Raw genomic sequence first — 144,179 nt, 5'->3', positions numbered from 1 at the left:
TCCGTTACAGCTTAAGAGTGTGTGTGTGTGTGTGTGTGTGTGTGTGTGTGTGTGTGTGTGTGTGTGTGTGTAGAACTTCAACGTCCTTTAAGTGTTATTTTTTTAAAACGACCCGTCGCGTAAAATCATGTTCTGTAAATGTGACGAGTTCAGCGATATAAAGTAATGACAGACGGGAAGAGAGAGAGATGTAGTGTCTTTGATAAGATATCGAACGAAAGGACAACGGTGGAAGTATTCTGTAGTCGAGCCTCCGTAAAGCGCCTCAGTGTCAGTTAGTGTCGTTGACGATCACGACGACCATGTGCTCCTCGTCCAGATTACCCACAGTCCTCTTGGCCGCCTGCAGGTACTGCTGCGAGAACACCCCGGGGGGGAACGCGTACAGCATGGCCCCGGGTCCTCCTTCTTTGGCGGCCGGCAGGCTCACGACGCCGGCCGCCTCCTTGTTGCGCAGGTAGGTCACCAGGTGTCGGAGGAGGCGCGCCTGCAGGCCCGGCTCGGGGGCCGCGGGCGGCGCCTGGCGGTCGATGGGGCCCTGGAGGGCCAGCAGGACGGCGTACCCGTCGGGACGGCCGAGCTTGACGCGGCGGGACACCTCGTCCAGTCGCGTCTGGTCCATGCGGAGCCGCTGGGCGATCTTCAGCTGGCCCGGTTGGTTCTGGGGGTTCTGGTTCTGGCTCTGCGGCGACGGCTTCTTCAGGGTGTCCCTCATCACGGCGTTGAAGAACGACGAGCCGCCCTCCAGCATGTACAGGTTGGCGGGGAAACTGCTGTTCTTGAGGGCGAAGAAGCCGTGCCACGTTTTGGCGAGTGACGCCTGGGCGAACTCCGACAGCGTGCCGGGAGAGGAGGAGGAGGAGGAGTCCGTGTGGACGGCGGCGGAGACGGCGGCGGTGTTAGCGGCGGCGACGGCGACGACCTCGCTGTTCCGATGGTGGTGGTTGTTGAGATGCTCGCCGGATCGTTTGCTGCCGTGGTGGCGGCCGGACGGCGGATCGTCTTCGTTGGCGGCCGTAGAGTGGCGCCCGCCGCCTCCTCCTCCTCCTCCGTTCTCGGGCGAGTGGTCTCTCGGCTCGGTGGTGGAGTCCGGAGCGCGGACCCTCGCTCGGTCCGGGCTCGCGTCGGGAGAGACGGCGACGCCTCCCTGTCCTCTGACCCTCGACCTCCCCCTCTCCTTCCCCCGCTCCTCCGTCAGCCGCTCGGTGGAGGACGCGCTCCTGCTCCTCCTCCTGCTGCTCCGCCGCTCCTCCCTCTCCTTCAGCCACCGCTCCCTGCTCCTGCTACGGCTCCTCGCCCCTCTCGCGCTCCTCCCGAACGCCTCCACTCCAACCGTCCTCCTCTCCAGGCTGCGGGTGGGGCTGGCCGGGTAGTCCCTCTCCAACACGACCCTCTCTCTCTCCCTCTGGGTGAGGAGGCCGTGGGAGAGCGGGGGAGGCGCCGGCGGCGACGAGCGGTCCCTCGCTCCTCTCAGCTCCCGCTCCAGGCTGCGGTGGCGGCCGTAGGCGGCGGCCTCTCCGAGGAGTTCGTAGTGGGCTGCGACGGGCGGCTGGTAACCGGTGGGAAACGGCCGAGAGGGGCTCTCCTCCACTTTAGCAAAGTCCACCCTCAGGCGCCGCTCGGGTCCCCCCAGCGGGAAGCCCCTCATCTGGGTGCAGGCGGCCTGGGAGGCGTCCAAACTCTCGTACTGGATGTAAGCGAAACTGTCCCCCTTCACGTAGTCGATGTTCCGTATGCTTCCGAAGCGGTCGAACTCCCGAGCGAGGGCGGCGAGGGAGTTCCCCGAGCCGAGGCCGCCGACCCAGAGCCGCGTGGTGGGGTTGGCTTTCCCGTAGCCGATCTTGATCGGGTTGCCCCCCATCAGACGCCCCTGCATGGCCACTTTGGCCCGGTGGGCCATGTCCAGGTTCTGGAACTTCACGAAAGCGTACGCGCCGCCTTGTCCGCGCGCCGGCCGCTTGATCACGACGTCCTCGATGACGCCGTACTTGTCGAACCCTCTCCTCAGCTCCGCCTCCGACACGTTGCCGTCCAGGTTGCCGATGAACAGGTTGCTGGTCGCCCTCTGGTCGTCCTCGGGTTTTAAATCCTCCACCACCGGCATCGGAGGGAAGCCGTACGGTCGGCCTCTCTCGTCCAGCATGCCGTAATAATCCAGCAGCCTCTCCCTCTCTCTGCTGAGCCCCAGCGTCTCCAGGGCGTAGTGTCGAGCTCGGACGTCCCGGACGTCCCGGATGTCCCTGATGTCTCTGCTCGCGCCGGGACCCGGCGGCGACAGCGAGCGCTGCCGGTAAGGGTACGGGGCGTGGAGGGGCAAATACCCGGCGTCCGGCGGCGGCGTCACGCTCCGCCTCCTCACGTACATGGGCTCGATTTTAAGCTGTCGATCGCCCAGAACCAACCTGGAGTCAAGAGAGAGAGAAGATGTTACCTCCTGTAGAGTAAAGAGGAGGACACACAGGACTCACTGTGAGATCATAAATATAAACTATTATTGTGTTTAAATGATAATAAACGGTCATGAAGGTCATGATGCTACAGGTAGGAGGCAGAATGCACCTTAAATAATGGTGTTTGAAGTCCACCATTAAACTGAAAGAAAGAGGAAGAGGAGGAAGAAGAGGAGGAGGAAAGAAAGAGGAGGAAGAAGAGGAAAGAAAGAGGAGGAAGAAGAAGAAGAAGAGGAAAGAAAGAGGAGGAAGAAGAAGAAGAGGAAAGAAAGAGGATGACGAAGAAGAGGAGGAAAGAAAGAGGAGGAAGAAGAAGAAGGAAAGAGGAAAGAAAGAGGAGGAAAAAGAAGAAAGAAAGAGGAGGAAAAAGAAGAAAGAAAGAGGAGGAAGAAGAAGAGAAGGAGGAACGAAAGAGGATGACGAAGAAGAGGAAAGAAAGGAGGAAGAAGAGGAAAGAAAGGAGGAAGAAGAGGAAAGAAAGAGGAGGAAGAAGAAGAGAAGGAGGAACAAAAGAGGATGACGAAGAAGAGGAAAGAAAGAGGAGAAAAAGAGAAAGAAGAAGAGAAGGAGGAGAAGAAGAAAAGGAGGAAAGAAGAGGAGAAACAGGAAGAGGAGGAGGAAGAAGAGAAAGAAGAGAAGAAGGAAGAGAAGAAGAAGAACCCAAACCTGAAATATGAGCCAGTTGTTTTGTTTTATTTATTTCCTTTATTTCATTTTGTTTACTAAACTACTATCCACACTCCAGACCAGCTGGTGGCGGTAATGCACCAATCCATTGTTTGCCAAGCGCCAATAATCCTCCAAAAAGAAAGACAGAAGAAGAAGAAACCGAACCTGGAGGATTTGGCGTGCCGGGCCTCTTTGGCGTCCTCCGGGTGCCGGAAATTCACGTATGCGATGCGGCCGAGCTCCGGCGTGTGCGACAGTTTCACGCTGACGTCGCCGAACTTTTTGAACTCGTGAAACAGCGCGTCCTCCACGTGCTCGTCCGACACCTGCGAGCCGAGGTTGCTGATGAGCAGCGTCTTGTACTCCAGGGTGCCGGGTCTGGCGGTCGGGAGCTGTTGCTCCACGGCGGCCGTCGACGCCGCCGACGTCGTGGTTCGCAGCGGCGGACGACCGAGGAGGCTGAGCTCGTGTCGGTGGTGGATCTCCGCCGCTCGCTCCTCTCGTAGCCGCGGTTTCTCTCGCTCCCGGCTCCGGCTCCGTCGGTGGTAGCTCCGGCTCTCCGCCAGCAGCAGAGCCAACGGAGGCGGCGGGAGCGGCAACTCCTCTCTCCGCGAGCTCTCCCGCTCCCGTATCCGTTTAGCGGCGGCCCTGGACGGACTCGTCTCTCTCCCGGCCTGCCTCTTCATCTTTTCAAAGGATGCTGGGAGCTCAAACTTTTGCGCGCCTGCGCAGCGAATTCCGACGTGGCAGGCGACGACCGCTCCGGTATAGAAACGCTAACCGCTGCCTGCGCGTTTAAATACTCGCATATAATGTCCGAATAAAAGCGTAAACTCGTTTAAAAACATGTCAGCCCTCGGAGGGGTCTGCACCTACGCCGCCATCTTGGACAATAGGAATGTGCGCTTTTCCCCGGAGGAGGGCGGAGCGCGCGATGACGCGACGTCGGCGGACGTCATGGCGTCACACGCCTTGTCTTTGGAGACAGAAACGAAACATTTTTATTATATTACTTATGCGTGGAAAGTATTTTCAAAGCGGGACCAATACTTTTTTATTTTAATTATTTATTTATTTTGAAGAAAATAAGATTTGGACGGAAGTCATGTTTTTAATTATAAATCTACGAGTTTAAATGTCAACTTTTTATAATAAATGCAAACGTCTCAAGGAATTATTTTTTTGAAACGATAGAGGAACAAACATGTAAGAAATCCATCGGGTATTATTCAAACTTTAAACTAAAACAATGAAAAGCTCCTTCAAGTAAAAGTATTAAAGTACTCAGTTGGTACAAGTAAAAGTCTTACATTCAAAGTAATATCAGCAAAATGTACTCAAAGTATCAAACAGTAAAAGTACTCAATATGTAGAATGACACCTGTCAGTGTTAATAATGGATTGAAGGATATTGTATTAATACTATAAATATAAATATAAATATATATATATAAATATAAATATATATATATATATTTATATATATATATATTTATATATATATATATTTATATATATATATATATTTATATATATATATATTTATATATATATATATATATATATATATATATATATATTTATATATTTATATATATATATTTATATATATATATATATATTTATATATATATATTTATATATATATATATATTTATATATATATATTTATATATATATATATATTTATATATATATATTTATATATATATATATATTTATATATATATATTTATATATATATATTTATATATATATATATTTATATTTATATATATATATATATATTTATATATATATATATTTATATATATATATATTTATATATATATATATATATAAATATATATATATATATATAAATATATATATATATTTATTAGTATTAATACTGTTTTTATTTTGCATCTGGTCCAGAAAGCAGATGTGGTTTGATTGTAAATATTAATCCGTTTTTAATTAGTCACATAAATGTTGTGCAGTAAAAGCTGAATATTTCACCCATAAAATGAAAATACTTCAGTAAAGTATCTTAAAATTATCCTTAAGTATAGTACTTGAGTAAATATACTTTTCACCACATAAATACTGCAACTTGGAGGCTATTTAGTAGAGAAGGATATCAAAGGGTACTGATAATCATAACACCATCTGTTCCATTTCTTAAGACTTTGACAACAATATCTTATTTGTATTTATCTAGTTTTAATCCTCTCGTATCTTTATTATTCTGTAAAGCTTGTGGCTTTTATTTAATATAATAAATAATATTCATATTGTGAATCTGGGCCTTTGACGCCTGAATAGATCCAGAGTACAAACATTCAATTTCCACTTGACTTAAATGTTTAATGAAATGATGCGACCCTCTGCTCAACGTGGGCTTTTTTCATATTTTAATGAAAAAGTAGAATAGTACAGTTGTAACAAATGACATGAAAAAAAAAGAGGTCAATGTGAAACAAACGGCATATCTTAAGTTTTCATTTCCTGTTTCAAGTAAAAACAAAACTTTTGTGTTTCTATTGAGTACATCAAGCAATAAGATCTCCATCGTGTGTGTGTGTGTGTGTGTGTGTGTGTGTGTGTGTGTGTGTGTGTGTGTGTGTGTGTGTGTGTGTCTGTCTAACATGTGGAACCTTAAATATTCTTGCGACAGCTGAACTCAAATCATTTTGAATGTTCGGTCAACTTTCTTTTTTTCGGTAAATTTTCAAACCATCCTAGAATCAAACTCGTGATCGGATTAAAACTGCAGCCGATCGACCGGCGCCGCTCAGAGGAGAGGAGCGGGACGGCAGGAGAGCCGAGGAGGACTTCAAGAAGTTACGTTCACAAAACACCAAACGTGAGAATATATCACCACACAAACCATCCGTAACCAGATCAAAACAAAACAATAATCACCTAAATATCACACCGTAATATTGATTTAACTTGTTGTCAAAGATGTGCTTTAACACAAGTCACCCACACTCAGCGGCCTCCGTGAGTGTTTCTGTGTAAATTAATTGATTTCTGGGTTTAACAGTTTGTAAAAAAAAAAAAGGCGCTTTATAAATAAAGTTATTACAACTCGCTCACCTTTCTAATCGAGCAGCGCCGGCTTCACCCACGACGCCTGAAGTGACGCTATAGAGCGTTACAAACATCTCGGGAGATTTTGGTTATTTGTGAGAGTGAACCGGTCCGATTCGCCACATTAAGACCCGTCAGTGTCACGTGTGAACAAAGTCTTCTCCATAAAACACAGACTCGTCACGACTCGTCACGAAGCACCTGTATTTAAACATGCATCATGTGAAACTGGCAATGTTGAGCATTCAGGTCCTTTTCCATCAAAACAAAAGTTGAACTCGTTGATTATTGGTGACGACACGCTGACAGAGAACAAGAAGTTATAACATCTCTTTAAACATGATGGCACAATTTGAATACGGGCGACTTTGTTAACTATCGGTTGAAACAAAAAGACGTTGATGTTGAAGGTCTGATCTCAGGTCTTTAAAGATCGCGTCACATTCTTTTCCTTTGAGTTGAACATCATCCGCGTTCGACGGGAAGTCACCGTAAAAAAACATCAGGGTGAAGTTTCCCAAAAAAAAAAAAGCATCTTGGCGTTAAGATGTCGGCTGGAGAAGTGAAGACGAGTTGGTTTGTGAAACAGGAAGCTGTCACTTTACCTTCCAGCTGTTTCCATTACGTGTGTGTGTGTGTGTGTGTGTGTGTGTGTGTGTGTGTGTGTGTGTGTGTGTGTGTGTGTGTGTGTGTGTGTGTGTGTGTGTGTGTGTGCTGACGTTGCTGGAGAATCAGCCAGCGTATACCGTGAACCGTATTGACGACATAAGCAAAAAAAATAAATAAAAACAATGCTCGTAATTCCCCTTTAATGAGTTCATTCTTGACACATGATTTGAAAGTATAGTGAGGGACTTATAGCAGGGAAGGATTACCAGATGAGCGTACACCTCCAAAAAAATAAAAAAGAACCCAGATAAACTCCTCCTCTTCCTCTCCTGGTCCTCCTCTTCCTCTTCCTCTTCCTCTTCCTGGATAGCGGTGTGGTTCCCAGTCAAGTCTAAAGTTGTGTGGTTGTGATGTGTGTGTGTTTTGGCTACAGGTCTGTCCGTGCCCTGGCGGCTGCGGGGGCGTACTTGGGCATGAGCTCCGTGATTTTGCGGATGAAGTCGGACTTTTCGGCGCAGCCTTTGCAGGACTCGCCCCACTCCTCCAGGATCTTCTTCAGGTCCTTCACTTTGAGCTTCTTGAGGTCCACCGTGGTCAGGTCCAGCTGTTTGTCTGCACGGGACACACAAGGACAACGGGTTATGAATTATTTAGGTTTAGACGTCGTCTTTAACGTTAAAAGAAATGTTGTTGCTGCTGTTCGCCGTCCTTTTGATGGAAATGCAAAATAAATGCTTTATTTTCTTTTCTTTGTCCAATGACTGTAAATTATCTTTGAATCAATATTTGATTATTGATCAATTTGTAACTGGATTGAGAAAAAATCTTTATTATTCAATTTAATGTAATAAATATAAAATATAATAAAATTATATTTTATATTGTATTATATTTAATATATCATATTTGTATTTTACGTTCTAAAATATTTGTAATAATATTAATAAATATTTAAAGTCCCTTCGGATAAAAAAACCCCACCTCTTTCTTAATTTAATGTAACGCATGTTAGTAAAGTGTTTTTTTTTTAAAATATATATTAAATATGAGAAAGATATTTGTTGTCCTCCTCACCGTATTTCAGCTCACAGATCTGACTGTCCTTCTTCTTGAGCTTCTCACAGATCTTCTCCACCGGGACGTGGTAGCTGAGCGGCTTCGACACCTCGTTGATCATCTTAGTGGCCGCGTCACTCGTCGCCCCGATGTAGTAACACTAGACGAGAGAAGTTAAACGTTTTTAACCGTGTATTTTATTATCGTTTAGAAGAGTGTGTATAAAACAAGTACATGAACACACGTGAATGAAGTATACAAGGTAAGACAGGAACAAGAACAAAGTGAGGAGAACAACAAAGGTTTAGACTGAAGAGTGTAAAAGTGAGAAACTGAGGTCCAGCTAAATTAATAGGTATTAATAGAGTGTGTGTGTGTGTGTGTGTGTGTGTGTGTGTGTGTGTGTGTGTGTGTTCATGTTCATGTTATGTGTGATCTGGGTAATGTATGTGTGACTGACTGACTGACTGACTGACTGACTGACTGACTGACTGACAGACAGACACACAAAAAAGGGGGCAAGAGAGGAGAAGGTGAGAGTAGACAAAATCAAATAAATACAAATAAAACTAAATGTGAACTCTCCCTCTCCACACATCTCAGGTCCAGTAACAGTCTGTAGTTCACTTACGAAGCGGTTTTCTTTGCCTTTGGCGTCTTTGCAGGTCTTTACGATGGCCTTCTCGATGTCTGCGCTGTTGAAGTTCACGTTGTCGTCCTCTAGCGACTGGTAGAACTTCCCGAGGAAAGTCATGCATACTGAGAGAAAGAGGACGACACGAGTGAGACAACGTCACAGAGACAGCTACTGTGGGACAAACCAACACAATGAGAGATTTTAGCTGTTGGTTTGGTAGTTACACTACTGTAACTACGTAACGTTACACTACTGTAACTACGTAACATACTACTATAACTACATAACATTACAGTACTATAACTACGTAACACTACGTAACACTACGTAACGTTATACTACTATAACTAAGTAACGCTACAATACTATAACTACGTAATGTTATACTACTATAACTACGTAACGTTATACTACTATAACTACGTAACGTAACACTACTATAACTATGTAACGTTATACTACTATAACTACGTAACGTTATACTACTATAACTACGTAACGTAACACTACTATAACTATGTAACGTTATACTACTATAACTACGTAACACTACTATAACTACGTAACGTTATACTACTATAACTACGTAACGTAACACTACTATAACTACGTAACGTTATACTACTATAACTACGTAACGTAACACTACTATAACTACGTAACACTACTATAACTACGTAACATTATACTACTATAACTACGTAACGTAACACTACTATAACTATGTAACGTTATACTACTATAACTACGTAATGTAACACTACTATAACTACGTAACGTTATACTACTATAACTACGTAACGTAACACTACTATAACTACGTAACGTTATACTCCTATAACTACGTAACGTTACAATACTATAACTACATAACGTTACAGTACTATAGCTACGTAATGTTACACCACTATAACTACGAAACGTTATACTACAACTACGTAACATTACTCTTTCCTTAATTACTTAATGCCACTTTTTTTTTTTTACAACAAGTGCAAAGACTTTTCTGCAAAGTGACAGTTGCCTGTTAAAGAATAATTAACAGAACATAACATAAGAATAAACAATATCTACGAGGGAAAGCCGACTCTTTTCCATGAATTTGAATATTTAAAATCGCGGTTCTACAAACTTTAATACCTCCAAGAGTGTTTGAAACTGGGATGATAGATCAATATGAGATCTTGAGATGAAACAATTAGTCAAATACTTCATTAGTCAAAAATAAAATTATAAAGCAGCTATTTCAAGTAAAAATGACAAACATTCACTAGTTTTATTGGTCAAAACAAGTCGATCTCTGGACTCTTAGGAGCAGCAGTTTACTAAAATATGCTAAAGCTTGAATGTCCTAAACGGCCAGGTACTTCTTAAAATACTTACTCTACTCTGAAATCAATTTAAACCATATTTCCACTTATGTGTCTCTATTTATTGCTTCTAATCTAACCTACTTAACCGGTGTGTAGACTGATGGAATACATGTTTATTGGTTAGTGTCGTTAGTATTTAGGGACAGGTTTCTGTAGGTTGTAAATATTGCTGTATAATACATAAACTTTAACTCTAAACGTGTTAGAAAACATATTTTTAATACTATCTACTCATATCTGCCCCTATTGTCAGGTGTCACATACCTTATGTCCATTATATCTGATAGTCAAACCTGTGTTTTAACTGTTTTGTAAATAAACTAAACTCTTAGAAATTACAATTTGCATTATTGTCAGACATTTTTTTTTATAGACAAAGAGGACATAATCATAAGATTCATCTATGACAAATAATAGTTAGCTGCAGCTTTAATATTATTATCATTAACACTGTATAGAGGTTTCTATGGTGGTTAATATAAGAAATAAATATGTTTAATTATCTTATTCAAGGGTGACATACAGATGTGTCTCTCTCTCTCTCTCTCTCACACACACACACACACACACACACACACACACACACACACACACACACACACACACACACACACACACACACACAAATATTACACCATCGTTTAAAACTAAACCTCCATCATTACCAGCTGTGTCTACACACATGACTTCCTGTAATATCTTCTTTTTTTTTTTTTTTTTAAGTTGGTGAAGCTCCACACACCATTCAGTTTTAACGCTGTAGCTGATGCTAATGCTACCCGAAGCTAGCAGACACACAGCCTACCTTCACAGTCTCCTTCTTTCAAGGCTGCACCGGAACCGGGAACCAGAACGAGCGCGAGAGCCACCGACAGCCCGCTTAACGACAACATCTTTCGGTTCGTTTTTAAACCTTTTTAAGACAAAATAAAGAAAGCGCTTCTTCGACACAGACGCCGGTAAACTGACTGTACGTGTGTGGGCTTTTTCTTTTTTTTCTTTTCCGGTGTGTGCTGCGTCACACTATGTCGGCGCTTCTCATTGGTCGAGACGTGCGACTCTTCCTGTGGCCTTCCACGCGATCTCCTCTGATTGGACGGAGGCAGAACGTTCCGGCAGCAACGTCCAGTTGGCGCCGTCTGATTGGTCCACGATTACCACGTGCTCCTCATGAAGCGTTCCCACGTTCCCACGTACTAGAACTATGATATAAGAACTTTGTTTATTATGGAAATGTTTGTTTTTTTCTCTCTTTTTAGTAAAGAAATAAAATTAATTAAAAAAACATACAAAATGAAATAAAAAAATAACAAATAAAAAAAAACATATATAAAAAAACAAATAACAAACAATAATAATTAAAAAAAAATATATATATATATATATATATATATATATATATATATATATATATATATATATATATATACAATGTCATATTTAAAAAGAGAAGTGAGCTTTGCATACTTATACAACATTACATTGTTGGCACCTTACTGTTAACCAGTAATATATATGACATAATTACAGGTCATCTGTTTGCATTGTTTGGCATTGTGTATATTTGTTTTTTGCACCTTCTTGATAAACTTTATTGTTTATATTTTGCAAAATTGTTGTATTACACTTTCTCACTTTGTACTGCATTTTCACTTAAATACAGTACTTGAGTAAATATACTTAGTTACTTATTTCTATTGATTTATTTATTGTGGCTGTCATTCATGCAGTAGATGGGGAAGATGTGTTTATTTTATTTGACGTGCCAAAGAGTGTTCTCCACAGCACCAGACGGTCTGGATGTCTGTTATATAATAAATATATAAATATATATTTGTGTGTATATGTATGTATATATATATATAGTATGTGTGTGTGTGTGTGTGTGTGTGTGTGTGTGTGTGTGTGTGTGTGTGTGTGTGTGTGTGTGTGTGTGTGTATTAAACTGTCATTAAAGTAAAGTAAATAAAACATGAAGGTAAAGTTGGATATTTTCTAACTTTATTTACTTTTTCAATCTTTATTGAAAGAAAACATTCAAATACACAAACATTGCACACATGTGGTACAGAAACAATAATATTAAGAAACAAATGTTACTCTTTAAAGAGTTCAACGACGGTTGTAATACTTTTTTAGTGTTTATAAGTTTGAGAGTCTTAATTCTTTAAATTCATATAAAAGATCCAGTGATATTGGAGGTAACTCTTTATATATTTACAATTTATATAATCAATGACTTTACAATGAATTAAATGCTATATTTATAATATTCAAAATGTGTACTACAAACAGATATTTACATATTTATTCACCCAACAGTAGAAAACATTCTATTTTAGCCAATAAAGGAACCAAAGTACCAAAAGTAAAAGTCCTCATTATGCATCATGGTTCATTTTAGAATTATATGTTTTATATAAGTTGATTATAATTATGAAGCATCAATGTGGAAGCATCACTTTAACGTTGCAGCTGCTAAATGATGTGTGAAACATTAAAATAAAACCAAAAAATTGTATATAAATTGAATAACAGCCAGAGAGTGACGTCAGGCTGTTGTTTTTTTTAATGGCTGGTTACGTCACCAGGACTGCGCGATGTTGCAGAGTCACTGCGACTGTAAACAAGAAGGAGAGAAGGAGAGAAGAAGAGTCTCCAGCTAAGCTATCGTCGCGTCAGGGCCTCTCCGCGTCTGTCGGTCCCTCTTCTTGTTCTGTGGTTTTGTATTCGTCAGTGACTTATAATCCCTGCGCTGCTGGGTGTAGCAGCCGTAACGCTTTAGATAATAAACGGCACAGGTCCGTGTTTTTCTCCGGAGTCGCACAGAGCTAGGCTAACGTTAGCGCCTCTAGCCTTTAGCTTTAGCCTGTCGTTAGCTTGTCAACATCCAACGGCCCTGTCGCGAGGGAAGCAGCCTTTATGCCCCGGGTATAAACCTCCCGCTCTCTGCTGTGACCAGGATATCCCGAACCGTGAGTATCACCTCGTCGTGTTTTAAAAGAAAGAAAAAAAAAGCAAAGACGTGCTGTGACCTGCTTAGCTTAGCTTAGCAGCTAATGTAGCTTGCTAGCATTAGCCACCAACAGGGTGTGTGGGAGTGCTACTGAAATCTACTGTTTACAAGAAAATGTTGTGTCTGTTATTGAGTGTGACGTGTCAGATAAACACTTAGCGTTAATAGCAGTTTATTTATAATTTAATACACATCTTGTGAGTATTTTATGTGTGGCTGTCAATCACGTGATGTGTCAGCATATAGAACAATAACACATGATATATTATTGTATTAATAATAACGATACATGAGCATTATTTCTGTCTGCACCTCCATTCTCCATTTAAATTAAATATTGAATATATATAATTAATATATCTGATAATAGAAATTAACATTATAGTATATATAATATAACATAATAATATAAATTAAACTAATATAATACTTTTTTTTCAGTTATGGAACAATAACTAACATATAGAACAATAACATATATCAATAACAATAACATATAGAACAATAACATAGAACAATAAATATATATATATATATATATATATATATATATATATATATATCAATAACATATAGAACAATAACTAACATATAGAACAATAACATATATATATATATATATATATATATATATATATATATATATATCAATAACATATAGAACAATAACTAACATATAGAACAATAACATATATATATATATATATATATATATATCAATAACATATAGAACAATAACTAACATATAGAACAATAACATATATATATATATATATATATATATATATATATATCAATAACATATAGAACAATAACTAACATATAGAACAATAACATATATATATATATATATATATATATATATATCAATAACATATAGAACAATAACTAACATATAGAACAATAACATATATATATATATATATATATATCAATAACATATAGAACAATAACTAACATATAGAACAATAACATATATATATATATATATATATATATATATATCAATAACATATAGAACAATAACTAACATATAGAACAATAACATATATATATATATATATATATATATATCAATAACATATAGAACAATAACTAACATATAGAACAATAACATATATATATATATATATATATATAATTAACATTGATACATATATCAATAACATATAGAACAATAACATATAGAATAACATATAGAACGATAACAATAGCACATAGAACAGTAACATTAACATATTATAGAACAATAACATATAGAATAACATAGAAATTTAATTTATAGAACAGTAACATTAACATATTATAGAACAATAACATATAGAATAACATATAGAAATATAATATATACAACAATAACATTAACATATCATAGGACAACAACACATATTACTTCTGTCTGCGTCTGTGTTTGAATGTCCTTGTTCAGTGTGAATCACTGTTATTTAAGCCGTTCTATGAGGATCTGAAGGCTGTATTACCTGTAACTGTTGCTTCATTATTTCATTGCGTGTTCACATTGAACCTGCCATAGAGTTTAAGGTGCAGAAGCTGCCCTCGGCTCCGTGCTGGTAACCCTCAGTCCAGTGACTGAGCTCTGTTGTGTTGCAGCTGGGTGGCTGGTCGGAGAGGCCTCCTCCCACCATGGAGGCAGGAGGGAAGGACTGTGAGGAGGAAACTCTGCAGACGGCCTTCAAGAAGCTGAGGGTCGACGCTGAGAGGTAAACAACAACAACAACAACAACAACAACAACAACAACCACCACTGAACCACAGACGGGACAGGGAGGAGCTTTATTGTGGATTGAGATAAAAAAAATGAATGTTTTGAGTGACCTGAACATGTCTCTCTCTCTCTCTCTCTCTCTGTCTTTGTCTGTCTCTCTGTCTCTGTCTCTCTCTCTCTCTTTGTCTCTCTCTGTCTCTCTCTTTGTCTCTGTCTGTCTCTCTCTCTCTCTCTCTCTCTCTCTCTCTCTGTCTCTCTCTCTCTGTCTCTCTCTCTGTCTCTCTCTCTCTCTGTCTCTCTGTCTCTCTCTCGTTGTTGCAATGTTTCTTCTTTTTTTTAATTGCGATTTGTTTTAATGTGTCATATATGAACTCATTCAGTTTGTATGTGGAAACGATCAGTTCAAGTCTGTCTCCACAGTCGAGATGTTGAGCTCAGGAAGTGACACCTTCGCTGCGATTAAAGTTCCTCAACGTTTCTTCCCGTTCTCCTCTTTGTCCGTCCAGTTTACCCGGAGCTGTGAGTGTGTCGGAGGCGTTGGTTTCCAGAGTGGCGTCTCGCGTTTGTCTCGACGTCAGCGGAGCGAAGCCCAAACTCGGGTGTCCGAAGGACAACTGGCACGGGTTTGTTACCAAACGTTGGCTGTGAACAGTTTGTGTTTGACAGCAGAAAAGAGGACCAAGAAGAAGATATCTAGCTGTTTGTTTTTCTCCTCCATCTTTAGCTGCATGAGGAAGACTTCCAGAGGAGCGTCCAGAACCCAGCGGCGCCGGCGGTCCAAGTCCCCGATCCTCCACCCTCCCAAATTCACCTACTGCAGCACCGCGGTGGCCTCCGCTCTGTCGACCTCCAGCGGCGGCCTGAAGCACCAGCGGCTGGCCGCGCCCGAGCCGTCGGAGCCTCGTCACGCCGGCGACGCCGCCGCCGCTCTTCCGTCGTCGGCCCAGAAAGAGCTCTCCTCCTCGGGCGCCGCCGCCCACGTCTCCCCTCTGGTTTTCGGATCTTGCGCTGGCTATGAGACGCGTGTTGCGGCGGCGGTACGAGAGATCCCCGCCGCCGCTGCGACGACGCCGGCGTCCTCCGGGCAGGACGGAGGACGCTCTGGGGACCAGTCGAGCGAGGAAGGCGCCCCGGAGAAAAGTGCCTGTGGAGGAGCAGAGCCTGCAGCGGGAGGAGCAGCGGGAGGAGCACCATCACCACCTCGGACATCCGCAGAAGCCGCAGACTTCCGAGCGCTGTCCGAGCGCCACGGCGGCGGCGGCGTCTCCTCCGCAGAGCTTCCCCACGTCTCCTGCTCCTGTGCCTGGAAGAAGAAGAAGAAAGGTTCGGATCCCCCGGAGGAGACGGGCCAGAGCGCCGATCCCGAGTGCCGGTGTGGGTCCCTCCATCGGGACTGGAGCGGCGTGGAGGTTTACTCCTTCACGGGGCTCCGCAACGTCCCGTCGGAGAGCGAGAGGAGCCGCGAGGGCGCCGCTCACAGAACTCTCAACGCTAACGCCACCGCCGCCTCGGCTTCACCGCCGCCTCCATCGTCCTCGTCGTCGGGTTCCCCTCGCTCGTGTTCGGAGCAGGCGAGGGTCTACGTCGACGACATCACGATAGAGGACCTTTCCGGCTACATGGAGTATTACCTCTACATCCCCAAGAAGATGTCCCACATGGCTGAAATGATGTACACTTAAGAATAAATCTAATATCACAATGAAATGATACTAAACATGGAAACACGTGGCCTCGAAGGAACGTCGGTAGAAGAATGGATCAGGCATGAAAGTTGTAGTTTAAATATACAACGTTAGCTGATTTTTAACCCGGGTTAAAATCCCCCCCCCCCCCCCCCCCCCCATCATTTGGTCTTCGCTGACAGGAACAAATCTATTTCTCATTTGTTTTGACTTGCAGTAAAAAAGATGATGGTTGCAAACTTGTGAAGCCAAAAGTGTTTTTGACCTGAGAGTCGTTGTCTGGATATTATTTCACTCAATAAAGTTTGAGTTTTAAAGCGCGTCGTCGTCTCTTCAGTCACAAACAAGTGAAGCTTCACGTCTCTTACGGCTGCATTCTCTCCTCTGACCAGCAGGGGGCGACTACACGTCTGTGAGAAGACGTTGATCCTGATCACACTTTAGGAACGAGAAGGTTTTCCTCCACAACAAGTTCATTCAAAGCTGTTTCATGAAACTCAGAACGTGTTTATTAACTAACACATTAACGTGTTGATCATTTTAAATGACTTCATATTTGGGGATCATAGAACCAGATCTAATAATTCTCTCATTAAGTTATTGCAAAATCTCTGTAGTCTACACTGAGTCAATTAAATGGTATTTAACAAGGAAGCTGTCATAGTAATTATTAGTGTATAAGTATTATCGTGAGACAAGTATTATTAGAAAAGCTTCAGTTGTTGCAGAGAAGTCTTCATGACGTTCATGAAGACTTCTCTGCAAAACACAAAACCTAAAAAAGAAGAGTCATGGAGCACTTTTTAATGAAGATATTAAATTCCAGCTGCGTTCTGCTGCTGCTCTCTAAAACAGTCACAAATGGCCACCAGGTGGCAGCGTCTCCTGGTATTATTTATATTTACAGCAAACCAGGGGTGGAAAGTAAGTACATTTACTCAAGTACTCTACTTAAATACAGTTTTAGGTACTAAGGAGTATTTCCATGTTATGTTCAAAAATTATATTAAATATTAACAATATATATATATATATATTTATTTTAAATATATATATATATATATATATATATTTAAAATAAATATAGAAAGAGGCGGTAGTAACCTATAATAAATAATTTAACTGATGACCAGGTGATGAACATATTAATGCATCAATAATTATAATCAAATAATATCAAATATATAAGTCTTAAATTAAGTATTAAGTATACTTTTGGTACTCTGAGTGTAGTTGGATGCTAATACTTTGTACTTTAAGTAAAGATAAGATGAAGAGGTTTTTATTGTCATTGTAGCGATACAATGACATTTTGTTTAGTAGCCCTCAGCCAGCCAGCCGCAGTGAACAACAGCGACGATAAACAATATACAAGATAAAAATACACAAAAGGAATAAAAATGCTACTAAAGTCATAATAAAATGAAGTGTGTGCAAACAGTGCAGTGTAAACATTTGTTTTGACAATGCAAACAGAGTACAAAAGTAAAACAAGTTCTTTCATAAGTCATTCAAATGAATTATAGGATATATTGTTTTCATCACAGTGTCAGAAATGGGCTTCCAAACACTTCTTAGTAGTTTTTATGTTTGATTTTGGATTCATTTGAGTCCTGGTCTGATGCTCTCTGGAACAAATGACCACCAGGTGGCAGCGTCTCCTTGTGTTTTCCTCCAGTGTATCACAGTGTTTTACAGTGAATCACAGTGTTTTACAATGTTTTTTTCTGTGTATCGCAGTGTTTTACAGTGTATCAGAGTGTTTTAGTGTTTTACAGTGTATCCCATCGTTTTTCTGTCAGTGTTTTACAGTGTATCACAGTGTTTTAGTGTTTTACAGTGTTTTACAGTGTATCCCATCGTTTTTCTGTCAGTGTTTTTCTGTGTATCACAGTGTTTTACAGTGTTTTTCTGTCACAGTGTTTTCTGTGTATCACAGTGTTTTACAGTGTTTTTCTGTCACAGTGTTTTACTGTGTATCACAGTGTTTTGCTGTGTGTCACAGTGTTTTTCTGTGTGTCACAGTGTTTTTCTGTGTAACATAGTGTTTTGCTGTGTGTCACAGTGTTTTTCTGTGTAACATAGTGTTTTGCTGTGTATCACAGTGTTTTACAGTGTATCACAGTGTTTTTCTGTCAGTGTTTTTCTGTGTATCACAGTGTTTTACAGTGTTTTTCTGTGTATCACAGTGTTTTTCTGTGTGTCACAGTGTTTTTCTGTGTATCACAGTGTTTTTCTGTGTGTCACAGTGTTTTCTGTGTATCACAGTGTTTTTCTGTGTATCACAGTGTTTTTCTGTGTGTCACAGTGTTTTTCTGTGTAACATAGTGTTTTGCTGTGTATCACAGTGTTTTTCTGTGTAACATAGTGTTTTGCTGTGTATCACAGTGTTTTGCTGTGTAAGATAGTGTTTTGCTGTGTATCACAGTGTTTTACAGTGTATCACAGTGTTTTTCTGTGTATCACAGTGTTTTGCTGTGTAACATAGTGTTTTTCTGTGTATCACAGTGTTTTTCTGTGTAACATAGTGTTTTGCTGTGTATCACAGTGTTTACAGTGTATCACAGTGTTTTTCTGTCAGTGTTTTTCTGTGTATCACAGTGTTTTACAGTGTTTTTCTGTCACAGTGTTTTTCTGTGTATCACAGTGTTTTTCTGTGTGTCACAGTGTTTTGCTGTGTATCACAGTGTTTTACAGTGTATCACAGTGTTTTTCTGTGTATCACAGTGTTTTTCTGTGTATCACAGTGTTTTGCTGTGTAACATAGTGTTTTTCTGTGTATCACAGTGTTTTTCTGTGTAACATAGTGTTTTGCTGTGTATCACAGTGTTTACAGTGTATCACAGTGTTTTTCTGTGTATCACAGTGTTTTTCTGTGTAACATAGTGTTTTGCTGTGTATCACAGTGTTTTACAGTGTTTTTCTGTCACAGTGTTTTACAGTGTTTTTCTGTGTATCAGTGTTTTTCTGTGTGTCACAGTGTTTTCTGTGTATCACAGTGTTTTTCTGTGTATCACAGTGTTTTTCTGTGTGTCACAGTGTTTTTCTGTGTAACATAGTGTTTTGCTGTGTATCACAGTGTTTTTCTGTGTAACATAGTGTTTTGCTGTGTATCACAGTGTTTTGCTGTGTAACATAGTGTTTTGCTGTGTATCACAGTGTTTTACAGTGTATCACAGTGTTTTTCTGTGTGTCACAGTGTTTTTCTGTGTAACATAGTGTTTTGCTGTGTATCACAGTGTTTTTCTGTGTAACATAGTGTTTTGCTGTGTATCACAGTGTTTACAGTGTATCACAGTGTTTTTCTGTGTATCACAGTGTTTTGCTGTGTACTTTCTACATGACCTGGACTGGTTCATCAGGGTGTGTCTCTGCTCTTTGGAGCTCAGGGATGAAAAAGACCAGACCAGAACACAATGAGATGACTGAAGCAGTGAAGCTTGTTGTGGACCGATGAAAGGAAGCATGACGTCCAAACACACACAGCTGTTCCCTCTCTGTTTGTTTACTGTGATTTATCTCAGTCACACTCTCTTTCTTCATCCTCCCTTCTTCATTCATTCAACAGGTGAACAGAAGTAGAGGTGGGGAAAGTATTCAGCTCCTGTACTGAGGTAAAAGGAGTAATACCACCGTGTGGAATACTCTGTTATAAGTACTGCTTCTGATCAACACCACACGCTGAAAACCTGAGCTCCACAACGTGACACATGCTGTGACAGTTATGCATTCAGTTTATTACAGTTACGTGTCTCATGAGCTTAAAGTGACTATGATATATAGTTCTATAAATAAGGAAGGGTCAATGAGTGAGGGTTTAGAAAGTTTAAAAGTATTACATAATGCAGTCGTCTTAAAAACTCTGAGCTCCAGGGAACAAGAGTTCACGGCAGAAAAGCTGCTTTTGTTGTTTGTCTGGTGATCCACGAAAACACAAATCCCAGAAAACAAACTCTATGAACAACAACCGAGAGAGAGAGAGTCAGAGAGAGAGAGAGGGAGAGAGAGACAGAGAGAGAGAGAGAGAGAGAGAAAGAGAGAGACAGAGAGAGAGAGAGAGAGAAAGAGAGAGACAGAGAGAGAGAGAGACAAAGTAAAAAAGAGAGAGAGACAAAGCAAAAAAAAGAGAGAGAGAGAGAGAGAGACAAAGAGAGAGAGAGACAAAGAGAGAGAGAGAGAGAGACAAAGAAAGACAGAGAGAGACAAAGAGAGAGAGAGAGAGAGAGAAAGCGAAAAAGAGAGAGAGAGAAAGAGAGAGAGAGAGAAAGCGAAAAAGAAGAGAGAGAGAGAAAGCGAAAAAGAGAGAGAGAGAAAGAGAGAGAGAGAAAGCGAAAAAGAGAGAGAGAGACAGAGAGAGAGAAAGCGAAAGAGAGAGAGAGAAAGAGACTTTGTGGTTGTTTTGAGTCTTTCAATGTCTCTTTTTCTTTTTGTACCTTTTTTTTAACATGTTGCATATCTTTTTTGTATTATTTTGCCTTTTAATGGTTATTTTATGTCCCTTTGAAGTCTTTTTTTGATCTCTTTGTGCTTGTTTTGAGTCTCTTTTTGGTCATTTTGCGTCACTTAGTGGCTGTTACTGTTACTTCACGACTCTTTGTCATCGTTTTTGTGTCTCCTTGTAGTTGTTTTGAGTGACTTTACAACAAGAATTGTCACCTCAAACTGAGGCTCTGGTCCAGGGGCTCCCTGAACCCCTTTGGGCCAAAGGCCGTCCATGCAGTTCTATCGTGAAAATGTATCAAATGATACTGAAAAACGTTCCAAAATATGAAATGCAATGTATTTTATCTTCATGGATTCATTTCACGATAGTTCATGTCCTGACTGACACATTCATTTCACAGATTTACGGTCAGGTATTATTTTCCCGTCACAAAAGAAAAAATACCCGCCTGTATACACAGAAGATCTGACGGCGGCCGCCTCGGCCGTTTCTGTTTCGACGAAGCTCAGTGAAGACGAGGGGGAAATCCAGCATTCAGCTCGAATCCTCAAACTCAAAACTTTCAGCGATGACAAAAAAGCCAGAAGGAGAAGTGAGAAACCACAGAAGAACCACAGAGAGTCTCTCTGGAAACACCCTGCAGCTGATCATTTACCATAATGTGATACCACGAGAGATACAACAACACAACACAAACACAAAAATTCCAGAGAAAAAAAAAACCCGCTGGAGGGAATTTTTCTTTTGTGGCACGTTAGAACCAGAACCAGGACCGAGAGGGGCAGACTGTCAGACCCTGCTGCAGGAGAATGAGGGACTCTGGTGCTCAGAGACACTACCGCTTTAGTCCACAGGGGGCGACAGAATCAACACAGATTGAAAGTTTCTAGCCGCTTTAATCTCAGCTCCTCTCAGCTCTTTGTTCAGTTGCTTTTATAAAAGAGACTCTGTTTAACCCGACCTACCAAACACACCTACAAGCTAAAAGAACAGACAGAAACAGAGCTAACGTTGTGATACATTGTTTGCACAAATGATTAAATCTTGTGCACAAATACTTTTTTTTCTCTCCGTTAGTTTATTGTTGACTATAGACCTTCTCACCATGCTTTACATCCATCATCAGGGTGGGTTCATATTCTCATATGAAACTTATTGATAGACACCTGATCAAAACTTTTGTACCAAAATGTTTCGCTAAAATGTTGCAGGAGAGAAGCGACAATCAATACGTTCAGCGGTGAACAGTCAGGTTCACTCATTTCACAATGTTCAGAACACACTGGACAAACAGAGAGAACGAACGCTGATTTGTGTTTGTGAGATCAAAGAGTGAAGAACAAGAGAACGGTCTGTTTCACATTCTGCAAACAGAAAACACACCGTGTGATTTTCATTCACACACTTAAAGTGAAATCTTCAGGTTTACTTTCTTTCTTTCTGCTGCTCTAAATCCAACAAAGTTTCAGGTCTTCGTCAGAGTGTCGAATGAGGAAACTGAACTTTTTATGCTTTCATTGATTTTAAGGGGTGTGTCCTGATTGGATGATTGAGTGACAACAGGTGAGATGTAACGAGTGTCATTCAGAGAAAAGGTGCATCATGGGAAGCGCCGAGAATCAAAGAGCTGATTGGCTCTTGGATTTGACAACAAATGTGTCATTGTGACACTTAACGCTAGATTGTTGTCTTTTAGTCTCAAGTTGTGCAGTGAAGGTTTAATCTAAAGACGTATCCTTTGTTCTTTTTATGTCTGTGAACCACTGTGCTGTGTGTTTATAGAAATACATTTTATTATTATCAATAACGCAATATAACATACAATGCACATTTCCACATAAATATATGTTTAAAAACACGTACGAATAAAACTACAAGTAGCCTACAGATCTAACAGGAAGTACCTGTTTATTTAACTTCCTGTTTATTCTTTGAAGGCTGCTGGAAACTGTCCGACTTGACCGCAGGATATTTCCCCCCAAAACTTCAACAGAAATCTCAACAACAGAAAATAAAGAAATCAGCAAAACGTACAAAAAAAGGTTTCTGTGCTCAAACAGGTGGACATGATTTGATATTTTCACATCATTTATCACCTATTAGATTTAGGATTTTGACTCCTGATACTTTGCTTTCTTCGCCTTCTTCTTCTCGCTCCCTTCGGTGACACCTCCTTCCTTTTTTGTTTGCAGGAATGCAGGCCGTCAGATCGGGTTCCTATACTGTCCCAGATTATAAAAGAGGGAGAGAGAGATACTGTTACCACCGAGAGCAACAAAGACAAGAAACGAGGTGCCGCCGAGAACGAGGGGGAAAAAAAGAGACAAAAGGTTATGAATGTTTGGGAAAGAAAGAAATTAGGAGACTGAATACCTGAGGTGGTTTTTGATAATTAGCGTGTTGTTTTGACATGTGGTGGAGGTTTGAGGTTAAAGAGGCACGAAGCCAAAGTCAACTGCTTTTAACCCCAGAGGAGAGATTTACTGTCTGAGTCTACTGACGCAGAACGGTCCTGATATGACTTGTTCTTCTCTAAATGTTCTTTACAGTTCTACAGTCGTACGCTTCGTTGGCCTTTTCGTTGCTTGAGGGCGTCACGAGACCTCTAGTTTAATCTTTAATCTTTTGTTTCTTCTTTTGCAGTTTGAAAACGAAAATACTTGGCAGCTCCTACAAGCAACGAGTGAGTTCATGAAGGTTCTACTAATAAATATGTCAGCGGTGTTCAACGCGTCGTATGATGTAGTAGGGAAAAGTTACTTTAAAGTCCAGCAACACAAGTTCATTCCTGAGTCTTCACAGGAAACAACTTAGTTAGCTTTAGGAAAAGATGGTGGTTTTGGGTTAGAATATCTACAGAAGTGCCGTCAATTAAGTACAGAAGTTACGTGATAAATCAACGATGACGTCTTATTTTTTACACGGGACACTAACAGCGGTCTCCTGGGTGAAAGTCCAGATTTTGTTTGCCTCATCCATCTCATCTTCCACAGATCCTGTGTTTTTGTCTTTATACTTTCAGGTTCAGGATCACCTGGATTCCACACTAATTGATTAAATACTAATTGATTACACACTACTGGGAAAAAATGTTTTACTGACTGTCGTCTCTATAGACAAAAAGACTCTTTTCTGGGAGGTTTCAGTCGGTGGCGCTCTTTTTACTTTAACTTTTTGTTCAATGTAACTGTGTTTTTTGTTTATTAAGAAAATTTTATATACAAAGACTTCAGAAAAACATTAGCAGCACATACAGAAAATATGTTGGTAGAATAATACACATTTACACAAATAAAAATAATAAATAAGGACAAATACGTTACTGTAACTGTTCATGACAACTAACCGCTCCTTTAAATCACGTCACTTCCTGGATTTTTCCTGGAAAAAAAGCAAATTTTGACAGTAGGCAGTAGAAAGATGGACATTTATTATTTTAAAGACAATTACTTTAGTACTTTTTTATTCAGCCACTTTATTTAGCCAGCCACTCAATCTTTTTTTATTATTTTACAGTCACATCACAACTCATCAAATGGTGAATAAATTGGGATTAAATTACTTTAAGGACGTTATTTAATGAAAATAAGGGTCATGGTTTGAGAACCTACCTCTGTTGGACTTTCTCATGAAGACCAGTATTGCTGCTCCTGGTTTCCGGGAGGCCTGGCCTCCATCGCGGCGCTCACCCCTCCCATTCCACCTCTGACCTCCGTGACCGGGTTCAAAGCCCTCTCAGGGTGGCGTTTAGGGGTGACGGGGGGACACGGTGATTTGGAGCTGCCAGCTCTAAATGCTTCCACATGCTTCCGCTTGTACGTCCGTGAGTTGGGATGTGTGAGAACCAAAAATCTGTGGGAAACCAGAACCCTCCAGGAAACGTTTGACGTTGCGGAGTAATTATAGTATTTCTTTAATTAGCACATTTGTTGACCCTTTTTTTAAAATGTCACTCTCAGAGCTATGAATTAATTATGTCTGTTTAAAGTGATTAAAAACTGAAGAATGAAAGTCAATTCAAGAAAATGGAAGGACAATAGCAACTGACAATCTGTTAAGACTTGGTTTTTGCTCATACTGGTCTATTTATAGAACTGATCATTTTCCAACTACAATATTTCTAAATAAAATAAATAGATAAATAACTGTAGTTTGATATGTTGATAGAGAAGGGGCATTTTGAAATGTATGTTCCTGAAATTCCTTTTTAGTTATTTTGAAATACAAGTCATTACATAAAAAAATGTATCTACCTATATTTAAAAGCTGTTGTTAGCTAGCACGTAGCTAGCATGTAGCTAGCACGTAGTTAGCATGTAGTTAGCATGTAGCTAGCTGGTGATGGTGGACAGAAGACTGCTTTGTTGCTTACTAAGCTGAGGGAGCTGAGGGAGATTGTTTGGTTTGTTTGGTGGCTCAGGCAGCAGATTAGCATGCTGTTAGCTGACGATGCTACAGACGGTATTAAGATATACAATATACAATATCGTATGATGTCTTACGAAAACTTCCGTCTTCACTGGAAACTCAGTTATGTTTAGGCAACAAACGCAAATCTGTCAGCGTCAAGACCGGCCTCTTCTACCAGCAAACGCACACACACACACACACACACACACACACACACACACACACGTACATTTCTTTATTACCAAGAGGGGACTATCATTCCAAGCGTGGAACCACTGTCTCTTGTCATTTTGAAAAAGCTAAAATAGAATAAAATATTAACTTTTAAGGTATTTTACCATGATAGTACTGCAAATGTGCTTTTTAACAAACATGAACAAGATTCTGTCACAATTCAGCTGTACAGACCCAGAGATTAGTCACTTCTAATGAATCACAGTAAGTATAGCCGTTTGGCTCAAAGGGAAAGAGTACATAAACACACACACAGACAGACATTAATGTTTAGCAGGTATAATGTGCACCATGCTCACCACCTTTCTTTAGCATGCTAACTTTAGCTCATTAGCAGAGTAAAGCTGAGGCTGATGGGAATGCCGTTAGTTCTGCAGGTATTTGGTCAAAAACTAAAGTGTTCAGACAAAATGTCGGCCTGTCAAGTCAAGAGGATCAACAAAGTTATTGCAGTTCATGCTGAGAGAAACAAGAATGTCTGAAACTTAATCTCATCACACTCCATCCAATAAAATTCTCATATTATTTTAAACCGCTCTGCAGTGCTTTGATCTGTGACTCAAACCGAGCTTACATCTTCCTGAAACAACCCATCAGCATTATTTCTGTGCTATTTTGGATCTGAACACTATTACTGCTTCAGGGTCTCTGCACTAACCCTTTCATCCACATCCGCCTCATTAGAAGTAAATATTAGGATGAAGACTGCCAGGAATTAGACAGAGCCCTGCTGTGCAATGAACAGATCCTGTGTGCAGTTACGGTTACTGTGTTTGTTCCCATTCACGTCTGATTTGAGGACAGGAATGTTTTATTTAATGAGAGTTATCTAAACTCTTTCACCCTAAAATATTCATTTTAAATTCCACATTAGTCGATTCATTGATTAGTCGAGCAACAGAAAATAAATATCATAATTTTAAAATAATTTAAGTAACGTTAAAAGCAAAGTCAACTTCTCAATTGTGAGGATTTGTTCCTTTTTTGTTTTTCTTTGTGAACTGAGCATTTTTGGGTTTTGAGACATTAGAGGACGTCACCTTGGACTCTAAATAAACTGTGATGGACATTTTTCTAAAATTTCTGACATTTTATTGACAAAAGTAGACGAATAAATATTAAAAATAATCTTTGGTTGCAGCTTGATCAAGTGATTTTCTAAAGTTATATCAATCCAAGGAGCCATTTTCTGTTTACATCAGTAGCTCAAATTATTTAATATACTGTACATATTCTATGTTTATTCTTCAAAAACGAACTCATTAATTAACTCAAAGTTTTAAGAGTTAGACATTTGTGCACTTATATATAACGTTAGTGCTTATATACACTTATTTAAAACATTAGCACTTACATACATTTATATAAAACATTAGCGCTTGTATACACTTATATATAATGTTAGCGCTTCTACACTTATAACGTTAGCGCTTATATACACTTATGTATAACGTTAGCTCTTATATACATTTATATATAACGTTAGCGCTTATATACACTTATATATAACGTTAGCGCTTCTACACTTATAACGTTAGCTCTTATATACACTTATGTATAACGTTAGCGCTTATATACACTTATATATAACCTCAGTGCTTATCTACACTTATTTAAAACATTAGCACTTACATACATTTATATAAAACATTAGTGCTTGTATACACTCATATATAACGTTAGCGCTTCTACACTTATAACGTTAGCGCTTATATACACTTATATATAACGTTAGCGCTTCTATACTTATAACGTTAGCGCTTATATACACTTATGTATAACGTTTGCGCTTATCTACACTTATTTAAAACATTAGCACTTACATACATTTATATAAAACATTAGCGCTTGTATACACTTATATATAACGTTAGCGCTTATATACACTTATATATAACGTTAGAGCTTATATACACTTAAATATAACATTAGCGATTGTATACACTTATATGTAACGTTAGCTCTTATATAGATTTATATATAACGTTTGCGCTTATATACACTTATAATGTTAGCACTTTTGACATTTGCTTCTCTTCTCAAACTTTTTCTTTGAAATGCATTGAATATTTAAAAGTGCTGAACCTTGAATGCACTAAAAGAGTCTCAGGTACAAACAGCTCCTGGTTTAAGTTGCATTCCTTACAGACTCACAGGCGGGATAAACATCGGCATAAATACTGTGAAATCACGTTAGCTTGTCTGTTTCCCTGTACCATATTAACAAATTATGATCAATGCTGGAGACTAAAATTGCTCTGAGACAACCACACAGCTTGACCCGTTTTAAAGGAATCTGCTGCATTGAAGGGAATAAACGGGGAACCGTCTCTTAACACGTCACCAAAGTCTGCAGCCACTTCCTGTCGGTGCGGCTGGATTTCCTCCCTGGCGCTGGGTGATATTTGCTCAGGCTTGAGGAGGGCTTCAACAGGCGCTTTGATGGGTCGCGTTTGCACGCTGTGGGAGTGAAGGGCTCGGGGGTTCGGGTTAATCCTCACCCTCTCACAGTCGCGGAGGGGCCTCAACCTCCAACTCAACCACATAGAATAACAGAAGGACAGAGAGCCAGCCGACATTTCTTGTTTTCTTTCAGTTTAATTCACTTTCATGTAATTCTATATGTGGCCGTTTGAACGTCGGTTAAAAATATCCCGTCTCACCAGCTGTTGTTCTACCATGCTCTTACTTTCTTGTCAGCTGTAATGCAGAACATAAACAAGCCATTTTCCTCACCGGCCCATCTCACCATTTGTCATTGAGACAAACAGGTTTAGTTTCAACACAGCTGCAAAGCATTTCAGCAGGTTACATGAAACATGAAACAACCCGGTGTTGTCTTATGTGATTACCAAAGTCTCACAAACATGTTTTTGTATTTACCATCTTTCCAAAAGTGAGATAAGAAGATGGAGTTCAGCCTCACGATTGTGTGTAATGTCATTTATTTGAATCTACGTTTGACCTGCAGCGGAGGGGACGCAAGGGTCGCCGGTGAAATAACTCAGCGTCATGCGGCTAAAAATTTAAACAGACTAAACTTTTGGAGGAATGCAACCCGGCGCTGGCCAATCACGTAGCTGGAGATCCAGAGCTGAACATGGTGGAACAAAACACGTTATAGAAAATAATCACTGAGTCAGTCGCTTGGATGCTCACACAAAAAGCTAAGCAAACTATTCGCGCAACGCAATTATATATTAAGTCATTGTAAAGACAAGTTTAAATATTCTTTTTTAGTGTACTTGTTTCAAAATTATTATGAGGAATGTTTAACTGGTTGTTTCTGTCGCACTTTATAACATTTTATTTTTTTCCGTTCGAACTTTTTTGCAAACATTTAACCGACTAAACACACATTCACATGTCACACAATAAAAAAACATGTTTAAAACACAGAGTGAGTCAGTTACATTATCACACACATGTTCACACACAATGAGAAGAAGGCAGTGAAAGAAAGGGAATCATATTTCTTTGACTCCATCCATGAAGTATGCTGACTTTACCTCTTGATGTCTCCCCTGAGGGTGGGGACTCTCAAACAGCCTTTAGTCAGCTTAGCTTTTATCCCACCCTCCCTTAAATGAGCCCGGGGGCTGGGTGCTGGATTTACTGTACCTTCAAACACACGTGGTGCTGATTTAGCTTGACCCGAACTCAAATCCCCCAAACTTCTAATTCCTCTTCCACAGCCTGTCAAAGGCCTCTCAAAACCTCTCCTCTCCAAATTAATGTATAGAAATCAACATGCTGGTTTGTCACAAACTGAAATCATATGAATTGAAGCTCTAAATAAAATTACCTCTATACAATCACAATGTGTTTAATGTTTACCATAGATTTTAGGTGTGATTGTAAGCAGACGGCCATGTCGTTTCTAATCATTTCATCGGCCATGTTCACAGAGTCCTTGGGATTAAAGCATCAACCAAGCGGTGTGTTTGTGGTCAGGTAGAGATTGTGGTTAAAGTCAGTAACAAGACTTCAACTGTGTACAGACAGGAAACAAAATGCATCACGTTGTTACACAGAGAGAAAGAAATCACAAACAGAGATTCTAGAGTTTGTAGCTCATCAATAAATACTTTATAAAGTTGTTTGTGAAGGAATCTAGTGCGCGGGATGTTTTGACAATGTTTTGTAACGCTAAGTAAGAAAATCTGCTAAGGGTGGTTAGTTATTTACACTAAGGTTACATTGTTACGTTTTTTAGCATCACTTTGTGACATTGTAGGCTTACGTTGTAACGTTATGTTATGTTGTTATGTTACATTGTCAGGTTGTGTTGTTTGGTTAAATTGTTACGTTACATTGTTAGGTTGTGTTACGTTGTTATGTTACATTGTTAGATTATGTTTTATTAAATTGTTATGTTACATTGTTACGTTACATTGTTAGATTATGTTTTATTAAATTGTTATGTTACATTGTTACGTTACATTGTTAGATTATGTTGTTTTGTTAAATTGTTACATTATGTTACATTGTCAGGTTACATTGTTAGATTATGTTGTTACGTTGTGTTGTAATATTACGTTATAAGTTATTTTAAAACAAACCATGATCATTTTTCTTACCTTAACCAAGTTTTGTTGCTTAAATTTAACCTGTTTAAAATTATTTCACAACATTAACGTCGTGTCATTGTGAGTTTCTGTAAAGGTGATACGAGGCTGATATGAAACATATTTGTTGAACTAATTTTAGTGCAGAAACATAAAAATTCAATGAATGTTTGACGAACAATGGCAACATTTTTTCTGATGACTGGGTAATTTCATACATGTATGAGGCAGGGCTTCTGTGCTTTTAACGTATGCTGCCTGTTGATGGTTTAGGACAGTTCATTTCTCACTACCTGTAGAGCCAACGTAATGCAGTGTCATCACTGTTTAATCTGTTTTATCACAGCTAGCTGCAGTTTGCAACTGGAATATGTGTCGTGCTAGACAGAGCCAACAAATGTCTATTAAAGTGTGACGTGTGTGAAAAAAATGTCAGAAATATGTATTTGCGAGTTCCAGAAACAAATGTACCGATAAACAGTCATTTCTACTTTATTTCTAAGCAGTGAAATGATCTATATCAGAGTTTATACCCCTTCAATTGTTTGTTAACGGGAAAAAAAGAAGTCCAGATTGTTGTTCTTGTTGAGCAGTGCAGAGAAACGCATGTTGTCCTTTCACAGCAAAGACAAGAACCATCTGGACTCGCGTTTACCTCCTTGTTGTTGAGTTAAGGATGACATTTCTGCTAAGCAGTGTGTGTGTGTGTGTGTGTGTTACTGTATGTGTGTTTGTTCCGCCTCTCATTGTACTTTGCTTGGCGGGTCACACCGCCGTGTAACAGGATCCTCCCAGAGCTCATCTGGAGAACAATGCGGGAGGTGTAACACGTCCACATTTTTAACGGCCTTGAGCGGGTTAGCCGGAGGGCCTCAGTGAGCTATAATATGATCCTTATTACTGCAGACCGGCTCACTGGTGAAACTCACCAAGGGAATTATTTATATATATATATATATATATATATATATATATATATATATATATATATATATATATATATATATATTAGTGCTGGGCATTGATTACAATTTTTAATCACAATTAATCGCATGATTTTCTGCGATTAATCTCATTGTTATGCGCAAAGTTCAATAATGAATTCACAAGTAGTGTATTGCTCACTTTTATTGCTGCTATATGAACAAAAGTACAATAACATTTGGTTTACAAACACTTTAAATAAATCAGGTTATTTTTAACAGCAGTATTCTTCACACTGTATCAGTTATATTTCTACTATCTGTGCTCAGTGTGTGACTTTATTTAAACGTTCCACTGCTGTGCAACATGAATCAAATGTTCCACACGTTTCATCAAATGTCTGTCTTCTGTTTTCATGACAGTCAGAGCATGTGAATGCAGCTCCCACTGTTCATCAATATAATGCACTGTAACTCCGAGGTCAGTTACAGTGCACCAGTGAGAGCGACAGCTGGTGCACGTTGTAACGCCGTCTCATTTGTTGTCCTCTCCTCTTCATACGACTCGTGTGTTCTTCTGGTGACGGTCGTCTCGAGGGAGGCTCCTACGTGACGTCGTTCGTTACGATTCTAAAAGTGCGTTCACACCAAATGTGACGCAAACGATTAAATGAATTAATGCGTTAACGCAATAATAACGCAATAATAACGCAATAATAACGCAATAATAACGCGTTAACTTGCCCAGCACTAATATATATATATTCTCAAACAGTGAAAACAAAATGAGGTCACGTTTGATCATTTATCATAATTTTGTTGTGCAAACACTTTATTCAAGGATTAAATTAAAGCTATTACATTCATGAAATATAATAAACCAGATCATAATGGTCTTTAAAGACACCGGCATCAGGGTGAGTTCCAAACAGGCACAAAGATATCTGATGAAACATGTCCAGGTTGATACGTTATACATTTCTCGACAAATATAGATTGTATTTAAATCAAGTGAAAACTATCAATGACCCCAATATGTGAAGTGATTCATAACTGAAATGTGTAAAGTAATTTTGTATTTCGTTTTTTTGATAATTGAATCATGTATTGAAATTCAAATTTGTTTAATAAGAACGAGTGGATGTGTTGACCACATACAATGTGTGTTTCAAGCATCTCGCTCTCACTCCCAACAGATCAAATTTAACTTAACTTAACTTAATTAATCTCATATTATCTTATCTAATGCCACTGACTGTGGCAGTTTGTTTTTGTTAAGACACACACAGAATATTTACACTGTTAGATCACAATAACATTAACATAACGGCTGACTTATAGAAACAGAGAGAGAGAGAGAGAGAGAGAGAGACAGACAGACAGAGAGACAGACAGACATAAAGACAGCCTCCATCACTGCCCTTCAGGAAATTCCAGTCATTCCTCAGTAATTCCTCCTCTCTCTGCTCATGTCTCTCTCTCTCTCTCTCTGCTCATGTCTCTCTCTCTCTCTCTCTCTCTCTCTCTCTCTCTCCCTCTCTCTCTCTCTCTCTCTCACACACACACACACACACACACACACACACAGCCTCCCCTCCTCTCCCTGTCATCACTGCGTCCGTCTCTCACCTCTCACCCCTGACCTCCGACCCTCAGTCGGACTTAATAACAGGAAGTGATCGAAGAGAGAGAAGAGAGAGACGAGGGGAGGACCACGGCTGAAACACACTGAAGTCAGGTTATTTATATGAAAATACTTTCTATAAATATAAATGTGTTTTCACATGAAGACGTATTTGGACTTCCAGAAAACTCTCCTTCTTCTTCTTCTTCTCCTTCACTGGAAGTCTCCCTTCATCACTATCAAGTCCTTTCTGAAGCTGGAGAAGAAGAGATATTCTCATCAGTTCTATAATAAGTGTCATTATGTTTTAACGTCTCCACGATATCTGTTTGATCTCCTTCTTCTTCTCCTAAAATCTACCTGACGCCCCATTTAATGATCCCCAGAATGGTTACACAACAGAAGTGTGTGTGTGTGTGTGTGTGTGTGTGTGTGTGTGTGTGTGTGTGTGTGTGTGTAGAGTGAGCAAGTCCAAAGTTTAGGTGGGTGTGACATTCACTTCAACAGCCTCCCTCCCCCCTCCTCCTCCTCCTCCTCCTCCTCCCTCCTCTCCTCATTAGTCAGTGACTCATTTTAAAGAAAAGAAAGAGAAACCCTTGAAGCGAAGCGGGAGAAGAGGCACAGTTACGGGAAAAATGTTGGATGAAACGAAAAGGGGAAAAGAGGTGAAGAAGAAAAGGATTTGACGTGACGTTCAAGCTGCAGCTTGAAGAGAGAAACGAGGTGAAACCTCCACAGGAATGTTATTCACGAAGATTTAAAGGTTCAATCAACGACATTAAAATCATCAGAGGAGATCAAACCCTGATGAGACTTCATTTAAAAACACATTCTTTGTTTCTTTGTTTTTAACTGCTTGTTAATCTGTTTCTTCTTTGTTTCTCTTCTAAACTAGAGAGAACCGTGTGAGAGTCAACGTGTTTGTATCGGTGCAAATGACCAATAAAGTTACTTTGAATGTTTGGCGGCGTCACTAGTTGATATAAAAAAAACTATTTACCTTCATAGTTAACGTGGCGGCCTGATCGGTGTGTAATGAAATTAAAGACGGAAGGTTTTAGAATCTGTAGGTGTAAAAATACTTGTGAGCTGGTGAACAGCATTGTGGGTAAATGTGTCATGGATGTATAAAGAAAGTTTGACTTTGAAAAAACATTTACCCCCATAGACCTCCATTAAAAAAAAGACCTAGTGCAGACAAAATCAGATGCAATAACAATAAAAAACAAACATAAAATCATAAATCACTACATGACAGCAAAGACGTAATAGATGTTTGTTAGTTTCTGTTTGGAAATATTAATATTTTCATCTACTTCAGATCTAAAAGTCACCGAATGTGACGTGTGTGTAACGTGTGCGCAGCTGGAAATGGGCCGGTATATATATATATATATATATATATATATATATATATATATATATATATATATATCTACTGCAGGGATTTAATGAGGGAAGTGGGAACAGGTGAGCAGGTGGGCGGAGCCATCACAGGTCACTGCAGGTGTGAAGAGTCAGCGTGTAAATGAACGGGCTGATATTGTGACATCATGGTCCAGTTATCACAACGCATTCATGTTCGTTTGTTCATTTATTTAAAATAAATATAGTTTATCTGAAAAACAACAGTCAAACAAGAGTGTAAAAACAAACGTTCCAATTAACTAATTATTGTTTGTCTGGTTATAGTAAACATACAGACAGCTGATCTATAAATGTTTTGTAAAAACATGAAAATAAATAAAAGTAGATGGAGAGAGAGAGGAAGAGGAGGAGGAGGAAGGAAACTGGAGAAGGAATCATTCCAACATGGCCGACAGTGTGAGAGTTTATTAGAAGTCTTTGTGGAGCGGAGGATTATTCAGAAACATGCTCGTTATTAAAGAACACGTGTAAAACAGGGACGAAGGCTTTTCATTGGAGGAGAGGAGCAGGTTGTTATAGACTCTATGATGTGGTTTAACAACGCCTCGCCATTCTTTCCACTATTATGAAGTTAAACTGTCCCGCTGTGACGGTCTCTCTCACACAGATTGACACATAAACCTACTCACACACTCACACAGAAGTTCTGTGCACACGTTCACCGTCTGACGGCGCTCAGAGAGGCGTCCAGGTCGTCCACCGTGTCCCTTTAATCCTGATAAGCAGCTTTACAAACGTGGGGAAGCAGTTCACGGTCAAGGTGTCTCTCTGTCGCTGTCGTCTGTTTGGAGTCTCATCGTTGTCTTTCTAATGAGTCTCAGTCAAACTGATGAGTTGATGTGAATAACTTCTATAATGTAATACTGATTATGATATAAAGCATGTCAAACTAATACAGAAAACATGTAAAACTTCAGTATAAAATGTATACAACTTCAGTTTAAAACGTGTAAAGCCTTAGTACAAAACGTGTAAAACGTCAATATAAAATATGTAAAATTAATACAGTAAACATGTAAAACTTTAGTATAAAACGTGTAAAACTTCAGTACAAAACGTGTAAAACTTTAGTTTAAAACGTGTAAAACGTTAGTATAAAACATGTCAAACTAATACAGAAAACATGTCAAATTAAAGTAGAAAACTTTAGTACAAAACATGTAAAACTTCAGTATAAAATGTATACAACTTCAGTACAAAACGTGTAAAACTTTAGTATAAAATGTATAAAACTTCAGTTTAAAACGTGTAAAACGTTAGTACAAAACATGTAAAACTTTAGTATAAAACTTGTAAAACTTTAGTATAAAACATGTAAAAATTTAGTATAAAACGTGTAAAACTTTAGTATAAAACGTGTAAAACTTTAGTATAAAACGTGTAAAACTTTAGTATAAAACGTGTAAAACTCAGATTCATCTGCAGTTATTCTTATTCTCACATCCGTTTCCTCCTCAAGTTTCTTTTACAACTTCTTGGTTTGAAACGGTGGCGATAAGAAACAAAAAACAGAAGTGAAGTCAGGTGCCTTTGAAAACACGTAGCTCCTTTTTTGTCCTTGGATCATGTGGGGGGGGTCACACACACACACACACACACACACACACACACACACACACACACACCGCAGCTGCCTGCCTCCCCGACTACCAGCCGTCTGACGAAAAAAAATCTTTTCAAAACCAACCTCAGGAACCAGCGGAGAGATGATTAAATTCTCCATGCGAGGAGTTCAAAAGCAATAAAAAATGAAATGAAAACACGGGCGGTGTGCAACACAAAGACCTCATTGTTGCCGGGCAAAGGAATGCCTGTGTATTGTGTGTGTGTGTGTGTGTGTGTGTGTGTGTGTGTGTGTAGATGTGGGCAGAGGCCGGGAGGAATTTGAGTTTTTGCATGGAGACAAAAGGTGGCCTATGAGGCAGCGAGGATGAGGCACAGAGAGGGAAACAGAAAGACAGACGGTCGCTGCTTCCTTTCACGTTTTCACCACTCTAGCACTTTAAAAACTCCACTTATTAATATGTTTCATATCATCAATGAGTCACGTGACCGAAGGGGCCAATCGACTGTATCATGCTCAACATCTTTGTTTAACAAACATTTTGCTCATTAGGGCCAAACAGAAAGCCGTCCAACCTCCCCCCCCCCCCCCCCCCCCCTCCGCTTCTATACAAAGTTTCACTTTACGGATAAAAGAAGAGGAAACACTGAAATAAAAAAAAACATTTTAAAACAAAGAGAGTTTGTGTAACGATGAAAACGTGACAAAGTGAAGCAGAAACAGACTTAGAGGATAAATGACTCTTTTCTCATACGTTGTACTATTTGCTCCTAAAACTAAGCAGGTCCTTTTGTTCCCTCAACAAAAAGCTGCTGCTGGTGAACGCATGAAAAATAAGAACGTGACGCTGCATTAATGTGCAAAACAAGTTTCAGCTCATGTTCTCAACGACGTTGTCCATCGTTTGAACTTCCACTCTTCTAGCCATCGCGTCATCTTCTTCTTCTGTGGTGGTTAAATGGCACCCACTGGAGAATCAGCTCCACCACCTGTTCATCTCCATCTGCTAAACGCGTAAAACAACCACATTCTAGTTCTCTGAAGATTCTTCATTTCCATCATTTGTCAGTTTGTGACAAAGTGAAGAGTTATCACTGCGGCACTTTTGGGACACATTGGGTTTTAATGAGGTCAAAGAAAAGGTCTGTGTTCTTCTTGCAGCGGGAGAAATGAGGACGTAAAGCCAGAGTCAACACAACACAAATCATCTAGAGGGTTTAGAGTTCACAGAAAATGAAGATCGATGGAGATCTGAGGGCTTCAGGACGAATGTTGATGTAACGGAGCAGCAATCAAGTCCCGTACACACACACACACACACACACACACACAAGCTCATTTCCTGTAATCCCCGTCACCTGACCTCTGACCTCTGAGAAGGTGTTGACAGATTTAGGACCTTCAGCTTCCTCCATGTCTGCATGATGTGCTTCACCAAGACGGCTCACTCCTCAGTTTTAGAGGGACTTTAAAAAAAAACTAAAAACTAAAAACTGTCACAAACAAGAGTTTTGTTTTAAAATGTGAGGAAATATTAAAAATAAAAACTTAAATAATTGTTGGTAATGAGCTTGTAATGTGAAACATATGTGTCAAGTTTATTTCATTTCAAACATTAGAGCAGTTTTAAATCTGGAACTAAATTATCTGAATAATTATACTTTATAGTCAACGTCTTTGTGACTGTCAGTGTTCTGGTTTACAGGACAGAGACAAGAGACAAGAGACAAGATACAAGAGACAAGAGACAAGATACAAGAGACAAGAGACAAGAAAAGAAACAAGAGACAAGAGACAAGATACAAGAGACAAGATACAAGAGACAAGAGACAAGAGACAAGAAACAAGAGACAAGAGACAAGAAACAAGAGACGAGAAACGAGAGACGAGATACAAGAAACAAGAAACAAGAGACAAGAGACAAGAAACAAGAGACAAGAGACAAGAAACAAGAGACAAGAAACAAAAGACGAGATACAAGAAACAAGAGACAAGAGACAAGAAACAAGAGACAAGAGACAAGAAACAAGAGACGAGAAACGAGAGACGAGATACAAGAAACAAGAAACAAGAAACAAGAGACAAGAGACAAGAAACAAGAGACAAGAGACAAGAAACAAAAGATGAGATACAAGAAACAAGAGACAAGAGACAAGAGACAAGAAACAAGGAACAAGAGACAAAAGACAAGAGACAAGAAACAAGAGACAAGAAACAAGAGACGAGATACAAGAAACAAGAGACAAGAAACAAGATACAAGAGACAAGAGACAAGATACAAGAGACAACAGACAACGGACAAGAGATCTGCATAATTATTGTTTTTAGAGACCGTCTTTGTAACTTTTATGGAAATTTAAAACAAGATTATTTTGTAGTTATTTAGATTTGTAAATCAAATGAATGCAGATTTATTAAATGTCACATAGATGTGGAGTTCTACAGGTTTTAGATTTTCCACATAAAGAGCCAAATATTTGTTTGTTACTTGTTAAAATAAAAAAAAAGCTGAGCAAAGCTCACAATGGCAGATTCACGACCTAATGTTTTCTTATAATTACTCAAAAAAACCAAAAACAATTCCCATCAGTTCTTATCTCTCTGGTAACGTGATTGATTCATGAACTTCAGGCTGGAAGTGTTCTGGTCTGAGGGAAACTAATGCAAACGAAGGCAGTTTCACTTCCACGAGGAGGAAGAGTTAACAATAGAAACACCAAACTTTAATGTCAGTGACGTCATCGGTTATCAAAAACACAGTAAAGTACATCTACGTGTACTTCTACTTCCTCCTCGCATTCAAATCAGAGCAGCAGGAAGAAGGACGACATTCGTCCAGATGCAAATATTAAGAAGGAAACAGTCAAATTGGTGCATGCTGGGTATTTTTTTCAGATAACGTCGATGTGAAAGAGGTCAGAAATGTTTTTCACTTTGAATGGCCGGAAGAACATCCAACATGAACGAACCTGTCTGATCACAGTCCTCCAGTCATGCTGAAGACAGAGACAGAGACAAAAGAGACAAAAGAGACAAGAGACAGAGTTAAGAGAAAGAGACAGAGACAAAAGACAGAGACAAGAGACAGAGTTAAGAGAAAGAGACAAGATACAAGAGACAGCGTTAAGAGAAAGAGACAAGTGACAAGACACAGAGTTAAGAAAAAGATACAGAGACAAGAGACAGAGAAAGAGACAGAGATAAGAGAAAGAGAGCAAGAGACAGAGACAAGAGAAAGAGACAAGCAACAAGAGACAAGAGACAGAGAAAGATACAGAGACAAGAGACAAGAGACAAGAGAAAGAGACAAGAGACAAGTGACAAGAGACAGAGTTAAGAGAGAGATACAGAGACAAGAGACACAGTTAAGAGACAAGAGACAGAGACAAGAGAAAGAGACAAGAGCAAGAGACAAGAGAAAAAGACATAGACAAGCGACAAGACAAAGAGACAAGAGACAAGAGACAAACGACAAGAGACAAGAGGCAGAGAAAGATACAGAGAAAAGAGACAAGAGGTAAGAATCATGAGAAAGAGATCGAGACAAGCGACAAGAGACGGAGACAAGAGACAAAGAAAGACGAACATGACGTAGAGACGCTGTATACGGTGTCTCACTCCTCCTACGTCTATATATGTTAACTTCCATTCATTGGTTGTGAAACAACAACAACATGGCGACGGCCTTAATCCAAGATAGCAACATCGCTGAACTCAAGGCTTTAAAACATCAGTCCACAAACCAATGGGGGGGGCGTTACCACGACTACGTCCACTTCCTCTACACAGTCTATGACCTCACTCTAACTGCTGAAAAGAGAAGTAAAAAACAACCCAAACCACAGTACATTGCAGACAACGTCCTTGCATTGCACAATAATTCACTTTATTTTGGTTTGCCCCAGGCTCAGGAATCAGTCCGTAATCAGAGTGTAGAGCAGCGAACAGATAACGTGTTCTCTGAGATGATCAGTGTGAAACAAAAACACAGTCTGCCTGGTGTAACACGTTTTGGAAATTCCCATAAATACTCACACACACGGGATAGTGTGTGCGAAGGTGTGTGAGTGTGTGTGAAGGTGTGTGAGTGTGTGTGAAGGTGTGTGAGTGTGTGTGAAGGTGTGTGAGTGTGTGTGAAGGTGTGTGTCCGTGTGTGCTGACAGATTGTCAAAACAGACTGTGATAAGAGAAGAATGTGTGTTGTTAAGTCCACCGTACCAAACATACACAGGACTCTTGTTTCCATGCTGATGCTGCATTGTTGGTCCGTCCACCGCTGACTGAAACATCTCAACCAGTAGATGAACTGTGTTCATCTGTGGTCTCCAGAGGATGAACCCTACGGACCTAAAGATCCCACCACCGGCAAGGTCTCAACATCTTTAACATCTCGACGTGGATTGGAACAAAACATTCTGCACAGACGATGTATCGTAATGACTTTGGTAATGGATTTAGCTTTCCAGCCACGTAGCATACGTTAGCATGCTAACACGCTAAACTAAAATGATGACCATGCTAAACATCGTACCTGCTAAACACTGTCTAGACTGTCTATAAGAAGTGGACGTAGTCATCGTGACGTCTCTCGTTGGTTTGTGACGTTTTGAAGCCTTGAGGTTAGTGATTTCTCCGTCGCCATCTTGACTTTTTGTGACCAGTGAACAGGAAGTGACCATATTCGGACTGAGGAGGAGTGACGTAGAGACGCCGTATAAGGTCTCTGGTAGAGACCTGTCAATCACCGTGTAGCCCCGCCCCTAAATCACCCCCTGCTTTATGGTCTGTTTGACTCTAAATGGAGCATAATGTACTAAATGAACATCATGCTGTATTGAAGAAGACTGTAAACGAGAGATTGAGACCATAAACTCATGTTTACAATGTTTACTGAGGGAATAAATCAAGAGAGAAGTAGAGTCATTTTAGACTAGACTTCTATACAACCAGAGGAGTCGCCCCCTGGTGGACACTGGAGAGAATGCAGCTTTTAAGACACTTTCAACGCTTGCTTCACTTTTCAGAACCGGAGGTTGCCGCCTGGTCTAAGTGCAACCTCACAGAGCTGCTAACGTGACCATAGACTCTCATGGTGTGTTCACACCAAACGTCTCGATGACGTTGTGTTGAGATGAGCAGCTACATGTTTAGCATCCAACAGCAGCAGAGCGTCACTTTTACTGTTTTTTTTTAAATGTCTAAATTGCACTTTAACCTTCGTCTGTTTGTTTTTATAGCTTCGTAGAGACGAGAACAAAGTCCACTGCAAAGACTGTGATTCATCCTGTGTCTGTGTGTGTGTGTGTGTGTGTGCGTTGCATTAGTCAGTGTTTGCCGTCACCTGTGAGTGTTTTTCCCTGCAGCTGAAGCCGACAGGCTGCAGCTTGTCGGATGGTCTGTATGAATGTAAACGCACGCAAAAGTATAATAAAGATGTAATGAGCTCCACTGTTACCAGCTGCAGCTTTAAAGTGATACAAATGATGCATTAATAACGGTCCAATAATTTAATATATATATATATATATATATATATATATATATATATATATATATATTACTCTTAAATATGCCACTCTGCATAATGAGTACTTTAAGTCAGTAAAACTTTGAATGCATGACTTTTACTACTTCTACACCGTAGTATTACTTCTTTTACTTACTGTGTACTTCCAATACTTCTCAATGTTTACATTAAAGTTTTAATCCTTTTATGAATTCAAACCTAATGGCCATTAAATGTATAATTAGTGTGATTTTATCAAACATAGAACAAAAAGACAAATACGTTTTCAAATGTTAATGTGCATAAAAATAGCTTTATTTCCAATAATAAATCAGAACCTGCATGCAGAAACCAATGATTCATTGACTTCTCCACTCCATCGGTGATTCACATGTGGTGTTTGTGACATTAAGCAGCAGAACAATCATTTCTCTTCTCGCCGAACAAACCCGGAGACGATCACCAGCCGACACTTTCAACCGTTTCCTCACCTGGAAAAACGTTCTCCCTCTAAAAGAGACTCGGTGAAGTCGATTCATTCGTCCAAAACGTAATCAGAGAAACTCGTCTGTGTCTCAGACTCGTTTTGTTTGTTTTGTCAGGAAGGTAAAGAAGCCTTGAATTTCAAAATAAAAATTTGACAAAAGCTCCATTTCGGGCTACAAAGATCGACTTCCCCAGAAACAGCTGAAAGTGTTTCCAGCTTAGCAACGAACCCCGGGTCTGCTTCTGACAACACAGACCGTCACATCCTCTGAACAACGAGATGAACTCCGACCACATAAGCAATCCTTCTACGAAACAAAACGACATAAATACAAAAGCAAAAAAAAAAAAAAAAAAAAAAAAAAAGTCTAAAAAGATAATAGAAACTCTTACAAAATAAAAAGTTTCAAAACTATTTTGCCTCTGAAAAAATCTCACACTAGTGTATATAAAACTTTTTTTAAATCACATATACAACAGCTTACAAAGGGGGAAAAAACCCCAAACCTGAAAGAAGGCAATAAAATAATTTGACAGTTAAATTAATAATAAAAAAAAAAGAAGGAAATATGTTGATCTACTGCAAAAAAAAACAAATAAAAACACTGGAGATGAATGAGAGGAAGAGTTAGTATCAAAACATTTACATTTACAGGAAATCACATGAACATTACTGCCGGGGGAAAACAAAAATAATTTGGCATTTAAATATTTGGTAGGTATTTGTTGAGTACCAAGTTAATGTTTTTATATCTGATGACTATGTACATAACTCCTTGGTAGATCAGAAATGTGTTGACCACTACTTTAGTGACGAAAATAACAAAACCGTCAGTGTAGCTTATTGAGAAAGCATCAAACCCCACAACTAAAAAAAAACAACAGAAAGTACCAAAACTACCAGTTTCCCCGATCGTAGAGCTTAAAAACAACATCTTTTTCATTTCATTCATTGAGTATAAATGTTTTAACGAGCTAATGATGAGCTTCACAGAGAGGAGGAGGAAGAAGGAACGCTTGTTTATCTTTTCCAAGGACCGAATGGCGCTCTCGCGTTAGCTTAGCTTAGCACAAAGACTGGAAACTGAGGGAAACAGCTAGCCAGGAGCTCACTGATTAACACGTTCTATCTCATTTGTTTAAAAAGTGTAAAAATGACAATTCTAATTACAAAAAAAAAAAAAGAGATTTTGTGCCGGATTATTTCTTTGCTGGAAGCTTCCTGAAATAGTTCTAACATTAATGCTCAGTAACAGTGTCATCGTAACTTTAAGTTTGCGAACCGTGTCAACTTAGTACCATGAAACTAACGTTAGTTATATCTGACTTTGTAAAAACGGAAGTAACCGAAAATGTAACGCAAGTTAACCTAAATTGGTTGGATAAAGCGTAACATCGTCAGCGTACGGCATCTTCAAGTCTCACACGCTATCCAAGCTAACCGTTTCCATCCGTTTCCAGTCTTTATGCTAAGCTAACCAATCTGTCGGCCGTAGCGTCATATTCATCACAGATAATAAAGAGAGGTATCGATCGGCCAAACTGTCAAAACTATTCCTTTAGTCTAAAGAGGGTCAGCAGCTTCAGTCAGAATAGTGTGTGTGTGTGTGTGTGTGTGAGGAATGTAGGTGTGTCACCCTGTAGGGGCATGTTGGTTCGACTCCAGTCGAGTTCACCACAATAACAAAAAACAAACCCTGGGGGCACAGCGGTAATTATCATAGTGGTGAAACATCCTCCAGGCTTTAAAAAGGAAAACACGCTGCAACGCAACCGTGTGTGTGTGTGTGTGTGTGTGTGTGTGTGTGTGTGTGTGTGTGTGTGTGTGTGTGTGTGTGTGTGTGTGTGTGTGTGTGTGTGTGTGTGTGAGACCTGGGTCATTCAGTATTTGCATATTCTCCTCCCTGGTTAGTTGAGCTTACTGATCAGGCGCTTCGTGTCAGACTGATTTCCCACACGAGGAGATACAAAACATGGCAGAAAGGTTTTTAAAGACTAAAGTTCGAATCTGAAACAATGACTTGCAGATTGTCTCCTGACCCTCCTGTATCTGTCGGAGCACTACGAGGACACACAAATCAAATGATCTCGTATTTTACGTCGGTTCCAACGGGCAGATTTTTCTCAAATCAAAATGAATTTGAACAACGTTGAGCTCCATCCGGGATCTTTAATAGAAGATAAAAAAAAAGAATGAAATCTCTCTGCGTTACAAGGAGTTCTTAAAAACTAATAAAAGTGTTCACATAAAAGTCATTTTTCTACAGCGGAGGAAATAAATAACGTGACTTTACCGTACCGACACAGAATGATTGCACAGTGTTTAGTGTTTCTAAGGGGGGGGGGGAGCTTAAAGTCCTCAAAGTCCTGTTGTTGTTGTCTTCTTCTCTTGACATGGGGACAATATAATTAAAAAAAATGTAAAAGAAAAAACACAAAAGAAGACGGCGTACCGCAGCTGAAACCGTCCCCACGCGCTGCTGAGAGGTGGACGAGAGGACCAACAGAGCCTCCGATTGGTCGAGAGGGCACCGGCAACAATTAGCATACATCAGGTGGGAGGAGTCAGTCAATCGATCGCGTTGTCGGGGCTTCTCTCCTGATGAGGTAACGAAAAGTGAGGAGGAGGAGGAGGTATGATGATGAAGATGATGAGGAGGCACTGTGAGGCTGATTGGTGTGTGTGTGAGTGTGTGTGTGTCTATGCGTAGATCTCCGTGGTGGGGGCTTTCTTGTAGATGGGTTTCTTCCCCAGCTCATAGCTGCCCTCGTCCTTCTTCTTCATGCGGTAGATGAGGAGGAGGATGAGGAGCACGGCGAACATCAGGCCGACGGCACCGCCTGCGATCAGAGCTGGAGAAGACGAAGGAGAGAGAGAGACCGGTTATTATTTAAGAGGAGACAAAGAAGAGAGAGAGAGAGACGGGTTATTATTTAAGAGGAGACAAAGAAGAGAGAGAGAGATGGGTTATATATTGAGAGAGAAAGAGAGAGATGAAGAAGAAGAGAGACGAAGAAGAAGAGAGAGAGAGAGAGACGAAGAAGAAGAGAGACGAAGAAGAAGAAAGAGAGAGAGAGACGAAGAAGAAGAAAGAGAGAGAGAGAGAGAGAGAGAGAGACGAAGAAGAAAGAGAGAAAGAGACGAAGAAGGAGAAAGAGAGAGACGAAGAAGAAAGAGAGAGAGAGAGATGAAGAAGAAAGAGAGAAAGAGACGAAGAAGAAGAAAAAGAGAGAGAGAGAGAGAGATGAATAAAGAGAGAGACGAAGAAGAAGAAGACCAAGGAAAGAAAGAAAGAGAGAGAGACGAAGAAGAGAGAGAGACGAAGAAGAAGAAGACCAAGGAAAGAAAGAAAGAAAGAAAGAGAGAGAGACGAAGAAGAGAGAGAGAGACGGGTTTTTATTCACGCTGAGTTCTGACCTGCGAGGACCTCCGTCTTGTTAAAGACGCTGTCTTCACTGGCGTGGGACATGAGGACGTTGGACGGCTCCGCCTCCTCATCCTCCTCCTCTGTCACTTGGATTTCGTTGCGGTTCTGGACCAGGTCCACCTGGTCCACGGTCGGCCGCACCGGGCGCTCCAGCTCTGGGATCTTGTTGTCGTTGACTTCAGGCTGAAGGACGAAAGACACGGATTTAAAAACCAAAGTCTGAAGCTTCAGCAACGTCACACGGGATTTAAATTAAAAAAAACAATAATATCGTTTAAAGAAGCAGCAGAAAAGACGATAAATATGATACATTTATAGAAGTTCCTCACCTTAACGGACGGCTTTGAGTCTCTAACAGGAGACACGGTTGTTTCTGTGGAAAGAAGCAGATTCTTCATTTACTCTTCATCGTTTTATATCATTTATATTATAATCAGCTCCATAATTACAAGATTAACGTGCTTTTAAAACGTGTTTGTAAACAAACCTCCGTCACCAGATCCGGAGAACTCGTCGTCCTCGTCTTCGTCCTCGTCGTCGTACGTCGGGTCGGAGTAGTAGTCTTCGTCCTCGTCTTCATCGTCGTCTTCGTTGTCGTCCGTGAAGCCGAAGTCGGAGCCGTTGACCGAGTCTCCCGATGCCTCCAGGTGTTCACGGCGCGTCGACATGTCCACCGTCTGCGTGGTCTTCATGGGCATCCATGTCTCCGTCTCCCTCACCTGCTGGGACACCAGAGACAGAGGGGGAGGAGTCAGAGAGGTTTACGACATGATGTCAGAGGAGGAGTCGGAGAGGTTTACAACATGATGTCAGAGGAGGAGTCAGAGAGGTTTAAAACATGATGTCAGAGGAGGAGGAGTCGGAGAGGTTTACAACATGATGTCAGAGGGGGAGGAGTCGGAGAGGTTTACAACATGATGTCAGAGGGGGAGGAGTCAGAGAGGTTTACAACATGATGTCAGAGGGGGAGGAGTCGGAGAGGTTTACAACATGATGTCAGAGGAGGAGGAGTCGGAGAGGTTTACAACATGATGTCAGAGGAGGAGGAGTCGGAGAGGTTTACAACATGATGTCAGAGGAGGAGGAGTCGGAGAGGTTTACAACATGATGTCAGAGGAGGAGGAGTCGGAGAGGTTTACAACATGATGTCAGAGGAGGAGGAGTCGGAGAGGTTTACAACATGATGTCAGAGGAGGAGGAGTCGGAGAGGTTTACAACATGATGTCAGAGGAGGAGGAGTCAGAGAGGTTTACAACATGATGTCAGAGGAGGAGGAGTCGGAGAGGTTTACAACATGATGTCAGAGGAGGACTCGGAGAGGTTTACAACATGTCAGAGGAGGAGGAGTCGGAGAGGTTTAAAACATGACGTCAGAGGGGGAGGAGTCGGAGAGGTTTACAACATGATGTCAGAGGAGGAGGAGTCGGAGAGGTTTAAAACATGATGTCAGAGGAGGAGCAACAAGAGGAAGAAGAAGAAGAAGAACGAGAGGAGGACGGTTGTGGAGAGGAAGAAGGAGGAGGAGGACGACTTCTGTGGATGTTTGTTGGCTCAAACAAAAGAAGTTATTTTAAATCATCAACCTGAGAATCTATGATTTAAGAAACAGATCGTGATCTGAACCAGAACAAGACACGACAGAATAGAACCAGTATGACCCAGAATAGACCCAGTATGACCCAGAATAGACCCAGTATGACCCAGTATGACCCAGTATGACCTCATCACAATCCAGACCTGCGTATCACAAGAAGAACTTCATCCTCAGAGTCACTGAAATAAACAGACTTCAACGTTTCAGAATAAGAGATTCATAAAGACGACATCCTGATGTTATGTTTCCACTGTTTTATGACTTTTTATTGATAAAAAAAATAAATCACATCAAACATTAAAATAATTTAGCTGCAGCCTTAAATAAATACAAATAAATATCACAAATGATTGTATTCTCTTTGGTCTTCCTCTACATTTTCAGACCAAACCACTAGTAAAACACTTGGCGACACAATAGTGTAAAATAAGTGAGTTAGTCGCCGCCCCGATAAGGAGATAGGAGATAAGGAAACTTCCCTCAGCAGCCTGTAAAGCCTCCAAATCACTCTGAGGATCAACATAATGAAGACACATCAACCTCCGCTCATCACATTAGCACACCTCACTGAGAGGACCGTCTGCTTAGTAAGCAGAGTGACTGGGATTAACACACACACACACACACACACACACACACACACACACACACACACACACACACACACACACACACACACACACACACACACACACACACACACACACACACACCATTAAGCAGCAATCAGAGGGCCGAGGAGGTAAAAGGAGGTGAGAAGAGACTAAACAGCAGAGCGGCTCTTTCAAGAGATTTGCATCTTTTTTTAAAGTTTTTTTTTTTCTGGCTACAAATACACGTTTGTTTTGTTTTACTTCATGTTTCCTACAAAGAGTGAAACGGACCAAATCGAATCGATCAGATTAAAAATGGTAGAAGTGAGAAAGAAGGAGGCGGAGCTTCGCTTCACCACAGATATGAATCTTTAATGATCGATTCTGATTCCAGCCTCTCAGACGTGAAGATGTTCTGCATCTATATCAATTCATTACAACATTTTATAACAAGTGATCGTTACTCTCGTTCGACGGGAACGTTTGCTTCTTTTTTGTTGTTGTTGTTGTGTGTTTTTAAATGTTAGATGAAAGAGGCGGGGTTTGGACAGTGAGACTTGTGTTGATCACTTAGAAGACTAAATGATTGATCCATTGATTGAAATAAAGAAGCTATGAAGGTAATCCCCTCCGCCTTTGAAAGTAGTCCATATGAGGAGGGGGGTGGGGGGGGGGGGGGGGGTCCCCCATTGTGACCAAACAAGGGCTTCAAACAACGGCGGCCATTTTACCGAGGCTCCTCTCAGAGGACTGGAGCGCCCCGTCTTCTTTGTCTTTACGGTCTCTCTCTTTAATCTCTCTTCTATGGTTTAATCTCAGTCAAACCATCTCATGTTCACCAACAGTCGTCACAACTGAAGCTGATTACAGATCAACAAAGGTCTCTAAGAAGAAGAAGAAGAAGAATTCTAACATTTTATAATCAGTGGAGCTCCTCCACAATCTATCCACGTATCCCCCGGTGTGTGTGTGTGTGTGTGTGTGTGTGTGTGTGTGTGTGTGTGTGTGTGTGTGTGTGTGTCTAATCCAGAGTCTTAACATGGGGACTACTGGCTCTTCACTTCCTTCCTCTGGAGCGAGTCCTGCTGAGTCACATTACTGTGGATCACGTTGTGCTCTTGAGCACTACGTCGTGGTTCAGGACCAGCAGGTTTACAAAGCCCCCCCCCCCCCCCCCCCCCCCCCCAAAGTAAAAGGTTACATACAATCATATATCAGTCCTGGTGAGTCCTGAAGGGTCCATAAACCTGACCGTTAAACGTGGACGTACATTTGTGTCCCGATGAAGAAAAAGAAGAAGAAGAAGAAGCTCCATGTACCTCCTGCTCCATGTACCTCCTTTGTGTTGCTCTAAAGACAAACTGTCTCACAGGACCTGTCCCAACAGGCCTGGTCTCTTCAGTGAGACAGCAGGAAGAAGAGGATCAAAAAGATGAAGGCAGCCACTGAATTTACTATCGTGTGTGTGTGTGTGTGTGTGTGTGTGTGTGTGTGTGTGTGTGTGTGTGTGTGTGTGTGTGTGTGTGTGTGTGTGTGTGTGTGTGTGTAGGGGATATTCCATCTCCACTATATTCTCCCAGGAAAGCGAAGCCAGGCTGGGATTCAGGCCAAGTTCTAGTCCACAAAAACAAGCTCACTGTTCCTAAAACCCAAGAATGTGTTCAGGAGCAGAGGACGACACAGGAAGTCTCAAGTACTGGACAAACAAAACCAGGTCCTAGTTTTGTTTGTGTGCCTTTTACACAAACTACCATCTACAGCAGGGAGGCAGAGACAGAGAGACAGAGACAGAGAGAGACAGAGAAAGACAGAGAGAGAGAGACACAGAGAGAGACAGAGAGAGAGAGACAGAGAGAGAGACAGAGAGAGAGAGAGAGACACACAGAGAGAGACAGAGAGAGAGAGACAGAGAGAGAGACAGAGACAGAGAGAGAGACAGAGCGAGACACAGACAGACAGACACGAGACTAGGGTTGCAAAATTCTGGGAATATTCAAAGTTGGAAACTTTCCATGGGAATTAACGGGAATAAACTGTAAATTGAACTGTATTTACCTTGTCATATATGACTTTAGTGTGGACGTACATACATCCTATGCTTTTGCAAAAAAAAACTAAATTGCAAAAATGTACCGGAAATTTCCCCCCCCTTTGCGACCCTAGTCGTGGTTGTCTGCTAGTTTATACATTTCATAAAACTGTCTTCAATCTGCTTCATGGTCCAGGAAAAAGAAAAGAAAAAGAAAAGACATCCAGCCAGGGTCCCCAAAAACTCAACCAAACACTGAACAACATACTTCATGTACTGTACACACATACTTCATGTACTGTACACACATACTTCATGTACTGTACACAACACCACATCCGGCTGATGTTGATGCTTTTAACTAAAGATTTCCAACAATGTGGAGATCCTAAAAAACAAAAGCCAACCATTGTTCTGAGGAGAAAACCAGAAGCATGTCCATCAGGGTTTGAACGACCACAGATCAGCGTCCATTCCTCCCGTCGGTGAGTCGCTGCCTCAAGTATTCTGCCTAATGAGCAACAAGATGATGATGATGATGATGACGAGCAGCAGGATGTGGAGAACAGCCAAACCCAAACGGGTTCAACGGGGACAAAGTGATCCGGTTTGTGGGCGGTGAGGAGCGCCACGTCGAGCCGCTGAACGGGAGTCTTGACAAGGGAGTTCACCGCTCCGATTCCAGAAGGATCTCGGCGGTGAAAACGTCAGCATGTCAACAACAACAACACATTGTTCACTTGATCTTGTCATAAAGAGGTTATATCAGGTCAGACTCTTGGTCGTCTGACGGTGAAACAAAGCTCCTCTTGTTTAGTGGAAACCTTCTCCAGGTCAACAGGAAGCTCATGTTGACCTCTGTAAAGACGCTCTACTGTGACCGACGGAGGACATCTAACATGAAAACCAATATGCAAAGTTACATTTGAGACATTTCTGACCGAAACGCATTTTCCACTTCCCTTCAAAACAAAAAGTTCATAACTAGAGCTGCAACTAAAACGTTGTTTATGAATCATGGATTCATCTCGCGTTTGGCTCTCTGGTTTCCTACGTTTCCTCCTCGGTCTCCTTTCCTCTCGGAGGTCTTAAACTTTACAGTTTTCCAGATTGTCCAGAAGAAAAAAAAAATAAAAAAAAAAGGCCGTCTGTCAGGACAGCCGCCACCCGGCCTTCTGGGTCGGTCCCCTCCATTGACGCAGAACAATGGCGGTGGACTCCTCGAAGAGCGTATCAATGACCAAGGTAACCGCGGATAAGCCTCCAGCAGCCTCCCTTCATTAAAGGACCACCCCCCCCCACCACACACACACACACACACACACACACACACACACACACACACACACACACACACACACACACACACACACACACACACACACACACAGAGAGAGAGGCATCTGGTCCATTCACACGGCGGCGTGGAGGAGGTTCAACGAATGAAAAGACAGAAAGGAAACACCAGCACGCAGGAATGTGCTTCCTTATTCTTTGTGACGTCCAGCGTCTCTTGACCTCTTTCAAGAAAAGACAATTATTGTTGTTTTCCCAAACCTTTTCTTTCACCAGATACTCGGTGGCCATTTTGTTCCCCGATTTAACCTCGGGTGGCAAAATAAACTAAAATGGAAGATATGGTTTTAACTCTTAATCTCCCTTCCTGATGATTCTTGAACCAGCAGGATTTGCACCATTTATTCTGCAGTCAGACGCACTTCTGACCCGATGATGTAACTCTGCTAAAAGGACACAAACACACCAGATGAACCTTCACACACACACTCACACTCACTCACACACACACTGAAGGAGTCCAGCTTCTTGACTTTATGGAGTCCAAAGGGCCCCATGAGGATCCATTACGGGGCCCTTTACTTTGCTAAAAACCATAAAGTTGATGCTACTCTTGCATTTCCCCCCCACAAGGCCTGAAAACCACAGATTGACCGCTTTCCATTATGAACACTTCTACGTCCTGCTCTGACAGCCCAGCTCCAGGTTCCTCCAGGTTCCTCCTGGTTCCTCCAGGTTCCTCCTGGACCTCCGGCCGGTCTATCTACAGCGGCGGCGGCGCGACGGGATCCGAAGTCTCTGAAGTAACGTGACGAACGCGTCGAGTCAACCCGAGGGCCGGTCCGTCTTTTATCGCAGAAGACAAACATTACTCAGTGAAGTCTGCTTTGACTCGTTTCCTAGGAGACTGCTGACTCAGACTCCGCTGATAAGACTAATTGAGTTTTGATGAGGGAACGTCCCCGGTCTTATCGCAAACGCCCTTCATCGGTCACTTCCTCCCGTCGATTGGACACACACACACACACACACACACACACACACACACACACACACACACACACACACACACACACACACACACACACACACACACACACACACACACACACACACACACACACACACGCCTCTCTAATGTCTTCCGCTCCCTCAGGCCGACGTATCGCCGCCTCGGATCAAAGACTGAGGAGTTATTATCACGACGCACAGATCGACTCGAGGCTTTGAAACAAGAGGCAGGAAGTCATAAAAATAAAAAAAGAGGAAAAACAGGAAACATCCATCAAAAGACAAATCAAGTCAGTGTGTAATAAAAGCCGGCGTCATACGACTTATTTATACTCGTTAGGCACAAAGACCCCGATTGACGGCGAGTGTCGACCCGTTGTAGATCGAGAAACCAGAAAGAAACTCTCAGTTTAGACCGTGTGAAGAAAAGGAGTGTAGAAGTCCTGAGAAAGATGGCGGACATGAACCACAGCTCACCGTTCACACACGGGCTCACTTCTGTTGGGTTAATATTCAACATGTTATGAATGAATACCAGAAGAGACAAAAACATTAATGATGGAAAACTGGTTTGGTATGAAACTCCGGTACTGATTAACCCGCTGAGGGAACGGCTGTGAGCACCAGAGCTGTCATGAACGCACTTTATGCTAAGCTAAGCTAACACAAAGCTTTACATATTTGACGCGCCGACGTCAATCGTTTAACTCTCAGCAGGAAAACGCAAATATAAAAAACACATTTCCCATAATGCCCTGCTCTCACTAAAAAACATATGAAGTTGAAATGAGCTAAAGGAGAGTGGGTCAGATCCATTCTAACCTTTCACAATAAAAGCCCTTGAACATACAAACGCAATAATCCTACAGTAGCTTAAACTATACAACCGTTGGGGTGATACACAAGTGCGCGCACACACACACACACACACACACACACAAAATCAAAGAGTTTCTGTATTATGGAGACACATTTGTCAGGAAGGAGGTCTGAATGAGGGAAAGCCCACATACCACCCAAAGGCACTCTGATCTCTGGTGTGTGTGTGTGTGTGTGTGTGTGTGTGTGTGTGTGTGTGTGTGTGTGTGTGTGTGTGTGTGTGTGTGTGTGTGTGTGTGTGTATACTGTAAATGACATTCGAGACGTCTGACAGAAACTACGTTCGCTTGAAGTACATTTCCAGCAAAGCGGCACAAAGAGAGAAGAAGTCCCCACAACGAGACATTTATGAGAATAGATGTTCTGCAACGTCGATGGTTTCTAGGCGGTGGAGACGTGAACTTCCTGAGGTACCAGACGGATCGAAGAGTAATCTTTGAGTAGAATGTTTAAAAAGATAAATATCCTCATCATCCACTCGTGTGGACGTCTTTAAAATGTGCTTCTTTTAACAAACCGTCCAAAAGCCGAAAGAAAAACAGCAACTCCTCACATTTGAGACGTTGTAACCGGAGAATATCTGGACGTTTTATTTGTAATATTACCAAAATCCCATCAGACCGACTGTTTAAAGTCTCTGAATGTGTCAATAACTTCTGAATGAGTCCCGAAAACATCTCCGTTACAGAGAAATGATTCTTAAAACGAGAGGAATAATAATAAGAATGAATTATATCTATATTGTACATAGTAGTTAAATGTTGAAGCTCAGTTTCTCGGTTCTACTTTGTCGTCTTTAACGTCCTTCTTTCTATATTTTTCTTCTTCATTTGTATATTTGATGTATGACAACCGGAGTCAGATTCTGTGTATTTGTACTAACACAAGGCCAATAAAGCTGCTTCTGAAGATCACATTTAACCCATCATGAAAACAGTTTTATACTCGTTGTCCAGACTATGTTGAACTAAAAGAAAAAGTGTCTCCAACAACAAAAGCGTCCCGAAAAATAGACGTTGGACGACGGCGGTTTAGAGTAAAGAGGGTTCGCGGTCGACTTCTGGCCCAAATGTATTCAGATAGTCCTCTTTACAACCACCAGAATCTGAGGCGGTTGAAAGGAGGCGGAGGAAGAATCGGACTCTCTCTCTCTCTCTCTCTCTCTGTGTGAGCCAACATTCCTCGACCCCAAAAGGGATTTTATAGACCAGCGGTCAGCAATGCAGGAACCATTATTGCATCCCAGAGACACTATTTATCACGCTGCCTCCTTTTCACCACACAAGAGGAGCCCCGTCTCATTCTCGTGCAAATGATTTTTCGGAGGCTGAATGCGAAAACCGGCGACATTCCAACGAGATCTAACAAATGGGAGTCCGGAGGCGGCAAGCTGGGGTTTGGTGGTGCAACACGGATTAACTCCGGGGTTTAAAACCCGATTAACAAACCGGAGCAGGAACGCCTGGTATATCGGAGGCGATTCTACGCCGATGATGGCGATGAAAATAACTCAGAAGACTTTTGAGAGTTTTATTTAAAAAGACGCAAAAACAAAAGAGTCGCTGTACTTTCCTATCTTTCACCTTCGACAGTCCGTCACGGACAGGAAACGCTGAAGTCAACGAGGGGAACACAAAGAACAGGGTCCGTTTGGCTCGGTCCACCTTGGACAAACCTCGGCTCACAGAAACCAGAACGGTTTATTCTACTCTGGCAGAAAAAGGCTTTTCCTGAATGAAGCAATAACTTCCCAGGATTAGAACGTTTACACAAAAAGTCTCTCGACGTCCACTCGACGAGACGGAGGACATTCCAATCGTGCCGGAGAGTTTGTTTCTTCCTTTGTCCGGTGGCAGAACATTGTTATCGATTAGCTGGGAACGCCGAGCCCACATACCAATAATGACCTCAGTGGGTGGAGAAGAAGAAAAGGCCGCGAGGAGGGAGGGACTGTCATAGCTCAGGGGATAAGTGTCCATCAAAGGGAAAAAAAGGGCAGAGGAAAGGGAAAAAGGCCAACTTAAGAATGACAATTGATCAGAGAGAGAAGAGACTAAAGAAGAAACAGAAACATCGAGAAATAAAACAGCTCGTCTTGGTGGGAAAGTAGGTGTATCCAGGCCAGGCTAGGACAGAGGAAAAGAGAGTGTCCCCTATGAAAAAAAAAGAAGAAGGGCCCCAGGGTCCTATTGAGACTCCTCCAAGTGTGCAAAACCCCCAAGAGGGCCGGTCAAGGTCACCACGGGTCACATTCCAGAGGGGAAATCAAAAAAAGTGAAGAAGAAGAAGAGAGGAAGGGTGTGTGTGTGTGTGTGTGTGTGTGTGTGTGAGAGAGAGACACAACAAGATGAGGCAGAGTGAGCCAGCAGAAGCTCCGAGGAGTTGAGGAATGTGAACGGGTTGTAAAGGAGGAGGAGCCTGAAGTTCAGCTCTTCTTCTTCTTCACACCATTTGTACCGACCAACTGGGCTAACTGGGAGGGGATGGGGGGGTGGTGTTGTGTGTGGGTGGCATCCAGCCATCATGCTGCTGCTGTGTCCTGTGGATCTACTTCAGTTTTAAAAAAGGACCACTTCCTGTTTGTTTTTATCTAGGCTACATGAATAGTGAACGATGGAGATGGAGGCTGAGGAATAATAAAAAAAAAAAAAAACAGGACAGCCGTCTCCACAGGGACAAGTCAAGATGTCACATCCTGGAAAATATTAATATTACAGCTCAGGGACTCGCCTCAGTACTACTGTTAAGTACCAGGTCTCTGAGAGGACGTTTCAGTGGGACGTCCGGGGAAAAAGACGTGACGTCTGACACCAAACATCATATTAATAAAAGGCTCCACGTCCGTCTGTGTGCGTTACTTATCATTTAAATAATAGTTTATGTAATATTTCTTATTTTTTTCCCCACTTATTTATCATTAATATTTTATTTATATCACTGTGTTCACTGTTATGCACCAAAACCTTCAAAGAATACATTCCTTGACTGATGATTCAACATGCTAGAAAAATAATAACTCATCAACATCATCAACAACAACAACAACAACAACAACAACAACAACAACACCACATGGACAGTCCGCACCGTGACCTACTCTTCGTGAATAGTTTTAAACTACTTTCAGACCTTTTCTGTGTCTCAGTGATGGAAAATGTCCCAGTGATCGAACTGATCTCTCCTCCTCTACATCCGGGTCCTCCTGGACAACCGCCGCCGCACACACTCAATGAACTCCAGCCGTTAAAGCTAGCTGGCTAACAACCGCGTCTATAACTCGTCGGAAGTTTTGAACAACAACAACAACAATAACAACAACAACAAACGTGTATAAACAAAAAAAAGATGTCACCGCGAACGGTTAGAGTTACTCACCGACTCGGAAAGAACGGAGGCGGATAAAATCAACACGAGGCAGATGTTGAGCATGGTTGTCCGTTCAGGGTAACGTAAAGAAGAAACACAACAACAAACAAACAAAAAAAAATGTCGTAAAATGTTTTTAAAACCAGTTTCTTCAGGAGTTTTGTTCGCGTGCGTCCCGGTATAGTCCAACAAAAGCAACGTGCGGTCGAGAAACGGTCCTTTTATCGGCTGTGTCTTCTTCTCTCGTCTCTCCTCCGTCTCCGTCTTCTTCTTCTTCTCTTTTTAAACTGACTGCTCCACGGCTTCGATCCGCTCTATTATATTTTCCGACGCCCCCGACTCTCGTCCAATCAGCGTCGAGCTCGTGACGTTACGCGCTCTCACTTACCTCTCGCCATAATTTACGGGAATCCGTCACGTTCAACAAGTTGGCCCCGCCCCCCCCTCCCCTTCTTCCCCCTGAGACCCGGATGTGGCCAAAGGGAAAAGAAATGCGCCAAATCCGCTGTGTGCTTCAAAATAAAAGCATAAACTAGGTCCCGGAAGTTACATGTATGCTATGTTAGCGAAGATATTTAGCCATTTCCGAATAATAGCTATGCTTTCACTGGATTATAGTGAATCATGTGTACTTTAAGATACTAGCTATTAATGTTGCAGCTGCTAAATATCAAGTTAACAGTTAACTACTGTACATTCTACAGGGTAACCTAATCCATAATAACATCACATACTTTATCAATTGATTTATGTTCTGCATCTGCATCAGCAAAGTATATAAAGCACATATTTTGGACTGTTATGTCTGTACATTGTACATATTGTTTAAATGTAAACTCTACACAGCTTTATCTTAATTTACAAGATTTTAATTTATCTTTATTTTAATTCTACATATTTCTATGACTTTTTTTTAAATTTAAATCTTTTTACAGTATGTTTTCTATTTATTATTTCAGTTGTTTTTTTTACCTTTATAGAACTTATTTTTTTCTTTACTTTCTATTACTATGTGCATTGTTCTCAACGTTGAAAAATAAATAATTTTTTATGGAGTAAAAAGAACACTATAGGTTTACAAAATGTAATGGAGTCGAAGTAAAGTATAACATCGTAAAGTACCTCAAAATTGTGCGAGCGCAATACTTAAGTACATGTACTTGAGTACATTTCACCACATAATCTAAAAACGTTTTCTCAAAATGTGAGTATACTATGATATATATATATATATATATATATATATATATATATATATATATATATATATATATATATATATATATATATATATATATAGGCAGAACAAGTCTTCAGTTGTAACCAACATCTGCTTGTCTTATCATTACTTGATGATAACGGGGCCTTTTGCCACATGTTGTTATCTTATCTACCACAGTGTGTGACGACATACCAGACGTTGATTAAAGGAGATTGTTTTCCCTCCACAGGGGGATCAACCTCAATAAGTTAAATAAGGGTTTAAAGGGTTGTCCCTGTCACCAAGGACTAGAATAACATATCATACTAAAGGCTATATGTAAAACTCTGAGTAAAAGACAGAACGGTCTTTATTCCCATCATCATGGCTTGTTCGGTAACGCATTCCGTAGAAGGAGAAGCTGGATGTCTGCGGGCTTTTTGTGCCGCTTCATGGAAATTCTTCGAGTTACGACATCTTCCGGTAAAATACTGAAGCTCCTCCTCTTCATTCTCCCTGCCTGTTTTCTCTTCTTCTCTTTGGAGTTTAACCACGTTCCTGTTTCCACATGACGTCACCCTCCGCAGATCTTCCTCTGACGGAGACAACATTGTTCACCTGGTTCCTGTTTTTCGTTTTTTTCTTGTTGCATCATCGGTGTTTTCCCTTTTCCTGAACATCTCGATGAAGTAAACTCTGCTGTGTTGTAACGCTCTCACAGTGCGAGGCTTGTGTTTGTGATATGTAACCTTTACTTTGACAGGACTTCTCGTGTGTTTTGTATAAACAAGCATAGATAGACTTTTTCCCCTAATAATGAAAGGACTTATATCAGTGAATGTTGCACTATGAGACCAAGTTATCAACAGCAGTGGTGGAGGAAGTATTCAGAGCCTTTACTGGAGTAGAAGTACACATACCACACTGTGAAAGAACTACACAACAAGTAAAAGTCCTGCATTGAAAATGAAACTATGTCTGTATCAAACTGAAACAGATGAATGTTTCCATTATGCTGTCGAGTGATTATTATAAATCAATTGAATGTTTAGTTTGTAAAATTGAAAATAATAATAAAATAGTGAGAAATGCCCAAACAGCTAACATTAAAAAATAGCTAAAAGCTAAAAAGTACAATATTCTCTCTAAAAGTATAGAACGTGTACATGTAAAGGAAAAAAGGAAAATAAAAAAAATTGCATTGTTATTGATTTTTTTCATTACAGTTCAAAATCTGTAATAGTGTAGAAGAAAAGAAAAGTAAAGAAAGAAGAAGAAATACATAAAGATCCACCCATCTACAGACTCATGTGCACATTCATTTCATCCATTACCTCCATGAATTCACTTTACTGTCAAACAACTTCTTCTAATTCTTCAAAGTTAACATTTGTCCTTTTGTCCGTTATTTCCGGAGGCGTTAATGAGACGAATAAAATACAATCTGGACCAAAACGTGATGATTGTCAAGGCCGAAAGAAAAAATAAACACTTTTCACAATTGTTTATTTTGTTCATTCTACACGCTGATGTTTTGATGTTTTTTATTTCTTGCAAATTGTTAAAAAATTTGACTTTTTTTTGTGAAGATTAGCTGGTCACAATCAGCGGACGTATCAATGGCGAGCAGTAAACGTTTGTTTTCAAGGGTCACGAGTCAAAGCGGTTTGGAAACACGGGTCCACGTCTTTCACCCACTTTGTGATTAAAATGTTTGTGTGTTTTTTTTAATGTCAGCAGACTGGAATGAAGTGCTCATATGTGTTGCACGAGCTATTTTAATTAAGTTGCCACCGGCACACGGTGTGGGGATTTTGTGCTCTCTGAAAGGATGATGTAACACAAAGATAACGCACAAAGTAGAGATAAGAGAAGAGATATGGTGAATCTGGAAAAGCCCAAGACAAAGCAATACTGTAATGTGTGTGTGTGTGTGTGCTGCTCATGTGTGAATGAGCAGCACACACACACACACACACACACACACACACACACACACACACACACACACACACACACACGCATGCTTACACACATTTTGAGAACCAGCACAGTGATATGTTTACATACATGAAAGGAAATTAAGTGTGTGCGTCACCGTACATGTGTACACATGTACTGTGTGTACTGTGTGTACCGTGTGCAGTGGTGGAAGAAGTACTCATATTAGAAGTTAAAGTACCAGTACCACTGTGTAGAAATACTCAATTACAAACAAGAGTCAAAGTAAAAGTACAAAGGTATTAGCATCAAACCAGCACCAAAAGTAAAAGTACTCAGTTTGCAGAATGACACATTTCAGAATGTATATTATATTATTGGAGTATAACTATTGATGCATTAGTGTTGCAGCTGTAATAACACATTGGAATCTGTTGTTAATTACATTTTATATTAACTATCTCAACCTGCAAAGTAAGTATAACTATAGTTTAAAGTAAATGTATTGCAGACAAATGGAATTGTTTGTGTCTCTTTGTGTTCATTTAGTTTCTCTTTGTAGTTGTTTTTTGTCTCTTTTTGACATTTGCATCTATTTTCAGTTGTTTAGTTCTCTTCATTTTGCATCTCGTAGTTTCTTTGTGTCTCTTTGTAGTTGTTTTGTGTCTAATTGTAGTTGTTTTGTTACTCTTTGTAGTTGTTTTGTGTCTCTTTAGTTGTTTTGTTACTCTTTGTAGTTGTTTTGTGTCTCTTTAGTTGTTTTGTGTCTCATTGTAGTTGTTTTGTGTCTCTTTAGTTGTTTTGTGACTCTTTGTAGTTGTTTTGTGTCTCTTTGTAGTTGTTTTGTGTCTCTTTGTAGTCCTTTTGAGTCTCTTCCTGGTTGTTACTTGTCTTTGTCCCTGACACTTTTGTTACCTGGGCCTGTGCCTGGTGGACCCGTTCAGTAATCCATCCATGTGGAGTACAAGCATAAATAACACTAAATGGAAATACTCAAGTATTAGTATAAGTATAGTATAAGTTTTGCACCACTGATACGTTGTGTGTGTGTGTGTGTGTGTGTGTGTGTGTGTGTGTGTGTGTGTGTGTGTGTGTGCCTGTTAAATCCAGCACACCTTGTAAAACTCGTTTAATGAGGTCACTTCATGAGGAAAATGATTTCAGTTGTGTCATTTGTACTTCAAAGAGGAAGTAGGAGTTTCCAGCTTCTCTTTGTTTTCCTCACCTGGTTGGTCACACCTGCTCAACTCAGATGGACAGAAGCAAAGGATTTCCCCCAGTCACACTGTTTTACATGAGAACCATTTACAAAGGACATCAGTGTTGTGCGCGTGGTTTAGACTTCAGCACGTAGCAGTTGGCTAAAAACGTCTCCGGGTTTTAAAACAAGAACACTGTAAAAATGGTCTTCAATGTACACCTGATGCAGGCTGAGGCTAAAGCCAACAGTTCGCACACAAAGCTGCTTTCAAAATCAACTTGTCCTCGTCTCTGACGGCGCTATCCGAAGTTTGTGTCAGCCACCTCCTCCTTCCACAAAGTTACAGAGAGGCGGCGGGAGCTGGCAGCTTCACTCGCTTTCACTCTGCAGTCCGATCAAAGTAGCAGCTGCCGAAACGAGGCGATGCAGGTAAATTCCCTGTTCAGGTGAAGGAGGGGGGAACCAGGAACCTGTGTGTGTGTGTGTGTGTGTGTGTGTGTGTGTGTGTGTGTGTGTGTGTGTGTGTGTGAGAGATGTTTGGACTGTGAAATATTCCCTGGGGAGACAGGAAATCCCTGCTCAGGTGAGAATAAACAGTCAGGTGTTTGTCGTTGTGCACAATGGGAACCCAACGAGGGCAATGACAAAAGTGTTACCAGCTGATAACAAAGAACAAACACAGTTTTTATGAACTCTGCCAATGAAATAATGGTGAAGAAAACAACAAGTAAAGTAAACACACCTTTTAATATGTACTATACATAATACAATAAGTAAAAAAGTAAAATAACTGAAGAAAAATTGGAAGCTGAAATCAACGCCTAATTCATTTCCTAAAACTTATAATTATCTGTAAACTCAAATCTCATATTCATGGACAACTTTATTACCTTTATATACAAACCCTGTAAAGAAAGAAGACAAGTATTACATGTGTTATTTTCCAGAGGAAAAGTCACCTGCATGGAAGTCTGTAAATAACAAAAGTTGCATTACAGTTTGCAAATTGATCAATGTGATGGACATTGTCCTTAAAAATGTCCTTGGAGGTTTTAGTTATTATGAAATTGTTGCGATGTACACAGTGTAAGTGAGTACGGATTTATTTATGAGGAAAGCGACAAGGTGCATCACGTTAAAAGAATTAAACGTGCTGAGTGACGAAGATGCTTCACGTGTTAAACCTGCATTCTCTCTAGTGTCCACCAGGGGGCGACTCCTCTGGTTGTATAGAAGTCTAGTCTAAAATGACTCTACTTCTCTCTTGATTTATTCCCTCAGTAAACATTGTAAACATGAGTTTATGGTCTCAATCTCTAGTTTACAGTCTTCTTCAATACAGCATGATGTTCATTTAGTACATTATGCTCCATTTAGAGTCAAACAGACCATGAAGCAGGGTAACACTTCTGTTCACTGGTTGCAAAAAGCAAAGATGTCGAGCAAAGTAATCAAGCTGTTTTCTGTGTGTTGTTTCTTTGTTTTTTTGGGGGGAAGTTTATTGTATAAAACACAACAAAGGAAAGCAGCGACTCCCATCTGAAAGCTGACAGGGGAAAAACAAATGTATGAATAGAGAATGCTATAAAGTGAAGTACCACTCAACCCTGACGGGGAAAGACATAAAGGCAAGGTGGAAATGTGTGGGTTTGGGCCTGGATGCACACACACACAAACACACACACACACACACAAACACACACACATACACACACACACACACACACACACACACACACACATCTTAAATGACATTTAGAAAGGTACAGAGAAGTGAAATCCAGCTACATCACCCCGTGACTATGAGGAAGCCCCAAAGGTCACGAGACTAAAAAACAACAAGGTCAAAATTCAAAAGTAAATCTTCAGTCAGTCGGGGATTCTACTGACTAAACTCAACAGGCTTAAAACATGAAATGTGTGAGATATGAGACGGAGAACAAGGGAGGTTTTGGAGGTGGAGGTGAAGGTAGCGAGGCGATAGACCAGTTTAAATAAACAGGAAGTGAATCATAAGGGTTGAGGTTCATCGGAGTAAAAGTTTATGACTCAATGAAAAGATAAGGGAGCGTTTTTATCAGGGAGCTGAATCACAGACAGCTGGAGGACGAGGTCTTAGGTGAGTCTCTCGTGTGATCTGAGAGCTCAGAGAGAAACGTTCACAAGCAGAACTTTTCACGTGTGTTCATCTAAAATGTTGTCAGACATAAATAAGTCTACAGTAGTGATGTGTCGGTCGCGAACGAAACGGCTCTGAGAGCCGGCTCTTTGACGTGAACGATGGGAGCCGGCTCCTGATTGGGAGCCGCTTTGTTTTTTAGTTTCTCTCTCTCTTTCTCTTTCTCTTTCTCTTTCTCTTTCTCTTTCTCTCTCTCTCTCTCTCTCTCTCTCTCTCTCTCTCTCTCTCTCTCTCTCTCTCTCTCTCTCTCTCATTTGATTGGTCAATATGTGTGGTGTCGTCTCTGCGCCTGCGCTGATCAGAGGGGAGGAGTTACACACACAGCACAGAGAGAATCTTCTCCAAAACAGGGCAGATCATTACGGAGAGAAGAAACAGGATCAGCCCCTCAAAGCTGAGGCACTTGGTCTTTCTCAATGTAAATCTTCACTGAAGGACAAAACTCTGGATGCTGATTTTTTTCTTTTTCTTTTTTAATTTATATTTTGTTGTGTGATTCTGTAAGCTTCTGTATGTTGTTTCACTTTAAATGTGTTCAGTATTAAAAAGCTAAAAGTTTAAAATAGTTAAAAGTTAGTTAAGTTAATTTGTAAATAGTGAAACGTTTGTTTTTGTACTTTCTAATTCATTTTTTTATCACTCTGTAGAGTGTATAAATAAAAGTGTATTTATATAATAAACATTTGATATAGTGCATGTTTTTTTTACATTAGTAATTCATATTGCGCATAATTTTACATTATTGTTGGTAATAAATTAATTTAAGCACTAAAAAATCTGAAGAGCCATTTGGGAGCCGAAAGAGCCGGTTCTCTAAAAGGAGCCGGAATTCCCATCACTAGTCTACAGTGATGCTGGCAGCTCTGTGAGGCTGAAGCACAAGCTAATAACTACAACAGCCTGCTGCACTCTATCAGTCCACATATCCATCAATGAATCAGTACTTTGGACTGAGACACCCCTCAGTGTTACATGTGAACCAACAACATTCATCAGAGGAGGTGTGACAAAGCTCCACCCTCACATGACTCACCTGAGACAAAGCAGGAAACAGTTTGTCTTTCTTCCTCACTAAAGAGACACGCAGACTGAAAACAGACGATCAGATTCACCTTCAGAACAAACTAACAACTTCATCTGAGAGAGTTCAGCTACAGGAGAGAAAAGAGGAAAACTACAACACTGCTGCTTCAACCTGCTGACGCTCCACACACTGAATGTGAGTTTGACTAAAAACAGAGAAGTTAGTAGAGGAGGGAGGAGAGCCATGACTGATGTACTTTCTGTGTTTTCAGCTTCACTCAGAGACAAAATGGCTTCCAGATCAGAGGAGGATCTCTGCTGTCCGGTCTGTCATGAAGTCTTTAGAGATCCTGTTCTTCTGTCATGTAGCCACAGCTTCTGTAAAGACTGTCTGAAGAGCTGGTGGAGAGAGAAACCAAATCAGGAGTGTCCGGTTTGTAGGAGAACATGTTCATGGAAACATCCACCTGTTAACCTGGTGTTAAAGAACTTGTGTGAGTCCTTCTTACTGGAGAGAGATCAGAGAGCTTCAGAGACTCTCTGCAGTCTGCACTCTGAGAAACTCAAACTCTTCTGTCTGGACCATCAGCAGCCAGTGTGTGTCGTCTGCAGAGATTCAGAGAAACACAGTGACCACAGATTCAGACCCATCGATGAAGCTGCTCAACAACACAAGAAGAACCTTCAGGAAACTCTGGAGCCCTTAAAGGAGAAGTTAAAGGGTTTTGAAGAAGTTAAAGTGAAGTCTGATCAAACAGCAGAACACATGAAGGTCCAGGCCCGACGCACAGAGAGGAAGATTAAGGAGCAGTTTAAGAAGCTTCACCAGTTTCTAGAGGAGGAAGAGGAGGCCAGGATGGCTGCACTGAGAGAGGAAGAGGAGCAGAAGAGTCAGATGATGAAGGAGAAGATGGAGGCTCTGAGCAGAGAGATAACAGCTCTTCCAGACACAGTCAGAGCCACAGAGGACGAGCTGAGAGCTGAAGACGTCTCATTCCTGAACAACTACAAGGCTGCAGTGGAAAGAGTCCAGCAGCGCCCCCTGCTGGAGGATCCACAGCTGCTCCCAGGAGCTCTGATAGACGAGGCCAAACACCTGGGCAACCTGACCTTCAACATCTGGAACAAGATGAAGGACATGGTCTCCTACACTCCTGTGATTCTGGACCCAAACACTGCAGGTCCAAGACTCATGCTGTCTGAAGATCTGACCAGTGTGAGACGAGGAGAGAGACAGAAGCTTCCTGATAATCCAGAGAGGATTGATATTGACTTGTCTGTTCTGGGCTCTGAGGGATTTAACTCAGGGACTCACAGCTGGGATGTCCAGGTTGGAGACAGTACAGTCTGGTCACTGGGTGTGTTAGCAGAGTCTGTCCAGAGGAAGGGATTCATACAGTCTGGATTATGGTCAATATGGTTCTATGAAGATAAATACTTAGCACAGTCCCCATCAGGTCCATCCACTGATCTCTTGGTGCAGAAGAAGTTCCAGAGGATCAGAGTGAATCTGGAATGGAACAGAGGAAAGCTGTCGTTCTCTGATCCTGATACTAACACACACATACACACCTTCACACACACTTTCACTGAGAAGATGTTTCCATACATTTGGACTCCTAATAAACTGAATATAATACCAATGAAGGTGTGTGTGACAGTGGAACAGAGCAGTTAGACACAAAGATCATAAATATATTCATGATGTTTATGTTTTAAAGCCTTAAAGCTGCACCTGTCCTCCTGATGTCTCATTCTTCTAAATATATATTAATTATTTCAGTTATTGTTTTATTATTGTTTTCATTCTCTTTGTTGTTATTTAGTTTGACAATCAGCTGTTTGTTTCTATTCTCTACCTTTTCATATATGAAATCTATCACTTAGTTCCTCATGTTCTGCTTTGTTTAGCCGTTCTAGTCCTCCACAGCCGAGACCAGAGGCTTCATGTTGTTATCTTGTTTTCATGATGTTCCTCCGCTCCATTCTCATCAATGTGATGTATCAGGAACGTCTGGAGGGAACTCCTTCAACTTTGACACAAAAGATGACATTTTGAGCAGAAATGTTTGTAAACTGTAACTTGACCGGTTGGTGGAGGGATACAGCTGTGAGTCGGTCATTCTAGTTCTTGTTATTGATACTGTGTCATTTTAAACTTTAGTTTCTTTGATTGTGTTGACTTGTGTGTGTGGAGTCATGAAGACCAGCGACCACTTTGTGGAAGCTGATGGATCCAAATGAAGAATAAAGAATCAATTCATCATGAACTGAATGTTTGAGCTTCAATCATTGTTCACATCTAACAAACTTTATTTCATGTTCTAGATCAGATTATAATGTTTCTAAACTTTAACATCAATGTTTAATTACATGAAATGTTCACAATTTACACAAGATATAAATATGAAGTTATACAAAATATATGAACTAGTTTCTATTTGATGTAATGAAGACAAGATGATTCTGTGTTCTTATTCACTTTCCATCAGTTGAAGTCTGCTGTTCAGAGACGTTGAATTTAAGGTGGACGTCTCTGTTTTAAGGTGGACGTCTCTGTTTTAAGGTAGACGTCTATGTTTTCAGGTGGACGTCTATGTTTTAAGGTGGACGTCTCAGACTCAATATAATTTTAGTGTTTTGATAACAGGATCTTTCTCTTTCTCTCTTCATAAAACAAATATAAATATCAGAGAATAAGTGAAATGACTCTAGATAAGAAAAGGTCGACAACAGAAAAACAAAGTAAATTGTCTCAAATAAATAGGTAATAAAAATTAACAATCTTCAATATTTTACAACACCAAAAACTCCAAGTAACATCTATGTGTCTCATCACTTTTGGATCTCTTTTATTAAAGTTATATTTCTTTATTCTCCAGAATGAATCATATCAAACATTTGACTCACAAAACTGCAACTTATTGTCACTTTACTGCATAACTGTGTTAATCTTTAAAATCTTAAACTTCAGCAGGTAAACTTTAGTCTGGAGGTCTTTTTAAATGTAATGTATTATGAGGAGAGGACTTTTCATCTGATGCTGTAGCGCCCTCTGCTGATCAAAGTGTGTTCAACTGAACAGGACTTAAATATCTGAGTCATGAATGTTACCATCTGTATAATTCAAGTTCATTAAAGATTCTCATAAAAATACCCTTCATTTATTTTATTTCATAATTCCTCAGAATGACACTTTTATTCATAATGTTTATTTTCACAACAGAGGAGTTGTCACCAGTCACCCCCCCCCCCCATCTCAGCCAATAATAATAAAGGAAAAAATGCCATCAAGAAACATAAACAGACTTTTGAAAGTGCTTTTTAAAATAAGTAATTATGTCATAAAATACAACTGAGCTCCAATAAAACTTGATGAGATAACACTGCATAACAATGAGTTTAGTTTAAATATATCAAACTAGAAAATTTCACAAAATATTTGACAGTGTGGTTTCTACTGCCCAAAGACGTAGCAATATATTTATACGCCAATATTGCCGGTAGTATCGTTGAGGTTCAATTGAGATATCGCTTCTCTCTTTTCTGCATTTTAGATTCATACTCTTGGATTGAATCTTGTGTTGGTGATGGACAGTCCACAAATGGCTCCAGTCATTTCTGTATTGGAGATATACATCTTTGTTTGACATATATTCCTTTGAAAATTGCATTTCTGTAATTGTGATGGAAAGACTTGAACTTAACATTTCTTAACATGAACCTCATTCTGAGCTGAATGTTAAGAGACAGTTACTCCAAGAGGCTTTTATTTTGAAAGGGTGGGACTGGGTGGGCGAGAGAGGGGAGAGGAGACATAATCATAATGTTTGACACACATACACTGAGGTTATTAAATGACAGGCTTCATCACAAGCATTCCAGTTAGAATTCACACTGCGGGGCTTTCATTTTGAAAGGGTGGGGCTGGGTGGGTGAGAGAAGGGGAGAGGAGACAGAAACTAATGTTTGACACACACATTGACAGAGAGACAGAGAGAGACAGACAGACAGACAGACAGACAGACAGACAGACAGACAGGAGGTCTAACAATGCCTTTGACTGAATATTTCCAAGTCATTTGTGTGTGTGTGTGTGTGTGTGTGTGTGTGTGTGTGTGTGTGTGTGTGTGTGTGTGTGTAAGTGTGTGTGTAAGTGTGTAGATAGAGACAGACTGACAGACAGAGAGAGTGTGTGTGTGTAACTGGTTGCCATGGTGAGGATGCACCTGGTGTTAGAGGCAGACTGATTAAGAAACGTTACAGTAAACAGTAATTTTGAACAAAACTTCTGCCTCCTTTTAACAAAAAGCAGGAGTTAGAGTGCCAAAATATGCTATCATGAGAAAGATACGACTCTGCCGAACGCTCTAATGTGTGTTTTATGTTTGTGGTGTTAAGAATGTGAGCTCCAGAGCAATAAACAAAACTAGTATCATCTGTTCTCTTTGACAAATTAGTGGTCAGATTTAACATGGAGTCCATTAGAGCACTTGGTTGGAGTTCATGTCGCTCTGCGGCTCTTTGAGTCAAATGTGTTAGTCCGTTGGATTCCATAGACACTTGGCTGCGACCAGCACAACATTTCCAAACTTTTTGGCCAAAAATCGTGTATAAAGAGTTAAAATTGTGGGACCTGGAGCAATTTGTTTGGAAAAATCACAGGATATTTTGCTGCTCCGCTCCACTCTGACAGTTATGTCCTCACTCTTGCGCTCAGCATTCCGTGCAATACACACCCATTATAAAATCTGAAACGGACCCAAAGTTTTCCTGAAACGTAAATGTTGACTTAATGAAAACTCTGCTCGCTATCAAAATGTCCATTTGGCTCAATAAAGTCCAGCGTTTTGTCTACATTTTAAACTTCAATACATTGTTCTACGTTAATGTATGGCTGGTCAATATGGGCACAAAGTTAAGTGTTTTTTTTAGCTCTCTTCACGCCAAAACCCCATTCAAGTGAATGGAGAAATTTAGCTCAGTTTTTCGCCATTTTCAGGAAAACCGCTGTGCAAATCTCTCTAAAAAATAGATAGCACACGATTCCTAATCAGACCACACATTTTGATGTATTTTTTGCGCAGGTGTTTGCAAAGCTGTATGAGGAGAACCGCGGCAAACTTTTGTACTTTCGCCCGGAAGAATATGATTAAGGCCGATGGATTATAGTCAGTGTGCTTTGGCACAGGCAGTTTTACTGCCTTTGTGCTACAAAGCTACAACGAATTATTTCCTTTAACTCCAAAGAATGTTCAGTTACATTTTCTCCACTGATGTGAGCTTTCCAATCATCTTTTCACAGAGTTGATCAGAGAGAGACTCACCAAAAAGTTACAGGTTTTGGCGATAGACTGGTCTTTGGCTCCCCTATCATGACGTTGTTCTTGTAGGGGTTCAGGAGACAACGCCTGCATGGCGGGATGCCTTTGTCAGTGCATCTGCCAAGCCTAAAGGCAGGCGGGAAGAGACCCTCCCACTGTGGTCCGTGCACACTCTACAAGCAGGGAGTGTCGAGGACATATGTATATATAAGTATGGCTCTACCCAGTTCAGTTTCATCTGGGGCCCCTCCTTCTCCACTGTGGCAGTCCAGGTTGTAAAGAAGTAGGTGGGCTGTGGCGACTAACCTGTAACCGGTCAGGATGAGTGTGGTTGCGTTGAAAACAGCTTGATTATCCCTTACATACATTTCTTACTGCACATACTACCCTTCTCCAACAATATTCCACGATTCTCCTTTCCCTTGATGTTCCATGGTTCCTCATTCAAAGAATTCTCTCAGGAGTTTACTAAATTGTATTTAACTCCTCCACTACATTCTACCTACATTCAGACTACCTTTAAACACAAACAGAACTGTTACAACAGCCTGCTGCACTCTATCAGACTACATATCCAGCAATGAGTCAGTACTTTGGGAGACACACCTCAGTGTTACATGTGAACCAACAACAATCATCAGAGGAGGTGTGACAAAGCTCCACCCTCACCTGACTCACCTGAGACAAAGCAGGAAACAGTTTGTCTTTCTTCCTCGCTAAAGAGACACGCAGACTGAAAACAGACGATCAGATTCACCTTCAGAACAAACTAACAACTTCATCTGAGAGAGTTCAGCTACAGGAGAGAAAAGAGGAAAACTACAACACTGCTGCTTCAACCTGCTGATGCTCCACACACTGAATGTGAGTTTGACTGAAAACAGTGAAGTTAGTAGAGGAGGGAGGGGAGCCATGACTGATGTACTTTCTGTGTTTTCAGCTTCGCTCAGAGACAAAATGTCTTCCAGATCAGAGAAGGAGCTCTGCTGTCCGGTCTGTCATGAAGTCTTTAGAGATCCTGTTCTTCTGTCATGTAGCCACAGCTTCTGTAAAGACTGTCTGAAGAGCTGGTGGAGAGAGAAACCAACTCAGGAGTGTCCAGTTTGTAAGAGAAGATCTTCAAGGGAAGATCCACCTTGTAACCTGGTGTTAAAGAACCTGTGTGAGTCCTTCTTACTGGAGAGAGATCAGAGAGCTTCAGAGACTCTCTGCAGTCTGCACTCTGAGAAACTCAAACTCTTCTGTCTGGACCATCAGCAGCCAGTGTGTGTCGTCTGCAGAGATTCAGAGAAACACAGCGACCACAGATTCAGACCCATCGATGAAGCTGCTCGACAACACAAGAAGAACCTTCAGGAAACTCTGGAGCCCTTAAAGGAGAAGTTAAAGGTTTTTGAAGAAGTTAAAGTGAAGTCTGATCAAACAGCAGAACACATGAAGGTCCAGGCCCGACGCACAGAGAGGCAGATTAAGGAACAGTTTAAGAAGCTTCACCAGTTTCTAGAGGAGGAAGAGGAGGCCAGGATGGCTGCACTGAGGGAGGAAGAGGAGCAGAAGAGTCAGATGATGAAGGAGAAGATGGAGGCTCTGAGCAGAGAGATAACAGCTCTTTCAGACACAGTCAGAGCCACAGAGGACGAGCTGAGAGCTGAAGACGTCTCATTCCTGAACAACTACAAGGCTGCAGTGGAAAAAGTCCAGCAGCGCCCCCTGCTGGAGGATCCACAGCTGCTCTCAGGAGCTCTGATAGATGAGGCCAAACACCTGGGCAACCTGACCTACAACATCTGGAACAAGATGAAGGACATGGTCTCCTACACTCCTGTGATTCTGGACCCAAACACTGCAGATCCAAGACTCATCCTGTCTGAAGATCTGACCAGCGTGAGACGAGGAGAGAGACAGAAGCTTCCTGATAATCCAGAGAGGATTGATAAATACTGGTCTGTTCTGGGCTCTGAGGGATTTAACTCAGGGACTCACAGCTGGGATGTCCAGGTTGGAGACAGTGCAGTCTGGAGACTGGGTGTGTCAGCAGAGTCTGTCCAGAGGAAGGGAGGCATACAGTCTGGATTATGGAGAATAAGGTTCTATAAAGATAAATACTCAGCATGGTCACCACCAGGTCCACTCACTGATCTCTTAGTGCAGAAGAAGCTCCAGAGGATCAGAGTGAATCTGGACTGGAACAGAGGAAAGCTGTCGTTCTCTGATCCTGATACTAACACACACATACACACCTTCACACACACTTTCACTGAGAAGATGTTTCCATACATTTGGACTGATGATAAACTGAATATATTACCAATGAAGGTGTGTGTGACAGTGGAACAGAGCAGTTAGAGATAAAGATCATAAATATATTCATGATGTTCCTCCGCTCCATTCTCATCAATGTGATGTATCAGGAACGTCTGGAGGGAACTTCTTCAACTTTGACACAAACATCCACTTGGACTCAACAATGAACTGATTATAATGTGAAGCCAAAAATCACTTTGACTTCTCAAAAAAAGTCAATAATTCATCTAATTATTTATTATAATTTCACACAAATGATGAAGTGATGACATTTTGAACAGACATGTTTGTAAACTGTAACTTGACTGGTTGGTGGAGGGATACAGCCCTGAGTTGGCTAACCCTAACCTTTCAGGTGGGCATCTCTAATTTAAGGTGGACGTCTCTGTTTTAAGGTGGACATCTCTGTTTTAAGGTGGACGTCTCAGACTAAATGTAATTTTAGTGTTTTGATAACAGGATCTTTCTCTTTCTCTCTTCATAAAACAAATATAAATATCAGAGAACAAGTGAAATGACTCTAGATATGAAAAGGTCGACAACAGAAAAACAAAAAAGTAAATTGTCACAAATAAATAGGTAATAAAAAATGTTCAATCTTAAGTGTTTTAAAACTCTAAGTAACATCTATGTGTTTCATCACTTTTGGATCTCTTTTATTAAAGTTATATTTCTGTTTTCTCCAGAATGAATCATATCAAACATTTCAATCACAAAACTGCAACTTATTGTCACTTTACTGCATAACTGTGTTGATCTTTAAAATCTTAAACTTCAGCAGGTAAACTTTAGTCTGGAGGTCTTTTTAAATGTAATGTATTATGAGGAGAGGACTTTTCATCTGATGCTGTAGCGCCCTCTGCTGATCAAAGTGTGTTCAACTGAACAGGATTTAAATATCTGAGTCATGAATGTTACCATCTGAATAATTCAAGTTCATGAAAGATTCTCCCGAAAATACGACTTTTTAATTTTATTTCATAATTCCTCAGAATTACTTTTATTCATAATGTTTATTTTCACAACCGGCTGCACCGGTGATGATTCAGGGTGGAGTTTGGTACGAAGAAAACCGTTCCTGCATGAAACTATCATCACAATAATGTCTGTGGATTATCTTCAGTAACCGGGTCATGATTTCTGGAGAGAGACGGTGATGTTGACTTTTTCAAATGTTTTGGAGCTTTGAGCGCCACAAGCCGAGTGCCATACAGTCCCATCATATTTAAGAGAAGGCAGACATCTGTAGGGCCGATATCTCCAACACTCAGCAAGTCACAGAACAATGTAGACTGATGAATATCACTACACCGGTAAAAGGATGTACTTTTGATTTTGGGGTGAACTGTTCCTTAAGAAAAAGTAGTAATACCACAGAGTAGAAATACTCTGCTACAAGATAACATCCTGCATTGAAAGTACAAAACTGTTAGCATCAAAATATACTGAAAGTCCCAAAAGTATACTCACTATGTAGAATAGTCCATTTCAGAATCATATATGTCAGGGTTAACGTCCGTTGAGGAATCCATTGTCTCTGCAACGTTGATTTAATCACTAATATTGGACACCTTAAAAGGCATTATCCCGGTTATACCGTGTTCATTTGCCAAAGATAAAAAAAATCAAATCATTAACAAAGGTCTTAACAATCATGACAGTCCCATCAGGCTCTCATGCAATACAAATGTATTTTACTGCTCCAGTAGATGAGACAAATCTTTTGTACTACTTACGAACCCTTTGGCTCAGCTACGAGCTAGAAAGCTAACGTTATGCTAGCAGGATTCAAAGTCAGGAACATTTCTTAAGGTTGAGAAGTAGTCAATGTCAAGATGTTCTCTAAATCCTGATTAGCTTAATGCTAACATTTTGCTATGAAAGATTCAAAGTCAGTAACAAATAGTAAATATAATTTGTCTGTTTAACAATAAGACAAGCTAGCTATCCAGCCTTTGTCATTGTCTCCAACTCAACATCACAACACTAGTATAATAATGAATTTAGGACAGTGAACTACTCAGTAGGTGGACATTATCAGGAAGTAATGGACAGCCTGCAGCCAATCAGAATCGAGTATTCACCCAGACATGGTATAACGTTTTGTTTTTTTCAAATTATGAATTATCGATGCATTTTAGTTGCAGCTGGTAAAGGTGAAGCTCATTTGAATTACTTTCTATAATGCTGGGCAGCTTGTGAAAGAAACATTTCTACAAGTTAAACTAAATGTTGTTGAAAGAGAAAGCTTGTGTTTGAAGTCAGTTCATACATGAGATGGGTTTTGTCACGGTCCTGGGTTCTGTTTAGTTGGTTTCCTGTTTTATTTTGAATTTCCCTGCCTCTTGTGTCCCGTGTTCACTTCACTTCCTGCCTTTGAATGTTTTCCCGTCTGTGTGATTGTCTGCCCCGCCCCTGACACCAACCAAACCAGGAAATGTTCTTTATTCCATTAGTTATTCCATGTGACCCATTCCTTGTGATCCCTTACATACATTATTTCTTACTGCACATACTACCCTTCTCCAACAATATTTCACGTTACTCCTTTCCCTTGATGTTCCATGGTTCCTCATTCAAAGAATTCTCTCAGGAGTTTACTAAAATGTATTTAACTCCTCCACTACATTCTACCTACGTTCAGACTACCTTTAAACACAAACAGAACTGGTACAACAGCCTGCTGCACTCCTTCAGACCACATATCCATCAATGAATCAGTACTTTGGAATGAGACACACCTCAGTGTTACATGTGAAGCATCAACAATCATCAGAGGAGGTGTGACAAAGCTCCACCCTCACCTGACTCACCTGAGACAAAGCAGGAAACAGTTTGTCTTTCTTCCTCACTAAAGAGACACGCAGACTGAAAACAGACGATCAGATTCACCTTCAGAACAAACTAACAACTTCATCTGAGAGAGTTCAGCTACAGGAGAGAAAAGAGGAAAACTACAACACTGCTGCTTCAACCTGCTGACGCTCCACACACTGAATGTGAGTTTGACTAAAAACAGAGAAGTTAGTAGAGGAGGGAGGGGAGCCATGACTGATGTACTTTCTGTGTTTTCAGCTTCACTCAGAGACAAAATGGCTTCCAGATCAGAGGAGGATCTCTGCTGTCCGGTCTGTCATGAAGTCTTTAGAGATCCTGTTCTTCTGTCATGTAGCCACAGCTTCTGTAAAGACTGTCTGAAGAGCTGGTGGAGAGAGAAGCAAACTCAGGAGTGTCCGGTTTGTAAGAGAAGATCTTCAAAGTCAGAACCACCTTGTAACCTGGTGTTAAAGAACCTGTGTGAGTCCTTCTTACTGGAGAGAGATCAGAGAGCTTCAGAGCCTCTCTGCAGTCTGCACTCTGAGAAACTCAAACTCTTCTGTCTGGACCATCAGCAGCCAGTGTGTGTCGTCTGCAGAGATTCAGAAAAACACAGCGACCACAGATTCAGACCCATCGATGAAGCTGCTCCACAACACAAGAAGAACCTTCAGGAAACTCTGGAGCCCTTAAAGGAGAAGTTAAAGGTTTTTGAACGAGTTAAAGTGAAGTCTGATCAAACAGCAGAACACATGAAGGTCCAGGCCCGACGCACAGAGAGGCAGATTAAGGAGCAGTTTAAGAAGCTTCACCAGTTTCTAGAGGAGGAAGAGGAGGCCAGGATGGCTGCACTGAGGGAGGAAGAGGAGCAGAAGAGTCAGATGATGAAGGAGAAGATGGAGGCTCTGAGCAGAGAGATAGCAGCTCTTTCAGACACAGTCAGAGCCACAGAGGACGAGCTGAGAGCTGAAGACGTCTCATTCCTGAACAACTACAAGGCTGCAGTGGAAAGAGTCCAGCAGCGCCCCCTGCTGGAGGATCCACAGCTGCTCTCAGGAGCTCTGATAGACGAGGCCAAACACCTGGGCAACCTGACCTACAACATCTGGAACAAGATGAAGGACATGGTCTCCTACACTCCTGTGATTCTGGACCCAAACACTGCTCATCCAGAACTCATCCTGTCTGAAGATCTGACCAGTGTGAGACGAGGAGAGAGACAGAAGCTTCCTGATAATCCAGAGAGGTTTGATAACTACTGGTCTGTTCTGGGCTCTGAGGGATTTAACTCAGGGACTCACAGCTGGGATGTCCAGGTTGGAGACAGTACAGTCTGGAGACTGGGTGTGTTAGCAGAGTCTGTCCAGAGGAAGGGATTCATACAGTCTGGATTATGGAGAATAGGGTTCTATGAAGATAAATACTCAGCATGGTCACCATCAGGTCCATCCACTGATCTCTTAGTGCAGAAGAAGCTCCAGAGGATCAGAGTGAATCTGGACTGGAACAGAGGAAAGCTGTCGTTCTCTGATCCTGATACTAACACACACATACACACCTTCACACACACTTTCACTGAGAGGATGTTTCCATTAATTTACACTGTTGATAAACTGAATATATTACCAATGAAGGTGTGTGTGACAATGGAACAGAGCAGTTAGAGATAAAGATCATAAATATATTCATGATGTTTATTTCTTAAAATGAAAAAGTCACTGAATGTTGAGCTGCACATGTCCTCCTGCTGTTTATTATTTCAGTTATTGTTTATCATTGAGTTTGACAATCAGCTTTTATACATAAGGAACTTTTCCCAAAGTCAGTAACAAACAGTGACTAATTTGACGGCCTGTTTGACATCAAGACTATTATTATATATTATACATTACAAAATATTGACTGGCAGATTTAACCAGAACTACTCAGCAGGTGTCCATTATCAGGAAGTAATGGACACCATGCAGCCAATCAGAATGGAGTATTCACCCAGACCGTGGTATGAATTGTTTTATTGTAATATGATTATTGATTCTTAATGTTGCAGCTGGTGACGCTCATTTGAAGTACTTTCTATATTTCCGGGCCGCTTGTGAAAGAAACATTTCCACAACCTAAACTAAATGTTGCTGACAGAGAAAGCTTGTGTTTGAAGCAGATCAGTTCACAGATAAGTTGGGTTCTCACTTTGAATCTTGCGTCTTGTATTTGGACAGTGTAGCGGGACAACTGTGGCAGTGATGACCAGCAGCCTTGAGACACAAACTCATTTTAATGAGGCATCTCTGCCTGTAGATGGCGCTCCGCTCTTACCTTCACAGCTGCATGCATAATATATTATATATTTATATATTGGCAAATTAAACCAGCATTTATTGAAATGTATTTGATGTGTTGTGCATGAAGAAGCAGATATAATCATCCATTAAACGCTTGAGCAGATCAATTCAGTGTCTTTGTCCCTTTTCTCAGTCTGTTGTAACGTTGCAGGTCAAGGATGTCTGGAATCTGAAAAAGTCAAACTTAATAAAAATGTTTACTTATCAAATCAGGTTTGCAGGTTGTACACTAGTACTCGTAATCCACACACCAGTATTCACTGCAGTACTTGAAGAAGTAGACGTGAACTCAAGCAGCACCATTGATGCTTTATTAACTGCAGTATAGAGCCATAGTATGAGCTGTACCTCTAGTATTAGTAGTAGTAGTAGTAGTAGTACTACAATGGCATTAAAGCAGTAGGATTAGTAGTGGTGGTATACTTTATGTTAACTGTAAATGTACACTTAAAAGTATAGCAACAGTTTATTAATAAGATAAAACTTTATTAATCCCGATTAAAGATTACAACAGAAAATAAGAAAAATATAAACGTATATGATCAATAGAATAAAATAAAAATGATCCTGACACAAAATAGAACACAGTAGCAACAACAGAGAGGTAAATAAATAAAGTAAAAAAGTAAAATAAAACAAGAACAACGATGAAATACAAGAGTAAAACTGTAACGTGTGTCAGAAGTGATACTAAAACCAAGGTGGTGGTAATTACCTCTTAATGAAGCGTCCAACAATGAAGCCCGTCTTCCTCTTGAACCCCTGGAGAGTCATTCAATATCCGTGTGTTCAACAGCAGAGCTGCAGCCTCGGACCCCTCAGACCCCGAGCGCCAAGACGTCGACCGCAGCCAGTCCTGCGTAACTCAAGCCCCGAAGTTGGCCACAACAGATCCATCATCATTTACGCCCCTGCTGAGCGCCGTTTTGTCCCCCCCCCCCAACAGCCTGCTAAAGGTCAGAGCATATAAGAGACTGTTTAGTGGGAGTATGAAAGGCCGGCCTTCACGGCCAACGCAGCAGCAGAGCGGGAGGCTGGTGAGGAAATGAGCGTGAAACGAACGTCGCGTTGAAATCAAAGGCAGGGGAGATGAATGAGACCTGGGACCTGGACCGGGAGCAAGAGAGACATAGATGGAGGGATGGATGGAGGGATGGATGGATGGAGGGATGGATGGAGGAGTAATTATTAGTGATTGAGCAGCTCCCCCCCCCCCCCCCCCCTTCGTGTGTTTCATTAGCAGTAAGGCATGTTTCACACACAATCTCTTCTCTGTTGGGCCGTGCCAGAGCCCCCCCCCCCCCCCCCGGTTTATTTGACCATCTGAAATCTTAACAGTTAATACCTGTATATTTCCAGCATAATATTGTCTCTGGCAGAGATCGACAGAAAATGTATCCCCCGTGAAAATAAACGGGGCCGCAGTCACATGCCAGGTAACAGAAAGGCCATGTGCTGAAGGGGAAGATAGGGAGGGGGGGGGGGGGGGGGGGTCAGACAGGTGAGGGTGAAGAAGAAGAAGAAGAAGAAGAAGAAGAAGAAGAAGGTTTAAGGGTTAAGAAGAAGCAGTGAGGATGACAAAGACAGAAACGGTTGCACACAGTGGTGTGTATTAGCCGTGCTAGCGTTGTAGCTCTTTAGCCTCGTTTACGCTCAAATGTTGCACGGATTTGAACAGAATTTCCCCAAAATCTGCAGATGAGAATGCATAGGATGAGTTCACCGGTCGATGGAGACAAGCAGCCGGTGGAGGGAATTAATTCTCCGCTGCGGAAGAGGAAGAGGACAAAGCGAGAGGAGGATGAAGAGCTGAAATGACGGAGAACGTTTCTGTTTGTTTCATGTGTGAGGAAGGCTACAGTCATCGCTACACACATCTGATGTTTTCAGCTCTTCTTGTACGTCATCGTTTAGCAATTAAGTCCGGTTCCATTGCACAACAGCTTCCCGCCTTTTTATCGCGATATTTCCTGGTTGTTTATTTAAGGCCAAGAAATTTGGATTTTGAGACTGGCTGTTTGCTCCTGCTTACAGTCTTTATGCTAAGCTAAGCTAACCCCCCCGAAAAATGTTGAAACTCCTCCTTTCTAATGACCAACCTCAGCCTTCTTTACTCAAGCAGAAAGTAGCCGCGTGCTTCACCACAGTTGCCCTCACTTATCCTCTGTGAAAACACAGAAACACCTGCGCTCACGCTGTGATTCTTCCTCATCATGTTACCGAGCTCCGCCTGCCTGCAGCCGTTTCCACATCCACACATTTCCACCGTGCGTCAAAGGAAAAGGAAGGCGGAGGCTGTGGAAGGTGATAGGCTACAATCATCACCACCGCCATCATCACCATCATCATGAAACACACACACACACACACACACACACACAGGGACATGTTTACACACAGCGTTTATCAGGAGCCAGAGTGGGTTTTTCTTTTGCTTCTTTTCCCCCCGGGCTGGCAGGCTTCAGGGAGGAGGAGAGCTGAAAGTCAACATTTCCAGGGTGAAGCTAAATGACGGAGCCGCAGCCGCTCAAACCACAGGCGCGTTAAGCAAACACCTGTGGCTCAGGTGGAAAAGCAAGGCCTCTCTGGCCCGAGAGAAGGAGCTCTTTCTCTCAGGATCAAGCCTCTCAGCATATGGACACTTGACACTTCCGGGCGGCTCACGACCGAAAGCTGTCATTTGAATGCAGGATGTCGGGACGAGTCTTTCAACCCTCTGATGTCTGTAAACAGGAACCGAAAAACAAAGTGGGACGAAAAAAATGGACTGAAACGCAGTCGTGTTGAGCACCAATAAAGTGCTTTTAAAAGGAGCGTGCACTTTTGTTCCGGCTTGAAACACGAATAATTAATCTGGAAACAAAGAAACCTGTGAATTACATTTTAAGGGAATTTTGTCTTTTGGTCACGTTTGCTTTTGGCGGATCACATATAAGTCCATGGAAGTCCCTGTGAGAGGTCGGGATGATTGACGGGTCAATTGTCATGACCATGTCGTGTTTTACTAAAACTATCCGAGCAGGTTTGCTGCCTAAACCTAAAGAAGTATATTTGTACTTTCTATTTTTGTTTTCTTTCGATTTACATTTTCAAAAGTCTTTTAAATTGTAACCGGAGAAAATAAGGTTTCAATGTAATTGAGAATGCAGTTTGGTTGTTGGGAGCATCGTTTTGTAGGAGACAGGGTTGGACATTTGTTGACATTCATGGTCCCCAGAGGATGAATCAGAATGTTTTCGTCGACCACTTGACCGTCCCTTACTTGCACTCTAATGACTCAGTCTTCATAGAGATCAACAGTGACCGCCCACCTTTTGAGCGGTGAATTCCCCATTCATTCACTCCATTGACGTTTCAGAAAGTCCTTCTTTAAAGAGTTTGGAACCGAGCCGACCAACGACGAGATGAATCGTGATCATAAAACCTTTGATTCAAAAGTACAAGACTGTTGGTTTGTGAAGGAACAGCGTCATTTTTTTTGGCGTTAGACCACAAAGGCGTCCATCGAACAGTTGGAGGAGTTCTTGTTCATGCTGGTTTTACAGTCAAATCACGTTTTCTGTGTATTCACAATAAGACGGAACCGTCCTACTCAACAGTACAGAAGGTGACGAAACTAAATATTTAGTTCAGCCTTGTTGACGTCATTGACGTGACAACATTATGTTGTTATTCCTAAAACCTTTATTCATAACTTTAGGCCAATTCATGAAACCTTTAAAAAACTTTCTATCTTGTAGCACAAAGAAAATTAACAACAACAAAAAAAAAAGAAATGAAAAAGTCTTAATTTGAGTCCAAAATGACACATTTTAAGCTTTATATCCAGCTTTCCCACAGTTTCATCTATATGTGCTTGTAGCTCCTGATATCGTTCTGGATATCACATTTCATCAAACTGTCTTTCTTTCTTTTTCTGCTGATTTGCATTCGCTTTGAACTTAAGAATTTTCTAGAATGTCTCAATATGAATCTACATATGTTTTATAATATGTTTCGCCATGTTAACGACTAAATAAAGCCCCTCTGACACAACAACACCACCAACACAGAGGTGTTCCAGGAAACCAGTCAATCACAAGGTATACACAACAACCGACGTATCCCTTCATGACAACAACACAACAACACGCTGACGTCACCGCGTTTGTTTTTTCTCTTTTTTTCCTGAGAGAAGTCACCGGGCCCCACGCTCGCTGCGAGGGTCACCACGTGGAGGTTTACAGTTCACCCAGCGTCTCCCAACGCCTCACGGTTTCCGTGTTTGAGCCGCAGTTTCACCGGCTCTCTCTTTCTGCGTGTCTCTGCCGTGTCAGAGGAGCCTTGGCCCTGAACCGGAGTCGACTCATTCTCCGGCCGCCTCCGATGAAGAAACCAATAAACAGGCTCTCGCTGTGATCCGTGTCACATTGTTTGGCCCACCTGCAACCTGTAAACTCCTCGCCGCGGACTGGATGTTCTCAATTTGTTCCACGAGGAGGCCCTGGCTTATATTAGCCTAAAGGGGGCACTGGAAGAGCATCTGGTGCGAGCGGTAAATACAGCAGCACGCTCGCCGGCTCTGGGTTCGGTTTCAAGTCAATTACCGAGTCCCAGAAAAAAAACAACCACAAGACGGGGAGCAGAACTTCTGTCAAGAGAGCGGGGCAGATCAGGGCACAATGAGGGGGTTTTAGGAGCTCCAACGTTCAGAGTGCTGCTGTGAGAAGAAAAACGAGTCATTTCCAAGAAGTGGGGCGCTCAGTTTGTGTGAAATAACTGGTGAAAAACTGTGACAATAACAGAAATAAACAGTGAAAGCAGAGAAAGAGAACAGACAACACAAGAAAGCAGTGGTGGAAGAAGTATTCAGCTCCTTTACTGAAGTAAAAGTACCGATACAGTTCTGTAAAAATACTGTCCAGAAGTACTATCAGCAAAAATACACAAAACTAATCTACTTGTGCAGCAAAATGTCCGTGATGTCTTATTCTATGTGGCATTAGAGCAGCATGCCGCTCCAGATGGAGCTAGTTTAGTCCAGTGGGTCCCAACCTAGGGGTCGGGCCCCTCTAAAAGGTCACCAGATAAATCTGAGGGGTCATGAGAGGATTAACAAAAGAGGAAAGTAAACTCTTTTTAAAAAAATAAATATTGCCCTCAGGACTTATTCATGTAAATTAACCTCAAATTTGTACTTGAGTAACTGTACTTGGTTACTTTCCACTGAGGACACCACAAAAAAGTTGCTGCACTTCTTGAACAAACCCGAGAAGAGCTTCTCTTTGAGTATCGAACAGTAAAACCTGAATATAACGTGCAGATTTATAAGCCTTCCAGCCCTCTGAACTTTGCCTGCAATTTGTTATTTACGGGATGAAACGACACACACAGTCACGCAGTACCGTTCACACACAAACCAACCTCTCGATGCACAAAATCCCATCTTCTTCTGGTTTGTTCAAAGCGCTGTTCAACAGAGAGACACCTGGTGAACAGGATTACATTTACACACACAGTCTTAACTCAGAGCAGATGACGTGGAGCTGAAGTCAGGAGAAGAAACTGACGAGAAGCAACCAGGGACAATTATTCTGCTCCTAAAGGGACAGTTCACCAAAACAAGCTGTAAACGAGCTGGAAACTAAGAAATCTGTTCAAGGCGTCGTTCTGTCAGCTGCTGTTCTAAATCGTCCTGAACTGTGCCGGGTCAAACAGACAGGAAACACAAAAGCTTTATTTGACTCACTCAGGGTTGTTTTATGTTTTTTTCCGTCATATCAAAGATTAGTAACCTCAACACAGATTTTCAGCCATGCGAGCAACGTTTCAACCCAGTCGGCAGAAAGAAATGTTGGCATTGTAGGTTTCTGCAAACCACGGTATACGTTGAATGTCGACGATTCTGAAGCAAAAATATGTTTCATGAATATATTTATTCTCAGTATCAAGCTTGCAGAAACGCACAATGTCACGTGACAAGTTCATTTCAATTTTATTTGTATTGACCAATATCACAAATTTAACTTGTAAGACTTACCATCTGTACAGCATAAGACATCCTCTGTCCTTTGATAACGTTGTGAAACGACTGGTTTGGTTGAGGAAACAAAAGTACTTGAAAAGATCATATTTTGTGTTTGAGAAATGTAACGTAGTAACATCACGTTGTATCATTGTAACGTAGTAACGTCACGTTGTATCATTGTAACGTAGTAACGTCACGTTGTATCATTGTACCGTAGTAACGTCACGTATCATTGTAACGTAGTAACGTCACATATCATTGTAACGTAGTAACATCACGTTGTATCATTGTAACGTAGTAATGTCACGTTGTGTCATTGTAACGTCGTAACATCACGTTGTATCATTGTAACATAATAACGTCACGTTGTATCATTGTATCATTGTAACGTAGTAACGTCATGTTGTATCATTGTAACGTAGTAACGTCACATATCATTGTAACGTAGTAACATCACGTTGTATCATTGTAACGTAGTAACGTCACGTTGTATCATTGTAACGTAGTAATGTCACGTTGTATCGTTGTAACGTAGTAACGTCACATTGTATCATTGTAACATAATAACGTCACGTTGTATCATTGTAACGTAGTAACGTCACGTTGTATCATTGTAACATAATAACGTCACGTTGTATCATTGTAACGTAGTAACGTCACGTTGTATCATTGTAACATAACAACGTCACGTTGTATCATTGTAACATAATAACGTCACGTTGCATCATTGCAACGTAGTAACGTCACGCAGAAACGTAACACAACGTTGTAATGTTGTAACATAACATGTGAAAGGGACAGTTCACCCCAAAATCAAAAATACATATGTTTAACTGTAGTGCTATTCATCAATCTCTTTTGGTGTGAGTTGCCGAGTGTTGGAGACATTGGCTCTAATGTTCTTTCAGCTTAATGTAGGAACTATTTTCTTTTGACCATAGTTACCACATAAAACTGCTCAAAACAATATCTGTGAAGTATCCTGATTAACCGGGTCATGATTGCTGTTGAATTTATTTATTTTTTGGCGCTTTGAGCATCACAAGCCGAGTGCTATATAGTTGCAACTCACACCACAACAATCTAGATCGATAAATAGCACTACAGGTAGGAGGAAACATTCATCATTTTTAATTTTGGGGTGAACAATATGCTTACTAAACATCAAAACGTTAGCGTCATTTAGCTCACAGGAGCCCTGTGCCTCAGTAAAGTCTCTCAGTCTTGTTAAAGTGACACCTTCCGTTGGAACACACCACTGGGATAGAACATTTATAACTGAATTAAAATACATCGACACTGACTGCTCACCTTTTTAACTGGACAGAAAAAAATAATAATAAACAGCTAGTGGGAGGTTTTCTGTCGCGAAATGTCACAAAGGGATTCAAACGCATTAACACTCATTCAACACAGCAACTTTTGTAACTTTAATTATAGTGGAACCATTCCATTAGTGGACTATGTGACTCATATTTCAAATCGTATAGTAAAAGACGGCCCACCAACACATCTGTCCAGCCAAACCATTAATATATTCTATATTTCCTGCCATCCAAACAAACTTTTTTTTTTCCCCCATTATAAACACATCGGCAGATTTCCGACAGGACGTGTCTCCAAGGCTCACGGTTATGGAAGCAGTGTGACTGGGAACAAATTGACTCTTTATTTCATTGGTCTAACCTCACGGCAGACGCTGTCTCGCTGTGCGGGTTTTTTGTTTTTTTTCTTCGCAGCGTCAGTCACCCTTGTCTGTCTAAACAGCAGCGGTGCAGCCTACACACCCGTCTCGCTCGCTGAGTTCTTCTGGTCGTCGCGTGGTGAAGCCCGGGGGAGGACAGGAGAGCACATTCAAAGACAGGCTGCAGAGGATCTGGAGTTTCACCATTTATTGCATAGAACTGGCAAGATTGTCTCATCAGACAAAGTGAATGCTAATAATTATGAAGAGCAAACAGCAACCTATAGAGTACATGAAGGAGTTCCCTCCAGACGTTCCTGAGAATGGAGCGGAGGAACATCATGAAAACAAGATAACAACATGAAGCCTCTGGTCTCGGCTGTCGAGGACTAGAACGGCTAAACAAAGCAGAACATGAGGAACTAAGAGATAGATTTCATATATGAAAAGGTAGAGAATAGAAACAAACAGCTGATTGTCAAACTAAATAACAACAAAGAGAATGAAAACAATAATAAAACAATAACTGAAATAATAAAGATATATTTAGAAGAATGAGACATCAGGAGGACAAGTGCAGCTTTAAGACTTTAAAACATAAACATCATGAATATATTTATGATTTTTATCTCTAACTGCTCTGTTCCACTGTCACACACACCTTCATTGGTGATATAATCAGATTATCAACAGTGGTAATGAATGGAAACATCCTCTCAGTGAAAGTGTGTGTGAAGGTGTGTATGTGTGTGTTAGTATCAAGATCAGAGAACGACAGCTTTCCTCTGTTCCAGTCCAGATTCACTCTGATCCTCTGGAGCTTCTTCTGCACAAAGAGATCAGTGAGTGGACCTGATGGTGAACATGCTGAGTATTTACCGCTATAGAACCCTATTGTCCATAATCCAGACTGTATGAGTCCCTTCCTCTGGACAGACTCTGCTAACACACCCAGTAACCAGAATGTACTGTCTCCAACCTGGACATCCCAGCTGTGAGTCCCTGAGTTAAATCCCTCAGAGCCCAGAACAGACCAGTGTTTATCAAACCTCTTTGGATTATCAGGAAGCTGCTGTTCCTCTCCTTCTCTCACACTGGTCAGATCTTCAGACAGGATGAGTTCTGGATAAGCAGTATTTGGGTCCAGAATCACAGGAGTGTAGGAGACCATGTCCTTCATCTTGTTCCAGATGTTGTAGGTCAGGTTGCCCAGGTGTTTGGCCTCGTCTATCAGAGCTCCTGAGATCAGCTGTGGATCCTCCAGCAGGGGGCGCTGCTGGACTCTTTCCACTGCAGCCTTGTAGTTGTTCAGGAATGAGACGTCTTCAGCTCTCAGCTCGTCCTCTGTGGCTCTGACTGTGTCTGAAAGAGCTGCTATCTCTCTGCTCAGAGCCTCCATCTTCTCCTTCATCATCTGACTCTTCTGCTCCTCTTCCTCCCTCAGTGCAGCCATCCTGGCCTCCTCTTCCTCCTCTAGAAACTGGTGAAGCTTCTTAAACTGCTCCTTAATCTTCCTCTCTGTGCGTCGGGCCTGGACCTTCATGTGTTTTGCTGTTTGATCAGACTTCACTTTAACTTCTTCAAAAACCTTTAACTTCTCCTTTAAGGGCTCCAGAGTTTCCTGAAGGTTCTTCTTGTGTTGTCGAGCAGCTTCATCGATGGGTCTGAATCTGTGGTCGCTGTGTTTCTCTGAATCTCTGCAGACGACACACACTGGCTGCTGATGGTCCAGACAGAAGAGTTTGAGTTTCTCAGAGTGCAGACTGCAGAGAGGCTCTGAAGCTCTCTGATCTCTCTGCAGTAAGAAGGACTCACACAGGTTCTTTAACACCAGGTTACAAAGTGGTTCTGACTTTGAAGATCTTCTATTACAAACCGGACACTCCTGAGTTGGTTTCTCTCTCCACCAGCTCTTCAGACAGTCTTTACAGAAGCTGTGGCTACATGACAGAAGAACAGGATCTCTAAAGACTTCATGACAGACCGGACAGCAGAGATCCTCCTCTGATCTGGAAGCCATTTTGTCTCTGAGTGAAGCTGAAAACACAGAAAGTACATCAGTCATGGCTCCCCTCCCTCCTCTACTAACTTCTCTGTTTTTAGTCAAACTCACATTCAGTGTGTGGAGCGTCAGCAGGTTGAAGCAGCAGTGTTGTAGTTTTCCTCTTTTCTCTCCTGTAGCTGAACTCTCTCAGATGAAGTTGTTAGTTTGTTCTGAAGGTGAATCTGATCGTCTGTTTTCTGTCTGCGTGTCTCTTTAGTGAGGAAGAAAGACAAACTGTTTTCTGCTTTGTCTCAGGTGAGTCAGGTGAGGGTGGAACTTTGTCACACCTCCTCTGATGAATGTTGTTGGTTCACATGTAACACTGAGGTGTGTCTCAGTCCAAAGTACTGATTCATTGCTGGATATGTGGACTGGTTGAGTGCAGCAGGCTGTTTCAACACTTATACAGTATATATACAAGGTTAAAATACAACTCAGTAAAATCCTTGGAATATTCTGGGAATAGGGGACTGTGGAACATCGAGGGAAAGTCATGGAATATTGTAGATGAGGGGTAGCTTTGAATATCATGGAGCATTGGAACCCTTTATATTGTAGGTCAAGGTTACTCCATCCACCTCTTTTAAACAGTTTGTGGGCGTATCTATCTATCTATCTATCTATCTATCTATCTATCTATCTATCTATCTATCTATCTATCTGTCTGTCTATCTGTCTGTCTGTCTGTCTGTCTGTCTGTCTGTCTGTCTATCTATCTATCTATCTATCTATCTATCTATCTATCTATCTATCTATCTATCTATCTATCTATCTATCCATCCATCCATCCATCCATCCATCCATCCATCCATCCATCCATCCATCCATCCATCCATCTATCTATCCATGTAGCCACTACAAGATGTGTCTCTGGTGGTTTAGGTAACAACATGGCCTCCTCTAGCACCACCTTCAGGCCAAACTTTTCCTTTTTACCCCCTAAATTCACTCAAAGGAGCTAAATTGTCTCTCCAGCTGTCATAGAGTTAAAGACAGTTGGTGCTTTGACTTGCTCGTTGATAATGTGTCTTATAGCCACAATTATCTGCTTATAAAGTCAGTCTGGCACGGTTTTGGCTGAAATTACAACCACAACTTGAAATGGCTGAGAGAAAAACAACAGTGTCCTCTGTTAATGCAGCAGAGATGTATTAGGCTGGGGGGGGGGGGACGTATTTTCACGATTACAGCAAACATAAAGCTGTTACTGAGCCTCCTCTGTGCTGCAGCTACTAGGCCAGTCGCCGTTACTCACGTCCTTTAGCTGTTTAGTTGAATCGACTGGATCGGGTTTGATTTTATACGTGATCCACGACAGCCTCGTATTATCCGATCACTTCTGGTCGTCCGTCACGCCCTCGTACGGAGCTGAGCGGTGAAAGACACAGATTGAGAGAAGAGGAAAGAGACTTGAGAGAGAAACACATCTACCAGAACACCAGCTCTCGTTTCAAACCACCAGAGACCCTCCTCCACTGACAAAACAATCTCCAAATTTGAACCCGAGCTTTCGGGGCTGCTAATTAAGAGCATGGGCTAAACTGAATTTATGACACTGAGCTGGCGCTCCTTGTGGCATCATAACTTAAACTGGCAAAGAGTTTTAGAATCAAAACCAAGGCCCCACTGTCCTCCGGCGAAAGTGAAGGAAAAAAATGTAAACGTGTGTTTTTCACGCGGTCGACTCTGTGTCACCGAGCAGAAGACGCATAAAGGTTGATATAAAGGACAGCATCCGTGGTTTAATCAGTCGCCAAAAAAAACATTTGTTTACGTTCAAGTACCAATCTATAGATGTGTTCATCATTGAGTCGAGGATTTTATGCATCAACCAGCCGCAGTGGTCAGGAACAAATGTTGTTATTATTTATACTACTAGATATATGTAGCACCCAATATTTAAAGCTATGAGGTATGACGAGTATAACAAGCAAGAAAGTCGGCTGAGAGCGGTTGTTGTTTATTTACGCTAGTTACGTTTTTTTTATTTTAGTAAAAACAATTTTTTTGTCAAAATATTTTTGTTATTTTTTTAAAATCTTTTTTTCTCTTTAACAAAGTAGTTTTGTTGTCTTGACCCAACCAATCAGTTCACAACGTTAACCTTTTGTCATTGTGCAGTTTCTGCAAGAGTGATGCGAGGCTGATATTAAACACATTCATGAAACTTTAAGAAACGCTGACATTGAACGCATCTCGAGGTTTGCAGAGATGTAGAATGACAACATTTCTTCTGGGGTTAACGGTTCAATGCTGTGTATTTTAAAGATGTTGTGTTCTGGTGGAGAAACGTTAAATCATTTATTTTTTCAATCATTGGCATCGACACCATAACTTAACCCGGTGTCGATGTGTTGTTATGAGCCAGTGTTTGTCTGTTTCTTTTATTCAAATTTTGATATTTACCCAAATCAAAATATTTCACCCATTAGACGGAACATTTTTTTTTTCAATCAAATTAATTGTAAGTTAAAATGGTGTGCATTAGAGATTTAATACACAGATTATTAATAGTGACAAATAGTGATGTGAGAGTTAATAAAGTAAATTTAGTCATATTTCAGTTTGAATAAATAAAAATCCATTGTTTTGATCCACGACTTTACTGACGCAATGTTTTTTTTTGGTAGCCAAGTTCAAAACATTAAACATAAAAGCACTGCTTATAAAAAGCTTATAAAATCCACATCATCAAAACCCCAAATTTGTAGACAACATAGAGACATGTGACCTCAAAGCTCACTACAGCCCGATAACAACCTGATCTAAAGTACATGTAAGCCTTCAGTGCAGGACCTGAACTCTGGAAACGGAGTACTCCTAAAGTGTGGTATTAATACTTTTACTGAAGTAAAGGATCTGAGTGAGTGTGTGTGTGTGTGTGTGTGTGTGTGTGTGTGTGTGTGTGTGTGTGTGTGTGTGTGTGTGATAGTGAGCTACCCTGACATCACCTGACACCTCTCTCACCCTTTTGTTTGGACAAAGTGGAAGCCTAGAAAAGCTGCTCACTTCAAATGACATAATGCAAAGTTTCTCTTCTTCTAGATGATGATGATGATGATGATGATGATGATGGGGGGGGGGGGTGTATTGGTTTGTGCCATTTTGTGTTACAGCTCCAGTGAGTCATCGCTGGAAAGAGGGGAGGAAGACTTTGAGAAGAAATATTGCTGTTAAATGAGTTTGGACAGCATGACGTCACGCGGTAATTAAAACAGCTCTTCTGGAATTCCGTTTCCAATTCCTGCGCTCAGGTTTGTTGGAGGGTTTTCTCGCGCACCTGCAGGTTGGTGTGTGAGCGAAATATTTTCACTGGACGGAGTTCAAACTTTGAAGGGAAAGAGGGGGGGGGGGGGGGGGCATTACGCCATTCTTGCCTCTCATGGAAAAAAAAAGAGAAAAAAAAAGTGGGATTTAAAGAAGTTTCTTACAAGATATCCAGCAGAATCGTGGAGAGTTTAAACGCGAGTCCACTTCTCCTCCTCAGCCTCTTTTTCTTTGGATTCCTGCTCTCCGCGCACAGGCAGGATCTCTGCAGCACTATGGTTCTTACATATGACGGATGGGGGGATACGGGTTTGCAGGATTTCTTTCTTCAACTTATAAAGCCCAGTCGTAGTCCACGTCTTTGCCTTTACAACCTCGCATATGTCTACAGCGGTTTGCGGACGGGAGACGCGCTTTTTATTCATTTCACCTCTGGCAGAGCGCAGAGTACACTCAGAGGATGAAAGACTCGGACCGAACAGGACTTTCTTTCTTGAACCACGCAGGTCAGTTCATTCGGCGCTTTATTACGATGACGGCCTGGCAAGAGGCAAAAGGGCTTTAGGATGAAAGTTGTGAAGCGTCTCTCTCTTCTGCTGAGCTGCTGGACTCTCATTTACCTGCATCCCGTCCTCGGTTCGCTCAGCCGCACCAGACCGACCGAGCACCACCAGCACCACCAGCACCAGCACCGCCACCGGCTTGGAGAGGCAGCGGAGCGCGCGGCAGGCGGCGGGGAAGGAGAGCAAGCCCACGGAAGAACCGGCAGAGGAATCGGTGGGTCGTCACCGGCGGCCGCGAGCAGGCAACCGGTGACCGCTCCTGGGACGTGGAAACCGTCACCGGTGAGCCCGGCGAGGATTACGCGGATCCGCGCAGAGCCTCCGTTAATCAACGGCGAGACGACTGTTATTAAAAGCAAACTTACTGCGTCTTCCGTGCCGGTGAACCGGGCACAGCTGCAGCAGCAACAGCGGGACCGACCGGTCAGCTTAGGGCGCAAAGAGGCCGTGCGCTCCTGGCTGCCCGGCGGGGACGCTCTAATCAAAGCGCACGCTCCCGCGGCTTTTAGCGCACATGCAGCAGGGAAGGGAGTCGGGACTGCGGCTGCTGGGGGTGGAGGTGTCGGCTCACCGGGGAAAAAACCGGGGAAAGTTGCTTCCAGAGCGAGCGCAGCTGCTCCGGTGCGCACGGGACCTCCCCAGAGAGCCATCCGTGCGCAAAAGCAGCAGCAGCAGCAGCAGCAGCAGCAGCTTAACGCGGGTCCGCTGGCGCAGCGGGGAGTCAGCAGCAAGGCCCACAAACTGAGCGACCGGGAAGCGCATCAGAGACAGCCGCTGGTTATTCCTCACGACTACATGCTGTCGCTTTACTGGTCTCTGTCCACCGGGGACCTGAACAGCAGCGCGCTGCACGAAGCGGGTCTGGCCAACACCATCACCAGCTTCGTGGATAAAGGACAAGGTACAACCTCCTCTCCTCTCATGTTCTGACAGCAGGTTCTGGAGATGTTAGACTCTTTAATTTACACATTTTTGTCGGTTTATTCGGATTCATTGAGCAATTTGTGTCTCTAAAATCACCTTAAATGTCCAACTTTCACTGAACACAAATGTTATTCTTGCAAGGAACTGATTGAATGTTACTCATTGTGATACATATGTATTCTTCATATCTCTCTGTGCTTCTCATATATTATCTTTAAATATCTCTCATTTGGAATATCAGTGGTGAAAGCTCTTCCTTCATGCTGCTTTACATGAACACATGTGATGGTGTGAGGGCTAAATCACCTCATGATCATTTGTCCTCGGGTTTGAAACATGTTGCTTATTTCTCAGAAGAGGAAATAGACCAGAGAAGGGACACAACAGGAGGAGAGAGGAGAGAGCTGAGCGAGAGGATGTGAAGGTTGTGAACGAGGAGGAGGGTTTCTGGGTGATGTCTGGGCTGTGTGGAGAGGAGACTCTGGGGTCAAACACCCGTCTGGAGGTCACTAGAGGAGGCCGGCGCAGGAAGCAGGGCTGTAAATTGTCTGAATCGTAGACGACGTCTGTGTCGGGGAGTCCGTGAGGTAAGAGAGTTGGAGCATCTGGAAGTGGAGTCGAGCGAGGGGAACGGTGGGAAAAGAGACGACTCTGTTACTCACAACTGCGCTGGAACTGACTTCAAAGCTGCTGCGAGCTGAGTGAGCCATCGCTCAGCAAAATGTCATTGATGGCAATCTGTAGGCTAAGTATGTACGTAGCTGGAGCCAGTTAGCTTAGCATAATGACTGGAAACAAGGGGGAACAGCTTGCTCTGTTCAAAGGCAACAAAACCCCACCAGTAACACTCGTAACGTATCAATGAGTGAACTTTACGTCTCTTTGTTCCATTTTTGTATCCATGCCAAACCAAAGTGTACAAACATCAGTTTGTTATTTTATGTTCATGATCAGACTTAATGTTTTCACTCTTCACTTTTAACGATCAATAACATGTTAGTGAGCTGTAGAGGTGCTGCCAGGTGGATGTTGTGCTATCAGGCTAGCTGTTTCCCTCCGTTTCCAGTCTTTATGCTAAGCTAAGAAGCTGCTTTCCACGGCTTCATCATATTTTCCAAATTTGCTGAAAATTTGCTGAGTTTTTGACTCAGTTCTTCCCCTGAACTTTCATCTTGTATGCTTCTTATTCAGTCATGAATATGTCATATTATGGATTGGGCCGAGGGCACCCTGAACATGTACGTGTGTATTTATTTATACTTACATATTTATGTGTGTGTGTGTGTGTGTGTGTGCAGTTGCGTTATGGTTTCTGTGTGTTTCTAGCCATCTGGTCATTCACTGGCAGCACTGCTGCTGTCAGTGATATACGGCCTCAGGAGGGTAAATAAACACTCCTCGCAGCCACAAGTAGGGTGGCCCCCCTGTGTAATGTTGTCTTTACGGTGTAAAACTGTTTAAAACAATGTTTAAATGACCAGAGTTTAATATTTCTAGCCCGGCTAAAGGTTTACATTTCAAGCACTTAATGTACTTTTAATTTGGGCTTTATTTGTGTAGCGTGTCCTCAGCAAATCGCCGGTGACCTCCTCCGCATGGTGAGGGGGTGAGCGAAAGGTGTAACTGATGGCCTGACACATCTCTTCCCCCCTCACTCGTTCACATTAACTCACTTCCCCTTTCCTTTCTTTGCCTTTCTACCGCTCGTATATTTTGTCACGTGTTTCTCGGATGGTTTTCATGCTTTCGGATCAGTCGAAGAAGGAAAGAAAGCAGAGACGAAATGAATCAGGGAGGACGGAAGGAAAGTACAGGAATATTATTTTGTTCACATATCAATGAGGGTAGGCTGAATAACAGAAACACATAAACGTAACTAAGTTGTTTCCTGTGAAGCCGAGGTTTATAGTCAAAACACTGTCTGCATGTAACGAGCAGAAATTCACATTCAAGTCACCGGACTTTTGTATGAAAACGCACCAAAAATGAGGACTGACTTTTTCGTAAGATATCACACAAACCGTCGTTTGAGGATAGAAAAACAGAAATTTTACTATGAAGAGACCAGCTCTGCTGCAGCATTGTTTTCCACCTCCTCCACCAGCCTCCACCTCATGACTTTGCATCCTTCTTTACAAGCAAGGTGAAAGTGGCCACTTAACAGAACCAACCGACTGCAATGCCCGCCCACCGACTGAGGGTGCATCAAGCAAGAAGGGACGTTTGAGTCCTACATCACTGAGCGGCCATTCCAAGCGGTACGGCAAGGAGAACAGTCCAAGCGTCACTTTCTTTCCACCGGGGTACCACAAGGATCTGTGCCTGGTCCCCTACTCTTCTCAATGTACCTTCTTACCACTGCTACGCTGATGATACCCAGCTCTATCTCTCCAGACCAGGAGGCAACCTCCGGTCAAACACAAGAGACAAATGCAGCACCGTCGACCCCAATTTTTTAAAACACAAAACTCTCACCTTCACTCCTGGAACCTCCTTCTGTCAGGGCTGCCGGCATGCACAACTTGTGTAAATAGTTTAAAATGTGGCATCAACCAACCAAAAATAGCTCGTCACTCAACTTTTCATTGCCCTCCACTGGTTCCCTGTTTGCTTCTTGCATTCAGTTCAAGTCACCAATGCTTTCCGATAGAGTGGCCACTAGCGCGCCTTCTCGTTCACTACGTTCTGCAAATGAGCGAGCGCTACCTCCACAGAGAGGAAGGAAAGTCTCAATCTAAACTTGTCTCCCGAACAAGTTGCCAAAACTCGATTCAGTCATCAAGAAATACCCCTTCCCAGAGTACTTCCTCAGCTAATACGCTCGTTCTCTCTCCATCTCTTCACACTTGCTCTTTCTCAAAATAATAAGAAAATAAAAGTTAGATGCTAGTTACTTCATGCCTTGTGCCGAGAGCATAATTAACGGAGTTCTGAGACATTTCTATTCAAAGGCTTCTCCTTTATCTACTGTTCTATTGAACCTCATTTGCAAAATTCCTCATGAATGTAGGATTTACTGCAGGACTGTTGTATTCGATGATAAACTGGTAACCGAGTGCACATACTGATCACTTAATAATTCCAGTTTGACTTTAAAATGAACCCTGAACAGTTGATCTGAACTTACACTTTCATCCTTTGTTTTATAAACTACGTGACTCTCAGTTTGAGCTTTAATCAGATCTTCCACAGAGAAGTGCCAGGATGTGTGTGTGTGTGTGTGTGTGTGTGTGTGTGTGTGTGTGTGTGTGTGTGTGTGTGAGTGTTGTTGATGGTTTGTTTCCTCTACAGCAGATGCTGGTTAACTGTCTATCGGCAGTTAAATAGCTGCAGGTCCATAATAACAGGCCTGTTTACAGTCCGATGTGGTCTCCCTGTCTGGTTCTAATGTACTTTTCAATGCATGCTTAAGTCCTGGATGGGAAGGAGAGGGGGATAACGTGAGAAGAAGCGAGCAGAGTGGGGAGATCTGCTGCTGCTGCTGCTGTGTGTGTGTGTGTGTGTGTGTGTGTGTGTGTGTGTGTGTGTGTGTACTTTAGTGGATTTCATTGCTGGATTCCATTTAGACATGGAAGTTCACTGGTTTTCCTCACCGACAACAAATGAAAACATTACACACCATTCAGTTCTTTCCTGCTGATGTTTGTGTGCCTATGTGTTTACATATGTGTGTGTGTGTGTGTGTGTGTGTGTGTGTGTGTGTGTGTGTGTGTGTGTGTGTGTAAGCGTCTACCTACAGAGGACTATTAGCATGCTGTAAGGAAATGTGTAAATATTTTCTGTTATTCTTGCCCTTGACTGTGTTTTTTTTACTTGTGGTGTGTGTGTGTGCATTAGAGCTACAACCAACTACCACATTTACCACAGCCCAAGGTGAAGTTTTCAAACGTCCCAAACCAAAATATAGTCATCATGTATGACAAAGAAAAGCATGAACTCATCCTCATCTGAGGATCTGGAACCAGTACATGTTTTGAAAAAGTTTTGCTTGAGAAGGAATAAAAATTTGCAGATTCATTTTCTGTTGATTGACTAATCTTTGCAGTCGTTGTATGAGTATGTCTATCTGTTTGCACCTTCACTCTTTATGTGTGTTCATGTAAATCGTGTGGTTGTCTGTCCATCAGTTGGAACTCTTACGTCTGTGTCTTTGTCCTCCCTCACAGACGAGCGTGGGCCACAGCTCAGACGGCAGAGGTACCACTTCAACGTCAGCTCTCTGGAACGAGACGGGCTCCTGGGGGCCGAGCTACGCATCCTGAGGAAGCGCCTGTCTGACCCCCGCAGGGCATCAATGGGATCCACAGCCGCCGACGGAGGCGGTGGAGGAATCTCGTCCCCGTGCCTGAAGCTGTACACCTGCGCTTCAGGTAAACAACTGGCTGTGCTGGTCCAGACGAAGACCACGGAGGATCTGCTCGGCGGAGGCGGTTTCGGCGGCAAATGGGAAGTGTTTGACGTGTGGAAAATCTTCAAGGGCTTCAAAAACCAGCAGAACCAGCACTCCCAGCAGCTGTGCTTTGACCTCGAGGCCCTGGAGCACAGAGGCGGTCGCCCCGTGGATCTGCGCGCTCTGGGGTTCGCCCGACCCGGCAGGACCAACAAGGAAAAGGCATTCTTCCTGGCGTTTGGCAAAAGCAAGAAGCGCGACCTTTTCTACAACGAGATCAAAGCGCGGTCAGGCCATGACAACAAAACCGTCTACGAATACCTGTTCACCCAGCGGCGAATGCGCCGAGCTCCTGCTTCGAGGGTGGCTAAAAAACCTCTGCAGCAGCCGCTGCCGCCGCTGCAGACCCTCCCCCAACACCAGGTGGTGAAGATGCAGACGAGGCCGCGGTGTCACCGGAGACGACTCCACGTGAACTTCAAAGAGATGGGCTGGGACGACTGGATCATCGCGCCGCTGGAGTACGAGGCCTTTCACTGCGACGGCATCTGCGACTTCCCCATTCGCTCGCACCTGGAGCCCACCAACCACGCCATCATACAGACCCTGATGAACTCAATGGACCCGGAGTCGACGCCGCCCACCTGCTGCGTCCCGACTCGACTCAGCCCAATCAGCATCCTCTACATCGACTCGGCCAATAACGTCGTCTACAAGCAGTATGAGGACATGGTGGTGGAGTCGTGTGGCTGCAGGTAGCAAAGGAAGGTGGGACAAAGAGCCAGACAGAAAGAAAGACATTTCCTTTCCTCCACTTTTGAGGGAAGACAGACATGTTTGATCAAAGCGGCTCTTGTTTCAGCTGATTGTGACCGAACTCACTGCTATGCAACAGACTTTACTCTTCAGACTCAAGTGGACTATCAGACTGCATACCAAAAAGACTGCTAGACACTGTTAAAGACTAAACAGAGAACGATGAACTAGTGGGGGTGATGCTCTTTAACAACCACTCTCTAAAACTTAAGTATGACGTTGATGGCGATGAGGAAGATGCAGCCGAGAGAAGCCAAAAACCAACCAGAGACACTTTTTGGATTAAAGTTCTGGTCTCATATTAGACTAAAACAGATTGTAACTGCTTTTGTTTGCTCTCTTCAGATTTGTATCTGTGTTCTGATTGGTGTAAAAAGTTTGTGTGTAACAGAAATGCTATTGAAACATTAGAGAATTATACTCAAAAATGCCCTTTTGTCCAGCACTTATCTGCCATTGTGCCTTTGTCCATTCAGATGCATCAATGAAGAGTAATTTGTGAGTCTTGTCCAAGACGTTTTTTATGAAGCATGCAAAGAATTTCTGATGTATAAATACAGGCCAGTGATGAAGTGCAAATTTGACCTGTTCCAAATGTGGGAAAGTTGCATAAACTACTCTTCAATAAAAAATGTCTAATTGTCCGAGCTCCAAACTCCTATCAGTCCGAAACCTCTGCCCCCCAGACTCTGTAGACTAAACTATCAAAGGAATTCACAAGACTCTCAGAAGCCAAATCACAATTTAAACCCGAGAGTGACTGTTTGGTTTGGTTTGAAGTGTTTTTGAGGTCATTTTTTAAAACGCTGCGAGTTTGGTGGACAGTTCCAAGAAGTTCCAAGAAGTTGGTTTTTGGTCTCAATTCTTATGCTTGATCATATCAAGCTTGTTATTAGGGACGTGAAGTAACTTGCTGTTTCATCAGTCAGAAGAAGTGGTTGCATCTTCGGTTCTGTTTATTAGATACGCAACTGTCTGAGTGACATGCCATGGGAGCTAGCCAGAAGCTCTAATATAAATTAAACCAAAGGGGAAAGAGAAATAAGATAGAGACAGGACAGGTCTAAAATCTGTGCAAAACTTCTGACCATTTAATCCCAAAAACCAATTACATCTCTCTTTCAGAACTACACTCTAGATATAATTAATCAACATTTTGTACACCGTGTCATTCCAACGTAGAGACACCAACTTTTTCTTGAGAGACAGGACCCTTTTTCCCTGGACACAGTCCATTTCAAATACACCAACAGACTCCTGAAGTCCCATCAGACACAACCTCACGTCCTGTTTGTGGACCCTGACCTGCAGGTTGAGGCCGTGATCTGACGTTTTAGCAGCCTAGGGCGGATTTTTTTTTTTCTTCAATGAGAGTGAAGCTTTAAGTTTGGGGAAAAGTGCCCGACGTCATTAACGTTTTTATTCTCATTGTGGTGACTTGACACCTGGAACTATATGACTTTACCAACCGTGGTTACCATGATCTGAACAGAAAACAGCAGGAGGCACATTAGTGCGGTATTTGAGTTTAAGTTGATTATGTAAATTGATTTCATTGAATTCCTAACTGTAGATAGTGAACAGTTCGCTAACTGCCAAACTGCCAAAAAACTGATCTTTCTGAATAGGCGTCTTCAAAGAAGTCTCCCGTTTTCAAACTACAAATCGCACTAAAACTCTTTTTTCAAAAAAACCTGACAATCCATAAAGCCGTACAGACAAATACAGCTTTACTGTTGCTATGTAACACATACAGAAAACAGCAGCAGGACTTCTCTGTCTGTGTTTCAGAGAGTCACCTGTCTGCCTGCCCCTTGTAAAGCTCCCCAACCATTGGCCGGAGCCATCTGCACCGAGCGAATGGCTTGTTTCTCTTGGAGACGGAGTGATGTAAGCATTTCCTTTAATCAAAGTGAAGGCATGCCGGTGGTATTACCCCCCCCCCCCCAAACCTGAACTGACAAGGCAAAGGTGGGGAGAGGCTGAGCGGACTGGACTTAAACAACTTTAAAGAATGCAGCTGTTAGCTCCAAACCAGGAGTCTTGGATTAAAAAAATGACAACGTGCAGAGCCTTTGAGGAAGTTTTTGAATAGATGTATAAAGACAGACAGGAGCTTGGGAAAACCAGCACTGTTCCGGTTCTGTTTTAATCTAGAGCTACTCATTTCTCTTCAGGACACAAGTTGAGTTTGGGAAGCACTTGTTGCAACCAGGAGGTGAAAAAGCCTTTTTTTTAACATTAACAAAAAATAAAAACATTTTTTTTTAAATTATACTGCTGAAGCAGTTTTCTTTATCCCTTCTAGAGATGTACAACTTCAGATTTATACTTTGTTTATGTTGGCTTTGAATCAAATGATAAATATGTTTGTTTAAAGCCGGTGATTTATTGCGCTTGTGATTTGTGTGTTGGTTAACAATCAGCTCATTCTTTTTAGGGAAGGAACCCATTCACTCAGACTTGACAGACCCAAATTTAGCTGTGTACAACAAATGCCAGTTACAGATAAGAAGTACTCGCAGTGTTATCTTTTTCTCAGCCTGAGACCCACTTTCACAAACCAAGGTCAAACCGATGTCCATGTGAACTTATTGCTTACTTTAGTATGTTTTTAAAAACATAACTTATTCAGAAAGATATGAGCTTTGCCATATAGATAAAACATTGGTACATTTCAAGTCCTTTTACTTTTGTATGACAAAGGCATGCTTAAAGTTCCGTGAGACTTTGAGCTAAATGCAAATATTGGCAAAATGATAAAGCTAACATGCTGATGCTAAGCAGGTATAATGTTCACCATCTAAGTTTTGCATGTTAACACGCTAATATTTGCGAAATAGCACAAAGTGTCCCTGAGGCTGATGAGAATGTCAGGAGCCCTCCACTAATGCAGATTAAATATATATATATAAATATAAGATCACCAAGTAAAAACAAAATGATAATCTAAACTTTAAATAGTGCAAGTTAAAAAAGGGATAACATATAACATGAATAAAATATAAACAAAGTAATTTAAATTAGATACAAATTAAAAGTAATTACAATTTAACCTGATAGGAACATTAATGTCTGATGTTTTTTTTGTTGGCAAATGTTCTTGAGATATTTCATAAGAAAACCAAAGTGTTTCATTAAAAGTACTCAAAATCAGAAAGCTGCAAACACCTGCAAGATGAGCTGCAATCATTTTCTATTGACTATATTTGTCTGTATTAAGAAAACTCACCCAGTTCATAACTTGCGTTATGTTTTTGTATTCCAAGTTTTCTGAAATGATATGTTTCAATTATACAAATTACATATTATCTAATGGTGGATTTGGGAGAAGTTGACAAACGCAAACAGACAAAGTAGTGAAATAAACAGCTAAATGTGTATTTTGGATGTTTTCTTTCCTCTAGTATGAAAGAACAAATGCTATTGGATCAAAATAGACTCAAATCTTAAAATTGAGTGCATGAAAAAGACTTCTTTTTTTTGCCTTGAGTGTCGATCTTCCCCTTAAATTGTCACGTTTCAACAATCTTACTCAAAATCCTTCAAAGAGCTTCCAAAGTTGCAGTCACAGGAATTCCTGAAGTCACTATCAAGTCAAACTTCATGGCTGCTGCTACTGCGGCCCTGTAAGTCCTAACAAGTTGAAGGAGGTATTGAGGTAGAGTGTTGTTAAATGCACATTGAGAAACAATGTTCCCCACAGAGACAGCGCCTGGCTTTAATTATCACACATTTCCACACATTAGCCCATCTGAGATACAGGCACTGGATTATACAAACAGCTGATTTAAATCTCCACGTATGATTTATGGTGACTGATATTTCCTATGATTTATGACGGTGTAAGAGTGTGCTGGCTCGACAGGAAATGAAACATAATTGGGAAATTGACTTCACGGTATGCTTTCTGTTATGTTTTTTTCCTCTTATCGTGGAATGGGATTGTTTAGAAGGAGGGGAAACATAATGGCTTGGAAGCGAGGCTCTTGTTGGGTTCGTAAGAAAACCTTTTTGAAGACTCTTGTTTTCTAAATTAACAATAAGCTCATTTTTGTAGCTATTATCTGTTATATCCTTCTTCAAAACATGGCACAAGAGTTTACTGTGCTTTTTAAAGTTTTTACTAACTTAATGAAACTACTTGTCTTGACCGCTATCCTTCTATAAATACAGTATAATAATTTATAATAATAGTTCACAAAAACAACTTGGTTCGGGAACAATCAAAAATTGACATTGTTGTAGTAATATTTCAACATTTTGGGAAGTACACTTATTATTTTTTTGCTGTATGTAAATATTAAACTACCACAATTAGGCAGTTAGCTTAGCTTAGCACAAATACTAGAAACAGGGGGAAACAGCTAGCCTGGCTTTGTCCAAAGGTATTTCTCAGTCTGACTTCAGGAATTCACTCTAAATAATCTCCCCATAAAACATCATTTATTAAATCATTTGTCATTTATACACTTTGGACTTGTACCAATTGAACAAACGAGTAATAATATGTTAATTAGGGAGCTTTAGAGGTGTTGGGAGGTGGATTTGGTTAATTTAGGACACAGCCAAGCTCGCTGTTTCCTCCCATTTCCAGTTTTTGTGTTTTGTTGACGTTTTGTTGACCCATCCATCCACCTTGACTTCCTTCCTGCGCGGACTTTGTGGGTCTATAACAACGTCACGCTATTTCCTTCTTTGCTCCGGACGGATTAAACTCACAATTCCTACAGCTGCTGGCTTCGGGACATTTTGCTGAAACAATGATGCCGTCATTCTTCTTGGGGAAACCAAGGTATCACAAACAAAAACAGATCCCTTCCACAGAACAAGTAAACCGGCATATTAGAGCAACGATCCAGTAGAAACATCTCAGGCAGGGGTAATATATCACAAAATGCAACAAGAGTCTTTTGTTTCTTGAGAAATCTCAGCACCTGGTGAAGCAACAGATCGATCAAAACCTTGAAGTCACAGTTTGGATGAATTGTTTTCGAGGCAATGAATGACGAACTTAAAGTACTTTCTTTTTTTTTTTCTCAAAATGAACATTATGGAAACGGACTCTCCGTATTATGAAGTTCCGCTGGCCCGATGCCACGGCTGTCCCCGCCCGGCCTTTGGCCCGCAGAGCCCATAATCAGATTACGTTGCAGTGAACTCTGCGGTTCGCCCAGAAATCTGTAGTAAAGCAGAAACATGGATTGTTTACGGGTTTCGGGTTTCCTTGTCGCTGTTTGTGGCTCCGGATCTGTGGCAAAGTGTCAGGCCGAATCCAAGTGAACAGGATCAAGAACCCAGGTTGAAGAGGGCTATTGTTTTACCCCGCTCAGACGTAATCAGAACCATATGCCCTCCATCTTCCAGGCTTAAAAAAAAAAGGAGGCTTGTTTAACAGGGCTTAACTTCATTGAACACAACTTTAATGGTCGCCCCTATTACGCGATTTAACAATGATGTTTCGGGAAGGCTTGCAAAAGCATTTGTGTGTGAGAGTGTGTGTGTGTGTGTGTGTGTGTGTGTGTGTGTGTGTGTCTCTCTCATGAGGGGACTGTACACACCCAGAGGACATGTGTTCCCACTGAGAGTTTCAGATTTAAACAACCTCCAAGTTTACTGTTCCACATCTCCATCACACACACACACACACACACACACACACACACACACACACACACACACACACACACACACACACACACACCTCCAATTTTATGGAGTGCTGCATTTTGATAATCACATATTATCTTCCCACTTAATATTCAATTTGATTGTTTTTCTGATAAGACAGAAACTCAAATATTATATTTCAGTAGCACTTTTTAAAAACACACAGTTCAAAAGTGCTTCGCGTATTGAATGAACCACACACATATAAATACAACAAACATACATCAAGACATGAACATGCATGATACACAGACAATAGTTAAAGCACACAACCAAAATAAACTAAATTAACAGCCAATCAGAACGTTTTCACAAAAAATGGCTGTCGTGTAGAAATGAGTTTTCAGCAGCTGCTTTTAAAACAAACCACAGACTCAGCAGATCTGACGGAAGTTTAGAAGCAACAACCACAAAATCTTGGTCGTCTCTTGATTTAAAATAGGAACAGATAAAATGCCTTGATCAGAGTGACTCTGCTGTATACACAGAGGCCAGGCTCATGCAAGGCCATGTATGTAATAAATACAATGATGTGTTTTACTGGAAGCCAATGAAGGGAGGCAAGAAAGTCGTGTAACAATCACAGGTTCCATTAAAACTTCAGATGAATAGAGTAAAATAATGACTTATCTATACCACCAGGAATCTTCCACAGTTGATTGCTGACATTGAGCCAAGTATTTGTATTAGAACATTTCTAAAAATGTATGTTTGAATGTGTAAATGTGGCATTATCTTATTACATAATTTGCATACATTTCCAGAACAGAAATCTGAATACAGAATAAAGCCGGGTTCAAAATTGATTAATTTTGTTGATGTATTAGAATCAAAGGTAAATACATTTAGAAAATACTGTCAACAAAAAACAATTTTAATCATATTTGTTTAGTAGTAAAATGTTGTATAAATCAGGCTACGAGTGACAAATGAACAAACACCTCAGAATCTAGAGAGGAATGAAACTGTAAAGTTTAGTGTATGTAAGAGCTACTGAAGTGGAGATTTCTGGATCAGCAGTGAGGAACTGAACACTGTTAAACTGGTGGAGGAGAGGAAGCAATTAAACTGTACAGTCATTTAAATTATGTTGCATTTGGGGATGTGTGCTCATACAAACTGTTGTGTCAGCAGGAAGCTCAGAGATGTAAAATGAATGCTTCATTATTTATTTTTCACCTGAGCAGGTTAAAGGTTCCAGTGAGGTGAGAGCATGTGATGCCCTGTTAAAATCATGTGGGATGGAAATTTTAAATATATTTACATATATATATATATATATATATATATATATATATATATATATATATATATATATATATATATATATATATATATAATATACAGTATACATATTATATTATATATATTAAAATACAATATAAAGTTGTTGATATTTATTATATATTATATAGATATTAAATATATATAATATTTCTATTATATATAATACATTTTAATGACTTTATAGTGTAATTTAACACTGTATCTATAAAAATCATGTGTTTTAAATTTAAATTCTTACACTTCCAAGTAGTTTTTGAAAGATGTTTTATTTAATTCCTTTTTATTGAATTGAACACAAAAAATTAGCCGACGATTAGCAGTATTGTTATCCGACAATCTCAATAATCTGTCCGCCCTGCGACCTGTGGCTCCTTCCTTCTGCCCCGCTGTGGTTTTCACCACATCTCCTCTCAAACCTCTTTCGCTGGGTTCTCATTGCTATCAGATCTGGCCCAGCCGAGCTGACCGGTGTTTTAACTTCTCAGTACATGCGGTCGTGGTTTTCCTTGACAGATGTTAGGGAGGAATTTTATCATGTGGCCGCGCCAAGAGCTCCTCAAAGAAAAACAGAGCCCTTTTTATCTGGCACGCCGTGTATGACACCTACGTTCACAGCTGTGTATGTCTTTCTCAGCATGCATGTGGGTGGGTATCTGAGTGAGCGTTCATGCTTTTTACTTGCATATTATCTGTGAAGCATTTTGCTTTTTCATAGAAATGTGATTTTAAGTAAGATTTGCTTTATGTGTGTTTATGTGTGTGTGTGTGTGTGTGTGTGTGTGTGTGTGTGTGTGTATATATATAAGTTACGTAGTGGGGACATAAATCTATTTACAAATTGTGGGGACTCGTCTTTCTTTTGGGGATGGAAATGGCGGTTTTGCTCAACGCGCTGTTGATTGCATCATTCTCATGACCACCAGAGGGCGTGGAAACCAACGGTACTGTGAATCATCAAAAACCACAGACTGTATATAAAAAGTGGACGTAGTCATCGTGATGTCCCCTGTTGGTTTGTGGATTGCAGTTTTGAAGACTTGAGTTCGCCGATTTTGCCATCCACAATCTTGGATTACAGCCAATATAAATATATATAAACACATCTTGGAATACGGCTGTCGCCATCTTGTTTTTTTTGCAACCAGTGAACAGGACGTGAAAATATTTAGACTGAGGAGTAACGTAGGACGGCGTATACGTCTCTGGTAGAGACCTGTCAATCACTGTGTCTGTTTGACTCTAAATGTTCCATAATGTACTAAATGAACATCATGCTGTGTTGACGAAGACTGTAAACTAGAGATTGAGACCATAAACTCATGTTTACAATGTTTACTGAGGGAATAAATCAAGAGAGAAGTAGAGTCATTTTAGACTAGACTTCTATACAACCAGAGGAGTCGCCCCCTGGTGGACACTAGAGAGAATGCACATTTTATGACACATTGGCTTCACTTTTCAGAACCAGAGGTTGCCGTTTGTCAAAAAGACAAGTGTAACCGGCAAAACACCATAAACCAACCTCCACAATGGCGAGGAGGGACTGTAATTATCTGTAAACTCATATCTCATATTCATGGGCTACTTTATTACCTTTGTACAAACCCTGTAAAGAAAGAAGACAAGTAGTAAAAGCATTTTAAAGAAACATAGGTTGAATGTCCTGTAAACAATTTGATTTGTGACAGTAATATCTGGAAAGTCGCGCATGGCAAGTTAGAAATAATTCAGTGGTTTACGACCAAGTGTGCAGACCGTGATGAAGCACCAGCTTGACTACGCCGACCATAAAATTAATGCAAGTCGATTTAATGTCCTCTGGAGTGACGTCTGTGTGTGTGTATGTGTGTGTGTGTGTGTGTGTGTGTGCGTGTATTACAGACGTTGTGGGGACATGTATATATGTACACATTGAAGGGACTCGTCTTCCTGTTGGGGACAAAATGCACGTTCCCATGATGTAAATCATTATATTTTAGGGTGAGGACTTGGTTTAAGGTTAGGGCTCCAGGAAATTAATATAAGTCAAAAGATGGCAACACGACTGTGTGTGTGTGTGTGTGTGTGTGTGTGTGTGTGTGTGTGTGTGTGTGTGTGTGTGTGTGTGTGTGTGTGCACTTGAAAAGGGTGGATTTTTAAAGCACACAGACCAGGTTACAGTCTAAATGTACAGCTCAGAAGGGGGTTGTTTTTCTTCAAAGTTCAACATCTCCGAGCCTTGGCAGAGGAGCAGCTGAGTACATTTCTAGTTCCATTTTAACCTCCAGCTTTTTTATCATTACTTAGTGCTGCTGCTGCTGCTGCTTCGCCCTCCTCCTCCTCCTCCTCCTACAGGAATCACTCAAAAAAAGCCACAATTTCTGTTCTGCTGTGAAAACATAGCTCTCTTTTCAAGCTTGAGCACCGGCCTGGAAAGCATTTGATGGAGGGGTACATGTTTCGTGTTACGATACAGAAGGTCTATTCACTTCTGTTCACTCGCTGAGCGTAAGAGCAGAAGCACAACCACGTTTGAGGAAGAGACTTGTTTTCCATGGCAGTGTCAACACCTGCTTCTTGATACTTTTTTCCTAATGTTTCTCCTCCAGCTGTGAAACATTGGATTTCTATGTCTCCTCTCTTTTTATCAGATTCTGTCATTTAATCACGTTTAACGTGCAAGAACTGCCGCCTGGTGAACTACTCCGAGAAACAACCAAATATCAAAAGATTTGCATATTGTGTAAAGGAAAATATACATTTTCCTTTAATAGAAATTGCTTTTATCGCTTTTATCTCAAGTCCAGTTCACATTAGCATTCAAACACTTATTTACCATCTTTTGATTTAGTTTTTCAGTAATTGCAACATTATTTGTGTTGCATTTATATGGTGAAATGAACCAGGATCATTTTGAATCCATAAAATACTTGAATGATATTATTAAGTGTTACATTAAACCGATCTGATAAGATAAAACTCTTCAACGCCAAAAACCCTCCATTTTAATCTCCTGTATTTTAGATACTAAAGCTCATGTTACATGTAAAATGTGCAGAACTTTTACTTACAATAAGTATAAAGTATCATATTAATTTTCCACCGCCGTTGTGTTTCATGAGCCAATAAACTAAACTTTAACCATAAACAGAGATCATTTCACGATGAAATGAGGAGGATGGGATGACTTTCTCTCTTTTCCTTCTCTTGTCTCCTTTCCTCTCCTCCTCATATACATGCATTCATGGCCACACACCGAGCCCGATAGATACTGGAGACACACACACACACACACACACACACACACACACACACACACACACACAGCATCTCTCTGTGAACCATTATCATTACCAGGTGTTGAAAAGAGGAGATATCATTGCTCATCAATCAGCACAACTCCCCTCATATGTACCTCCAGTTGCCAGAAGTCAAAGTAAAAAAAAAAAGATGTAAAACAGTTTGACCACCTGTGCGCTTCGACTCAACGCGGCCAAAACTAATTCTTCACTTTTGCAAAAAATGTCAGGATGAAGATGAATATTATGATATGAGTTTTAGGTGGTGTCGTGGTGGAGGAACTGCAAGTTTTATTTTTGGTGTTAAAGGTCGTGAAAAAGCTTCGGTTTCAAAGTCAAGTGATGTATATCTGTAAGGGCTAATATATCATATATTTACTGGGTGTATAGTACATGTGTATGTGTGTGTGTGTGTGTGTGTGTGTGTGTGTGTGTGTGTGTGTGTGTGTGTGTGTGTGTGTGTGTGAAAGTGATTATTGTATCAGGGTAGCAGCTGAACGGGTTATTTATTACTTTTACAATCTGAGTGTTTGAGGTCCAAGTAGACACAAAACACATTTACACCATCAGTCACATTTCCAGCATTATTTATTACATTTTTTGCCAAATGACAAACTTCTGCGTTATCATATCAGCCTGCAAATGTGAGTGCACACTTCCGCATGTAACCTGAAGGACAGTACAGGAAATGAGCGAGTTAAGGAAACGTAACATTTTGTGGGTAAGAGGAAACAAGTCCAGAAGAAGAAACAAAAAACTGAATGTTGAGAGTAGCGTCCAAGCAAGGTTTTCTAACAGATAAGAGCACACTTGTGTCGATCAGGGATGTAAACAAACACACATTTATTACTGCAATATGAAAAGTGTATGTGCTAATATGTGCTCCGAACAGATTCAAACTGTATCCAAATATTCAATTCAATTAAATGTATTTTTGTACAGCCCACAAATCACAAATTTGCCTCAGAGGGCTTTTTCATCACTCCGACCTGTCGAATATAAAACACTCTCACCTGCAACAATCGGCTGAACTCACTGTTTACTGTGGTTTCACTCCAATATCAACATCCATAAATCTGATTAGAAATGAGAAAAGCTGCTTCCTAAATCCTCTGAGGTCTTCAGATTCAGACGTTCTCTTTAGTATCAAAGTCGTCCAGCTGGATAAAAAATTATGCAAATTTGCCAATTTTTTTATTTTAAGTTCACTTAAAGCTCACTGATTTCATCACGTTTGTTTATTTCTGCACAAAAGCTGGAGACTAAAAACAACAAATTGTTGTCTTAATTCTTGTCTTAATTCTTGTTTGGGACCTTTGATGTCAATGTTGGAGAAGGTGCCTAGTCTCACAGGCTTGTACTTGTAAAGGACTTTTCTAGTCTTCTGACCACTCGAAGCACTTTAACACTACATGTCATCATTCACCCATTCATACACTGATGGCATACCATGCAAGGTGCCACCTGCCCTTCAGGACTAACTAACCATTCACACCCATTCAATTTAGGGTTAAGTGTCTTGCCCCACCACTAGCGTTTCCTTTAACCCCGCCTCCCGGCCCTTGTGTCTCGTCCATTTGGTTATTAGTGCATTTTCAACTTTTTCGCACCTGATGATTTTATTAAGGGCTATCCAATGTCTCTGGGAAAAAGTCTTTTTGGGACCCATGCAATCACATCACTGACCTGGAAGTTGTAATTCCACCGTTTGGCCACTATGTATGAACCCTAACCCGGCGCTCCTTCTGGGGGTCTATGTTCGTCCCAGCAAACCAGCGGAGACTCTGGGAAGTTACTGTTGCTGGATTTTGTTGCCTCTGGAACCGAATAGTTTAAAGCACTCCCGGTATCTCTGTACAGTTGGAGATAAAGATCAGGCTACACTAAAATTATGAATATTATCCTGTATTGGAGAATTTGATTCCCGTGGTGGCTGTGTAGCCATACTGGTCTCAACAAATGGGGTTTAAATGACAATTTAAAAGTCATTTGGCATGAATTTTGCTCATTGCATGTAATTGTAAGCCATGTAGTCTGTACTGACTGCGATGTAAACGTATGTTAAATATGTTGAGGTGGTGCAAAAAGTGAGAGATCGCTTACGGTGGGTGAATCAAACGAACACAGGACTTGACGCAGGAGACCGTTGTTCGTGTCCCAAAGTCTTGTTGAGTAATTTTGAAGTCACGTTAATGATATTTGTGACGTGTTTTCTGTACTTATGTTACATTGTTTGTGTTGTACTTAGGTTAGATACACATTTTAAGCCCAACCATGATGTGTTTTCTGAACCTAACGAAGTGGTTTTCTTCCCAAAAACTGGCAGTTTCCCAGAACGTCATTATGACACGCATAATGTCCTCAAAATATTGAGCTATTGATAAGTTTAAATCAAGTTGGGAGCTTAGTCCTGAACTTCATGTATTCATGTTGACAAAACTGAGAATTAAGAGAGTTATACTCATTAAATAAAGTAAATTTAATGTAATAAAAGATTCAAAATAAAGACTTTTAATCCAAAGAATTACTGGTATATATATATATATATATATATATATATATATATATATATATATATATATATATATATATATATATATATATATATATGTATATAGGTATATAGATATATACTTTTTTTAGGGTCATAAAACATGACGACAGACATTCAAAACTTCATTCAAAAACCTCAATAGAAGCTTTGAATGTAAATTAAATGTAAGTTAAATTACATTTGGGACAGCCCAGCTTTGGACCGAACCAGGCTAGCTGTTTCCCCTTGTTTCCAGTCTTTATGCTAAGCTAAGTTAACCAGCTGCATAGTCGCTTCATATTTAGCTTACAGACGCGTGAGGTGGCGTCAATCTTCTCCTCTCACTCTTCGCTTTCTCGTCAGTCTGGTAAAAATGGTTCCATTTCAATGATAAAATTTGTTTAATTTCACTGATATTTAGTTTACTGAGATAAAAATAGTTTTTTGAAAGCATATAGAAATACACAAGATGTTCTGTGACGTTCTATGTCTATATCAACGTTTTGATGAATAGCAGCCTCTTGTAGTCCTCCTGTGGGATGAACCGAATGTTGGACACGACACAGAAATAAAAACTAACACAGGACTCAGTATTTTCTTGGTGACACCTTTAGTGCTCTGCTCCTCCTGCTGTGGTGTCTCTTCTGGCCAAAGCACCAGCCGTTAATCAATCAGTGGGCTGTAAATCATCCTTCCATTCGGAAACACCGAGTAGCGAAACAGACGTTTGTTTACACGAAAATGTTACAGATAGTTAATATGCCAATTCACCGTGCACTGCCGGGCGACGGCTGACTGGTCTATTTATCATAGTCAGCATGAAGAGAAAAAAAGGAGCCCAGACTCCACCACATCCAAGTTTCACACTGCTTAGCACACACACACACACACACACACACACACACACACACACACACACACACACAAGCTGTTTTCATTCAGAAAGTTAGCATGTCGAACCACCCCCCCACCCCCACCCCTACATCCTCGACAACGAGGGCAGGGAGAAAACACGGGTGGTACGAATTCTTTAACAGTCTCCAGTCGCAGCGTTTGGCCGACGCTCTTCCCCATCAAGGCATTCCAGGAGAGACAGATAATTTGTCTGTTTCCTCCTATTTGCATCCACGCTGCTGCTCTGTGTGCGTGTGTGTGTGTGTGTGTGTGTCTGTGTGTGTGTGAAAGAAAGTCAGACAAAGTGTGTGTGTGTGTGTGTGTGTGTGTGTAATGATGGTGTGAGAGAGTGTGTCTGCATTCTTGTTGGAACTCATGCTTAAGAGACAGAAAGTGTGAGTGTTACATTGGCAGGAGTAAATATGTGAGGACACATTCACATCGTTTGGGTTTGCGTGTGTGTGTGTGTGTGTGTGTGTGTGTGTGTGTGTGTGTGTGTGTGTGTGTGTCAACAGCAACTTTGTGTGTATCAAGTGTTCAAATTCTGTGTCCGGGTATCCCTACATGTTTTTTGTATGTTTTCATGCATCTATTTAGATGCACGTACTCGCTAATATATATTTCTGTGCACAGCAGTATGTGTATGTGTGTGTGTGTGTGTGTGTGTCTGATCGCATCGTCTGGCTCTTGTAAGTGTGTCCATGCGTGTGGGAGAGAGAGGGCTATTTAAGCAGCATTACTCTGGTTGTGAGCTGCCAAGTACCTGTCGCCTCGACTTCGCCTTCCCCTCTTTGTCTTCTCTTTCTCAATATGGTCCGCACCTGCAGAAACAGAGCAGACAGACACACACACACACACACACACACACACACACACACACACACACACACACACACACACACACGCACACGCTCTCAACTGTCGTCTACACCAGATAAGATGCGCCCACATTTTGAAAGACCATCTCACTGTCTAACTCGTCTCCACTCGGTCCGTCTCGTGTCTTTTTCCACTTCACATCCTTATGTATTTATTTACTCATATGCATTACTGTGTAGCTTTTAATTTGTAGCAGTCTGATTATCACTAATTCATGTCCACCATAGAAGTCCATGAGAAAATGACTCTACTTCTCTCTTGATTTATTCCCTCAGTAAACATTGTAAACATGAGTTTATGGTCTCAATCTCTAGTTTACAGTCTTCTTCAATACAGCATGATGTTCATTTAGTACATTATGCTCCATTTAGAGTCAGACAGACCATAAAGCAGGGGATGATTTAGGGGGCGGGGTTACACAGTGATTGACAGGTCTCTACCAGAGACGTATACGCCGTCTCTACGTCACTCCTCCTCAGTCCATATATGGTCACTTCCTGTTCACTGGCTGCCAAAAAGACAAGATGGCGACGGCCGTATTCCAAGATGTATTTATATATATTTATTGTCTTTAAAACGGTGGTTGCCAACAAGAGGCCAAATGTGAATCCCAAATGTCATCAGTCCACCTATAGTATATGGAAATTTACCATGAACAGCACTAAAATGTGGATGATGACTTTTCAAAGTAAAAGAAGTTACCCATTACACAGTATTCTCTGTGTATCTTCAGCTTCATCTGTTTGTGGGAATCGCTTGTTAAACTTCAGGATGCTCTTGCTGTCAAACATCCCATGAATGCAGTTCTGTACGGAGGCCAACTTGGACACCCTGAACCAGCACAATTAGATACACAAACGCAGACTGTACACACCCACGCAGAGCCGGTTTAGGACAGATGTGAACGCCTCTCTCTTCCACTCTTAGCCTCTTCATAAACACTGTTACTCCAACGTTAAACCACGCGGAGCTGGCGCGCTACAATGAACGCAATAGAACCACATAAATGGCAAAATAAATATCGCCACAGGGTGGCCTGCAAATATTATGAGAGTGTGGTTTTCATTGACAACGGGAGGAAAAGGAAGGTGTGTGTGTGTGTGTGTGTGTGTGTGTGTGTGTGTGTGTGTGTGTGTGTGTGTGTGTGTGTGTGTTAGAGGTGTTCTCCCATCTCTGAGTTACTCTAAGTGTGTGTGTCCACAAGTCTGTCTGTGAGTGTATTTAGACAATTCTCTGTGTTTTAAAGGATAATTGTCTGTAATTGTGTTGCTATATTTGTGACTGTCTAATCTGTTTAAACCAATAAGCATATTGGTTTAATGTACAGAGACAAAGATTGTCCTGTTTACCGGGACGTTGTTACCTTAAAATAAGTTAGGTTTAGGCAACAAACGCAACAATTTGGTTTAGACAACAAACCACCAACAGTTAGCTTTAGACAACAAAACCACCAACAGTTAGCTTTAGACAACTAAACCACCAACAGTTAGCTGTAGACAACTACACCACCAACAGTTAGCTTTAGACAACAAAACCACCAACAGTTAGCTTTAGACAAGTAAACCACCAACAGTTAGGTTTAGACAACAAAACCACCAACAGTTAGCTTTAGACAACAAAACCACCAACAGTTAGCTTTAGACAAGTAAACCACCAACAGTTAGGTTTAGACAACAAAACCACCAACAGTTAGCTTTAGACAAGTAAACCACCAACAGTTAGGTTTAGACAACAAAACCACCAACAGTTAGCTTTAGACAAGTAAACCACCAACAGTTAGCTTTAGACAACAAAACCACCAACAGTTAGCTTTAGACAAGTAAACCACCAACAGTTAGCTTTAGACAACAAAACCACCAACAGTTAGCTTTAGAGAACAAAACCACCAACAGTTAGGTTTAGGCAACTAAACCACCAACAGTTAGCTTTAAACGACTAAACCACCAACAGTTAGCTTTAGACAACAAAACCACCAACAGTTAGCTTTCGACAACTAAACCACCAACAGTTAGCTTTAGACAACAAAACCAACAACAGTTAGCTTTAGACAACAAAACCACCAACAGTTAGCTTTAGACAACTAAACCACCAACAGTTAGCTTTAGACAACAAAACCACCAACAGTTACCTTTAGACAACTAAACCACCAACAGTTAGGTTTAGGCAACTAAACCACCAACAGTTACCTTTAGACAACTAAACCACCAACAGTTAGCTTTAGACAACTAAACCACCAACAGTTAGGTTTAGACATTGACTTTCATTGACATTATTTTCATCCTGAGCTAAACAAAAAAACACACTTTGTGTCTCTGTCAACAAAACTAATAAATTGCATTTCATGACTATTTCACAAACTGACACAATATTGGGCTGACGTACATAACTGAGTGTACAGTGTGTCTGTGTGAGACAGTAAATGTGAAATAAAATAATTATTCAACTGTTTTTGCATTTTTATTTTTGTTACGAATAAAACAAACAAGATTTCGTGCAAATTAGTTTCCCGTCTTAATGCTAAGCTAAACGTCTGCTGGCTGTACTTTAATCTTTGGCACACACACACACACACACACACACACACATGAGAGAGGTATCAATCCTCTCATCTAACTCTCAGCAAAAAAGCAAATCAGTGTGTTTAAAAATGTGGAACGGTTCCTGTAAACAGACGCAGCTAAAAGCTCAGACGTTTGACGTACGCGACACGCACCATCACCTGCTGAGTCACCGGGAGACTCCTAATCATCGTCTTATTTCAAAGGTGGATAATCACACCCATAATTTTCACTTCTGCTGTGTATATGCAGGCCTCACCGGCCATCTGGAGTGTGGGCCGCGGTGTCTCAGTCCTGCACCCAACCACAGTTTATTTCAGACTTTTTCCTTGTTTAAGAAGAGCACTGAAGTGTGCAGACGGATCAAAAGGCCGTGTCCGATATCCTGAGCTTTCTATACACAGGTCAGAATTAGACTGCTCCCCTGCGTGCATACATTTCTATACTTACATTTAATGCATGCATACGCAACTGTATTACCGCACAACTGCAGAGCGGATACAGTTATTCCCAAACCTCAAAAACTGACACTAATCCTAATAAATCCTGAAGACCTGAGGCTTGTCCTCGTCTTCCTTTCCTTTTGAGGACATTGTGATCTCATGCAAGAACATTTTCATATTTTTATCCCAAATCTCTTTCTCCGTTTGGTTTGCTTGTACGTGTCAGATTCACCAAACTCTCTCTACGGCACTGCAACTTGCTGCAATTTGCTCGTTTCAGCCTGATGAATGCCACCTGTGCAGGTGCAGGTGCAGGTGCACCCTCGTTAAGGCCGCTCTGTCTCTGGGCAAGTTTCATTTAGAAGAAATGTTATCTAAGATTTTTACACCACGGACAATTTTGCACCAGAAAGTGTGAGAATTTTCCAAAACAGATATTGAACTGAAGGTTTCATTTTGCAGTGTTTCAGATATTTACAATAACTTAAGGTAATTTTGGTAACTTAATTAATCGATAAAAGAGTTTCTCTCCTCTCAAAAATGCGTTTTGAGGATTGATTCTTCAGTTGGATGTTTGAGCTTCACTCCTCAGAAGGATGTTTGTTCTCTCGTTCGTCTGCTGAAGAGGGAACTCTTTCTCTGAACTCACGCGTTCCAATCGTTTTATAACGTTAACACTTGTTTGGAGCCATTCATTCAAGTGTGATGTGCAAAGACAGTGGAGTAGGAGACATCTTTTGTCCAGCTACTAAACCTTTGAAATTAATATTATTTGTATTATTTCATAGATTCTGGATCTTTAGATTAATTTTCATGAGGAAAAATTTAAATCATACTAAAATAATGATGTCAAGCAGAGTGTTTATGTGTCTTAAAACACGTCTGAAGGGGATCTCTACATTCATTCAGAGTAAGACATAACTCTTAAATCAGACTATTTCTACTTGTATGACAGGTCCACTCATTCGTACCCTCAGAGACAACTTTTAACTACAAGACAATTTGAACGCCACAAGTTGTCAGAATGAATCTGCTTTCTTCAGAGACACACAAAGAAGCCTCTGGATGGTACTTTTTTTGTTTCCAGACTCTCTCTCTCCGTGTTGCGTAACATGAAACACTGATTAAGAAATGAAACACAGTGTTCTGGTTACATCTACCCACATGCACTCTTCGTTAGCCGACCTTTAGCCTCATTACAGGAATCCATCTCTGGTTTGTGTAACTGAACCGCAGCTCTTTTGTCTCTCGCAACTGAAATGTGACCATTTCCTGATAATATAATGCCACAATAATGTTTCCCAGCTTTTCGTTTTCATTGTATGCATCTTCTTTACTCGCTGCTTCATTTTTGAAAGAACCCTTAAGTTCTCCAAAACAACCCAACTAAACATTGTATAACATCAAAAGCTATTGGGTGCCAACATGAAAAGGTTTGTCTAAGCCTCTAGAAAGTCGACTTAAGATACAAAGATATAACACAGTATCCGTGCATAGATGGATTTCTGAGTGGAACAGGAGGCCAAAGTATCGGGGGCCTCCGGCCCTCATCTACAACATGTCACAGACACGTAGAACCGGGAAGAGACTGCAAAGATACCAAAGCAGCTACAAAGGAACTCTCTGGAAAACACTCCTCTGGTCGTATAGAAGTCTAGTCTAAAATGACTCTACTTCTCTCTTGATTTATTCCCTCAGTAAACATTGTAAACATGAGTTTATGGTCTCAAGCTCTAGTTTCAAGTCTTCTTCAATACAGCATGATGTTCATTTAGTACATTATGCTCCATTTAGAGTCAAACAGACCATAAAGCAGGGGATGCTTTAGGGGCGGGTCTACACAGTGATTGACAGGTCTCTACCGGAGACGTATATGACGTCTCTACGCCACTCCTCCTCAGTCTAAATATGGTAACTTGTGTTCATTGATTGCAAGAAAGCGAAGATGGCGATGGCGAAGTTGCCGAACTCAAGGCTTCAAAACATCAGTCCACAAACCAACGAGAGACATCGCGGTGACTGCGACCCCCTTCTCATGTACCGTCTATGGGACAAACCTCAGGAAGAGCAGCTGAGGTGGAATCAGTTCAGTCCAGTCCAGCATTATAATAATAGCTGTATTTAAAGTAGGAAATCTACAGTGCACAATACGTCCTGTACTCTCCATCACATAGAACATGATCCAGCATTACTTTGTCTACATTTGTTTTAAAAGGAAGGATTGGCAGCAGATATTTCATTCACATCATTTTTAATGGTGCTAAAGTCTCTTTTCGCCTCTATAATGTGTCATTGGGGATCACCCTTAGTGCCAGCACGGGGAAACTATATTAAACATGAGACCTGTGCTGTGGCACCAACACCATAACTTCCTGTGCTTCAGCAAGGGGAGAAGGTAACAAAAAGAAACAAAATCACTTCCTCTGGGAGCGTTTGCCGCAGTATCAACTGTCAAATGAACTCCGCCGCCGCTCATATTGGGACTTAAACAGAATACAGGTATGTTTTGTTAAATTTTATTGCTCGCTGCCCTTGCGTGAAACCTAAGCCCAGTGGGTAAATACAGAGTTATGCTTATTTTCAACAATGCCCTGCCGTTACCGGCTGCATAACCGCTCAAAGTCCATGAACACAATTATGTCACTTCCTGCGTAAAATGTGGCGGCGTGCCCCCCCCCCCCCCCCCCCGAACCTCACAGTTCAACTCAGTCAACGAAATATTGATGGACGTCCTCGACTGCGGCGCTTCGTTCGGTGGCAGCAGATCTTTTTCTGGCACTGAAAAACCTCTTAATGTCAGGAAAGGAGCTGGAGGCTAAAAGTTCAACCCTAGCAGGCTGTAAAGGAAACGACTGACGGCAACTGAGCGTCCACACAGACTCCATGTGTAACTGGGACCGTGTACGCCGCAGAACCAACAGGGCAACAATAACTCAAAAGTTGAGTGAATGATGTTTCGACAGAATGAACTTCGGCTTAAGGAAACATCAGGAAAGAGGGTGGATTGTGGGAAAAGCTTTTCAAAAGTCAAGAAAGGAAAAAAAACAGCAACCTTTTCCTGATAGTTATGAATGAGTGTGTGTGTGAGTATAAATCCACCAACACAAACATATCTGTTATTTATGGTGAGATTATCTGATTTATGGCCTCTTTTTTTAAACATAGAGAGGAGAAGGGAGAAATTACATTCGTACACACATCCAACACAAGCACAGGTATAATGAAGAGCTAGCACACACAAACACAATGAGTTTTATGTTCACTGCTCTGCTTGTTATAGTTGGCCTTCACATAGACACACTCTTGTTTTTTTGTCAAAGCTGTGACTGATTTCAAAAGTGTGTGTAGAAATACCAAGCGGCGAACTCTGGTGTTGAGAAATGAAGACGAACGCAAAAGTGCCAAAAACGGCAGTTCTTCAAATGGCCACTAGAGGCTATAAAAGTGAAAAGGCGGCCAAAAAGACGCCCCACTTCGAGCTTCACGACGGCCATTTACGTTTGAAACGCAGCTTCTTCTGTAGCTTAGGTCATTGAAAATACCGAGCATTGATTTTGGTTTAAATGGTCGCCTGGGTGAAAGTCCTGTGTTGACCCATCCGTCTACACAGACCTCCTCCTTACATGGAGCTTGATTTAATTAAGATGTATTTTAGTTGAAAGTAGGACTTTGTGTGTCCACCACAATTCTAATTCACATTCCACTGGCAGTGTTTCCATGGTGGCAACTCGTAATTTGACAACATTTTCAGAGGTTGTGGTCATTTCACGTAATTCTGTAAAAGTCTGGACTTTTCTGTGTGTGTGTATATACTTGGACAGCTGTCTTTGTGAGGACCAATCGCAGTTTTAGACCTTCAGAGTGAGGACATTTATGGAAGGTGGGGACATTTTGGGCGGCCCTCACTTTGGGACAGAAATTCAGAGGTTAGGTCAGAATTGGGCAATGATTGGCTTCGGGTTAGGCATTTAGTTTTAAGGTAATGAGTGTCCTCACAAAGATAGAAGTACAAGGTTGTGTGCGTGTCATAACCAGACTCAGAATGATCATGAAATGTTTTTCAAACTTAAACAGAAACAGCAGTTGTTTCACTTATTTTCCATTTCGTACTGCAGCTCATAAAACACACATTGTTGCTAAATTTGATAATGAATTTGGAAGCATCTTCTCTTTCTAAAACAAACGTAGCTGTGTTCTCCTCTCACTTGCCTCCACCGTCTGTCTTATTGTAATCCTGCATACCATGTTTTATTATTCTTTTTTTCCATGATATAGATGACCACTTTGGGGAACAGTATGCTTTTAGTGGTGATCCTACACCCTGAACAGTATTTTCACAAATTGCAAATAAAAGTGATTTTTTAAATAGAAAATGTGGACACATTTGTCATCTAATAATTTAAAAAGCATAAACACGAAAGACGTCAAACTTGGCACACTGGGACCAATAGCGGCATCGTATGGCAAGTAACGAAGGATTTCTGTCTGATTCGATTTTCCGCCGATAAATATCATGCAATCTTCACCAAACCTGGTGCATACAATATTTTGATGACCCCACACATGTATTATCTTTTGGATGTTGCTTACTATTTTTTAGTAATTGGTTACCAAATTCTTGGAGGTGTGGCCTTTTGACATTAACTGGATTAGGATCTCTAGTTTCAAGTCTTCTTCAATACAGCATGATGTTCATTTAGTAAATGATGGTCTATTTAGAGACCATAAAGCAGGGGATGCTTCCTGTTCACTGGTTGCAAAATCCAAGATGGCGACGGACAAAACGCCAAAGTCGAGGCTTCAACACCACAGTTCGTACGGTACGACTACGTCTATGATGAAGACACGAGCTCTTCAAATAAGTCACCAACTGTGGACAATTACAAGACACAATGAAGATGCACCCCATGGTGATTTAGCAGCGAATGAACGAGGGATGCTACGACATGTTCTGCATACGCAAGAGGGCTGCAAGCTCCCCTTCACACTCCTTATACTAACCTTCTTACATGTCCTTGAATCATCTGTCTTTCACACACACACACACACATACACACACAGACACATGCAGGCACTTGCGAGAAGCCTTCAGCAGTTTGATTCGCTACATTTGGACCTCTGGTGAACCTGCGATGAACCCTTAACTTCTCGGAGTGCGCTGCAGCAACCCTGCGCCTCAAACAGTAGAAGTGAAACAGCGGTTGTTATGGAGGGGAGACCTCGGCTCAACCGTCAGAAGGTAACTGCTAAAGTGTTTTTTTTTTTTTATCTGTTCATCTGAACCTTGCAGCCTGCAGCCGCTGTTCCTCAGAGCTTTGCCCCAACAAAGGGGGCTTTATCCCTTCCTGTCGCCCGCCTGCCCTCTCTGTTACCCCCACTTCTCTAACATAGTGTTGGTATTGTTGAATTCAGACTTCCAACATCACGGCCAGAGACAAAGTAATGAGTGGGTTGAACACAATGTTGCACCTGCTCTCACTCACTGCTTTAATAAACCTTTGGTTTTTGATATTTGGAGATACTGAGTAATCAACTGATTATTACATTTAGATTTTTTTCCCAAAAGTTGTTCCATGTGAATGTTTTCCAGCACTCAAAGCCCAACAAAGCTTACTCTGTCCTTCACCATCAACAAACCTTTTTTTTTCCTCTGTGCTGTACAACATTGTGCTGTTGCCGACATAATACAATGTCAAAATACACTACAGTCTCCTGCGGGATTAACGCACAGGCTGCAAACTAGTAGGAGGAAAAGGTTTTTGCAAAAACGGCACCATGTGTGACTCCAACTCCACCAGTTGCAAAAAGCCAAGATGGCGACGGCCAAAGTACTGAACTCTAGGCCGAACCAATGAGTGACGTCACGATGACTCCATCCACTTCTTATATACAGTCTGTGGTTTGTAGGCAGGTGGGATGTTGATCATTATTATATATTATTATATATATAGAATATATCATTTATATCAGACGTGCAGAACATTGTTTTTTATCTGTGTTATTTTTATCAGTCGCATTTCAAGTATCATATTGATCTCTATAGTAGATCTATAACTAGGTGTCAAAATTGTACATTTTAAATCCAATCGTACGTAACTCACGTCATCATGAACCAGGAAATATGAAGACCGAAAAAAAAGGGGTCAAACAAAAAACAAACTTTTACCCAGGAGACAGCTGTTGGTTCCCCGTGTGGAACGAGAAGTCAACATTGATTTATTTACATTACATTAGTAACACCACTTAAGTAGTTATTTTAACCAAGAAGTTTATTTTGAAAAGACTGCATGTCTGCATGTAACAAGCGGAAGTTGACAGAAACTTTCATAGGAAAATGCATGAAAAACTTTTTTGTGAGATATCATACAAAACGTAGTTTGAGGAAACGTTTGAGGACACGTTGAATGAGGACACGTTGAATGAGGACACGTTGTTTGAGGAAACGTTGTTTGAGGACACGTTGTATGAGGACACATTGTTTGAGGAAACGTTGTTTGAGGACACGTTGTATGAGGACACGTTGTATGAGGAAACATATGAGGACACGTTGTATGAGGACATGATGTTTGGTGATTAAAAGGAATTCACGTCTCCGACTTTCTAAGAAGGAGCTGGAAGAAATACTGTGGGAAATAGATATGTGGGCGTCTCTGCTTAGTCAGCTCCCACATGCAACTCAGACCAAATTAGGAATTGGACGGATGCTCTCATCTCTCTGCATCTCATCTTTTATCTGCCCTCCGTCTTTCTCTGCTGGCTTTTTCAGTCTCACTTCTCCATTCTTTTCTGCCTCTCACTCAGCCTCTCATGAATTAAAATCTCTCTCTTTCTCTTTCTTCTTCTACTACTTCCTCTGAAGGGAGTGGAGGGGCCTCCTGGCGATCGCGATTTTACCGTTGACACCCCCCCCCCCCCCCTCCTCGTTGCTCGTCATTAAGAAAACAGTGTTCCTCTCTCTGCAAGGTGCTGGGCAAACACAGCCTCCGCCAAATAAGAAAAATATCGACTCTTTCCGAGGTAATTTCCTACAGCAGAGTTTTCCTCGAAATGTTGGGCTCTGAAGTCGAGGCCTTGCTCGCCTCGCCCCCGTGTTCTGCAAAGGGTGAGAGAGAGAACGAAAGAAAAAGAGAGTGTGATTGATGGTTGTTATTTGTCTGTACAGGGGAGACGTTAACTCTGTTTGTTTGCACCTAACAGACTGCACATGTAATCTCATTTCAACATGTATTTGTTTGTGCGTACGTATTTGTGTTTATGTGTACACAGGACCTTGTTTTCAACAGACTTGATAAGTCAAAGATGACATTGTGACGCGTTTGAATCCATGAAGGAAATTAAGATCAGACACCGTGGGACCAGACATCAGGGCCTGTGTTTATAAAGCATCTTGTATTCTCTCAGATGAAACGCTTTAATCTGGAGTTAAACTGCGGAGTACAACTTTAAAATGATGTATGCAGCTTCCTATCACTAGACAATGAAACAATAACATGTTATGTTGCCCACAGACTGAATCCTACAGACTCTTATTGTGGTGCCACCATGACGTTTGTGAAACATCTCAACAACCACTGGACGGATTGCCATGACATATGGTTCAAATATCAACTTTTTGCTCAGAGGATAAATCCTGATGACTTTGGTGATTCGTCTCCTCTTGTGCCACCAGCAGGCCAAAGTCTTTACTTTGCATATTAAATATCTAAACATCTACCAGATGGATCGGTACCAAGTGTTGGAGAGATGCTCATGGTTTCCAGCAGATGAATCTTACTGACTTTGATCCCCTTGATGTTTTCTCTCGGGAATGGTCTCAACAATTATAGGATCGATTGTCATGAAATATATCTACCAAACAACATCATGTTACCATTGTCTTAAAAGCATGCTAGCATGGTTATTTTAGCATTTAGCTAAGTGCAGCTGCTGGCATGGCTGTAGACTCTTAGAGCCCTATCTAACACACAGCGCAACTGTCATTGCTCGTTTCAGACTGACGCTGATGTCATTATCAGACACACAGCACCTACGTTGTGTAATTACTTGCGCCCGTGGCCTACGTTGGTCTTAAAATGAGGTGTGGTCAGAGATACAAAAGCATCAATCTCCTCCCCTGTTAAATAGGTTATCTGTGAACTTGCTCATATACAGTCAAATGGAGGTGTTGAAGGGACAGAGGACTAAGAGACGGCGGAGGCAGAGGGTCCTAATGTTGACATAATGAAGTCTACATCAAGATTTGAAAGTTTTATTGTAAGTTATAGCAAGAATGGAGTTGGACACGCCCTAAATGGACTTGAACCATGAGCTGCAGGTCGATTAACGCGACCTACGAGAGAGAGAATGATATGACTTGTCCGGGTTGATGCTGCCTCTTTTAAAGGATCACCAATGTTGGTGACTTCAAGTGTAAGAGTTGGTGAACTACAGCTTTCTGCAAATCCCCAACCTCACGTCTCCCGCTGCATTCTAGGATTGCGATACTGCAGGGCAACAGTTTTTGTCGGTGTTGCCAGTTGGCCATATGCTGCGGAACGGCACAGTCCAGACTTTGAGCTCTTTCCAGGATCTTTTTGTTTTTCCCACAGTAAGGCTCAACAACTCAATGGTTGCACCAATTTGGGTTTGTTTATTTGAGTTTCAGGTGGGCTGGAGACTCAGCAGCACAGAGTTTTTCAAATCTGTGTTATCCTTTTGATGGACCTGCGACCAGCCCATGCATGGTTCATCTTCTGTCTAATCCGTGCTCCGATAGGTTCCAGCCCACATGACCCTGAGAGCAATTAAGCACGTAAAGGCAATTTTATCCACCAAACTGTTTTGGGATGACTCGCTGCGTTAACTGTTTGCCACAGTGTGCTTTGCTTTAATGCCAGCAATTTGTTTCCCACAGTGGATGTATCATTTTGAGGTCACTCTACAGACTTTCCAATAACAATGGGTCTAAAATGGTAGTTGAGTCTTGGGCTAAATTTAACCACGCTGGACCACAATGTGCTAATGTCTGTGACTGGATAAACAACCTCTAAGAACTAAGAACTAAGGAATGCTCATAATGGGGCATTTTACCTGATTGTTGCTAAGCCACCTTGCCAAACACATACCCTCATCGTGGGCCACCTTGCCAAACACACGCACACAGACTCACACACACACACACACACACACACACACACAGGAACACGCATACCATTGTTGCAGACATATGTTCAGGTTTTGGTTTGCTGTACCGTTCCCCAGGGGACTTCCATGATGCCTTGCACCTGCTTGTGAACACAGTCAGGTCTACTTGCCGGTTATCAGTCATTGCCAGCCACCCTCGTGATTGGCAACAGAGGAGGCAAGACCACCAGAGCAACTCAGCAACTCAGCAACTCACAGACAAGACAAAAAAAAACAGTCAGTCAAACAAACTATGAATATTCAGCTACATAACAGTTACACCAGAGACACTGTTACATCCGTTTCCATAACCAGGATAATCCCCGTCATTATTGTAACCATGATGATGAAGGTCAGCAAACCCAACAAAGAAGAAATTTCCACCCAAACCACGATGGTTGATGTCCACATGTTGTTCCATGGTTTGTCCCCAAAACACCGTAAAATGAAACGGGGAAAATTTGCAACCATGCATTGACATGCTCATTTTGCTCATAACGAACAGCATTACAGTATTTACAAGTTTGGGTCACGCCAAGTGTCCTTTAAACGGCGGTGGCGTTCCACTGACAGGGTTCGGTCTTTGAATGCTGAAGCTTTTAATGAAATGAATTAACTGCATAGACTAAAAGAATTGAGAGCAACATGGGGCATTGATTACTCCAAGGGTCTGTTTGACTGTTAACTTTTGTTAACTGCTCAACCTGCAGAATGTCACCGAAAGAGATGCAAAATGATGACGGTGAGAGACAAAATGACCATAGAGAGGTCTAAAATCACAACAGAGATATTCAATCACTAAGAGATACAAAGCAACTACTAAAAAATACAAATAATTGTCATAAAGTCAAACAAAACAACTACAATAAGATGCAAAATGACCCTGAAGTCAAACAAAACAACCACAATAAGATGCAAATTGATCCTGGAGTCAAACAAAACAACTCTGCAAAGGGACGTAAAATAGCCATAAAGTCCAACAAAACAGCTACAAACAGATGCAAAATGAACATGAAGACAAATAAAACCATTAAAAAGAGATGCAAAGTGAACAAAAAGAAGAAAAACATATACAAAGTTATACAAAATGAACATTTAGACTAACAAAACAACTACAATAAGATGCAAAATGACCCTGAAGTCAAACAAAAAAAATGCAAAGGGACGGAAAATAGCCATAAAGTCCAGCAAAACAGCTACAAAGGGATGCAAAATAACTACAAACGCAGACAAACCAAATTCAAAGAGATGCAAAGTGAACAAAAAGAAGAAAAACATATACAAAGTGATACAAACTGAACATTTAGACTAACAAAACAACTAGAATAACATACAAAATGACAACAAACAACCTAAAATAACCCAATGGATTGTGTTGCTGTGCCTGGTGTAGGTTACCTGTCTTTTCAGCCACTTGCACCCTTGTTTGTTTTGGATTATAATAATAACGTGTCGAAATAAAGGTGGTAATGAGTAATCTTAATACTACATATAGCACCTTTAACAGTAAACGTGGTATACAGTGGTACAGTCAGCTTGTCGACATTCTCGCGTACACACACACACACACACACACACACACATACACTCGCTGCTGCTGGGATTGAACCTGTGATGTTTTGATTATGGGGCAGACTCTCCAACCTGCTGCCAGGTTACATAAAACCAAGGCCAACACATAACCGCTGTCTTTGTCTGGAGGTGCTGGAGCCGCAAGAGCCTCTAGCACCCTGAGGTGTTTACTGGAGGCAGCAGCTGCACGAGAGACGTTCTGAAGAAAGGAGCCCTTTCACCTGGGGCCTGTGGGGGCGGGGGTGCCGGAGGAGGATAAGGTTATGACAGAGAGAAAGGTGAGATTAGAGAGATAAGGCAGAAGAGAAAGTCGCGATGAGAAGGTGAGAGACAAAGAAAGCAAAGGGAGCACCATCTTAATTCGGTGTGCTAGCATGCTAACATTTGCTAATTAGCAGTAAACATAGAATCCAGCTCAGGCTGATGTGAATGTCTTTAGTTGTGCAGGTGTTTGGTCATAAACCAAAGTATACAGCATGATGTTCATTTAGTACATTATGGTCCATTTAGAGTCAAACAGACCATAAAGCAGGGGATGCTTTAGGGGCGGGGCTACACTGTGATTGACAGGTCTCTACGTCACTCCTCCGCATTCCAAATATGGTAACTTCCGTTTATGGGTTGCAAAAAAATACGATGGCGACGGCCGTAATCGCCAAACTCAAGGCTTCAAAACGGCAGTCCACAAACCAATGGGGGGACGTCAAGATGCCTACATTGACGTCTTAGTCTGTGATTCAATCTTAACATAAGCGGAAATTAATCCAGGCAATCGGCTTAACACACGTCATACAATCGTGTCTATTACGAATTTAAACTTACAAAGCTGTGGCATGCGGACTCGGGAGCCCCCAATCTTCTGACTGTAAGGCGACCTCTCAGCCCCCAGCAGCAAGAGAACTGGTAGTTCAGTCTTGATTTGAAAAGACAGCCATAACTGGAAAACCAACTGTCATGGCAATCCATTCAATAGTTGTCACTTCATGGTTGCACTATAGATGGAAAGTCAGAGGATCACCAAAGTCATTAGTGTGTATCTTCTGGGGACCAAAACTGTACCAAATGGTGTTTCATTGGCTCTATGAGATGTTGGTATATTGGGAGTCAGTAATTTAAATTCCTCCTTTTCAGCACCATGAACGTCTTTAACAAACGTCCTTGCAATCCATTCAGTAGTTGTTGAGATGTTTTTATGAAAAAGTAAAATGTCAACCTCATGGTGGCTCACTAAAGTCGTTGGTATTCCTCCTCTGGAGAACATGAACGTCTGAACAAAATGTCATGATCAATTCACTTGAATTGAGTACATGATTTTCAATCAGTACATTGCCATAGTCAAACCACAAGATTGAATATTGAGAGATCGAATGTCACATCGACAGATTTATTGAATTAGCTTCAGTGCAGTTAAAAGCAGAAGAAGCAGATGTTGCAGACATGTTTGTTCTCCACAGTCGTTTGTGTTTAGAGGTCCAGAGCTTATTAGTAAAAAACACGTCTTGAAATGCTAATCACTCCTCGTCCGCCCAGTGATGTTGGATCGCCTGTCCTTGGTTTCCAAACATCCTCTGTTGTTGATTCCTACTGAATATGACCCCTTGACTTTTACCCAAACTAAACAGGCATTTGTTTCCAATAAAAACACAAGCGGAACAATTCAAAACAGAGTCTTGCACCAGCATTCTTTGGTATTAAGAGTAAGATGAAATGAGTTTGTGCTCCATCGTTCCATCTGGTTCTCTTCTCTCTGCAGCAAAGGGAACAAAAAGATGAGGAGTATCAGTGATCTGAAGTCAAGCTTCCAAATACTTAAATCCTGTTTTCTGTTGTCTAAATTACTGAATGTTTGTGTTAGTTAAAGGTCCAATGGAGTTTTTACCTCAAGTAACACTATGAAGCTGTTTTTCTATGAGCTAATATATTATTCATATTATATGCTTTTTATTTATGAGCGTTTCCACATTACAAGACATGATAGAAGACGTTGCAAATGGTTTAACAATATTCCTGTGATCTACAGGTGGTGGTAATGCACCCACAACAGCAGAGAAGAAGAAGACTGTTGGCTGGTAAACACGGATGTGGACTATGCAGGATTCAAAAACTTAAAAAAAAATCGACTTTGCAATTGAAAGGAAACAAATAAAAAACGATCTTTCATCCAAGAGACTACTTTTCGTACCCTGTGTGAAACAAGAAGTCAACGGGGATTCATTTGTCATGCAGCTTCCGTATTTAAGACTTCTGTAGTTATTTTAGCCCCAACAACAATCTTTTCCTAACTAACTAGTTTTGTTGCTTAAACCTATCGAAGTATTTAACAATATTTTCCTAAACCAAGTGTTTAACAATTTTTTATTTTTCATTCTCACTTCATTGTTTGTGCATGCATTGTAAAGCGTCAATATTGTATAAATATTTCACAATCTTTATCTAAACCTAACAAACTATTTAACAATCTTTTCCTAAACCTAACAAACTATTTAACAATATTTTCCTAAACCAAACTAACTGTTTAACAATCTTTATCTAAACCTAACAAACTATTTAACAATCTTTATCTAAACCTAACAAACTATTTAACAATCTTTATCTAAACCTAACAAACTATTTAACAATCTTTATCTAAACCTAACAAACTATTTAACAATCTTTTCCAAAACCAAGTGTTTAACAATTTTTTATTTTTCATTCTCACTTCATTGTTTGTGCATGCCTTGTAAAGCATCAATATTGTACAACCTTTTAAATTTAATCTTATATTCTGTTTTTAGGTTTATTTTGTAACATCTGTCTCTTGGGACTACAGATGAAAAATAGCCTCTTGGCTAACTCTGGCGCATTTACAGAAATGTTTTTATTAATGTGCACTGTCCCTTATCAAATAAACAATAAATAAAAAAGAAATAAAAAATTGTATCTAAACCTAACTAAGTGTTTAACAGTATTTATCTAAACCTAACTAAGTGTTTAACAGTATTCATCTAAACCTAACTAAGTGTTTAACAGTATTTATCTAAACCTAACTAAGTGTTAAACAGTATTTATCTAAACCTAACTAAGTGTTTAACAGTATTCATCTAAACCTAACTAAGTGTTTAATAATTTTTATCTAAACCAAACTAAGTGTTTAACAATCTTGTAATGAGCAAACACGTGTTGCTGGATTTTTTGTAGGAAAACGCAGGAAAAAGGATAAACTTTTCATAAGATATCCTATGAACCATTGCATAAGGGTACATCGGCATGTAAGGAGCGGAAACTGACACACTGTCACTGACTCCTCCAAAACTAACAGAAGGAGGTTCCCTGGAGCATCACACAGACTCTAAAGGGTGCTTCGGCGTGGAGGTATCGGAGGCCGAGGGCCATTGACCAAATGTCAGTATTTAGTGAGTTGGGAGTGAGATCGGGGTGGACAAACACTGACAAAACTATCTTAAGCCTCAGACGTACTATCTGCGTTTTCCACACCTACACATTTCCTTATCCACTCTCCATTCCAGTCGTCTTACCAGGTGTTCAATGTCATCTGTCGGAATTTCTTTAAGGAAGAATTATATAAATGTGGGTGACGGCTGAAAAACAAGCTAACCTTAAATAATAACAACGGATCAGTGGAAATAAGAATCAATAAAATACATTTTAAAGAGATCATTTCCCCCAAAAAAACCTGACAAGAAATCGAAAATAATACAGGCATCGTTTTTGATTCCAAAACGTCAGTTATTGTTAATGTCAGTTAGACTTTATGTATGTTGGCTGGATGGACACTGATGAAATATGAAAGAACAATGAGGCAGTTTTGTTACAAAATACTTTAATCATACCGTATCATGTAATCATGCTGCAAACCAAAGTTTGTGATTAATCTCGGACACAATTGCATCTGCTGTGATGAAGATGATGAGGAAGTTTTACCTGAAGGTGTCCGCTCACAGGACTTTCCATGTCCTAATGAACTCTTCCTGGTGGTTTACAGATAATTCCCGTGTTTCCTTTGCATCTGATGACGGTTACCTTTGGTAATTTGGCTGTCTGTGGCAAAGCCCATTCAAACTTCAGCAGATTTAAACCGTGACTAATCCTAAATGTAAGGGACTCATTTGGTGAACTGTGACACATTTTAATGTTTGGAGCGAGGATTTCAAAACATGTCTCTGTTTCTAATGTGACTCTAATATGAAGTTGAGTCATACCTTCTTTTTTTTTCCTGCACAATAACATTATTTTCTTTTTTTTTGCCTTGTGGCTGAAATCAAACCCGCGCTTTGGAGCAGAGGAGTGTAATTTTCACATTATTCATGTCCACAACATGTGATTTGTGTTTACAGAGTTTCATCTCGTGGCATTGTGCGAGGTTATAGGAGCGTCATATTGCGACCACGACCGTTGACCACTGATTGAAGTGTTTCATTGTGCTGTATTTCACTATTTTGTGGCCGACTGCTTACTACTTGGGTTCATTAACCAAGTCGGTCCAGGAACAGAAAGTTGAATAAAAACTGCTTCTTCTGTGGAAGCTACAATATCTTTGGTGTCCTGATTTCTGCATTGTTGTGCCGTGAAAACAAATATTGCAAGTCTTGTAAAAGGTGTGTGCACCTGTTTCGTTTTCGTGCCACTCACCTGAAGCGTGGATAAGAAGTACAAACGTCTGAGGGAACCGACATTCCAGCCGCCAACACAGAGCTTTACATCAGTTGTGTGGGAGCCTTTTGGGTATCTACAAAATAACCAGGGAGTTGTTGTAAAAGATGGATATCTGACTTCTAAATAAGCCGTCGATGAATGATTGCAAATATGTTGCAACATCTGTGGAGATCAAATAAACGTAGCTAGCTAACTGGATATAGTTGATGATGATACTAAATACTTTAGTTCATTAGCTCTATTACAAATATTCTGATTCATAATCCTGTAAATCCTGATATTTCCTCTGAAAATAATCGTATTGTTGTCTGAATTTCAGGCAGCAGACCAAGAGCCGGCTGATTTCACAAGAAATCACCAACCGACAGTTAACGCAAATTGAGTCATGCGTTAGGAATGAATAAAATGTTCCGAGTAGATGAACCGACCCTCAGCTCGTGTGCACGCAATATCTATTCATCTGCAGGTGTGTGTGTGTGTGTGTGTGTTCCGGTGTTCTGATAAAAGTGTCATAACATTATTATGGGATGGAGATGCCAAGAAAGACAATAGCGATGTAATCCCGCCCGTCTGTCAAACACACTTTAACCCTGGACGATAACAGGTAAACTGAACTGTGTGTGTGTGTGTGTGTGTGTGTGTGTGTGTGTGTGTGTGTGTGTGTGTGTGTGTGTGTGTGTGCGTCCTGGTGATGACAGGGTGTGGTGGACCACCCTGTTGAGGAGCCGTCTGTTCTGGACTTCTGTTATTGATTTCAGTGTTGCGGTGCCAAACGTTGAGTACCCTGACTCAGAGCCACCTCGTCCTTCCCAGAAACAGTTATGGAAGAAACAAAAGGTGCATCTGCATCTGCATGTGTGTTTATGTGTGTTTATGTGTGTGTGTGTGTGTGTGTGTGTGTGTGTGTGTGTGTGTGTGTGTGTGTGTGTGTGTGTGTGTGCGCGTAAACAAGTTGTTTGTATCAGACTCAATTTAGAGTCGGATCGAGAGATGAGAGGAATCAAACTCCAGCTGTAATCAGTTCAAGACCGAGCACTCCTGTCTCTTCACACGCACGAACAAACTGCCCTTCTACAGTGAACTACAATGAGTGCTTTTGTTTCTGCAATTAATTATTCCGTATGTTTTTGAGGACGTTATAAAATAAGAGATACAACTGTTGAAAATGACCTTGCAAAATGATGTGCATGCTCCTTAAAGAAGTGAAGCTTGTTTTTCATCTCTGGTTGTTTTGCCCCTTTTCGTAGTTGTTTTGTGTCTCTTTGGAATCATTTTGTGTCTCTTTGTAGTAATTTGTGTCTCTTTGTAGTAATTTGTATCTCTTTGTAGTCGTTTTGTGTCTCTTTGGAGTCATTTTGTGTCTCTTTGTAGTTGTTCTGTGTCTCTTTGGTATCATTTTGTTTCTCCGGGTTTTTTTCCCCATTTTCATTGTGTGTGTCTCTTTGCAGCTGTTTTGCATCTATTTGTGGTTGTTTTGGTGTCTTTTAGTGTCTCTTTGTAATTGTTTAATGTTTCTTTGTGTTTTTGATCTGTCCCTTCAAAGGACATTTTGTAGGTGAGGTCCTGGGGGTCACCTGACACTTTGGGCAACTGGCTCCCATTTTGCCCGTTCAGTAATCCACCCATCATAACTTTTCATCATTATGTGAATCTATCTGGTGCTGTTCTCTGATATGGAGCAAACTAAATTATAAGACCCACCTTTTAATGCTAAAAGGTTCAATAATTAAACTCAAAACATAGATTTTGTGTGGATTATTACTTGAATATAAGTATAAGTAATACTAAAAAATGCTTCGAGATTCTTTAATTTATCTTTTGTAAAAGGCCAATTCTGTGTTTTTAATAAGAGACTAAATGTGAACTTGTGTCTCAGCTGGTCGGTTGACATTTTGCTCCTGTCTCTCCTTCCTGTCAAATAAAATCCATAAAATCCCCAAAACTATCCTGAAATTTGGAAAACGCAGTCAGAGCGACGCCTCCTGTAATGTCAACACTTTCCCAAAGGTGGACGAATGGTCGTTAAAACGGCTTTTATATCCCACAATAAGAGAAACTCACTATACTTTACCCCCTCTGACCTGCTGCACAATAGCCCCACTACGTTCAGCCGAGGAGCCGTTGGGATGCCGGGCGGAGAGGCGAGTGAGTTAATATGAGCCGAGTGTTGACAGCTGGAGGGGGTCACATCGGCTCATTACGTGAGGACAAACTGTGGAGGTTTGTATCCAGCTTCAATAAAAACGATATGAGCTCTTTCTGTCTGTCTCACTTCCACTTCTCTGTCATTCAGTCTGTATTTCTTCTTCAACAAATCACACAAAGTAAGACAGACTCTCTCTCTCCCTCTCTCTCTCTCTCTCTCTCTCTCTCTCTCTCTCTCTCTCTCTCTCTCTCTCTCTCTATGTCTCTTTCTGTTTACGAATATACGTATTAGAAGACATTAGTGCTTCGGGTGAAAGAAGTTTCTAGATCCTTTGCATTGGTAATGGCGGATTTCTATTCCTAATGCATTCATAAATCATCTTCAAAGAATCTGACCTAATTAAAAATGACAATAAATAACCTGAAGAGAACTTTTAGTTTATCTATTTTTCATGAATGGTTAACTCATATCAATGAATAAATTAACGATTTAAAACACAATGCATGAATATTTTATATCAGCCTCGTCATCACTTTTAAAATATATTTTAAGTATCTCCAGAAAACAGTGTGTCCAAAGCCTCCTGAGTCCAATATTTGGTGTATAACAGGGGTCTTCAATGTTTTCAGGCCAAGGACCCCCAAACTGATAAAGAGATGGAGCAGGGACCCCCGACTATATATATTGTATAAAGTTGTGTTTTGTATTAAACTGGGCCTAGTTCCATGTATAAACATACCTTGTTATTGTGCATTCAATACTAAGCTATTCAAATAATACACAGGTTCATGTATTCATGTTTTTATTTTAAAGGTACAGTGAGTAGGGTGACACTGACATTTAGAAACACACTGTATGATAATCATGCATACAAGATATTCAAACTGACGTTTTTATTTTAAACATAAATGTTGAAACAAAAATGAGTGATGGCCTATTAGTACCACTGTCATGCATAAACATACCTGTTATCTTGCATACAATGCTGAACTATTAAAATAATGGACAGATTCATGTTTGGGGAAAAAAATGTCTAATCAACCAAAAATTTCGAGGACCCCCTGCAGTACCTTTGCGGACCTCCTAGGGGTCGCGGACCCCGTGTTGAAGACCTCTGGTGTATATAATCAACAGGATTCATTATAAGATGATCGTATTATTAGAAAATTACATCTGTACGTACGTTTGGCTTGTTCGTGATAAAAGAAAGCACATTTGTCCACTCTGTATTAACTTCAGTATCGAAACCGATAAAACCTTTAAATAAGTTTCAAACACAAAACCACATGTTTTTTTATATAATGGTGGGTTTCTCTTCTAAATCAATTTAAAAATTCTGTCCATTCCAAATAAGGCGAAAAAACAAAAGACCATTTTTCAACAGAAAACACAAGTTTAATTATTTAAACCTCACTTTCTGAAGTATCTTCAAAGTCTGACTTCTTGCCTGAAATACCAAAAAGCTAGATCGGGGGTTTACTGGAAACGTGGTCTTCCCATTTTTTGATGAACCTGCACCAACCAGCTCAGTTTAGAGTCCTTTAACTCAGAGCGGCACCGTGGTCCCATTCCATTTAGTGTGTCACAGCCATTCCAGTGAGCTACCGTACACAACACCAGAAACCTGACCCACCTAAATGGAACAGGGCCACAACTAACGGCATTAATAACGCCAGTGTTTACCCTGCAATGCCATGTTAAAATGGCCGCTGTGAAAAAAACCTATTGGCTTTTTAGAACTGGAAAAAATACAAAGAAAATTAAAGACTTAATTGATTGTTTTATACATATTTATGCATACATATACATATAGTTAAATATGTGCACATCATGACCTTGGACGTGATCTAAAAGTGTTTAAACTACATTTTTATTTCATTTTATCTTAAAGGGTTAATCTAATGAATCTCTTTTCCCTCCTTCTTCCCTTTCTTCTTACTAGCTGTGATCTTTCTCCCCTTCTATCTTCTAATTGCCTCTCTTTCTCCTCTTGAGCCCCTCCTCCTCCTCCTCTTCCTCCTCCTCCTCTTCCTCCTCATCCTCTTCCTCCTCCTCCTCCTCCATTGTGGGGAAGGTAAACTTTCGCTCCGGCAAAGGAAAACATGGAAAAGGCAGCGCTGCCCTGTAGCTGTCATGATGTCATTGAGTCCCTCTACTCAGCTTAAGTTATCTGGAGCCGCTTTATGACTCCACCGTGTGTGTGTGTGTGTGTGTGTGTGTGTGTGTGTGTGTGTGTGTGTGTGTGTGTGTGTGTGTGTGTGTCTGTGTGTGTATGTGTGTGTGTGTGTGTGTGTGTGTGTGTGTGTGTCTGTGTGTGTATGTGTGTGTGTGTGTGTGTGTGTGTGTGTTTTTACGACAGGCCGGGGGGCTCAGCTCGCTCACCTAGCCTAATAAATCCTGACAAGCTCTCTACAATAACCTGGATGAGGTTTCTCTTTTCTCTCACTCACACACTCCCAACCTAACCTCTGTGCTCCGCTACATATTATACCTGCCACCTACTGTTTCCTCAACTTCTGGACCGGGAGAACACACACACACACACACACACACACACACACACACACACACACACACACACACACACACACACATTGTCTTTATGTCGACATGCAGGAACATTCATACTGGCAATTGCCACATTTACCATTTACACACACGTGAAATGAAGTTGCTCTGAGCTGGAACGTGTAATATTTATTGACTGAATGGGATTCAAACCCGGGTCTGGTCTATTCGCAGCCAGAGTCATAATCATAATCACCAGACTAGGAGGGATACTACTGTGTATCGAGTCATTTTGAATGTTTCTTCAGAGTCGTGACATGAAATGAAAAAATGACCCATCAGTCAGTTTGACTGCAGCGGTGGGAGGAGTTAAAAGACGGACTTTAACGCTGACGATGAATTGATCTTCTATCAGGGAGCAAAAGGATGGGATCATTTCATGGGTCGCCATTAAATATAGTCAGCCCGGTCTCACTGAAATACGTGAAATGGCCAGAACCTCTTAACAGCAACATTATGTGTGTTTAAATTACGTGTCGGCACCAACAAAACAATGCCAATTGGAAAAGAAACAATGCAAATTGGAACCGAAACAATGACAATAGGAATCGAAACAATGACAATTGGAACCGAAACAATGACAATTGGAACAGAAACAATGACAATAGGAATCGAAACAATGCAAATTGGAACCGAAACAATGACAATAGGAACCGAAACAATGACAATTGGAACCGAAACAATGACAATTGGAACAGAAACAATGACAATTGGAACAGATACAAAACCAATTGGAACCGAAACAATGACAATTGGAACAGATACAAAACCAATTGGAACCGAAACAATGACAATTGGAACCGAAACAATAACAATAGGAACAGATACAAAACCAATTGGAACCGAAACAATGATAACTGGAACCGAAACAATAACAATAGGAACAGATACAAAACCAATTGGAACCGAAACAATTCCATTTGGAAGTCAATTTTGCATCCTTTTCCGTGGTAGACACACAGTTTAAAGTCATTTAGGTGACCCTCTCTCTCTCTCTCTCTCTCTCTCTCTCAGTACAGCGTCAGACTCTCATCATGATCAGAGAGAAGGAAACGTTGTAGAACTCTGGTCGTCTCAATCACAATAAAACCCTCACAAGTAAGTTCATCACAACATGTGACTCGTCTTCTTGTGATTTTCTCGTGAGAAATCGGCCTTCTTTCATGAACGGTGACATAATCTCATCACGAGAAAATGAGCTTTGTTATCTTGAGATAACGAAATAATTAACTTGTGATCTTCTGATTGCAACCCGGTCTTATTTCCTTCTGACATAAAGCCCGTTAAAACGTTTTCACGCGATGACATAAACCTGCGGTGATAATCTCCCCGCTGAGTGAAGCCCGTAAACCGACCCGGTGTTGATAAGCAAACAGAAAGCAGAACCGCTAACTGGATCGCTCACAACGAACGAGCTCCGCAGTTTTGACAAATTAGCATCTGAGTGAGCGTTGGCCTTGTTTACCTCTGTAGTGGAAAATATTAGCGAGAGATCGGTCATAGCGTGTGAATAATCTATGTTCAGCTAAACATGAGTGTGTGTGTGTGTGTGTGTGTGTGTGTGTGTGTGTGTGTGTGTGCGCTCTTCATACATTGTCAGTCATCTGTATGGTTCATGTTTTCCACGGGAGCAAATAACTTGTAAAAACACACAAATACACTCACGGTGCATTACATTACCCCCCCCCCCCAAACACACACACACACACACACACACACACACACACACACACACGCATTCACACAGGGTTGATTTACAGGTGGTGTTAAGTATGACTAATGGCGTCGTTTGTTTTGCTGTCATGTTATTTCCCTGCAGTGCTGTGGAAATATCTGGCACGTCACCTATTAGAGCTGATAATGACTTCATCCCTCACTGCTTTTCTGTGTGTGTGTGTGTGTGTGTGTGTGTGTGTGTGTGTGTGTGAGAGAAAGAAGAAGTAATGAAGTCGGAGAGAGAGAATCAAAAAGAAGAAAAAACAAAAATGGATGAGAGCCGGATGGAGTGAATGATTTATTCATTCGTTCGCGATGAAAAGTGTCAAGTTATTAGTATCTTTGTGCAAGTTCATACTTAGTTTCTACTACGTTTGTATACTCCGCTACCTCCATCCCTGCGTCTTCATACTTCCTGGTTCACGATTACGTCGATAACTAATAATGATATGGTGGGATATCTACGAATTACGGCGCATTATTTATCGCGGCTATAAATCACAGCTAGGTCGCGTTTTATACCACGCCACTCGTTCAGAGTATCGTACTATGAAGGTATATTTGTGTCTTTATTACACAAACAAAATAAAATGTTTTGAAAGCAAATTTCTCGCACTGCAATCAAAAATCAAGTTTGTAAGTGAAAATATATAAACTGAGAATGAATTATTTGTTAGTTTTCCTTATGAAACTAGAATTTTTGGCTGCAAATCAAAAACCTACGCTTTAAAAAAAAAAAAAAAAAAAACGAAAACCTACGAGTTGAGTTTGGATGTAGTGGGCGGGGCATACGCTGCTGAATGAGCCAGGAGTTTCTATTGGTGGGTTTGACTTGGATCCCGGTATCTGCTTCCACAGATTGCAGCCAAAAATTCTAGTTTTTCTTTAAGTTTACGCACTTAATTTTAAGCCCAGTCATGCTTTTCCTTACATTGCAGTCAGTCCAGACTACAAACAAAGACACACGCAAGAATGGCGTTCTTATAGTGACTCGCAAATTCTCCCCTGTGTCAAGAACAGGAACCTTGACGGGCGCAGCAACAGTAATTAAGATCAACACTTAAGCTGCGTCGTGAACACATTCGTCCCTCCGTCTCCTGAATATCGTGTTCCTGCGAGTGTTGATCGTCTCTAAACTGCATGAGTACCAAACATACAGAGCTGAGCTGCTGTGAGTGTTAAGAGTCTGATGGGACCGTCAATGAAAACCAGGCTGCAGCGGTAAAACAGCGACCAAACAACGAGCCACGACCCCCTACATGCAGACGCACTCTCTCCTATTCCACCCCCAACTGAACAACACCATTGTTCTAGTGTTGCATCCGCTTGTCTTGAGGTAGCTATAGAAAGAGCAGCCACGCTGTCTTGGAGTCTTGACAGCTGAATAACAAGAGAAGAAGAAGAATGTGTCCGAGCCAATCGGAACGCAGCAGGAAGGAAATGAGGAAACAGTTTCCTCTCACTTTTCCCGGCTGACACTCGTCTTTGAACTTCGCACCCGACGCTCCAACGGGAGCGTTAACGCGTCTGAACGTAAATATCTGCTGCTCTCTGTCGAGTCTCACTGAATCTAATCTAAGATATTACTCATAGTATTAGGACCATTGTTAGGAAAATAAATGATCATTTGAGATTTCAAAAATAATGCCACAATGTCACAAGAGAAATATTTAAAGTGTAAAGTTTTTATATTTTTACAAAGAAAGTCATAACATTGTGAAAAAAAGTCAAAATATGTCAAGAATAAAGTCAAAATTTAATGAGAAGAAAAAGTTGTAAAATTTTGAGAAAAAAGTCGTAATATTTCACGACTGGAGTTGCAATGAAGTTTGAAAGTAAAGTCATAATATTATGAGAAAAAAAGTGTTAAGTTGCAATATTTCATGAAGAAAATCAGCATATTATGAAAAAGGGTTGTAATACTTAGTGAAATAAAGTCAGAACATGTTACATAAAGTCTTTGTAATTCAAAAAAAGGTAAAAATTTTGAAAAAGTTTACAGAAAAGAAATCATAATATCTTGAGAATTATGTCAAAATTGAATGAGGAGAAAGTCGCAATACTTTGAGAAAAGAGTCGTAATAAAGAATGAAGTTGCAATAAAGTTTGTAAATAAATTCATCAATAATGAAAAAAGTATTAAAATCTCATCATATTTTTCTTGTAATAAAACTAAACTTAATCCTCATTATATATTGTTATATATTACAGTGGGCCGACTGCTGCTTCATCTTGAAAATGCAATGCCACTGAACGTCGTCGCGGTTTGAATTCTTCTTCTGTGGTTTGGCCGGTCTGCTGCATGTTTCAGCTTTAAGTGGGCAGTTACAGCGAAGCTGTTAGTGAGAGTTCGACCCCGGGAGCGTGAGCGTGTTCACGTACGCTTCAAACGTGTTCGTGCCCCTGTTTTGAGAGCGTGTTTGTTTGTGTGTGTGTGTGTGTGTGTGTGTGTGTGTGTGTGTGTGTGTGTGTTTAATTCCTGAGCTCTGGGAGTCTATAAAGCAGGCTGTGGCCATTCAGTGGGTGATTATATGTTAGCACAAACTTTACAGAAGTGAGGTCACCTCTGCTGGAGTGCTGGTGTTTGTGTGTGTGTGTGTGTGTGTGTGTGTGTGTGTGTGTGTGTGAAACAGTGTACCAATATGTGTTGCCAACACCAACACTGAGTTGGCTGGACTGGTCAACCTGTTGGCTTGTCACTGGCCTCACGCCTCCATCCCTCCATCCATCCCTCCATCCATCTCTCCCTCCAACCATTCCTCCCTCCCTTCCCTCCTCCCTTCCCTCGCTCTCTCCCTTTTTTTTTGATTCCAACAGGAAAAGTTACCAGAGTAAAGTTTATCAGAGTGAATATTTCCTTCTTTCTCATCCTGTAGTTCTTGCTGTCAGCTTCTAGTCTGGTGCTCATCTAAAACAGGACCAGCACCTCCATGTTTCTTTTAGTCCCACAGTAACTTACTGTTAAATGACATAGTTCTTACCTAAGATAAATCACAGGATATATGTTCTATATTTCAAGTATTTCTTTGACAATAAATCTTTAGTTTTACTCAACATTTCTAATGCAGGACGTTTACTTGTAATGGAATATATTCAAACTTGTACTTTAGTAATTGATCTGAATACTTCCTCGAGCAGTGATCAGACTTTTGTTTAGCAGCATTGATTTACCTCCAGACCTGCTGCTTCTGTTTATTGTGCAGTAAAGCTCCAGGTGATCCTTCATATTTATTAAACAATAAAAAAAACAAGTAGAATGAGCTTCTGCTCAGAATGGCTTGGTGCGCTCAAGATGCATCCAAAAGCATGTGGAACTTAAGTCAATGTCTGCCACTGTTCTGGCTGTATGATCTTCAATCTGATTATTTGGATGGTTTACTTTCTGATTTACATTTTGGCGTCTGTTGACCGTTTCAATGTTCCATCTGCTTAGTTGGATGGTCTTCTTTCCAGGAAGGATTTGGGGATTTTCTTCATCCCCTCAAAAAGGAGTTGATGTTTGACGACGACGCTGCCAACTGTAAATAAACCTACGATAGGACAAAAGTGGTACAGCTGCTGGCGAATATATGAACGCGCAAATGATCGGGGGCAACAGCTGGTACTGGAGAGGAAGAGAGCTTAAGTGTCCTGAAGTATAAGATGCTGAACTCTAAAGACTCCAAGCCAGTGCCCTGGTTTGTGTGACTGGGTGCGAGGCACAGTTGTGCAGGATTGAGTGACATCTAGTGGTGAGGTTGCATATTGCAACCAACTGAATACCCGTCCACTCGAGCTTCGTTTATACTCGCTCTTGGCGCCGTAGCGTGAACCTCACCAGAAGGCGTTTGTAGTCTATTCGTTGCATTGTTCTCCGAAACGCCAGTTAAATATCCTCTAAACTATTTAATTTGGCTGCAAAGTATTTACTCAGATGTTTCTAAAGCATCTAATAACGAATTGTCCTATTTGTGACGGTCGCTTACCAACCACTTGCGTAGCCTAGGCGCACCGCCCACTGGCCATGATCACGTCACTTTAGGAGTCTAGCTTCAAGACTGTGGTAACGTGAGCCGCCAGGTGCAAAACCGTGGTAGTGCCTTTCCCTCGCTCAGAGGCACATCCATACCACAATAACGCTACTTTAGAAGCATCTGAAGCCTGACGGTGGTTGGCAGTACTCTGTGGTTCAGGATGCCTCAGATTTACAAGTGCGTAGAGAACTACGGTGGCCTTCGGGTAACGTAAAAAAACCATGAAAGGCTCTCTCTGAAGCCGGTGTTCGGTTCGTCCGTTCTGGGCTCCTTTAGAAACATGGCAGCACAACATCGTGGTCTCTGTGAAGAGGAGATATGGAGAGCTCATTCTAAGCTATCGATTCTTAGTTGAGGTGATTGAACAGTAATGAAAACATAGTTGTGAATATTATTTTCCACTTCTGCTAATAGATCCCCAGAAATGCTACACATTGGTACTGGTACTTGAAGTCCTGATGAAATTAAAGGACCATTTTCATCCATGTAATTATATAAAGTCTCATTCCAATTGTGTACTCAAAACCCAAATTAGTTCCATGTCTACTATGTATGCTTAATATCAATTTTTGGGGTTTGTAGCACTGACTTGGTGCACATTTTTATTGATTGTCCCCTTTGGATGCAGCAGTGAGACCATAGAAAAATACTAATGGGTCTATCTGACTCCCCTCCCACACAAAAACCTGGCTCAAACACTGGGTTTGACATATTATTCAACATAATTCAATACTTTTTGGACGCACCTTCATAAAGTGGATAAGTAAAAACAAAAAAAGATGTTTTGTGGAAAAACCTAGCTGCACTCAAACAAACACAAGCTTGAACTTTAAAGGGTTTGAGTGGATCCATTGTGGAAAGACTTATCACCTGCAATTCATCAGTGAATATCTCAAAACCACAGATGATGTTAACCTTCAAAACAGAAACGTATTGTGATTCAGAGGTCTTAGTATGACTCATAACTCTATTGCTTATCCTAATAATGTCTTTTGCTTTTAGTTCAAGAGGGACTAAATAAACCTGGTTGTCGTTTTTTCAACTGGTAGCTGAATAGTTTCCTTTTCATATTAAATCTATCTTTAGTTGTTCTGTCAAAACACCTAATAAAATATCATTACCTCAGCTGCAGTTTTCTAAACACTTTTTGGGGACATGACTCATCGCTGGAGAGATGCCGCATCAGAGATGCTATTGAAATCCAAGAGTCTCCAGTCATGCTAGCAGCTCGGTGAAGCTGTACTTCGGCACAATAGTGCTTTGAGCAAAAGGCTAACGTCAGCATGTCAGGAATAATGGTTGGCATGTTCATCATCTTAGTTTAGCATGCGAACATTTTTCTAGTTAGCACAAAACATGATGGGAATGCCATTATTTTTGCAGATATTTGGTCATAAAGTATATTACAAAATAGAAGTTTGTCATAATGACGGTGCTGCATAAACAGTTAGAAGATCAACAAAGTTATTACAAATTCATGCTGATGGGAACATGAATATCTGCCCAAAATATAGCAATCAAACCAATAGTTTTTGGGACATTTCACTCTGAATCAACAATTTCAACCAATTGGTGGTGCTGAAGTAAAGGTTCGTCCTCTAGTGACCATGAATATCTGTACCAAATTCCATCCCAATCCATTTAGTAGATGTTAAGATATTTGACAGATTAGTGAAAACTTGCTGGTGGTGCTACAGAGGTCAGAAGATCACCAAAGTGAATATTGTTATTCCTCTGGGGACCATGAATGTGTGTTCCAAAGTTTGTCCGAATCCATCCGGTGGATGTTAAGATCTTTGACTTACTAGGTGAAAACTTGCTGGTGTTATTTCAGGGAAGGTCAAGAGATCACAAAAGTTATTACAAATTCATCCTTTGGGGACCACGAATGAGTGGTCTTTTCGGTAAAGCCAGGAGATGACCAACGTTATTACAAATTTATCCTAATGGGAACATGACCTGTCTGCTCAAAGTTTTATGGCAATCAATAGCTGTCGGGAAATTTCACTCTGAACAAACAATGTCAACAAATTGCTGGCGGTCAAGGAAAAGTCAAGGGATCACCAAAGTCATTGGGGGTTTTCTTCTGGGGATTATGAATGGGTGTACCAAATTTTGTCACAATCCACGCAGTAGATGTTAATATAATTGACAGAATACATGAAAACTGGCTACAGGGAAGGTCAGAAGATCACCAAAGTGAGTAAGAATCTTCTCGTAGGGGCCATGAATATGTGTACCAAATTTCCTAGCAATCCATGATTTAATTGTGAAGATATTTGCAGACAAAACCAAACAAAGGAAAAAGTCAGAGGATGACTGAAGTCTGCGGGATTCATCTCCTGAGGAACATGAATGTCTGAACAATATTCTGGCCCAATCCATCCAGCAGACGTTAAGATATTTGACAAATTACGCAAAAACTTACTGTTGGTGCTGCAGGGAAGGTCAGGAGATCGCCAAAGAGAGTAAAAATCTTCCTCTTGGGACCATGAATGTTTGTACCAAATCGCATAGCTATCCATCTTACATCATACATGTTAAGATATTTCCAGACAAAGCCAAACATGTCAACCTCATAAGAGAAAAAGTCAAAGGATGACTAGAGTCGGGGATTCATCCCCTTGGGAACATGAATGTCTGAACAAACGTCAATGACAATCCATCAAACGGTTGTTGAGATATTTCAGTCCTGACCTGACCGACCGACCGACCGATCGACCGACCGACCGACATTTCCATCCACAGAGCCAATCAAATATTTCTGCTCTTGCAAGAGAACACATGGATTATTTTTGTGATGTTTGGAAAGTTGCTATTTCACTTGCTTCTACATGTTAGGCCTCTTCTCTAACCTTTCGCTCACTATGAACCATGTTTTCATTCTGCAAAAAGTACAGAATACACGTTCGTTATAGCAACCTTCATTAGCATCTGGGTTGCCAGGGTGACCATGACAAAACACACGTTCGCGTGTTCATCGAGTGTAACTGAAGTTTTCCATTTGTTTAGTTTACTACTAAGGTCATCACAGATTTTGTTTTCCTACTTCATTGGAAGTGTGTTGGACGGATTTGCCACACTGGCGCCCTCCGATTCCTTTGTTGCTGAGTCCCAAACTGCAGATGCTTTTAGTTCCCATGAGTCTTTACCACTGGCGCGCACACACACACGTGTGTGTGTGTGTGTGTGTGTGTTAGTTTTGGATATTTTCCCGTTGTGGCTATAATCAGGGGCGTCTTTGACATGTCACAGTTTCCCCACCTAGGCATGACCTGCCCTCAGCCAGGAAACACTGAACAAACCAACCGTGCTCAAGTGTGTGTGTGTGTGTGTGTGTGTGTGTGTGTGTGTGTGTGTGTGTGTGTGTGTGTGTTACTGAGAGCAAAGGAAAGAAAATGTGTGTATTTATGGAAAGTGTGTAACAGCATTATGTGTGCATGTAAGAACCGTACATGTATACATATATGTATTGGAGCTGACTACTGAATGAGTCATATTTTCACTCAGCAGCACTGAAAGCACAAATTTAAACAGCATTGTTCACCTGGTGCTGTCAAGCACATAAGAATAACTATATAAGTTGATCCCAAAGTGGGCTCACTGAGACATGCCTACAAAAAAGCAAGAGCCAAAGATTCAAAGAGACACAATTTTGGTCATTTCGCATCTCTTTGTAGTTGTTTCGTGTTTCGTCATGGTTGTTCTTTGTCTCTCTTTAGTTGTTTCGTCTCTCTTTGTGGTCGTTTTGCGTCTCTTTGTGGGTATTCTTTGTCTATCTTTATTTGTTTTGTGTCTCTTTGTGGTTGTTTTGCGTCTCTTTGTAGTTGTTTTGCGTCTCTTTGTGGGTATTCTTTGTCTCTCTTTAATTGTTTTGTCTCTCTTTGTAGTCATTTTCCGTCTCTTTGTAGTTGTTTTGTGTCTCGTCATGGTTGTTCTTTGTCTCTCTTTAGTTGTTTTGTCTCTCTTTGTAGTCATTTTCCGTCTCTTTGTAGTTGTTTTGTGTCTCTTCATGGTTGTTCTTTGTCTCTCTTTAGTTGTTTTGTCTCTCTTTGTAGTCATTTTCCGTCTCTTTATTGTTGTTTTGTCTCTCTTTGTAGTCGTTTTGCATCTCACCATGGTTCGTCTGTGTCTCTCTTTAGTTGTTTTGCATCTCTTTGTGGTTGTGTTTCTTTGTGATCGTTTTGTGTCTTTTTGGTTGTTTTGCGTCTCTTTGTAGTTGTTTTGCGTCGCTCTTTGCTAGTCCGTCTTTTCTGAGGGAGTTTTGCATCTCTTTCTGACTTCCCAACAACAAATGTTAGCAGTAACTTCAAACACAAGCTCAGGGACCCAACAGGTTATGAAGCCCCTGGGTCGGTGCCACAACACCCTCGGGTAACTTGAGGAAGAACCGAGGGTGCAGCCGGATTTACCACATCATTGTTCATTTAGTGTGCATTTCTAATAACGTCACACCACATTAAACCATCCAGCGACACTTACCTTAACTAAGTGTTGTGTTACATTTGCAAAACATATCAAAAGAGAAGAAAAAAGCAACAAATAAAAATGTATCTGCATCAATGATTGTAATGGATCGCTGACAATAAACGGAAATGATCTCACCAAAAGATTTTTTTAGTCAGCTGATTTTTTCTCACAGTGTAGAAAGAAAGCTCGACATATCCGAGTGTGATGTCAGCAGTAAAAATAAACTAATAAACATCAACGTTTAAGTGAAACATAATGAAGTGAGAAATCGGGCCTTAAATAATTTCCCTAAGTCCCAAACGGTATTGAGTTCAGTTCTGTTTTTTTTTTTTTTTTTTACAATAACAGCGTCAGTCTCAAGTGAGGACAAGTCGAGTTCTGTACATGACTTTCAGCTCAGCCCAGCAGGAAGTTCAGCTTCACTCTGCTTTTACCATTTCTGTTATTTTACTAAAATCAGCAGCTGGCGTTGTCTCTCACACATATGCAATGTTATTACAAACCTAAAGCCAAGACAAACCACTGAAAATGTATTCCGATGAAACAAAAAAGAAGCTCACTGGAGGCTTGTAGGGAGCAAACAAGTGGACGATAAAATCCGATCTCTCCATTCCTGCACGATTGACCTCTT

At 41.0% G+C, this 144,179-nt stretch overlaps 9 protein-coding genes across 10 annotated transcripts in view; 5 read left to right on the top strand and 4 right to left on the bottom strand.

Moving 5' to 3' along the window:
* Nucleotides 1-4,002, bottom strand: part of rbm15b (RNA binding motif protein 15B) — a 6,637-nt gene extending 2,635 nt beyond the window's left edge. Inside the window, exons 1-2 of the mRNA XM_068722251.1 lie at nucleotides 3,285-4,002; nucleotides 1-2,402 (exon numbers count right to left, since the gene is read on the bottom strand). The exon at nucleotides 1-2,402 is cut by the window's left edge and continues 2,635 nt beyond it. Coding sequence (XP_068578352.1) covers nucleotides 272-2,402; nucleotides 3,285-3,805 — 2,652 coding nt within the window. The 5' untranslated portion in view covers nucleotides 3,806-4,002 and the 3' untranslated portion in view covers nucleotides 1-271. The remainder of the gene's footprint in view (nucleotides 2,403-3,284) is intronic.
* A 1,496-nt stretch (nucleotides 4,003-5,498) lies between these two features.
* manf (mesencephalic astrocyte-derived neurotrophic factor) lies at nucleotides 5,499-10,862 on the bottom strand. The gene is made up of 4 exons (XM_068722252.1): nucleotides 10,678-10,862; nucleotides 8,494-8,621; nucleotides 7,881-8,022; nucleotides 5,499-7,418 (listed from the first exon to the last, which is right to left on the bottom strand). Exons 1-4 carry the CDS (start codon nucleotides 10,763-10,765, stop codon nucleotides 7,234-7,236), a joined length of 543 nt encoding a protein of 180 aa, XP_068578353.1. The 5' UTR covers nucleotides 10,766-10,862; the 3' UTR covers nucleotides 5,499-7,233.
* A 1,626-nt stretch (nucleotides 10,863-12,488) lies between these two features.
* Nucleotides 12,489-16,616, top strand: oser1 (oxidative stress responsive serine-rich 1). The gene is made up of 4 exons (XM_068722302.1): nucleotides 12,489-12,847; nucleotides 14,500-14,609; nucleotides 15,121-15,237; nucleotides 15,339-16,616. The coding sequence occupies exons 2-4, from the start codon at nucleotides 14,533-14,535 to the stop codon at nucleotides 16,294-16,296; spliced, it is 1,152 nt and encodes a 383-aa protein (XP_068578403.1). The 5' UTR covers nucleotides 12,489-12,847; nucleotides 14,500-14,532; the 3' UTR covers nucleotides 16,297-16,616.
* A 24,677-nt stretch (nucleotides 16,617-41,293) lies between these two features.
* Nucleotides 41,294-55,968, bottom strand: sdc4 (syndecan 4). 2 transcript variants are annotated; one of them, XM_068722031.1, is made up of 5 exons: nucleotides 55,692-55,968; nucleotides 45,402-45,636; nucleotides 45,244-45,287; nucleotides 44,905-45,097; nucleotides 41,294-44,339 (listed from the first exon to the last, which is right to left on the bottom strand). In XM_068722031.1, the coding sequence occupies exons 1-5, from the start codon at nucleotides 55,743-55,745 to the stop codon at nucleotides 44,188-44,190; spliced, it is 678 nt and encodes a 225-aa protein (XP_068578132.1). In that variant the 5' UTR covers nucleotides 55,746-55,968; the 3' UTR covers nucleotides 41,294-44,187. The 2 variants fall into 2 exon arrangements, with proteins under 2 accessions (XP_068578132.1, XP_068578133.1); XM_068722032.1 differs by having other exon boundaries at nucleotides 45,402-45,633.
* Nucleotides 55,969-63,281: 7,313 nt separating this feature from the next.
* LOC137880654 (nuclear factor 7, brain-like) lies at nucleotides 63,282-65,497 on the top strand. Its single transcript, XM_068722142.1, has 2 exons — nucleotides 63,282-63,423; nucleotides 63,500-65,497. The coding sequence occupies exon 2, from the start codon at nucleotides 63,517-63,519 to the stop codon at nucleotides 64,903-64,905; it is 1,389 nt and encodes a 462-aa protein (XP_068578243.1). The 5' UTR covers nucleotides 63,282-63,423; nucleotides 63,500-63,516; the 3' UTR covers nucleotides 64,906-65,497.
* Nucleotides 65,498-69,284: 3,787 nt separating this feature from the next.
* LOC137880650 (nuclear factor 7, ovary-like) lies at nucleotides 69,285-71,351 on the top strand. The gene is made up of 2 exons (XM_068722134.1): nucleotides 69,285-69,415; nucleotides 69,492-71,351. Exon 2 carries the CDS (start codon nucleotides 69,509-69,511, stop codon nucleotides 70,895-70,897), a length of 1,389 nt encoding a protein of 462 aa, XP_068578235.1. The 5' UTR covers nucleotides 69,285-69,415; nucleotides 69,492-69,508; the 3' UTR covers nucleotides 70,898-71,351.
* A 2,336-nt stretch (nucleotides 71,352-73,687) lies between these two features.
* LOC137880703 (nuclear factor 7, ovary-like) lies at nucleotides 73,688-76,075 on the top strand. The gene is made up of 2 exons (XM_068722211.1): nucleotides 73,688-73,854; nucleotides 73,931-76,075. Exon 2 carries the CDS (start codon nucleotides 73,948-73,950, stop codon nucleotides 75,334-75,336), a length of 1,389 nt encoding a protein of 462 aa, XP_068578312.1. The 5' UTR covers nucleotides 73,688-73,854; nucleotides 73,931-73,947; the 3' UTR covers nucleotides 75,337-76,075.
* A 7,820-nt stretch (nucleotides 76,076-83,895) lies between these two features.
* LOC137880704 (nuclear factor 7, brain-like) lies at nucleotides 83,896-85,938 on the bottom strand. Its single transcript, XM_068722212.1, has 2 exons — nucleotides 85,816-85,938; nucleotides 83,896-85,739 (listed from the first exon to the last, which is right to left on the bottom strand). Exon 2 carries the CDS (start codon nucleotides 85,720-85,722, stop codon nucleotides 84,334-84,336), a length of 1,389 nt encoding a protein of 462 aa, XP_068578313.1. The 5' UTR covers nucleotides 85,723-85,739; nucleotides 85,816-85,938; the 3' UTR covers nucleotides 83,896-84,333.
* A 3,213-nt stretch (nucleotides 85,939-89,151) lies between these two features.
* gdf5 (growth differentiation factor 5) lies at nucleotides 89,152-96,354 on the top strand. The gene is made up of 2 exons (XM_068722317.1): nucleotides 89,152-90,477; nucleotides 94,667-96,354. Exons 1-2 carry the CDS (start codon nucleotides 89,580-89,582, stop codon nucleotides 95,647-95,649), a joined length of 1,881 nt encoding a protein of 626 aa, XP_068578418.1. The 5' UTR covers nucleotides 89,152-89,579; the 3' UTR covers nucleotides 95,650-96,354.
* Nucleotides 96,355-144,179: the final 47,825 nt, after the last annotated feature.

The sequence above is a fragment of the Cebidichthys violaceus genome, unplaced genomic scaffold (assembly GCF_023349555.1).
Source record: "Cebidichthys violaceus isolate CVI_PGR_0920_01 unplaced genomic scaffold, fCebVio1.0.p SCAF_29, whole genome shotgun sequence".
Classification (NCBI taxonomy): domain Eukaryota; kingdom Metazoa; phylum Chordata; class Actinopteri; order Perciformes; family Stichaeidae; genus Cebidichthys; species Cebidichthys violaceus.
Note: the sequence above shows the minus strand (reverse complement) of the source record. Positions and strands in the feature narration are given on the sequence as shown.

Coding starts and splice junctions, on each gene's coding strand:
- manf (XM_068722252.1), bottom strand. CDS start 10,765: ATGTTGTCGTTAAGCGGGCTGTCGGTGGCTCTCGCGCTCGTTCTGGTT. Junction 8,622..10,677: donor GAAAGAAGGAGACTGTGAAG/GTAGGCTGTGTG, acceptor TCTTTCTCTCAG/TATGCATGACTTTCCTCGGG. Junction 7,419..7,880: donor GATCTGTGAGCTGAAATACG/GTGAGGAGGACA, acceptor TGTCCCGTGCAG/ACAAACAGCTGGACCTGACC.
- oser1 (XM_068722302.1), top strand. CDS start 14,533: ATGGAGGCAGGAGGGAAGGACTGTGAGGAGGAAACTCTGCAGACGGCC. Junction 14,610..15,120: donor CTGAGGGTCGACGCTGAGAG/GTAAACAACAAC, acceptor TTGTCCGTCCAG/TTTACCCGGAGCTGTGAGTG. Junction 15,238..15,338: donor CCGAAGGACAACTGGCACGG/GTTTGTTACCAA, acceptor CTCCATCTTTAG/CTGCATGAGGAAGACTTCCA.
- sdc4 (XM_068722031.1), bottom strand. CDS start 55,745: ATGCTCAACATCTGCCTCGTGTTGATTTTATCCGCCTCCGTTCTTTCC. Junction 45,637..55,691: donor CCTCCGTTCTTTCCGAGTCG/GTGAGTAACTCT, acceptor CTGGTGTCCCAG/CAGGTGAGGGAGACGGAGAC. Junction 44,340..44,904: donor CAAGACGGAGGTCCTCGCAG/GTCAGAACTCAG, acceptor CGTCTTCTCCAG/CTCTGATCGCAGGCGGTGCC.
- LOC137880654 (XM_068722142.1), top strand. CDS start 63,517: ATGGCTTCCAGATCAGAGGAGGATCTCTGCTGTCCGGTCTGTCATGAA.
- LOC137880650 (XM_068722134.1), top strand. CDS start 69,509: ATGTCTTCCAGATCAGAGAAGGAGCTCTGCTGTCCGGTCTGTCATGAA.
- LOC137880703 (XM_068722211.1), top strand. CDS start 73,948: ATGGCTTCCAGATCAGAGGAGGATCTCTGCTGTCCGGTCTGTCATGAA.
- LOC137880704 (XM_068722212.1), bottom strand. CDS start 85,722: ATGGCTTCCAGATCAGAGGAGGATCTCTGCTGTCCGGTCTGTCATGAA.
- gdf5 (XM_068722317.1), top strand. CDS start 89,580: ATGAAAGTTGTGAAGCGTCTCTCTCTTCTGCTGAGCTGCTGGACTCTC. Junction 90,478..94,666: donor CTTCGTGGATAAAGGACAAG/GTACAACCTCCT, acceptor CCTCCCTCACAG/ACGAGCGTGGGCCACAGCTC.